The sequence below is a fragment of the Ranitomeya imitator genome, chromosome 1 (genome assembly GCF_032444005.1).
Source record: "Ranitomeya imitator isolate aRanImi1 chromosome 1, aRanImi1.pri, whole genome shotgun sequence".
NCBI classification, from domain to species: Eukaryota; Metazoa; Chordata; class Amphibia; order Anura; family Dendrobatidae; genus Ranitomeya; species Ranitomeya imitator.
The window spans coordinates 664,897,217-665,041,395 of NC_091282.1; the positions used below are offsets into that span (position 1 = coordinate 664,897,217).

General features: G+C 43.8%; 1 protein-coding gene across 1 annotated transcript; it reads left to right on the forward strand.

Annotated features, from left to right (window-relative positions):
- Positions 1 to 3,580: 3,580 nt before the first annotated feature.
- On the forward strand, positions 3,581 to 110,266 carry LOC138641566 (cysteine-rich protein 2-like). The gene is made up of 8 exons (XM_069729036.1): positions 3,581 to 3,713; positions 77,754 to 77,848; positions 89,006 to 89,063; positions 89,498 to 89,632; positions 96,400 to 96,468; positions 96,826 to 96,920; positions 102,603 to 102,660; positions 107,248 to 110,266. Exons 1-8 carry the CDS (start codon positions 3,671 to 3,673, stop codon positions 107,313 to 107,315), a joined length of 621 nt encoding a protein of 206 aa, XP_069585137.1. The 5' UTR covers positions 3,581 to 3,670; the 3' UTR covers positions 107,316 to 110,266.
- Positions 110,267 to 144,179: the final 33,913 nt, after the last annotated feature.

The following is a 144,179-nucleotide window of genomic DNA, read 5'->3' on the forward strand; positions in this document are numbered from 1 at the left end:
ATCTGCAACAAGTTGCAGGTCCAGTAAAGTGGACGATTTTTAACTTAACCTCGTCCAAATTCAATTTTTTTTTTGTTTGTCCTTTTTTAATATATGCATATACAGCATGTCAATTCTTTGTGCGGAATCGGCACGGATTTCACTTTTTGCAGTGGAAAGGGTACAGTCTGAAACGAAAACCGCACCTCACATGCGTGATTTCTGCCTCAACAAAAAAGGTGTAGATACAGGATGCTGTGGAAAAAGCTGCTCCAAATATGCAACATGTGAACCTAGCTTTGTAGTATAAAAACACATGAAATTGTAAAAAGTAAAAAGGTGTTTTCTGCACAAAGATTACAGAATCTAATTATTGTTTCTCCTCCAACGTCCAGCTAACATGCTGCATGGAAGTGATGTTGAGCCCCAACCATCGGATTTGGGGCGGGTGGGCACGAAAACCCACATTTTACTGCTGCTGGTAGATAGAAGACTTTTTTCCCCAGCAGTGGGAGGAAACGGAGCAAAATGAGAATGTTTTGCAATCCATATAGTTGGGTTCAAATTTGTCCTGATTTGACGCCGACTGAATTCCATAAAAACAGGATTCAGTGCCCCGATGAAGCAAACCGAGTCCAAAACATGAAACTTTGACCTCCTTTCCAGTGATATCAGTATCTGTACCCAGACATATCAGATTAATAAACTATTGTGTACAAAGAACGACAATGATGGAAAGGAGGTGATGGCTAACCTAAAATGTCAGATTTTGGACTGTTTGCCTCATTTCAGTCAATGTCTCCTTTTACCCAGTAATTCAGATAGAATCCCCAGAAGGAAAGGCGTAACACAGACGTAACATAATGGATATTGGCCAGGTCCATTCACATGAGTATCACCGCATCACCCTGGGGCACTGCTTAAAAAAAAAAAGTCAGACTGGTACATTATACCTGCTGATCAATCTTGTATGCAGCCCAGCCGGTGTGTGAGGCCTCAATGTCATCAACACCTCTACTCATCCAATGAGGAATCGAGTGGTGCTGAGCTGCCACTTTAAAATATGATATCATCCAACAAGTCAGGTGCTGGAGGAATTTATTAGGTCAGGTTTTAACACCTCGGCAGCCGCATGGGGCCAAAACCTCAGTTGTACGTGGTGGTGTTTCGAAAGGAGTGTTTATTGAGCACAAGCGGGCCTGGGGGTATGGAGATACTCCTGGAGTGACATTACATGAAATCTGTATATTACCCCAAGCGAGGAGGGTACCAGTGATGTTTATTGCAAACCTGCAAAAAAACAATTTTAGGGTATGTTCACAGAGTTTTTTAAGTGGAAACTGAGCAAAAACTATCAAATCCTGCTCAAAAATTGCTTTGAAAACTTTTTCTATTAATTTTTCTATGCGTTTATTTATTATTGTTTATTGATTATTTTTAGTGTTTATTTTTTATCCTGAAGAGGTTTTTTAGAACACATGGTGGAAAAAAAAAGCGTACGTCACTTCTTTGTGGTGTACCCTGATGGAATCTGTGCCAACTTTTAAGGGACTGTTCAAACTGAATTTTTGGAGCGGAAACTTTCCAAATCCTCCTCAAAAACTTAAAATTCTTCAAGAAACTTGGAGTTTCTGCTCAGATTTTGCTACAAAAACTCAACAAAAAGACTAGGTGCGCACATAGCCTTAACACATAGCGTCAAGAGGCTGAAAAGAAAAAAACACTTCAGGGAAAAGTGTTTCCAAAACAGTATTCAAAGCTTCTTCAGCAAACACTCCCCACTACAAAAAGTCCCCAGGTAAGGTGGCGTAAATGTTCATGAATCACATGGGTGGGCTTCGCCACATCCCATACTTGCAAACAAGTGGCGTAAATGTTCATGAATCAGATGGGTGGGCTTCACCACGTCCTATAAATGCACCCAAGTGGCATAAATGTTCTTGAATCAGATGGGTAGACTTCGCAACGTTCCACACACACACACGCAAGTAGCGTAAATGTGTCTGAATCAGGTGGGTGGGCTTTGCAACGTCCCATACATGCACCCAAGTGGTATAAATGTTCTTGAATCAGATAGGTGGGCTTCAACACATCCCATATGAACCCAAGTGGCGTAAATGTTAATGAATCAAATGAGTGGGCTTCGCCACATCCCATTACTGCACCCAAGTGGGGTAAATGTTAATGAATGAGATGAGTGGGCTTCGCCACGTGCCATACATTCACCCTAATGGTGTAAAGGTTAATGAATCAGATGGGTGGGCTTCGCCATGTCCATACATGCACCCCCCCAGGTTGGCAAAGCCAGTTGGGAATGAGGTAAAATGGACAAAAGTAGGCACCTTCAAGTTGCGCAAAACTAGTTAAAGGTGTTTACACTACAAAATTCCCAAGATATTTGAGGAGCGTTGAGTCTTTGAGGAGGATTTTAGAAAGGTTCCACTCCAAAAACTCATTGAGCTCATCTCCAAGGGTCAAAAAATTAGATTTGCAAGCGGAAACCACTATACTCAACGCTGTTTTTTTTTTATCCGTAATCATTTTCTTTGGTGATTAGTGCAAACATTTTGTGGCATTCTTTCAAGTGTTTCTTTGCGATTTTCAGACTTTTTTTTTAGATCTATTTATTAAGCATTGAGTGAAAATGAAAAAAAAAAAAAAAACACTAAACAAAATGCCCCGGCATTGTCAAGACATTTTTAAGCCTTCCCGTTGAGTTCTGTTGTAATGTACAAAGAAGATAACGCCCGAAGAACGGTCAGCTTAGTGTTTTTGAAAGCCTGACTTGTTTATGGTACCTTCGCACTGAGTCTTTATTCAGAGTTTTAGCAACTTTGCTCATAAAAACAACAGAAAAAGCACCCAAGATGAAACGTCCTAATAAACGTTTTGCACTAGGAAGTCACCCAGGTGGTTTTTTTGAGCATTTTTACCTAAAAAAAAAAAAAAATCACTGGCGTTTTCTACAATGATTAATTGACGTAAAAAAAAAATCAGAAAAACACCAATAAAAAAACGCCCAAAGACGCTAGAAAAACGCTGGTGGGAAAAAAAATCAACAAAACCCTTCAGTAAACATCCAAAAAACGCTATCTAAAAAATGCTGAGAAAACACCGGAAAAGCAGCAATTTCTGAAGCGTCTTTGAAAATGTAGTTTTTAGTACTGGATAAAGCCTAAACTTATGGACGCAAGTCGTTCTTTTTACATAGAAATGAACAGGAAGATAGGTTGAAGTGGTTTTTTTTTTACGGGGTTTCAGGTGTTTTTTTTGGAGCGGAACCGCACAATAGAAACGCTAGATTAGTGTTGAATTTTTTTAGTTTTTTTGTGTGGATTTTGGAGCAGAATCTGAGGCGATTATGTGGAGGCGCGAGAAATAAAAAGATGACGGAAAAATAATACACCTTAAAGTGTATTTTTAGCCCTCATGTGTAAATGGAGCCTCTCATTGTGATTCCCATCTGCAGAAAATGGCATTTTGACAGACGGTAGCCTGTGAAGTAGCAGAGAGGAGATAATGGCGGGCGGGACCGCCGTCTGCCTGGTGCCAATAGGAGGCTGAGAGACATGGAGGAGGCTGGAGTGACAGGAGGAGCAGCCCACTGACGTCTGCCCAGAACGTGGGAGACTGGTAGCGGCATTAGCAGCTCGGCACCCGGAGCCTGTGCCACAAAGGACGCGTCTCCAGCATGGCATCCAAGTGTCCGAAGTGTGAGAAGACTGTGTACTTCGGTAAGGCGCCATTTCTGACTCCACTGCCACCTGCTAGTGATGACAGTGCAGCTGGCACACAATGTAGAGGGATGGTAGCAGGGTGTGACAATGCCATGGTGCCAGGGCTGCACACACCAAAGCCTGCAGCCTGGCAGCAATCATTGCCATATCACCGTGTATCATCTCACAGAGAGTATACATGTGCCTCCATTGCTGCTGGTTACTTTGTGCAGGATGCTGCACCTGGCAGCCATCTCCATGCCAGTCCTGATAACTTGACACCATGTACAGCCATGCAAAAAAGAAAAATCTAATGGTGAAATATGCTGGAAAATGTAGGATCACCTGGTGATATTACATCATGTGAATGGCGATGGCGGCATTTAATTATAGGAGGCATTTAATAATTTTTTTTATTAATGTATCTATTTTAGTAACATGCTTTTCAATAGAATAATTTCACCATAATTATAAATCATAATTTTTATTAGAATATATAATATAATTTTCAGCAATAGAAAAAAAAAAAAAAAAAGTCTCTGATCGCCATCATTATAAACCATGCAAATTGTAATGGTAGAGGAAGATGCATCTATACAGGGGCACATTTAGAAAAGTTCGTATTTTAGGAGTCGTTTAATATTTATATATTTTCTTGTAATTAAAAAAATCCCTGATTGCCATATTTACAAATCATGCAAATTGCGATGTCGGGCGCAAACGCCACTATAAGGGGGCACTGTTATAATATTTTAAGAGTAATTTTAATTATTTTTTAATGTGTGTGCGTGTGTATATATGTATATATATATATATATATATATATATATATATATATATATATATAATTTACAGCGTATACCCTATAAGGCTCTGCTACTTTATAATTAAAGCGATCAAAGATTTTTTTTTAGTGTGTGTACGTATGTATGTGTGTATATATATATATATATATATATATATATATATATATATATATATATATATATATATATATATATATATATATATAATAATGAAATAATCTTTGATCACCTTAAATATAAACTGTTACAGCCTTATGGGATGCTTCAGAAGTTTTCCCTGGCATACACAGGAGCCGGGCGTGTCTGGAAATTATATGTGGCACCCAAGCCACTCCAGGATCATAGCAAAGGGATTTGTCTTCCAGACATACAAACAGGCAGGTTAATACAACGGATGCGAGTCGCTACAATAGATATAGTTACCATAAAAGCCAAATTAATAGGCTAATAAAGTTAATTGTAGTGAGCGGAACAGACGCTTCCGCTTTACTCATTTTCTGGGTAGTAGTTGTGCCCTCGGCAGCCCCTGCGCTTGTTTAGTGCAAATCTTGTAGCTTGGCGCAGTTTGTGTTTTTATGCTATTTTTTAATTATATTATTGCAATTTGTACCTTCCCACAGTCAAATGGTGTCATTTACTTAGTGTACTCACTTCTATTCTACTGCTACCTAAAAGAATTTTTCCTGGTTTGAAAAACACCTGTAACTGCTGCATTTAAAAAAAAAAAAAAAAATAACAACAGTATGTTCCTTACTCACCCTCCCCAGGTCCAACAATGAATCTCCATCTCTGCTCGCAGTATCTGACATTATGTGTGGCGCTAATAGCACTGCAGCCAATTGGAGGGCTGGGTGCCCGGTGCCATCACTTCAGACAGAGCTGACACAAGAGCAGCGTCAGAGGCTCAGCAGTAGACCCTGGAAGGGGGTGTAAGGCAGAGATTTTTTTTTTTTTTTTAAAACCTGTCAGTCAAGGGACATGGGGTCTCTGATAATAGCAAAACCCCTTAATAACACATTTGAAGAAAATTGCATTTATGACAGTGGAATTTTGCAAGATGTTGGTGCAAATACTATTACTTTTAGTGTCATAGTTAGTGACCCCCAAGGAAAGGATTTTTCCAGAAACGATGTGCCTGTCTATGTGAAGTACCACAGTGGTGTTATGCCTGATATGGAATCAATTGTTTATTAAAGAAATTGTGAAAAGACAGCTTGCTAATCGCTGGGGGAAGGGGTAGGTGTTTCGGACCATAGAGACCCCCCACCAGTACCCAGAAGTGGGATAGACAGTGACTGGAGTGGTGGTGTGCGTATTCGACTACCGCGACATTGTCAGGGCACCACAGAGCCTTGTCCTTGTCTCAGTGGTCAGCCCACCAAAAATCAGTAAGTTATCACCAAACCATCTACATCTGGGGTCCCCACCCCAGGGCTCGTGAGCTACATGTGCCCCTGTTGTGTGGCTCACGGTTATCTGCTGGCTCAGCGAATTAGCGTCGGCTTTAGCCGACAATCGGGAGCTGGAAGAAGTGGAGAACGAACACTGAAAGGCGTTGTAGCTGCCTCTTTGTTGGTGCCCTTAAATTTTCTTGGCTTATTCCCACGCCATCTTCCAGGATAAGGCCTAGCCGCTTACTAGCCTCGAACTTCTACTGTGCTTCTCAGTGTGCAAAATGCACACACATGGCTCCCAATTTCTTACCCTCCTCCACATACTCCCTCAGTAACAAAATGGAGGAGAGTGGCGCACCACATCTGTTGTACCCTTTCCTATTTATTAGGACAGGTGTATGACGCATTCCGATGGCGCATTCATTCCGGCAGGCATCTGTGGACGTGATAACACCGCAATATGGGAGTGAGCAGAACCAGAATAATTCTTTAACGACCAATGACAGGATGCGAGCAATGATGGCTGCTGTATATCTGTGTGGGGGGCACTCAGAAGCAGGTGTCGGCTGTTTTACACAGTCTGCACCCACAGGCAGCTGCTGGGACAAGAGTCGATTCCCATCCCGGCAACTTACCGTAACCCCTGAATATGCCAAGGTCAGTGTGAACTGTGGCGGCTAAATAATAAGTCAGGGAGAACCCTTTTACCTCTTATTTAAAATAGTTTTTTTTTTTATTGGCCATGTGGTGTCTATACGATTTCTTCACATGGAATGTGGTTCGTGACCATTTCTCAGAAGTATATATGACCGTCAAGGTAAAAAAAAGTTGGGGACCACAACTCTAAATAGCCTCTGTATAAGGCCACATTCACACGTTCAGTACGTGGTCAGTATTTTACCTTAGTATTTGTAAGCCAAAACCAGGAGTGGGTGATAAATACAGAAGTGGTGCATATGTTTCTATTATACTTTTCCTCTAATTGTTCCACTCCTGGTTTTGGCTTACAAATACTGATGTAAAATACTGACCAAATCCTGAATGTGGCCTGATACACAATCTGCAAATCTCAGTATTCTAAAGTTACATTGTTTTATTAATACAAAAAAATTGCTCCTAAGTGCTGGCTGTCTGTTGTAAAATGTAATCTGCCTGTAGCTGCAGAGAAGCAGGCACAGATTACAGGAAGCGAGAAGTGAGGGCAGAGCTTTGTGGGGGCCAATCTTTGTCCCTTTTCCCATGTTCTCCTCTCTGTCAAACTGCAAATAAGCAAAATAGAGAGGCAGACTTTCAGTTTGAGGCTATTAGACAATGGCTTGGAATTGAGGCTAGTGATGGCTAGGAAGTGAGTTCCGGCACCTATCGTGCTAGTGCAGCACCCCAGGTAACCGGTTGCTGCAGTGATGTTGCTTTTCCTTCCGGGAAGGTAATGTCATGCTCAGAGGCAATGGGGTTCTCTTCAGCAGGTAAGGCATACATATGCAACACATTCTGAATCCAGGCCAGGAGGGGGAGCTCAGGACCCGGATTCAGGGGAGCTTCGCTCAAATATGGATATATGTCCTGGTCTGGAGGAGGAGTAAGACAGTCAGAGAGACACTGAGGAGAAAGGAAGTCTGGAGTAGAGGGGCCATGCATGCACAAGAAAGTGACGCAGCCCCTGGTAATAAAGAGAGTTGGATAGAGATTGCCAGACAGGAGCTTGTCTGGGAGCATCAGCTTAGGCAGAGCTGGTAAGAAAGGAGTGCAGCTGAGCAGACGTGGGAGTCTGCAGCTCCTGGCAGAAAGTGGAAGAGAGCAGTGAGAACAGACAGTGGGTCGTGCAGCAGAAGTGTGAGCTGCAGCTCCAGGAGAGGAAGATAACCCGAGGGGTTGAATGTAGTGAGCATCAGCAAGGACCTCACAAAATAGCTCAAGGAAGAAAGGCTCATGGACCTCTACTGGAAAAGGGAACCCTCCATTGCCTCTGGGCCGGCCGGACCACCATCACCAGTGCCTGGTACCCTAGACTGTGGCCTGCTAACTACAGTAAACCAGGTAAAGACTTACAACTTGTCTCCTCCATTTATTTGTCGGCATTCACCACCTTGCCACACATCTTAGGACCCTGCTTCACCTGTGGGAAGTGTACCATCAGTGCTGCAATAACACCCCCCAGAGGATCCCTTTAACGCAGCGTCGGTCCCACTATTGACCGAACACCACAGGTGGCGTCACGACAGACTTATAAACATTTTCCCCTTTAAAGACCGTTAACCTTTAACGTTGAGCCCCAGGGCCACGGACCGGGTCGCGCCACCGTGAAATCCCCCTTGAGACCGGACCCGGTACCGAGTACCCCACTGCCCTGGCTGGGCGATTCACTAGCAGAATGCTGTTGGAGAGAAACTCCCCACTCAAAAAGAGAGGGTGTTAAGTTGCAGAAGATGATAGAAGGGATAAATCCTGGACATATTAGACCAATATGTCCAAAAGCTGTCTTAACTTGTGGGGTTTAGTATGAAAGGACTTTAGAACTTTCCTTTTTGTAATGATTGTTTTTTCATTATGGTTTTAAGTTAGGTTTATACACTAAGAAATTTCCTTGAACGCAATGTGATTGTAACCTAACTTTCCCCGTTTTTCTAATGCCGGCTATGGCCATTTCCTGGCTTATTTCCCTTGATAAATGTGCATTCATGGTGATGTCTACTTACATCGTGTCCTTGTCCGTGCCAGCCGCACTTATTAGAATAAACATATAGGATGCAGACTTCAATAGTGTCCTTTGTACTTGCCATAAGGGCAGGGCTACATGTTAGATTTTTTATGCAAATCCAATTTAGGCAGGAGCTACCCTGCAACAGGCAAATCATAGGAAACTTGGAAGCAGCATTGACTGCTGCAAAAGGATTGAGGCCGTGGAAGTTTCTTTTAAAAAGTGAGTGTGGAGACATCAGGGTAATATTGAAGCTATTTTACGTTTAGGGCTTATGCAGACGTGTGTGAAATACAGACCATGCACAGACTGCAATTGTTACTTGTCTCCTGAGCCGAACTCAACAACCTTTTATTATCCTACAAGGCCGCTGAGTTCAGGTGAGGGGATCTATGGCCGCTCCAAGCATTGTGGTCCATGCTCGGACTGTATCTCACCGACGTCTCCATGCGCCCTAAAAAAGATTTTGGGGAGTTTCAGGGAGTTATTTTTTAACAGCCTTGACAGGCATTGTATTATTCTAGTAGGCAGCGCATACTCATCCCCATAGTCTCTTCCCTCTTCCAGCACTGATGCTCTGTTGGTCTCTGCCGGGCCAGAAACCGTTGGCTGATGGCGAGGTCAGGGCCAGATAACCAGCGCACAGACCACAACAGCAGAACTGCAGTGTGGAGGTGAATAAGCCTTTTTTTTTCATTCTTTTGGCAGCATGCTCCACCACTTGGGCATTTTTAATTTTGGCACAGAATCCATTTTAGTCACTATAAGGCTACTTTCACACTTGCGTTTTTTTAAATCCGTCGCAATGCTTCGTTTTGGGGAAAAAACGAATCCTGCAAATGTGCCCGCAGGATGCGTTTTTTGCCCATAGACTTGTATTGCTGACGAATCGTGACGGATGGCCATCAGTCGCGTTCGTCGTGCACTGGATGCGTCATGTTTTGGCGGACCGTCGGCACGAAAAAACGTTCAATGTAACGTTGTTTCGTATGTTGGATCTGCCATTTCCTACCGCGCATGCGCAGCCGGAGCTCCGCCCCCTCCTTCCCGGACTTTAGAATGGGCAGCGGATGTGTTGAAAAACTGCATCCGCTGCCCACGTCATGACAGATTTTCACAACGTGCGTCGGTACGTCGCGTCGACGCTTAGCGACGGACCCGTACTGACGTGCAAGTGACATCTGTGTTATACAGCCAACACCTCACAACTAGGATCAGAGGTAACTGCAACCCTGGATGTTTAATCTCCTAGATGTCAGTACTTGATTGCAGTATGTCACCTGGTACTAATGGTTCGCCATGGTAGTCTGGTCATATGTATGTCCCTATTAGGACTGATTCAGGTGTATATAGAATAATTGGTCTCTGTCGTCTGTGTGTGGAAGTTGCTACTTCAGAGAGGAAAGCAAGAGATCTAATTTGGGTAGATTAGAAGGCTCCGACTGGGATCTAAGGGGTAACGTCTCTCAGGCATGTCACTCTCCACAAAGACAGACGATACCTTTTAGACCTCTTGTCTGTGTGTGCCAATGTACCAGTGCACATGGCTTATTATCACTCAGACTAATGATTTGCGGAATTGCGTGAAAAAAAAATCAAAGTATGCACTGCTATGGTCCATTTTGCTGAACATACTAATGTAAGCGCATCTCTGGCACCCATTGCTCCGCCAGGCCGTCATATACCGACCACCAGGCTCAGCCACTACCTTCACTGACCAATTCTCCACCTGGCTTCTTCACTTTCTCTCTGCTGACATCCCCACCATCATCATGGGTGACTTTAATATATATCCCTACTGACACCCGCCAGCCAGCAGCCACCAAACTCCTGTCCCTTACCTCATCCTTTGGGTGAGTTGCGTTCCCGTGCGTTCGGCGGGCACGTCAAAACGCCGCATGTGGACGCATCCGCATACAACAAGTTTCACTGCATGCCCAATGTTAAAGATGGGTACGCAGGATGCATGCGGAGTGTAGGCGGAGCTTAACGGAGGATGTACACAGCCGACCACAGCAGACCAACCAAACGCAAGTGTGAAACCAGCCTTAGACTACAATGGTTTTGTTTTTCATTTTTTAAGTATGGAAAAAAACTACATAACTGGGATCAGCTTCTTTCCACCTATAAAAAAAAAAGAAGAGAAATAGTGATTTTTAAAAAAGTGGAAGAAGTGAAAATAAAAGTTGTCATGTGCAAAAAACAAACAAAAACTACTGAAAAATAAAAATGTTTCTGGTCTTGGTGAAAACCCCATAAAAAGTGTTTTATTGTGCAAAAGTAAAAACAATTTAAATAAAATTAAGAGGGAATGGCAAAATTGACGTTTTTGTTCTTTCTTATCCCGAATAAGACAATGCAGTTCTTCTAAGTCGAGCTTTACAGCGCTGCTGAAATTATAAATGCTTAATTACTGTATTATAAAACTTTCCATGTGAAGACATTGTGAGATTCTTTAACATGTTACCAGAAAGGAGGCATTGTGATGTGAAGGCAGAGGAAAATATGTCTCATACCTCCGCTGGACAGAACAAACACTGGCAGCATTTACTAACTGAATGCGAGGAGCTTCATGACTAAAGTGATGCTCTCACCATGACTTTCTAGACAAGTAGTGCTTTCCTGAAGAAAGCCTAATGAAATGACGCTTTCTTGAGCAAAATTTCAATGGGGTTGTACGAGTGTAAACCATGGCTGCTGTCTTCCAAAACCATCACCATACCTGTGTAAAAGTGGCTTTGCAGTTATGTGTGAGGGAGCGCCTGGGCGGTAGTCGTGGCTGAGACTGTGTTGTAGCGCGCCCTGGTCTCCCATCACATGAAACACTGTCTCACTGTCCGCATACCTTCAGTTATGCCTTCTGCACCCTCAGGGTCCCATCAATCTTGCTTAGGTACCACTGCTTGTGTTATTGCACAATGAGATGAACAAGGATAATGGTGTGCACTCTGGTCAAGGACACGGAGGTGCTGGTAAAACAGACCGTGTGGTCAAGTCAATAGTAGGAGAAAAAATACTGCACACTCGAAACTGGTATGATGCAAAAAGGTATATGCCAGATTTATTCAAGAAAACAAGTCAACAATTGCCACTGTGATAATTCGTAGATAGAAACCCAACGTTTTGACCCTCCTGGGTCTTATTCATGGGGTTACTTAACTCTTTTGATACACAGACATAGGAGTGGCGGTGATAGAAGGCAAGACAATGGTCCTTTTAAGGCATAACCTTATAGTGGGTCCAATAATTGCTCCTGTAGTATAGGTAGAGGGGTCCTGTTTAGGGTGAGCCACAGCATATAAAGAAGTCCTTATAATGGGTCCAGTGAATGCTCCTTTGGTTTAAATAGAGGGATCCTGCTTAGGTTGGGCCACAGCATGTGGAGCTGTCCTGCTCTGTCCTGTGTCCGGGGGTCAGTGGCGCATCCCGCACTCAGCTGTGCTGTCCTGGATTGGAGGTCCAATCCAATTGTCTTGCCTTCTATCACTGCCACTCCTATGTCTGTGTATCAAAAGAGTTAAGTTACCCCATGAATAAGACCCGGGAGGGTCAAAACGTCGGGTTTCTATCTACGAATTATCACAGTGGCAATTGTTGACTTGTTTTCTTGAATAAATCTGGCATATACCTTTTTGCATCATACCAGTTTCGAGTGTGCGGTATTTTTTCTTCTACTATTGCACAATGAGACAGAGTCCAATACGAACTTAAAACTTGGAACTCTACTTTTTCTTTCACACATCACATCCTGGTCAGTGACACCATTAGCATCAGTTTAAGATACGGGGTCCCACCGCCTCCTGCGGTAACACAGCGTCCTCCTTTAGCAAAGTGTCTGAGCATGGGATTCCCTAGTCCGTTTCGCACCGGATCTAAGGGCATCTTCCCATGCAATGACCTGCCACATTTCTGAGTGGCCTGCGTCGCGTGTACTGTCCCGGACCTACCTTTTGTACTCCGCTCCAGTCTGCGGTCACACTGCCGCTTCAGCTGCACTTCTGTTCTTTCCTGCAGACTCTGGATGGCTGGGCATTTCACTTTTTAAACGTTACGTGGTTGGCTGTGTTGCTCGGGCCTGAAGCCCACCCGAGCTCTATGGTCGCTCTGGCCCCAACTGACTTACTCAGGAAGTCATCCTGACTTCACCACAGAAAACCCCTCCTATAATTAGCTATATAATAGATTGTGTCCTATCCTATCTACGTACACTAAAATGCCACCATCTAGTGGATAAAATTAGAACTGAGCTTTCCCTACAAAGCAACAGAATACCCAGTGCAAATCACCTAGAATGCTATACAAACCTAACACACATTGCATGAAGTCTTTACATATACATTATAAAATATAGAAGCCTACAGCAAAACCGTATATATGCAATAAAACATAACCGGACGAATGTGAGAAGGGGAAAGATAGTACCGCCTTTGTACCCCCTTACATTGCACTTAGAATACATCCTGTCTTAGGGCACAGTCATACTGCCGTAGAACACGGATGACACTCGCATTGCAATTCTCTTGACTGGCCGGCGGCTCTTCTGATCTGAGAGTAACCGCTGCGTAGAAATACATGCTATCACACTGGACAGCTGCTGGCCAGTCTGAGCACTGCAATGCGATAGTCAAATGTATTAAGGTATGTGCACATGTTGCGGATTCTCTGCGGATCCGCAGCGTTTTTTGAGGTGCAGAAACGCTGCAGATCCGCATGTACAGTACAATGTAAATCAATGAGAAAAAAAAAACACTGTGCACACTGTGCGGAAAATCCGCTGCGGAAACACGGCGGTTTAAAAGAAGTAGCATGTCACTTCTTTTTTGTGAATCTGCAGCGGTTTTGTACCCATTCCATTATAGAAAACCGCAGGGGTAAAAAACGCAGCAAATCCGCAAGAAAACCACAGCAAAAACGTGACAAATCCGCAGGTGCGTTTTCTGCCAGGAGAGGCAGAATCCGCACCAGAAATTCCTAAGCCTAATCCGCAACGTGTGCACATAGCCTTATACTGCCTTCTGACTGCGCCCTAAGGCACAAAGTTTTTCAAGGAGTTTTTGGCACAAAATATGAGCAGAAACTGTACAATTCTCAAAAACTGCAAGTTTCTGCTCATTGGCCGGCCATGTTCTTAAAGAGAATTTTTTGAGCAGAAACTCTAAAAAAATCTTCCAAAAAAAAATTAATTTCTGCTTCAAAACTCATTGTGCACATAGCGAGTGTTTGCTCTGAAAACTCAGCAAAAAAGACTCCATGTACACATAATGTTATGTGTTTTACAGTTTTGGAAAACACCCCTTCCCTGGCTGCAGTTTTTTTTCTTTTGTTTTTAAACAAACTATTCTTTGCTCACCCTCCCCAGGTCCAGTGCAGTCTCAACCGCTGCTCACTGTGTCTTTTATTCTCTGCAGTGCTGACATCACATAGACAGTGCTGCAGCCAATAAGTGAGCTTGGCAGCTGGTGCCGTGAATTCGGGCATTGCCGATGTGCCCAGTTACTGGCTGCAGCGCTGTCGATGTGACGTCAACACTGCAGGGATTAACGGACACTGGGAGCAGCGGGAACTCTGGTCTTGACCCGGGGATGGTGAGTAAAGGGCAGTGTTTTGGGTTTTTTTGCATTTAGAGCAAACTAGACACATCTGAAGCTGCTGAGTTCTGGTCAGGAGACATGAAAGACGGTTTATAACTAGGACTGTGTTTTACAGACATCTGAATTCAGCCTTTATCATATTGCAAAACTTGTTAATTGATCAAACGTTGACTTATAGATACAGTTGTAGGTATTTCTAGCAAGTGGCACTAGAGAGACTGCTTTCTAATTTGTTGCAGAACGCAAATTTAAATATACCGGTACCTGTTTTTTCCCAGGGGACATTGCCTGAAATATAAGGACACTCACTCATCCGGGTAAATTAAATCGCTCCGGTGTTGTTCCTGAAAAGTCAGACAAATATCATGCGAGTACAATGCGATTTTTTTTTTTTTTTTTTTTTTTTTTTTTTTTTTAATCAACTAGCATCTGTATGACGTGTATGCAATGCGTTTTTAATCAACTTTTACATACAGTAATTCTGTCATTTCATGATTTGTTTTATTAGTTATCTCCTATATGGATATATTGTTGCTAGATGTCAGTGAGAGATCTAATCAGTGCTTTGCATGTGTAGTTTTCTGCACGTGTTTAGCTAATAAAAAATGAAAAAAATATGGTTTGTGGTCCCCCTTATATAATAAGGGATATATATAATTGTCTAAGGGTTTTTCCGTCTGTCTGTCTGTCTGTCTTGGAAATCCCGCCTCTCTGGCGGCCTCGACTAATCAGCGACCGGCACAGCGACGATGATGTCATAATGGACGTAGACATCCCGCGTCTCTGTGGCGGCCTCGACCAATCAGCAACGAGCACAGTATCGACGTAGATGTCATAATGGTTGCCATGGCGACGATGATGTCATAAAGGTTGCCTCGACCAATCAGCGACGGGCACAGTCTGCCGCGAATACCCGATGCGTTAGAATCGGGCCACAATCTAGTTTTTAATAACCAGCTGTGGGAAAGCAGATGACTGAGAGCTGGTCTTAATAGTCTGGGAAGTGGGCAATAAACATGGAACTTCCCAGGCTATATTAATATTGGCTCACAGCTGTCTACGTAGCCTTTACTGGTTTTTAAAAAGGGGGTTACCCCCCAAAAAATGACGTGGGGTTTTCCCTATTTTTAATAACCAGCAAAAGCTAAGCAGACAGCTGCAGGCTGATATTAAGGCTGATATTAATAGGCTGGTAATTGGTATTGGCCCCCTCCCAGAATAATAACACCAGCCCTCAGCCACCCCAGAAAAGGCGCTTCCATTATGTGTGCCAATTCTGGTGCTTAAACTTGGCTCTTTCTGCTTGCTCTAGTTTGTTGGCAAGTGGGGTAATAGTTTTGGGGTTGATGTCAGCTTTTTTTAATTGGATAGTACTCGTCCAATTTATACGCAGATGAGTATGAGGCCCATTACTCCCTATACCAGCTGGCAATCTCTACAAGGAAAAACAGTACATCCTAAACTTGCCATAAATATTTTTTACTTGGGGGGGAAGGGGGGAAGCCACTGTTCTCCTGAATCTGGCATTGTTTTTCCTCTTGTACCTGCCCCTCTCGGGTTCTGAAGTATGGCCATATTTTTTTTTTTCCCTGTATATACAGTAAATCTAGTGTTATTTGTTAAATGTGCGTGGTTCTCAAGATGATGTCCACAGTACAGAGCTGGGGAGAACGGTTTCTTGGCTACAAAGACTAGGGAAAAAGAGGGCCATACTTCAGGAACAGAGAAGTGCAGGAAAAGCAACCCTGGATTCAGGAGCACAGAGGCTTTTACAGCAGGCAAATATATTTATGGTAAGTACGGTAATGGGTCCTATTTAAGGAGATTTTTTTTCTTACATTTTTAATTTTGGAAATACTTGTAAATCTGTCATAAAATCCTCATGTTCACACGTATTTTGTCATAAAATATGTCCTTAGATCTGTGTGGACAAGGTCTTGTAGTCCTCCCTCCATCCTCTAGCTTGTATTTACATTGCAAGTTTTTCTTGTGTAATCGGGGGTAAAAGTCTGCAAAAATAAGTCTGACAATTCCAGCAGTGTAAATCTCACTACATTGTGGTCTCTACATATGTGCGATAAAGAAGGGGAAATAAACACGTGAACTCACTTCTGTGCTGGCCGCTTTCGGATACAGGCTGCAGAATACTCTGTATTTCTGCAAACACCGTTTGCATTAGGCGCCTGCGCAGAAGCGGAGTCAGATAATGAGGAGCAGGATTAAACACTTGGCCGCCATTTAATAATTTGATTGCTGTGTCCATCGATTAAACAGTTCAAAGGTGGGGGAGGTCAGGGGCCCAGCGAAGGTGCTATGGTCAAGTACTATAGCCCCCCAGATGCTTCAGTTGATCATTTGTCCAACAGCCATCTCGGCTAACTCTCCTGTACTCAGGAACGCTTGTTTGGCCTGAGTGCTCCTGTTGTCTCTGAGAAAGCCACAGTGACATCTCTGCCAGATTCTTATCTTTGAGAGAGCAATGTGAACGGAATGCTGAAATCAGACGTGCCCCATCGACATCTTCCCTGAAAATCAGTTGGCTGTGCCCCCATACATATTAGCGTCCACTGAACCTGTCGATATTGGCGAGTACTCCTGACATTAGACTGATGTCTATGGGGCCTGGACAGCCTTGCAGAGTAAGGCCTCATCTCCAAGTCGGTATTTTTGCATTAGTGTTTGTATGCCAAAGCCAGGAGTGGAACTTACAGAAAAAAAACTATAATTGCAAGATTGACAACTGTTCTGTGTTTTAGAGACCCTCCTGGTTTTGGCTTACAAATACTGATGAGAAAATACTGACGTGTAAATGAAGCCATAACCCTTTTTGACATCCGACGTACTATGCCGTCTGGGCTGGGCCTGTCTGAGCATGGACGGGATAGTACGTCATAGCCGATCGGCTGCGCACACGGGTGGTGTGCGGGCAATCAGGGCCGGGTGTCATCTGATTGTCACAGCTGACACCCGGCACTAAGTGCCAGTAGTGGTCACGTTAACCTCTGGAACACTGTGATCAAACATGATCAACAGCGTTCCATGGACTGGAGACCCGCGGGGTCCCGATCGCTGCCATGGAGACCCGATGTCGTCATGACGACATCCGGGTCTGCAGAGCTGAGAGACTTCCTGACATGCGCAATGCATGTCAGGAAGTCTCTCAGTGTCCGTGTACAGAAGCTGCAGCGCTGACAACTTCTGTAGCATGCAGATCTACATGCTATAGAAGCGATCAGCCTGTACAAAATGAGTGGGACAAAGTGTAAAACTTAGAATGAATTACATTTTATTTATTTTTTTAAATATTTGTAAAAATATTTTTTAAAAATAAATAGAATAAATATTGATTTTTTTTATTTTTTTATTATATCATTAAACAAATATTTGAATTAAAAAAAGATCTAAACAATAAAAGGGCACATATTTGGTATCTCCGTGTCCGTAACGACCCGACCTATAAAACTGTCCCACTAGTTAAGCCCTTCAGTGAACACCATTAAAAAAAGGCAAAAAGAATGCTTTATCATCATACCGCTGAACAAAAAGAACACGCGATTGAAAAGACAGATATAAATAACCGTAATACCGCGGAAAATGTCATCTTGTCCCGCAAAAAACAAGCCCCCATACAGCTCCATCACCTGAAAATAAAAAAGTTACAGCTCTCAAAATAAAGCTAATGCTAAAATAATTATTTTTCATATCAAATAGTTTTTATTGTATAAACGCGCCAAAACAAAAAAAAAGATATAAATGAGGTATCGCTGTAATCGTACTGACCCGAAGAATAAAACTGCTTTATCAATTTTACCAAACGTGGAACGGTATAAACGCCCCCCCCTCCCCAAAGAAATTCATGAATAGCTGTTTTTTGTTCGTTCTGACTCACAAAAATCGGAATAAAAAGCGATCAAAAAATGTCATGTGCCCGAAAATGGTACCAATAAAAACGTCACTCTCGTCCCGCAAAAAACAAGTGACTCTGTGGACCAAAATATGGAAAAACTATAGCTCTCACAATGTGGTAATGCAAAAACCTATTTTTTTGCAATAAAAAGCATCTTTTAGTGTGTGACAGCTGGCAATCATAAAAACCCGCTATAAATAGTAAATCAAACCCCCCTTTATCGCCCCTTTAGTTAGGGAAAAATAATAAAGTTGTGTTTCCATTTTCGCATTAGGGCTGGGGCTAAAGTTAGGGTTGGGGTTAAGGTTTGGATTACTAAGGCTATATGCACACGTTCAGGATTTCTCGCAGAAAATTCCTGAGAAAAACCTGAAATTTTCTGCAAGAAATCCGCAAGAAATCTGCATGCGTTTTTGCCGCGTTTTTTGTGCGTTTTTGATGCGTTTTTTTTCCGGACATTTCCCAATGCATTTTGTAGTGGGAAATCCGCAAAAAACCCGCAAAATTAATGAACATGCTACGTTTTTTACCGCGATGCGTTTTTTTCGCGGAAAAAAAAGCATCATGTGCACAAAACATGCAGAATTCATTCTAAATGATGGGATACTTATTGAATGCGGTTTTTTTTGCAGTTTTATAGCGTTTTTATCGGGGGGAAAAACGCGAAAAAAACAGCAACGTGTGCACACAGCCTTACTGTTGGGATTGGGGTTAGGGGTGTGTTCGGGTTAGGGGTGTGGTTATGTTAGGGTTGGGATAAGGGTTACAGGTGTGTTCGGGTTTGTTAGAATTGGGGGTTTCCACTGTTTAGGCACATCAGGGGCTCTCCAAACGTAACATGGCATCCTATCTCAATTTCAGCCAATTCTGCGTTGAAAAAGTAAAACAGTGCTCCTTCCCTTCCGAGCTCTGTCGTGCACCCAAACAGTGGTTTACCCCAACATGAGTATCCGCGTACTCAGGACTCCTTCTCCTGTTACCCTTGTGAAAATAAAAATTTGGGGGCTAAAAAAAAAATCATTTTGGGGGGGAAAAAAATATTTTTTATTTTCACGTCTCTGCCTTATAAACTTTAGTGAAATACTTGGGAGTTCAAAGTTCTCACAACACATCTAGATAAGTTCTTTGGGGGGGTCTAGTTTCCAAAATTGGGTCACTTGTGGGGGGTTCTACTGTTTAGGTACATCAGGGGCTCTGCAAACGCAATGTGATGCCCGCAGACTATTACATCAAAGTCTGAATTCCAAAACGGCTCTCCTTCCCTTCCGAGCTCTGCCATGCGCCCAAACGGTGGTTCCCCCCACATATGGGGTATCCACGTAGTCAGGACAAATTGCACAACAACTTCTGGGGTCCAATTTCTCCTGTTACCCTTGGGAAAATAAAAAATTGGGGGTGAAAAGATCATTTTTGTGAAAAATAAGATTTTTTTTTTAAATTTTTACGGGTATACATTTATAAACTTCTGTGAAGCACTTGGGGGTTCAAAATGCTCACTACACATCTAGATAAGTTCCTTAGGGGTCTTCTTTACAAAATGGTGTCACTTGTGGGGGGTTTCCACTGTTTAGGAACATCAGGGGCCCTCCAAACGCCACATGGCGTCCGAACTCAATTCCAGCCAATTCTACATTGAAAAGTCAAACAGCGCTCCTTCCCTTCCGAGCTCTGCTATGTGCCCAAACAGTGGTTTACCGCCACATATGGGGTATCGGCGTACTCAGTACAAATTTTACAACAAGTTTTGAAGTCCATTTTCTCCTATTACCCTTGGTAAAATAAAACAAATTGGATCTGAATACATTTTTTAGGGAAAAAGTTAAATGTTCGTTTTTTTTTTTTTTAAACATTCCAAAAATTCCTGTGAAGCACCTGAAGGGTTAATAAACTTCTTGAATGTGGTTTTGAGCACCTTGATGGGTGCAGTTTTTAGAATGGTGTCACTTTTGGGTATTTTCTATCATATAGACCCCTCAAAGTGACTTAAAATGTGAAGTGGTCCCTTAAAAAAAAAAAAAAAAAAAGATTTGTGTTGTAGAAATGAGAAATCGCTGGTTAATTTTAACCCCGTATAACGTCATAGCAAAAAAAAAAAAAAAAAAAATTGGTTATAAAATTGTGCTGATGTAAAGTAGACATGTGGGAAATGTTACTTAAGTATTTTGTGTGACATAGCTCTGTGATTTAAGGGCATGAAATTTAAAAGTTGTAAAATTGCAAAATTTTCAAAATTTTTGCCAAATTTCCATTTTTTCACAAATAAACACAAGTCATATCAAAGAAATTTTACCACTATCATGAAGTACAATATGTCACGAGAAAACAATGTCAGAATCACCAGGATCCATTGAAGCGTTCCAGAGTTATTACCGTATATACTCCAGTATAAGCCGACAAACCCCCCCCCACCACCACCACCATTTTTGCCACAAAAAACTGGGGAAAATTAATGACTTGAGCATAAGCCTAGCGTGGGAAATGCAGCAGCTACCGGTAAATGTCAAAAGTAAAAATAGATTCCAATCCCATAAGATGCTCCATATTAAAATATGCTCCATATAATCCTGCATAAAGGTTAATAATAGCCCCATAAGATGCTCCATAGACATATTTGCCCAATATAATGCTGCGCAAATGCTGATTATTGCCCCAAATAGTGCTGCACAAACGTTATGGCCCCATATAGTGCTGCACAAACGTTATGGCCCCATATAGTGCTGCACAAACGTTATGGCCCCATATAGTGCTGCACAAACGTTACGGCCCCATATAGTGCTGCACAAACGTTACGGCCCCATATAGTGCTGCACAAACGTTACGGCCCCATATAGTGCTGCACAAACGTTATGGCCCCTTATAGTGCTGCACAAACGTTATGGCCCCATAGATGCTCCATACAGACACTTGCCCCATTTGCTGTGATAAAAAAAAAAATCACATACTCACCCCTCCGTCGCTCAGGCACCCGGCACTTTCAATATTCACGTGCTGATCGTTCCGGCGCCGCTCCATCTTCAGCACTGACGTTCAGGCTGAGGGCGTACACGAACTACGTCACTGCTCCCTCTGACCTGAGCGCCACTGCTGAAGATGGAGCAGCGCCGAAACGAGGAGCAGGTGAGTATCGCGCAGCGCTCCCTCTCCCCGTTATACTTACCTGCTCCTGGCGCTGTGCAGTCCCTGCTTCCCCGGCGCTGCAGCTTCTTCCTGTAGTGAGTGGTCACCGTTAACGCTCATTACAGTAATGAATATGCGGTCCCACCTCTATGGGAGGTGGAGCCGCATATTCATTACTGTAATGAGCGGTATCATGTGACCGCTCAGGACAGGGAGAAGCTGCAGCGCCGGGAAGCCAGGGACCGCGCCAGGAGTAGGTGAGTATATTTAGACAGCCCCTGCTCCCTCTCACCTGCCGACCCCTGGGTATGACTCGAGTATAAGCCGAGAGGGGGACTTTCAGCCCAAAAAAGTGGGCTGAAAATCTCAGCTTATACTCTAGTATATACGGTACCTTATAAAGTGACAGTGGTCAGAATTCTAAAAATTGGCCTGGTCATTAACATGCAAACCACCCTTGGGAGGAAATGGGGTTAAGCATTTTCTGATGTTACCCCTATAAATGATTATGCTCATCTTCTTTCTTCAGGAGCACATCGCTAGTACGTCTCTCATCTCTTATGGCTAGTGAGTGGTGCGCTCCTGAAGATTGACAGTTCGGCATGGTTAAGCTGCTTGCCCTTTGATACTGAGGAGAGGAAGCGTTGCCTCTGGAGCATCGGGGGAGCGCAGAGGCAGTCCGGTAATCTTCAGAGCGGCGGTATTCAGGCTGTAATATAAAGAGATCAGCTACTTCTGATAGACTGCAGTGGTGGCCGGTAACATAGGCAGTAAGCAGTAAATTACAGAATTACCAATCCTTTTTTGTTCTTGAAGACTTAAGAGAATTTCTCTTTCCCCCATGACGGCACCACGGAGAGAGAGGGATCCGCCCCTCAGGGACAGGAAAACCTACAGCATCATACCTGTAAGATCGTCGTGGGATGTCGGGCGCCATCCGGCCGATTCAGGCAGTGGGGCTCCCTGCCTCGGTTGGGGTGGTTTCAATTCTTCCCCAAAGCGCCACAGTACCAGGGTCAGTGGACCTTGTGGGTGTGCGGGGGGAGAGGCAGTAAAGAAAGATCCAGTCTGCCTCTCCCTGATGTATTCCTATGTCCGGCGAATAGGTGGCGGCGGTCACCTGGGGCTACACTGCCGGACCATCCACGGCTCAGGGGGACAACGAGGTGGCGGCGGCTGCCTGAGAGGAAGTGCCATTATTATCCAGGAGAGGTAACGGTGGGTACCGCTTGTCGCGTCCGACGGTCCCTCCAGGAAGCTGGGCACCGAAAGTGTGCGGCGCGCTGACCGCAAAGCATTACTGGGAAATCTGGAGTGCGCATGCGCGGGGGGGCATTTCCGGGGCACCGCGATGCATCACTGGGTAATCAGTGATCCTGAACGCCGCATGCAGAACCGGAAGAAGCATTAAAAAGGGCACCAGCATCAAACCCAGTGCTCAGAATCACTATGAGTGACCAGGAGCAATCGGAGGAGCAGATCCTGCAGGAAGTCCCCTCCAGAGAAACACCGGCAACAGCAACAGGGAGATTAAATAATAATAATAATAATATTGTTATAGCGCCATTTATTCCATGGCGCTTTACATGTGAAGAGGGGTATTTATAATAAAAACAAGTACAATAATCTTAAACAATACAAGTCATAACTGGTACAGGAGGAGAGAGGACCCTGCCCGCGAAGGCTCACAATCTACAAAGGATGGGTAAGAATACAGTAGGCAAGGATAGAGCTGGTCATGCAGCGGTTTGGTCGATCGGTGGTTACTGCAGGTTGTAGACTTGTCGGAAGAGGTGGGTCTTCAGGCTCTTTTTTAAGGTTTCGATGGTAGGCGAGAGTCTGATGTGTTGTGGTAGAGGGTTCCAGAGTAGGGGTGATACGCGAGAGAAATCTTGTATACGATTGTGGGAAGAGGAGATAAGAGGGGAGTAGAGAAGGAGATCTTTTAAGGATCGGAGGTTGCATGTAGGTAAGTACCGGGAGACGAGGTCACAGATGTATGGAGGAGACAGGTTGTGGATGGCTTTGTACGTCATGGTTAGGGTTTTGTACTGGAGTCTCTGGGCAATGGGGAGCCAGTGAAGGGATTGACAGAGGGGAGAGGCCGGGGAATAGTGGGAGGACTGGTGGATTAGTCGGGCAGCAGAGTTTAGAATAGATTGGAGGGGTGCGAGAGTGTTAGAGGGGAGGCCACAGAGCAGGAGGTTGCAGTAGTCAAGGCGAGAGATAAGGGCATGCACTAGGGTTTTTGCAGATTCTTGGTTGAGGAATGTACGGATTCGTGAAATATTTTTGAGTTGAAGTCGGCAGGAAGTGGAAAGGACTTGGATATGTGGTTTGAAGGAGAGATCAGCATCAAGGATTACCCCAAGGCAGCGAGGTTGTGGGACTGGGGTGAGTGGGCAGCCATTTACTATAATGGATAGTTTCGTTGGGGTGGGTCGCGTGAGATGGGGGAAAGATGATGAATTCTGTTTTGTCCATGTTAAGTTTCAGAAATCTAGCAGAGAAGAAGGATGAAATAGTGGACAGACATTGAGGGATTCTGGTTAGTAGGGAGGTGATATCTGTTCCAGAGATGTAGATCTGTGTGTCATCAGCATAGAGGTGATACTGAAAGCCATGAGATTCTATGAGCTGTCCCAGGCCAAAGGTGTAAATGGAGAAGAGCAGGAGCCCTAGGACTGAACCTTGTGGGACTCCAACAAATAGTGGGCGAGGTGAGGAGGTGGTGTGTGAGTGGGAGACGCTGAATGTCCGGTCTGTTAGGTATGATGAGATCCAGGATAGGGCCAAGTCTGTGATGCCAAGGGATGAGAGGATCTGTAATAATAGGGAATGGTCCACTGTGTCAAAGGCAGCCGACAGGTCGAGGAGGAGGACAGAGTAGTGTTGCTTGCTCTTGGCGGTTAAGAGGTCATTGGTGACCTTAGTTAGGGCAGTTTCAGTGGACCGGTGTGACCGGAAGCCAGATTGTTAGCAGTCAAAGAGGGAGCAAGAAGAGAGATGGGAGGACAGTTCAAGGTAGACGTGTTGTTCCAGTAGTTTGGAGGCATAGGGGAGAAGTGATATAGGGTAATAGCTAGATAGAGGATGGGCCAAGAGAAGGCTTTTTGAGGATAGGTGTGATGGAGGCATGTTTAAAGCTTGAGGGGAAAACACCAGTTGTTAGTGATAGGTTGAAGAGATGGGTTAGGGTTGGGATGAAGACACTGGTGAGGTTTGGGATGAAGTGGGATGGGAGTGGGTCAAGTGCACAGGTGGTGAGATGCGATCTTGAGAGTAGAGTGGAGAGTTGATCTTCTGTAATGGTGCTGTAAAGTTGGTTTTGGAGGCTGACGGCTGGGAAGTCGGGAGGAAGGGCTCTGGGGGTTGTTGACCAAAACTGTCTCTGATGTTATCAATCTTTTGCTTGAAAAATTAGGCAAAGTCTTTAGCTGAGATGAGTGGGGAGGGAGGAGGTGCTGGGGGACGGAGGAGAGAATTGAAGGTGTTGAATAACTGTTTAGGGTTGTGAGACAGGGAGGATATGAGAGATGAGAAGTAGGTTTGTTTAGCTGTGGCGAGTGTGGTCTTGAAAGTAGTGAGGGACTGTTTGTTGTGAATTCCGCTCTTGGGCTCCCTCCGGTGGTTGTAAGTGGCACTTTTGTGGGTTCTGCTCTTGGGCTCCCTCCGGTGGTTTTGAGTGGTATGGCTGCTCCTTGGATTTAGCAGTCTGCAGCTGCTTCCACTGATTGTCTTTCTGCTCGGCTATTTATGCCTGGCTCTTCCCTTCGGCAGTGCCACTTGTCGATGGTTCCTGATTGGATTCACATCTCTCTTGGATTTCCCTGATATCCTGACCAGTTCGGCAGGGTTGGGTCCTTGCTTTGCTCTTTTCTGTCCACATGTTGTGGACTTATTCGTTCTGTGCATTCTATGTTTTGTCCAGCTTGTTAGTATGGATTAGTTCAGTTTAGCTGGAAGCTCTGGGGAGCGGGTTTGCCCTCCACGCCTTTAGTCAGGTGTGGAGATTTTTGTAAACTCTGTGTGGATTTTTGTAGTTTTTAATACTGACCGCACAGTATTCTATCCTGTCTTATCTATCTAGCTAGACTGGCCTCCTGTGCTACATCCTGGTTTCATTCTGTGTATGTCTTTTCCCTCTCCACTCAGTCATTACTTGAGGGGGGCTATCTGTCCTTTGGGGATTTTCTCTGAGGCAAGATAGTTTTCCTGTTTCTATCTTTAGGGGTAGTTAGTTCTCAGGCTGTGACGAGGTGCCTAGGGAGTGACAGGAGCATCCCACGGCTACTTCTAGTGTTGTGTTGAGCTTAGGGACTGCGGTCAGTACAGGTACCACCTCCTTCAGAGCTCGTCCCATGTTGCTCCTAAACCACCAGTTCATAACACTGTTTGAATGCGATGAAGTGCTCGTTGGAGTGGGATCTTTTCCATCTGCGCTCAGCAGCCCTGGAAGGCTCGCCTCAGTTCTTTGGTCAGGCTGGTGTGCCAGGGCTGTCTGTTGATTTTGCGAGCTTTGGTATGTGTAAGTGGGGCAGCAGACTCCAAAGCTACAGCTATTGTGGTGTTATATAGAGCGGCAGCGTCATCCGCATTGTGTAAGGAACTTATATCTGTGAGAGGGAGGAGGGATTCAGAGAATGAATGTAGGTCAAGATGTTTAAGATTTCTGCGAGGGTATGAAAGTTTGTGGGTGGGGATTGTAGACATGGAGTGGAGAGGGAAGAGAAGGTGAGGTTGTGGTCAGAGAGAGGAAGAGGTGAGTTAGAGAGGTTAGATAGGGAGCAGAGGCGGGTGAAGATGAGGTCCAGTGTGTGACCATCTTTGTGGGTGGCTGTAGAAGACCATTGAGTGTGGCCGAAGGAGGAAGTGAGAGATAGAAGTTTAGTGGCAGCTGAGAGGGAAGTGTCAATGGGGATGTTGAAGTCGCCCATGATGATAGTGGGGATGTCTGCGCAAAGGAAATGAAGTAGCCAGGTGGTGAAGTGGTCAAAGGTGGTGGTGGCTGGCCCTGGGGGGCGGTAATTGACAGCCAGTTGGAGGGGGAGTAGATGCGCACAGAGTGCACCTCCAAAGGAAGGGAGGGTGGCAGTGGGATTGGGGTGAATGAGCAGTTATCTGACAGGAGAAAATCAACTCCTCCGCCATGTTTGCTGCTGGGGTGGGGTGTGTGAGAAAGGTGGAAGCCACCGTAAGGCTACGTTCACATTAGCGTTATGCGTGTTTGCGCCGGGTTTGCGTCGGGCGACGCATGCGTCATGCGCCCCTATATTTAACATGGGGGACGCATGCGTTTTTGTGTGCTGCGTTGTGCGACGCATGCGTCTTTTTTGCCGCAAGCGTTGGGCCAAGAAAACGCAACAAGTTGCATTTTTCTTGCGTCCAAATTTCGGCAAAAAACGACGCATGCGTCGCAAAACGCAGCGTTTTTGCGTGCATTTTGGTGCGTTTTTATTTGCGTTGTGCGTTGCGTCGCCGACGCAGTGGTGCACAACGCAAATGTGAACGTAGCCTAAGAGAGTGCAGGCTGTGTCAGAACGGGTGAGCCAGGTTTCGGTGATGGCGAGGAAGGAAAGTTTGGTAGTAACTAAAAGATCATGGATGTAGGAAAGCTTGTTGCAGACAGAGTGAGCGTTCCACAGAGCTCCTGTTAGTGGCACTGGGGAAGCCGGGGCTGGGTGAATGGGTATAAGGTTAGAGAGCTTACGGAAGTTTGTGATAGAGCGTGGATGGGAGGTAGAAATGACTGTGGGCATGTGGTGAGGAGGACCAGGATTTGGAGAAATATCACCAGCAGTGAGAAGGAGAAGAGAAAGTGTTAGCAGGTGGGAGCAGGAGAGGGCATGAGGGGGCTGTCTGTGTTTGGAGGCAGAGGATTGTAGGTTAAGGAACAGTTCTGAGGAGGAAGTGAGATGGATGGGGAGGATTGAAGCAGAGATAAACAGTTCCTTATTTGGTGTGGGGATTAGGGGAGGTAGCATAAAGTGAAGGATTATAGAGGGGTGAGTGAAAATAAACAGAAACATTGTTTACAGTGACTGGCCAGTTCCCTTCAGTTCCAATTCAGGTTTTAATTCTACTGTAATCTTCACACTTTTAGGACACACTTATAGGAATCACACTGCAGACTGAAGTCTATGCAGACTTGACTTGAGCTATGCAATATAAGTATAACTAAGTGCATTCAGGTGTGAAGCAGAGAGGAGTGGTCTCTGCTCATCATGGTCAGAGAATTAAGAGTGGACCAGATGCATACAATCAAGCCAGAGTAAACAACGTCATAAATAACAAGGGTGGGGTAAAGCTGGGGTTAGCTGAAAGGCATACCATGTAAATGCTAGGTGCAGAGGCGAGTCTATGTGCAAAGCTGGGTGATGTACTATGTGCACTTCATAGACAGACAGCAGGATAGCTGGGTGGATGAACATACCTGTCTGAAGAATAGAGATGCTTGTTAGAGTGCGATGATGGCAGGTAGCAGGGCACAGTCTGTATACATCTTTCAGGTTTTAATTCTACTGATGAGGGAGATGCTTCTCAGTGTGGCAGCAGCAGTCATTCAGGATCCCAGCAGAGGCTTCGGTGGATCCGAAAGGCCAAAAGCGGGTCAAGTCGTGGAAACATCCCCAGGCCAGAGCTGGGGAAGAAATGGGCAGCAAAATCCAAACATAGAGCATGTGCAATCTGCTCGGAAGAGCTACCCACCATGTGGGGGAAAAAGCTCTGCACTGTATGCATGGAACAAACTATATATGAAGAATCCCCGAAATTTACATCAGACCTTAAAGAGCTTATTAAAAATAAGGGGTCTCGAGCATTGATGGAGGTAACAAAATCCATCCTTCTGTTAGCAGAGACCAGACTAGGCTCATTATCAGCTCTCCACATAAAAGGCACGGAAAATCGGACGGCAGGTTTTTTAAGTCGAACACAGCTAAGGCAGGGGGAGTGGGAATTGAATTAGGAGGTATTCAATCAGATAGTAGTAGAGCTTTGGGGTCGTTCAGAAATAGATCTTTTTGCAAATAGCCTAAACCGGAAAACTCACACCTTCTGTTCAATCGACACCTGGGGGAGCCCGGTGACCTGGACGCTTTTTCAATTCCCTGGAATTTTCACCTAGCTTATGCCTTCCCTCCAATAGCACTAATTCCTTAGTATTGAGGAAGATTCGAGAGGAAAAAGCGAGAGTGATTGTAATAGCCCCCTTTTGGCCAAAGAGAGCATGGTTTTTGTGGCTGAGGATAATGTTCATATCAGACCCTTGGGTTCTCCCAGACAATCCAAACCTATTGTCTCAGGGGCCGGTAGTTCATCCGCAAATAGAAAACTTGCATATGACGGCCTGGAATTTGAAAGGGAACTTCTGATTTAAGAGGGGGTTCTCTCCAAAACTAGTCTCCACTCTTCTTCTAAGGGATTGTTTCCATTTGCGGGAAACACGTCCGTGTCTCGCATGTGAAAACCACGCTCTGGCGCTGGCACTTGTGAGCGGAGCGTGCAGCTCCATGTGTTGCTATGCGGCCGCACGCTCCGCTCTGGAGTGCCGTCGCCAGAGCTTGGTTTTCACATGCGAGACACGGACGTGTTTCTCGCAAATGGAAACAAGCCCTAAGTAGGAAACCTGTAACTACCAGAGCATATGGGAAGGTTTGGAGGAGATTTATGTCAGTCTCGGGTGCTAGCCTAGCCAGGGAGGTTCCAATTTAAAAAAATTCCTTCAGAACAGGAACAGGACTTGGCCACAAGCACACTAAAAGTTCAAGTTACAGCACTAGGGGCCCTTTACATCTGCAACCTAGCCGGGAATCGCTGGGTAGCAAGATTTATTAAGGCCTCAAGTAGATCTAGACCCATTTCCCATCACACTACTCCTCCCTGGGATTTGAACTTTGTACTCTCCGCTTTGACCAAAGTTCCCTTTGAACCAGAGTAACAAGCCTCACTGAAAATCCTATCCCTCAAAATCTCTCTACGGTAGCTCTAACATCAGCACGCAGGATTAGTGATATAGGCTTTGTCAGTGCACCCGTCTCTAACTCAGATACTGGACGATAGAGTTGTCCTTAAGACCGACCCAACCTATCTTCCCAAAGTTGCATCACAATTCCACGTCACAAGAAATCTCCCTGCCCTCCTTCTGTCTCAACCCCAGAAATAAAAAAGAGGAAGTTCTACCACGTTAGATATTAAAAGATGCCTGGTCCAGTATCTGATAGCCACGAGGGACTGTAGGAAGGATAGGTCTCTTTTTGTGTGCTTCCAGGGTCCAAAGAAAACACAGAAAGCTCGAAGGCCACACTGGTGATGGATAAGAGACGCTATCATCCTTTTGTATTCCTCATGTAACGCAACCGTTCAGGAAGGGGTCAGAGCCCATTTGACCAGAGAGGTGGCGACCTCCTGGGCAGAGAGAGCCAGAGCCTAGATTGAGCAGATATGTAGAGCAGCTACTTGGTCTTCTCCCTCTACATTCTTTAACCATTAGTGGCTAGACCTGGCCTCTTCTTCAGATTTTACCTTTGGGAGAAGGATTTTGGAGGCAGTGGTCCCCCCCCCTAATGCACAATCTATGTAATTCTCTCCGTGGTGCTGTCATGGGGGAAAGAGAAAATCGTAGTTACTTACAGATAACGGTATTTCTCTGATCTCATGACGGCACCTGTACATTCCCTCACCTCACATGTGGGTGTGCACACTGAAACTAGTTAGTTACTTGAACATTTAGCCACGCGGTGCGTCTATAAAGTTTACTTTATTGATAAATAATTTGGTTAATACAGGTAGTCCTCGACTTATGACGTTGATCCGTTCTTACGCGGCGTCGTAAACTGAATTTCGACCCAAGTCGAACCATACGTTCATACAGTACTGTACCATAATAACAGTACAGTACTGCAAACAAACACCTATCCTAACCCAGTACCCTACATAATTAGGGTGTTATGGCGTGCAGGAGACTCGTTTTCCTCGTGTAACCTGGTACAGTGTACAGTACTGGACTCTCTTCTTCCGCCGCTGCACGTAGTTCGACTTACGACGCAAAACCGCGTAAGTCGGAATGAGGCGTCGTATAAAGCGTCGTAACCACGAAATGACATAACTCGAGACCGTCGTAACCCGAGGACTAACTGTAATTTTTTTGCAGTCTGTAGTTCTGTTAATGCTCTGTAAACCAACTGCGGCAGGAGAGAGGTACCGCCTTTTTATCTGTGGTTTCCTGTCCCTGAGGAGCGGATCCCTCTCTCTCCGTGTCCATGGGATCAGAGAAATACCGTTATCTGTAAGTAACTACGATTTTTTTGTAATAAGGAGTAAACTTCAAATTTGCTTATTTTTACAAGCACTTTGCAATTTTACCTATTACTAATGAGAAAATCCCCTTTAGTATTTGTCCTATATGTTTAACCTTTGCACGGTTGGTTATAATACCGAACCTTAATTCAGAGTAGCTGACATGCAATAATGCATAATTATTATCCCAGATTGCATTCTTGCCAACAAGCAGGAAGCAAACTTGTGCACTCTTTATATAATCGCGGCGATGAGTGACGGATCCGTGGGATGAGACACAATGAGCTCTGTACGTCAGTGATCTCTCACGTCCCTGCGAGATTTCATCTTATCTCAGGAATTCTAAGTATGGATCCAGCTCCAGCGCACGACAGCACGGCGGGCATTTAGGCCGTAATGGCTAACGTGACTACATGGGAAATGCCTACAATGTACACTGACATGACCGTTCCCCTATATTTAAGGGGGCTATTCATACAGTCAGGATTGTCAACCTCTGTACAAGCAGCATCTGTCTCAGGAATCAATGCTCGCCTGTAATATATCCTCCTGGGAATATCCAGTTAACTGACTCTGAATTTCTCTCTATTCAGCGGAGCAAAAGAGGTTTTCTGCTTGCAAAAATCCACAACCATGCTTTCTTTAAAATTTTTTAAAAAAAGCCTTACTTACCTTGAACAGGTCTGGTGATGCCTCTCTGCTGTTTCTCCTGGTCTTTGTTGACAGGCTGCAGCGATGACTTAATGAACACTGCAGTCAATCACTTGGCTCAATGATTGACTGCAGCGATCACCTACTGTATTCATGACCTCAACACTGCATCCATAGATGGGCTGGGGACAATGGCAGAAAGTGAGGGTATGTTCACATAGTGTCTTTTTTTTTTTCTGCCGGAAAATGCTGTGTCAAATACATGTATTGTATTTACCGTTCTTGCCTTTTTGTTCTTGCCTTTTTTCCTCCTATTCATTAGAATGGGGGAAAACACTGAAATCGACACGCTGCAGATTTATTAAAAACAAAAGAAAAAAGTAAATTGTTTGCGTGAGATTTTTTAAATCTCATTCATTTTGCTGGTACTGTAAAATGTATCATTTTTGCTGCAGGAAAAATAAAACGCAGCCAAGCAAACGCCATGTGTGAACATGCTCTCAAGCTGTTTTTGGCTTTTCCTTTGCAATAAAGTGCTCCCATTAATCTACTTCATAGTCCAGGTGAATGTGGATACCGTGGGGGTATTGCGACTGCCTAAAAAGTTGGAACCAGTTGATTTTTTTAAAGACTTGCATGTCACAGTACCTTACTGGTCAGTGCGCCATCTTAAGATATACGGCGATCTTCTGTCCCGTGACCTATTTTGCAATCGGTGGTCTGAAATTGGAAAATGCCATATTGATGTTTCAGCCTCAAATAAATTATCTGGGACTTCCATACCTGTCAATATTGGAGGGTTCAGACGACATTAGTCTAATATGTATGGGGGGCTTAACAGTACACTTTTAACCATTTGACCAGCAGAACGTTCTGCTTTAAGAAGCCGTTTGGCCATATTACAGAGGGTGCACCTACAGGGTTCCCATTGGTACATTTGCTCGGAAGTGTTAACTTTTCCAGCGCATTCAGTTGGTTATAATCACCGCTCCATCCGCTGTTCCCCTCTTTGGCTCCGGCTGGATATTCACATGGAGATCAGTGAGATATGTGGACAGATGTCGGGGGGGATGGAGGAAAGACGGACCATGTTCTACTTTTTAATGCCAGCATCTGTCTTTTCCTTCTCCTGGAGAAGAGGGAGAGGAAAATGTGAACGAGTCCTCGGGTCACCTATGTGAATACTGGACTAAAATGTCCCAAAAATAATGTGTATATATTAGATCAGGCTGTTCATTGTATATATTATGGTCCCAGGTTCGCTGTGGATCGCAGGTCTATAATGTTCTGTAACTGGGTTATTTCTCACATGTGCTGGAAATTTGCTTCTTAGTTTTATATCTATAAAGCAGCCTTTAAATAGCCGTGCTGACATTCGCTGCGGGATGATGTCTGTGGTTTTTGGCACAGATTTCTGAAGCCGCTACAGAACTACTGTGCAATTTAGATAAATAGAAATCCTCACAGGAAAATGTCAAATCCTGTTTTGTTTTGTTTTTACCAACACTTACGGAAAAAAGAAAAACTGCATATATTTCGACATGTAACAAAACCTTTCGATATTTTTATACAGCGGATACTGTCACGCCAAATTTTTTTTTTAGTTTCGTCCCCTTCCCTCTCCGAGCCAAACTTTTTTTTTTTTTTTTTTTTTATTTCCATTTACGGTTCATACATATGTGTTTTTTTTCTTTTTAGATTGGTAGCAGTTTTTATTGCGCCATTTTAATTTACTGTATAATATATTGGAAAACAGGACAAAAATGTGGTGTGAAATAGGAAGCAGCAGCTCTGCCATAGGTTTTTAGGTTTCATTTTACGGCATTCACAGGGCTGTAAAAATGACCTAGCTTTATTCTGGAGGTCAGTGAAGTTCCTGTGATACCAAATTTGAGTTTTAATACTTTTTAAAAATAAATGTTCGGATTGTCTCCCCATACTTACTGTAGAAACAAGAGCTTCATCTCTACAGGATTGTTCTTGTTTGTTTGTTTTTTCTTGCATAGGATCTATACTCTTTCTTGGTATCATTTTAGGGTACATACATCTTTATGATCACTTTTTATTCCATTTTTTTATTCTAGAGGCAAAGTGACCAAAAAACGGCAATTCTGACAAATTTTCTTTTTTTTTTTTTTTTTAACTTTTTTTGGTATTTTTTTTAAATTTACAGAATAGAAAAATGAAGGGATTCTGATCCTGGCGCCAGATGGGCAACGTGTCTACAGGCAGAGGAAGCCGGTCACATTTAAAGGGGTTTACCCATGAAGGAAAGTTCATTTTAAAAATTGTCTGTGTCTGACCGTGTACGGAGCATACCACATCTCCTGGGCAGGGGAGGAAGCAAAAGACAATGCTGACATTACAGCAGGGGATCACAGTGGATTCATTTTGTCAGGTACAATATTTCACTGAATGTTTTTAAACAATATTTTACCTCACAAAATGTATCCTCTGCAATCTCCTGCTGTTATATCAGTATTGTCTTTTGCTTCCTCCCCTGCCAAGGAGCTGTGGTATGTTCTGTACATGGTCAGACACAGACAATTTTTAAAATGAACTTTTGTTCGTGGGAAAACCCATTTAAAAAACAAATATCAACACCAACATGGCTCCTCCTAAAAAGTGCGCCAATGACAATGAAAGGAAAGCAGCAAAAGCCCAACGTCGAAGAAAACAAAGGGCAAATGACTCTTGAAGAGCAACAGCATCGCTGGGACAAAAACAATGCATATAAGATGACATGAGAGGAGAAGACAGCAGATGGGGAGAGGGAAAGTGCACAGGGGTGAGAGAGACAGAGGAGACAGTTGAAATGGGACAGCGCATGAGGGGAGAACACAGCACAGGAAGGAGAGAGACAGCAGACAAGGAGGATAGCACATGGGGTAGACAGATCAAAAAAGAGAGCACAGATGGGAGATGTCAGCACATGGGGAAAGAGAGAGTGGATAGGTGGGTGAGCACATGGGGGGTGAGATTCTCAACACTGCAAAGCCTGCCCCCATCATGACATTAACTCTCTCCCGATGCGATAGCATCGGGCCTCCATCTAGTACTTTTACAAAGCAATGTATTATAATTCTACAGATTAGCCTTGGCCCCTGGTTTGGCTGCTCCACATCTGTCCCAGACAGGAAAATGATTCCTGTGTCTGCACACCATCAGAACTGGCTTGTGCCTTCTTTTCTGCTCTGGCTGATATACAGACAGATAAGGGTTGGCTAAGGCTACGTTCACATTTGCATTGTTGGGCGCAGCGTCGGCGACGCAACCAACAACGCATGTACACAACGCAGCGTTTTGCGACGCATGCGTTGTCATAAGATTGTACAGAGCAGGAATTTCGGCGCAGGGAAAACGCTACAAGTAGCGTCCTCTGCGCCCTGTCTGTGCATCAATATGATGCATGCGTCGTAAAATGCAATACAACGCATACCGGCGCATGTCCATGCGCCCCCCATGTTAAAGATAGGGGCGCATGACGTATGCGTCGACGACGCTGCGCCCATCAACGCAAATGTGAACATAGCCTTAGCTATTAAAATGGATGAGTCAGCCAGCCCCCTTCACACACAGCTCTGATGATGTTCTGAAACAAACAGATGGTGTGTCGAGCACATGGTTGGATTTGGAGCTGCTAAATTATATTCACTATTCTTTATTATCATATTATGATCTTATCTAAACATTTTTGAAAGTGGACAACCCTTTTAATCTTTTTTTTCTTATTTTGTATGGCTTTAGAACAATTTCTAATTTTCCAATATTTGGGGTCCTACATTTCCAAAACGTATAATAGTCACCCTGGAGCCTAAATAAGTGTTATAGAAATTATCACCTCTCCATAAGATAGGTTATAAATTCTATCAATAGGATAGGTAGCTTGCTGTTGAGTGGGGGTCTGATATTGTACTCTGCTCTCTTCATCAATCCCACAGAGAGTGAACGGAGCGGTGGTGTGCAAGCACGGTCACTGCTCCCTGCTCCCTTCAGTCATGGGATTTCACCCCGTTTTCCCAGGAGTTGGATCATCACTGGTTAGCAAGTTGTCATCTTGCCTATAGATAAGTGATAATTTCTAAGATGGGAATAACTCTACATTATTGGGGTCTAAGGGATGATGTCTCTCCTTGTGGAGAGTGACATGCCTGGCATACCAGTGTAAGGAGACATAAAGGCAATGCAATGCTCCTCTGGGAATTTAAATATCTAAATTGCCTCTATAATGAGGAAGAGGGGGTGAACTCTGATGCTCTTGAACTCTTTTAATATTGTAACGTCACAGTGATCCCTTTAAGGGGAAGATTTTATTTCTCGTTATTATTTAATTGACTCCTAAATGGCTTGTGGAAAAAAAAACACCATAAGAATTAAAAATTCCCTAAACAGAAAAACAGATAAAAGCTGCAAAATCCCATATTTAACACTGCTACTATGTTCTGATTCCAGATGGAGAACTTCAGAAGAAATGTGCACTGCTTAACCTCATAAATCTCATGGGATGAACTCAACCCATTAAATACTATCCTATTTTTACATTTCTGGATAAAACTTATTTCCTGGTTTCTTTTTATAGAACCTTTTGACTCTGGCAATGTGTACAGCTAAAAATATGATAATTTGTGCAGTATGATTGCAATGAGGTCTATGTCATAGCATATGATATCCGATATATGTGACTCCTACTATAATTGTGCTGTCTTCTCTCTATAAATAACCCCATAAGGCAAGACACTGTTTTTGAGATCCTTTAAGACATTTATGACATATTTTACAAGATACAAGAAACTTGGTGATATATTTCATCAGATAAATGTGCTTATTTCTTCACTTATGAGTTATTTATCCTCCTGAAATCACCATCCACTCTGAAAAACAACTCAAATCTATATTAGTCAAAGACAAGTCAGGCTGGCACTCACTGAGATGTCACTTGGCTCCTAATAAAGGATGGGCGGACTCCGTGGATGTTCAGGTCCGTTGGGGTCAGCCGAACTTTATAAAAAAGTTTGGTTCGGGTGCCAGAACCCGAATCAACCTTGACCCCAAACCCTATTCAAGTGAATTGGGGGCCCAAAGATCCGACGGTTTCCAGCTGTCTTCTGTGTGACTGCGTGGGAAACACCGGCGGTAACCTTACTAATGTCAATGACAGTCACAGCCGCTGCGCATCGCGAACTACTTGAGGTTCCCACGCTGTCACACAGAGGACAGCATGTGAGCCAGCGGTTGTGACTGGCAGTGAAAAGGTTACCGCTGGTCAGGCGCTGGCTGATGACTACTACTGTCATCAGCATAGCCTTCTCTCACTGATTGCAGCGAGAGCAGGCAACGCTGATCAGAGTATTCACCAGCTGGCGCCTGTGCATAGTACGAAATATGTCAGTGAAATATATAATTAGTGCATTGTGTGTGTAGCTGTGTATGCAGCATCAATAGTAAAAAGATCTAATGTTACAAATAATAATAATTAAAAAAAAAGGTTATTCTCACCCTCCAACGTCGCCCGCTGTCCTCGGCAGTGCAAGCGGCAGGTTCCGGTGCCAAGGATGCTATGCGAGAAGGACCTGCCATGTCGTCACGGTCATGTGACAGTGACGTCATCACCGGTCCTGTGCTCATACCAACCCTGGGACGGTAACTGCTCCATGCATTGCGAGACCGCAATGCACTCTTGAGACCGGAGCGCGCGAGGAGCATCGGTGCAAAGCGGGGGCCAACGGAAGATGAGTATATAACTATTTTTTATTTTAATTCTTTTTTTTTTTAACAGGGATATGATGCCCACATTGCTACGTGGGCTGTGCAATATACTGCGTGGGCTGTGCAATATACTGCGTGGGCTGTGCAATATACTGCGTGGGCTGTGCAATATACTGCGTGGGCTGTGCAATTTACTACGTGGCCAGCCGCGAACAATCAGCGACAGGCGCTAATTGGTCGCGGCCGGCCGAATCCTGTGTATTCAATGTATTCTTCTAAAATCTTCATAAATAAACTATACATATTCTAGAATACCCGATGCGTTAGAATCGGGCTACGATCTAGTGTATATATGTGTGTATGTATATATATATATATATATATATATATATATATATATATGTATATGTATATATATATATATATATATGTATGTATATATATATATATATGTATATATATATGTGTGTATATATATATATATATATATATATATATATATATATATATATATATATATATATATATATATATATATATATATATATATATATATATATATACAGTGCCTACAAGTAGTATTCAACCCCCTGCAGATTTAGCAGGTTTACACATTTGGAATTAACTTGGCATTCTGACATTTGGACTGTAGATCAGCCTGGAAGTGTGAAATGCACTGCAGCAAAAAAGAATGTTATTTCTTTGTTTATTTTTTTTTAAATTGTGAAAAGTCTTTTCAGAGGGTCATTTATTATTCAACCCCTCAACCTACCAGAGTTCTGTTTGGTTCCCCTAAAGTATTAAGAAGTAGTTCAGGCACAAAGAACAATGAGCTTCACATGTTTGGATTAATTATCTCTTTTTCCAGCCTTTTCTGACTATTTAAGACCCTCCCCAAACTTGTGAACAGCACTCATACATGGTCAACATGGGAAAGACAAAGGAGCATTCCAAGGCCATCAGAGACAAGATCGTGGAGGGTCACAAGGCTGGCAAGGGGTACAAAACCCTTTCCAAGGAGTTGGGCCTACCTGTCTCCACTGTTGGGAGCATTATCCAGAAGTGGAAGGCTTATGGAACTACTGTTAGCCTTCCACGGCCTGGACAGCCTTTGAAAGTTTCCTCCCGTGCCGAGGCCAGGCTTGTCCGAAGAGTCAAGGCTAACCCAAGGACAACAAGGAAGGAGCTCCGGGAAGATCTCATGGCAGTGGGGACATTGGTTTCAGTCAATACCATAAGTAACGTACTCCACCGCAATGGTCTCCGTTCCAGATGAGCCCGTAAGGTACCTTTACTTTCAAAGCGTCATGTCAAGGCTCGTCTACAGTTTGCTCATGATCACTTGGAGGACTCTGAGACTGACTGGTTCAAGGTTCTCTGGTCTGATGAGACCAAGATCGAGATCTTTGGTGCCAACCACACACGTGACGTTTGGAGACTGGATGGCACTGCATACGACCCCAAGAATACCATTCCTACAGTCAAGAATGGTGGTGGCAGCATCATGCTGTGGGGCTGTTTCTCAGCCAAGGGGCCTGGCCATCTGGTTCGCATCCATGGGAAGATGGATAGCACGGCCTACCTGGAGATTTTGGCCAAGAACCTCCGCTCCTCCATCAAGGATCTTAAGATGGGTCGTCATTTCATCTTCCAACAAGACAACGACCCAAAGCACACAGCCAAGAAAACCAAGGCCTGGTTCAAGAGGCAAAAAATCAAGGTGTTGCAGTGGCCTAGTCAGTCTCCTGACCTTAACCCAATTGAAAACTTGTGGAAAGAGCTCAAGATTAAAGTCCACATGAGACACCCAAAGAACCTAGATAACTTGGAGAAGATCTGCATGGAGGAGTGGGCCAAGATAACTCCAGAGACCTGTGCCGGCCTGATCAGGTCTTATAAAAGACGATTATTAGCTGTAATTGCAAACAAAGGTTATTCCACAAAATATTAAACCTAGGGGTTGAATAATAATTGACCCACACTTTTATGTTTAAAATTTATAAAAATTTAACTGAGCAACAAAACTTTTTGGTTTGTAAGATTTATGCATCTGTTAATAAATCCTGCTCTTGTTTGAAGTTTGAAGGCTCTAACTTATTTACATCTTATTAAACCTGCTAAATCTGCAGGGGGTTGAATACTACTTGTAGGCACTGTATATATATATATATATATATTTTATAATTTTTTTTAGCGTGCATATATAATAATAATAATCTTTATTTATATAGCGCCAACATATTCCGCAGCGCTTTACAGTTTAACAGTTTCAAACACAACAGTCATGGGTAACAACGTTAACAATACAATAAAGCAAAATAAGACGGCCCTGCTCGTGAGAGCTTACATTCTACAATGAGGTGGGGGAGATGCAAAGTACAGGTGTGTATTTACGATGATGGTCCAGCCATCTTCAAGGGGTGGGGGGTAGATGGAGATAGTGAATGGGCTACACACACAAACATGAAATGACTTTGATTAGTGAACGTGATAGGCTGCTCTGAACAAATGTGTTTTGAGCGAGCGCCTAAAGCTATGCAAGTTGTGGATGGTCCTAATATCTTGGGGTAGAGCATTCCAGAGGATTGGAGCAGCGCGGGAGAAGTCTTGGAGTCGGGAGTGGGAGGTACGGATTAGTGCAGAGGTTAGCCAAAAGTCATTTGCAGAGAGCAGCGGTCGGCTAGGCCGATAGACCGAAATGAGGGAGGAGATGTATGGGGGTGCCGCACTGTGGAGAGCTTTGTGGGTGAGAACAAGTACTTAGAATTGTATCCTGTAATGAATAGGCAGCCAGTGTAATGACTGGCGAAGAGCGGATGCATCTGAGTAACGATTAGCCAGATGGACAACCCTAGCTGCCGCATTAAGGATGGACTGGAGAGGGGAAATCGAATGAGGGGGAGGCCAATTAGTAGAGCATTAAAGTAGTCCAGGCGGGAGTGGATCAGGGCAACAGTGAGGGTTTTTGTTGTCTCCATGGTGAGAAAAGGGCGGATTCTAGAGATGCTCTTTAGGCGTAAGCGGCACGAGCGGGCAAGAGATTGTAAATGGGAGGTGAAGAGGAGATCGGAGTCAAACATAAAACACACATACATACATACATACATACATACATACATACATACATATATACATATATATATATATATATATATATATATATATATATATATATATATATATATATATATATATATATATATATATATATATATATATATTAGTGTCTCTTCAAGTTGCATACCTGAAGTGAATTATACGGCGTCTTATCTTTAGTGGAGAACCCCTTTAATTCTTTAACACCTGTCCACAGGAATGGAGAGAGTCCAACTGATCGCACCCCACATTGACCGACCGCCACTTCATTCTTTATGGGGCTGCTGAAAAAAGCCCCATAGAGAATAAATGGAGCAGTGGTTTAGCATGTGCTTTCTTCAGACTAGCTATTGGGATGTCTCCCATACACGACACAGATTGGCATGAGTGATTCTTGCTCTTCATGCACTACATGTTCAAAAGCAGTAGCTGCATGGAGGAGGCATTATACAGTAGAACTGTGCAGTGCAGCTGTGAATCCAGCTCTGGGGTAAAATAATAAATATGTAGAAAGCAGCAGTGGCATTGTTTTGTGTCTGTGCCTCGGCCTGCTCCTTTATTCTCCATATGCTTCTATAAGCAACAGTAATCTGGTGCCTCGGTGAGCTGGCACTCCCAATTATAGCTGTATGCCTAAGAAAGATGAGCTCAAAAGGCAGGGAGAAGAGATGTGGCTCCTAAGTGGAGGAAGAAGCATATTACAAAGTTTTAGATTTTCGTTTACTGTTGACCATTTATAGGGGTTGGCTTTTTTTATCTTTAATTTCATTAGAGTGCATAACACTGTTATTGTCAAAATATCTGCTGATGAGGATACATGTGATCAGCTCTGGCCATCAGCCTTCCAATAGAAAACACCTCATATGGGAAAATGCCGTATTTCAATTGAAGAGGGCTGATCACCACGTCTGGTCACGTGTCCCTCCGCTTCCAATAGCCGTTTTGAGGACATTTTCTTAAAATAAAGATCAAGTGGACAACCCCTTTAAGCGTGAATTAGTTGCAACAGTGCAACTCTGTCAGACTGGAAGTGATGACGTCATGACCACTGGTGACCTTACTGCAGTGGCCAGTGAATGGCGGCAGGATTAGGTGGCTCGGGCACCATCACTTCCAGTCCGGCAGGGACTTTCGGAATGGTAGCGCTGGTGCAGGAAACTATTTCCGGTGAGAAGTATGAGTTGTTGTTTTTTTTTTTTTGTTTGTTTTTTTTTTTTTTACTATCAGCAGGGTAGCATACCATTGTTGACTTTAAAAAGGAGCCATCACTTGCTCAAAAATATTTTAGATAAATGCCCTGTAAAATTTTTCAAGCTCCCCTGATCCTGCTGCCCTTTTCATTTTTGCTCTACATTGCTCCATTGCAGAGATTTTCACATTTTTTGCATTTGGAGTACAGCATGTGAAATCTCTGCTTGGAGACCAACTGCATGTTTATTCAGTCATGTGCTTTCACCCTCGCTCCCAGATGCTGCCAATCATAGCTCAGTAGCCTCAGAGACTGCTAGGTCAGCTGCCAAGCTGTGATCGTTAGTGTCTAGGAGGGAGGTGCGAAAGCGCACACTCCCAGAGAACTCTCTAAAGAAACGTCCCATTAGACTGAAAACAAAGATTTCTCATACTGCGCTCCATAAGCAACAATTGTGAAAATCTCTAATAGAGCAACGCAGCGTAAAATGGAAAAGAGCGGCAGAATCAGGGGAGCTCAGGGATTTTTACAAGGTATTTAACTCCGTTTTTGAGCAAGTCACAGGTTCTCTTTAAAGCTATAGCAGAAAACCCCATTAGTCCAAGGTGCCCATAAGGTTTTACATACTGTGGAGAAATAAATATATTAGTTTCCCAATGTAATAACAGCGTCCACTGTTTAGTTTACTTTACACAGCGTGATGCTTATTGATCCTCATAAAGACTAATGCAAGTAGACAATTAGGTCAGCTGCATGAATTATTTACACAGCGTTCAAGGAGTCCTGTATATAAAGAAGTGCAACAAGGGAACCGTGTAGACGACACCAAACAGGGAATTCGATTTTTTTTAAATTTATTAGTCATATAAAAGTTTCCTGGGACGTCAGGGGTGAATTAGTCGGCTATGAAGGTTATGGAGAATATTGCCTTAAACCTATTCCATAGAATCACTGAGGAGGAAAGCAATAGATTGTCATTGATGCAGATAGGATCCTTCAAGGAGAAATGTTGTGAATATAGGGGAGGGGGCATTTTGGGATTCCAGTTTTATTCTGAAGTCCTAAACACTGGCCTTTCTGCTGTTGGGTGCACTAACCACAGGCTGTCACTGTGCTGGGAGTTTAGTTGTTGTCCACAGGTTTGATACCACCAATACTATAGTGAAAACACAAGATGGCATCTCTGTGCTCTTCAAAACGGCCATGCCATCTTATTCTTGCAATGAATGAGATTGATTGATATGAGACTTCAATGCCGTGGCATTCGAGTGATTAGACAGAGGGGGTCTCCTTCTCTTACCCCATTGACTTCCGTGCAGCGTGCCAATAGATTGCGTGGAGCAGCCAGTGGACCAACACTGTCCACCAGGTCTACTTTGTACCGTATAGTCTAAGTCTACATTCACCCAAACTAATTGTTTTTTTTGCATGAACAAAAAAATTATCTGAATGGCTTTGATGTACCATGTACAGTCTAATTGTCCGTATACATTGCCAGAGAAAATCTAACAAAATGGTGACACCATACACAATTTTGTTTTGTTTTTTTAATCATTGTTCAGAAATTTTTTTTAATCACTATCCTATAAAACTTTTCCCAAGCCTACAGTCTACAACTACTCTCCATCTACTGGTGTCTATAGGAGGCTGAGCAGACTGACGAGGCATGGAATAGTAATGGATGTTTAGAGAATGGAGGGAGAAACCTGTGATCTTACTTCTACCTATTTAATAAAGTGCACGTCTGATAAAACATCTGAACTAATTCCAGAACCGCATCCGCTCCATTAATAGCCCACTCCATTTACAATGTAATGAAGCCGTGTCTAAACTACTTGGAGCGCGAAAAAAGTCAAATTGTTTCTAGTTGTTTAAACTTCGGCACTGCTGTGTATACATCTGTACAATGGGGTATTGTGATTAGCAGCACTTTTGTTCCTCTGAAAATGGAGCCTAATAATGGCAGAAGAAGTGTTTATTTCCTGTCCACTGTGAGTTCCATTCTTTTCAAGCTAATCTCTCCGATTTCTGTTTCCTCTTTTTTTTTTTTTGCTGCGAAAAAAAAATACAAAAAAAAAATCAAAATGAAAACAAGTGATTATTGTTCTATGGTTGTAGCATAAGGAGAACATTCTGCTACATGCATTTATTTATGGCTGCCTTGTCAAGCAATAGATAATATTATCCAAATGTACATTAATATTTAGTAGGATGATGTATATTATAGATACCGTGGGCTGCTATGTTACAGCACAAAAATTTAAAGAATCCACAGGAGTAGAAATTCTCTGTGATTTATAGTGGATTATCCACCATACCTTAGTAGTACAGTATATCTTGTTACTAATACACCAGTTCTTAGTAATACTCCAGATCTTACTGGTGGTAGTACACCAGATCTTAGTGTTGGTTCACCAGATCTTAGAGGTAGAAGTACACCAGGTGTTAGTAATAAGACACCAAATCTAAGTGGTGGTGGTACATCAGATCTTAGTAATGATACACCAGATGTTAGTGGTGTGATAGTACATCAGATCTTAGCAATAGCAAACCAGATCTTGGTAGTAATACACCAGATCTTAGTAATGATGATACATCAGATCATAGTGGTGGTAGCACACCAGATCTTGGTAAGAATACACCAGATCTTGGTAATAGCACGCCAGATCTTGGTAATGGCACACCAGATCTAGGTAATGGCACACCAGAACTAGGTAATGGCACACCAGATCTTGGTAATGGCACACCAGATCTTGGTAATGGCACACCAGAACTAGGTAATAGCACACCAGATCTTGGTAATGGCACACCAGAACTAGGTAATGGCACACCAGATCTTGGTAATGGCACACCAGAACTAGGCAATGGCACACCAGATCTTGGTAATGGCACACCAGATCTTGGTAATGGCACACCAGATCTTGGTAATGGCACACCAGATCTTGGTAATAGCACACCAGATCTTGGTAATGGCACACCAGATCTTGGTAATAGCACACCAGAACTAGGTAATGGCACACCAGATCTTGGTAATGGCACACCAGATCTTGGTAATGGCACACCAGATCTTGGTAATGGCACACCAGATCTTGGTAATGGCACACCAGAACTAGGTAATGGCACACCAGAACTAGGTAATGGCACACCAGAACTAGGTAATGGCACACCAGAACTAGGTAATGGCACACCAGATCTTGGTAATGGCACACCAGATCTTGGTAATAATACACCTGCTCTTGGTGGTAATACATTGCATATTAGTAATAATACACCAGGTCCTAGTGGTGGTAGTAAACCAGATCTTAGTAATAATACTCCAGATTTTGGTAGTAATACACCAGATCTTAGTGGTGGTAGTACACAAGATTTTAGTAGTAATATACCAAATCTCAGTACCAGATCTTCATAATAGTACACCAGATCTTGGTAATAATACAACGGTTCTTAGTAATAATACACAGGATCATAGTAATATTACACCAGATCTTAGTGATGGTAGTACAGCAGATTTTAGTAATTCTACACCATATCTTAGTAATAATACACCAGGTCCTAGTGGTAATATTTCACCAGATCTTAGTGGTAGTAGTTCACCAGATCTTTGTGTTAGTATACCAGATCTTGGTAGCATTAATTACACCATTTGTAACTCTGACAGCCTTTAATAGCAGAAGTCCTTTATTTAGCTTCGGTCACACTATCAGTATTTGGTCAGTATTTCACATCCGTATTTGTTAGCCAAAACCAGGAGTGGGTCAAAAATACAGACTTAGTGACGTGTTTCTATTATAGCTTTCCCCTCTGTTTATTCCACTTCTGGTTTTGGCTTACAAATACTGATGTAAAATACTGACCACATACGGATAGTGTGACGGCAGCCTTTGACTGCTCTTTTTTTCTGCACTGGTTCTGAACGCATTAACCACATGCCCAGATACATGGAATTGGGTACAAAAATGGATGAAGTCAGGTAGGTGAATCACTTGACTGCAGTCACCTGGGGAGTCAAAGACGTGCATCCATCGTAGGTCACTACAACATGGGCCTTGGGAATAGGGTGCTATAGTAGGGAATAATGGGACTTGAGATAATAATTGTCAGTACTAATGTATGCTATTTAGCATTTTTATCAGAAAGAGGCCAACCCTTTTAAAGCTTCATAGGTGTTTGAGCAACAATTTCAAAAAATGTTTGGTAACTTTTTTCATAATTATTTGGATGATGTTCACTAATACATTTTCTAGACACCTTATTGTATGGGTTATTATATGCTTATAAACAAAACCCATATTAAAAACGCCACTTGTGAGCAAACTCTTAGGCCATGTTCACACAGTGCGTTTTTTACCGCGGAACCGCGGCGGTTTTGCCGCTGCGGTTCCGCAGCTGTTTTCCATGCAGGGTACAGTACACTGTACCCTATGGAAAACAGGACACACTGTGCACATGGTCCGGAAATTGTAAAAAAAAAGCCGCGCTGAATAGCTCCCGGAAAAAAGAAGGAGCATGTCAATTCTTCTTCCTGAACCGCAGCGGTTCTGCACCCATAGACCTCCATTGTGAGGTCAAAATCGCAGTAAAACCCGCAGATCAAAAATATATCTGCGGGTTTTACTGCGATTTGATGTGCAGAACCGCTGCAGCAGGAAGTGCGGGGGAGCGGGCGGAAGTGCGTGGGCGGAGTGTGGCTGCCCCCCCGTGCTCCGATCCCGCCCCCCCCGTGCTCCGATGCCCCCCCCGTGCTCCGATGCCCCCCCCCCCCAGTGCTCCGATGCCCCCCCTCGTGCCCTAATCTCCCCCCCTTATACTTACCCGGCGTCCCGGTGTCCGTCCGGCCGTCTTCTCCCTGGGCGCCGCCATCTTGCGAAATGGCGGGCGCATGCGCAGTGCGCCCGCCGAATCTGCCGGCCGGCAGATTCGCTCCAAAGTGCATTTTGATCACTGAGATAGGTTATATCTCAGTGATCAAAATAAAAAAATAGTAAATGACACCCCCCCCACTTTGTCACCCCCATAGGTAGGGACAATAAAAAAATTAAGAATTTTTTTTTTTTTTTTTTTCACTAAGGTTAGAATAGGGTTAGGGTTAGGGGTAGGGTTAGGGGTAGGGGTAGGGTTAGGGGTAGGGGTAGGGTTAGGGGTAGGGTTAGGGTATTTTCAGCCATTTTAGCCCTAAAAAGCTTCCTAGGAAACACACAGTAAAAAAAGGATAAAAAAACGCATCAAAAAACGCATCAAAAACGCATCAAAAAAGGACAAAAAAAGGACCTGCGTTTTCTGCCAAGAGCTGCAGTTTTTAAAAAAAACTGTCCTGAAAAAAAAAGGATGGAAATCCTGAACGTGTGAACATACCCTTAGGCTATGTGCACACGTTGCAGATTATTTGCGGTTTTTAAGCGTTTTTGCGCTATAAAAACGCTATAAAACCGCAAATAATCTGCATACATTAAGCATCCCATCATTTATAATGGAATCCGCAATTTCTGTGCACATGATGTGCGTTTTTCCGCATGAAAAACGCATTGCGGAAAAATAATGAACCTGCTCATTAATTTTGCGTTTTTTTTGCGGATTTCCCACTGTCTAATGCATTAGGAAAGGTCCGGGAAAAACCGCGCAAAAAAACGCATGCGGATTTCATGCGGAAATCTGGCAGAAATGTCTGGATTTTCACAGGAATTTTCTGCATGAATTCCTGAACGTGTGCACATAGCCTTAGACGGCAACTTGTAACTATAACTTAAGCATCAGTCCAGTGCGCAGAGTTCAGCGTTCAATGTGATATGATGGGGGTTTTATGATGGATGCCTGACCCTGCTGGTATAATTATTATTAGGGTATGTGCACACGTCCGGATTTTTAGCGTTTTTTTTGCGGAATTTCGCTATAAAAACGCTATAATTCCGCATCAAAAACGCTAAAAATATGCATCCTATCATTTAGAATGCATTCCGGATTTTTTGTTCAGATGGATGCGTTTTTTACCGCAAAAAAAAAACGCATTCCGCAAAAAAAAATGGACATGCTCATTCTTTTTGCGGATTTTTTGCGGATTTCTAAGCCAAAATGACTTTCAGGAAAAAAAAAAAAACGCTAAAAATCCGCAAAAAAAAACGCGATAAATCCGTGCGGAAAAAAACGCGATTTTCTGCCAGAATTCTCCGGATTTTGTCAGGAAAAAAACCTGACGTGTGCACATACCCTTATTATTATTATTTATTGTTATAGCGCCATTTATTCCATGGCGCTTTAGGCTGTGTGCACACATTGCGTTTTTTTCGCGTTTTTTCCCGATAAAAACGCTATAAAACCGCAAAAAAAAAAACGCTTACAAAAAGCATCCCATCATTTAGAATGAATTCTGCATGTTTTGTGCACATGATGTGTCTTTTTCCGCGAAAAAAACATCGCGGTAAAAACCACTGCATGTTCATTAATTTTCCGTTTTTTTTGTGGATTTCCCACTCCAAAATGCATTGGGAAGTGTCCGGAAAAAAACGCGTCAAAACCGTGGCAAAATCGCGGCAAAAACGCATGCGGTTTTCCTGCGGATTTCTTGCAGAAAATGTCTGGAATTCTCAGGAATGTTCTGCGAGAAATCCTGAACGTGTGCACATAGCCTTACATGTGAGGAGGGGTGTACATAATAAAAACAAGTACAATAATCTTAAACAATACAAGTCATAACTGGTACAGGAGGAGAGAGGACCCTGCCCGCGAAGGCTCACAATCTACAAGGGATGGGTGAGGATACAGTAGGTGAGGATAGAGTTGGTCATGCAGCGGTTTGGTCGATCGGTGGTTACTGCAAGTTGTAGGCTTGTCGGAAGAGGTAGGTCTGCAGGTTCTTTTTGAAGGTTTCGATGGTAGGCGAGAGTCTGATATGTTGTGGGTAAAAAGCGGATTCTCCCTTCTTTTTGCACTTTTATTTAGTTGTGCACCTCTCGGCTTGTCTTTTTGTAAGAACTTTCTGCTCGGCTACTCAATCGTTAGATTTTTCCATCATTAGTTTTGACGGTGTCGTCTCTGAATTAATATTAGTGCAGCAATACATCTTTGTGCTTGCCAAGGTACGGTATTAAGAAGCCACAGAATAGATTTCTGAAGGTTATAACCCTGGCAGAAGCCATGAATCACTTTCGCTGTATTCACTGAACTCAGTCATTAGCTTAGTTGTAATTCCTACCATATAGGGACCTCACCCAGGGCCGTATTTGCCACTAGGCACTTGAGGGCACGTGCCTAGGGCGGCGGGATGCGGGGGGGCGCCCTTGAGCTAGGTTTTTTCTTTTTTTTTATTTTTTTTTTTTTATAAAACTCCGGGGTCAAGTTTCCGCCCCCCCTCCTCCCTCCCTCCTTCCCGCCCCCCCCCTCCTCCCTCCTTCCCGCCCCCCTCCCTCCCTCCCTGAAGACGTAATACTCACCTTCCTCCAGCGGTGGCTGCAACTGCGTCTCAGCGCCGTCCTGTCTTCAGCGGTCACATGGTACCGATCATTAAGGGTGATGAATATGCGCATATTCATCACCCTTAATTAGCGCTACCATGTGACCGCTGAAGACAGGAAGGAAGACGCTGAGATGCCAGGAAGTTCTGTGCTGCGCGCCGGTGAGAGGTAAGTATGACAGGGAAAAAAAGTGGGGTGCCGTGCACACAGGGGGGAAGGATGGGGAGCCGTGCATACAGGGGAGAAGGAAGGGGAGCCGTGCATACAGGGGAGAAGGATGGGGAGCCGTGCATACAGGGGAGAAGGATGGGGAGCCGTGCACACAGGGGAGAAGGATGGGGAGCCGTGCACACAGGGGAGAAGGATGGTGAGCCGTGCACACAGGGGAGAAGGATGGGGAGCCGTGCATACAGGGGAGAAGGATGGGGAGCCGTGCATACAGGGGAGAAGGATGGGGAGCCGTGCACACAGGGGAGAAGGATGGGGAGCCGTGCACACAGGGGAGAAGGATGGGGAGCCGTGCACGCAGGGGAGAAGGATGGGGAGCCGTGCACGCAGGGGAGAAGGATGGGGAGCCGTGCACGCAGGGGAGAAGGATGGGGAGCCGTGCACGCAGGGGAGAAGGATGGGGAGCAGTGAACGCAGGGGAGAAGGATGGGGAGCCGTGCATACAGGGGAGAAGGATGGGGAGCCGTGCACGCAGGGGAGAAGGATGGGGAGCCGTGAACGCAGGGGAGAAGGATGGGGGAGCCGTGAACGCAGGGGAGAAGGATGGGGGAGCCATGAACGCAGGGTGGGAGGATGGGGGAGCCATGAACGCAGGGGAGAAGGATGGGGGAGCCATGAACGCAGGGGAGGATGGGGAGCCATGAACGCAGAGTGGGAGGATGGGGGAGCCATGAACGCAGAGTGGGAGGATGGGGGAGCCATGAACGCAGGGGAGAAGGATGGGGGAGCCATGAACGCAGGGGAGAAGGATGGGGAGCCATGAACGCAGGGTGGGAGGATGGGGGAGCCATGAACGCAGGGTGGGAGGATGGGGGAGCCATGAACGCAGGGGAGAAGGATGGGGGAGCCATGAACGCAGGGGAGAAGGATGGGGAGCCATGAACGCAGAGTGGGAGGATGGGGGAGCCATGAACGCATGGGAGAAGGATGGGGGAGCCATGAACGCAGGGGAGAAGGATGGGGAGCCATGAACGCAGAGTGGGAGGATGGGGGAGCCATGCTTGCAGGGGAGAAGGATGGGGGAGCCATGAACGCAGGGTGGGAGGATGGGGGAGGCATGAACGCAGTGTGGGAGGATGGAGTATAAATATGGAGTATAAATACTGGGCCCTATAAGGGGGACACAGTGTGAGAGGACAGTGTGAAGAGGGGACCGGTATAGAAAGGAGAGGTCAGTGTGAAGAGCATGTACCATAAGAGGGACAGTGTGGGGGTCATACTTTGTGCAGACAATATAGTGAGGGGCAATTTTTTATTTGGGAGCATTATAATGACACTTGTATCTTTAAGGGCGTCATGTGGAGACTTTCTGCAAAAGAGCGGCGAAGATGGAAGTCTGCAGAGACGGCTGTGGATGAGAAAAAACTCATCATGGGATCTGGACAAGATGAAGAAAAGGAGAACGGCTCCAGAGGCGACGTCATCTATCAGGTACCTGGATGTAAATGTTATTTGTGATGCTAACTCTCATGTTTTTATATATGCTAGGAGATTTAAAGGGACACTGTCACCTGAATTTGGAGGGAAAAATTTTCAGCCATAGGGGTGGGGTTTTCGGGTGTTTGATTCACCCTTTCCATACCCGCTGGCTGCATGCTGGCTGCAATATTGGATTGAAGCTCATTCTCTGTCCTCCGTAGTACATACTGTACCTGCACAATCTGCAATCTTGCCTTGTGCAGGCGTGTACTATGGAGGACAGAGAATGAGCTTCAATCCAATATTGCAGCCAGCATGCAGCCAGCGGGTAAGGAAAGGGTGAATCAAACACCCGAAAACCCCGCCCCTATGGCTGAAAATTGTTCCCTCCAAATTCAGGTGACAGAGTCCCTTTTAAAGGGGATGTCCAGGCTTGTGATGAGTCTGCAGTCATTCTTTGTGACTGCAGACTTCTGAATTCTCACAGTGCACACTGCACGCTGTCAGGATTCTCTCATGCTGGGGATTTACATTAATGCGATCATGTGCTGACTAGACATGCGTGACCTCCGTCAATGAAAATGAACTGAGCGAGGCCGGGCACATCTATTCGGAATGTGGTCAGAAGTATACAAATCACATACTTGTGCTGACATGACTGTCCACCGGCAAGGGAGAATCCTAAAAGTGTGCAGTGCATGCGTTGTGAGAATTCAGAAGCTGCGATGTCAGGATTCAGCTCTGCAAGTTCCAGTAGTCGTCACATGGACACGTCACTCATATGCGATTTTCAGACTTAGAGTATGTGTCCACGTTCAGGATTGCATCAGGATTTGGTCAGTATTTTACATCAGTATTTGTAGCCAAAACCAGGAGTGGGTGATAAATACAGAAGTGGTGCATATGTTTCTATTATAGTTTTCCTCTAAGGCTATGTGTCCACTTTCAGGATGGCCGGCGGTATCGCCGGAGCGGCGTAGCCGCTCTGCGGTAAGCCCCGCCCCCTTTCTGGGACGCGATGATGCCGGATGTGTTCACAGCACACATCCGGCATCATCGCACCCCACCATAGCGCCCTGTGCTATATCTTGCGGCGACGCAGCGTCGCCGCAAGATATACGGACATGCTGCGATCTGAAAAGACGCGCAGCATGTCCGGAGTCGCAGGGCCACCGCGTGCGTGTTACCACGCATAGTGGAGACGGGATTTCATTAAATCCCCTCCACTATGCTGTAACATCTGGACGCTGCGTGTTTGACGTTGCGGCTCTATGCAGCGTCAGACACGCAGCGTTTCCTGCACGTGGAAACAGACCCTAATTGTTCCACTCCTGGTTTTGGCTTACAAATACTGATGAAAAATCCTGACCAAATCCTGATGCAATCCTGAACGTGGACACATACTCTTATGGTCCTGTGACATCGAGCTTCTCTTCTGCTTCTCTTAGTTTTTCACTGAACATTGAGAGCATTAGGGAGAGGAGCTCGTGGGCACATGACTGAGTGTGCAAATCACATATGTCCTTGGCGGAGGGGGGGCACCAAAATGAATTCTTTCCCCGGGTGCCAGAAACCCTAGATACACCTCTGCCGGTATCCTACTGCGAGCGGTGATTACCGGGTGCGGTGGAGGGAGGTCTGTGCACAGGCAGTGAGGCAGGGACTGAGGGTGTGCACAGAGAGGATGGAGACCCGGACACTGCCCGTCCCAGTCTACGCCGTAGCCTAGAGCCCTCATTATCATAGGAATATGGCAGTTAATAAATTGCTTTTCTGAAGCTTTATAGTGTAGTTTTAGGTCAGGGAGGGTTGGATAGGGATGAGCTAGCAAGGTGCAGGGACAGGTAGTGATGGCTACTTGCGAACATGTGCGGCAATTGCGGTTTTGCACTTACGATGATACATAAAACACTGCTAGTAGTGTTTTTTCTCATTGCTGCAAGTACCGCATTTGCCGGATGGCGGCAAAACCGCAAGTGCCGCACATGTCTGTAAGTCCCATAGGGAATGAATGAGGCCGAATGCAGTGTTGCCCTAAGTGATCCATTACGCGGCAGATGCGGAAAAACTGTCGGATCTGCTGCAAAAGGCGACTTTCACATCAGCGATTTTTGCCAAAGTCACTGCCGATAGTGTTATACTCACCAAAGGGGGAGGCAGCACTAAAAGTGCCTAGGGCAGCAGAAACTCTAAATACGGCCCTGCATTAGACACTCTCTTTATTGCATTCCAGAAAATTAATGTAGCATGTTGGGTTTTTTTCATTCAGAAACCATTGCACATTAACCAGAAGGACACTGGAGACTAGCAATAGGTTACTAATTCAGAAGTATTCCTGGACATGTATGTCCAACAAAAACCACTCTATAGGCATACCAAGGCTTATTTTAGTTATTGACTCCCATTGTATAAAATACCAATACAGTATACTTTTTTTCTTCTTTTTTTTACACTTTTTTTTTTTTCCCCCTTTGCAATAAAAAAATGTCAATACTGGCCCATCTTCTTCCAATAGGCCATCATTTTGTTATACGCATTGTGGCCCAAGGAGTATGCATTCAGTGTGTGCCCTGGGAAGTGGGAACTTTCCAAACAATTAAAATGAGCACATTACATTAAAGTTGGTCGCAGCCTCCGTTTTCAACAGCCAACAGTCTAAGGCCAAGTTCACACTCGGCGTTTTTTTTCAGGCTATTTTATGCTAATTTTCAGCTGCGTTTTACAACAAAGCCTGCCAGATTTCAGAAATCTCATGTACACACGTTGTTTTTTTGGCATCTGTATTTTGTGCTTTGCATGGTCTTATGGACATATAGAGCATGTCACTTTCAGCTGTTTTTTTTTAAGCGTTTTTAAGCGTTTTTTTTACCCTTTGACTTGAATGAATGGAGAAAAAACACAGGTATCGCGTTTTGTTGTGTTTTTTTGTGTCAAAAGTTCATTTTATGGAATAGGACTTTTTTTCCCTAACACTAAACTTTATCAGCATGCAAAAGAGACAAATCTAGTATGCCAAAACCGCCGGTAAAAAACGATTCAAAAATAAGGAAAACATGCTTTTTTTAATGCAGCTTCTTTCCTGCCAAGAGATCAGATTTTGCTCAGAAAAAAAAAAGCAGTGAAAACGCCTAGTGTGAACTTACCATAATTCGGAACATGACTCCAACCCTAACATTTTTGTTTGTGAAAGAGTCTTACTTCTGTCTTTTCAAAAACAAATTCTAAAATGGTCAGCTGAGCCCAGTGCTTTTGTATGTATGGGATAGTCAGGAAAGATGGCTGTCTGCTGAAAAAGCATTACCGGTATATGTATTTCTGAAGGCCCCCATATATAGTCATACTATTGCAGTCTGTGATTGGTTAAATGATCGTTAGTTCATAAAGGGGTTAATCCAGACTTTGAGGGTTTTTATTTGATAATGGAGCTAAGAACTTAGTTCTGCCCTACGATCTCTCCCAGCTCAGAGCGGTCTTGGACAGCTCCTGCCAACAATCCTCCTGCTTTTGGTGACGTCCATGTTGACAGAGCAGCTTTTCTCTTTCTCTCGGCTCTGTCGACATTGTCATTGCCAGCAACATGTTGATTGACAGCTGGCTCCCTGCTACCTAACTGTAGGCAGCCAGCAGTCAATCAGCATGACGTCGCCAGTGACACACCATCTACAAAGCAGCCCAGGAGAATAAAAGCTGCTTTGTGGACATGAGCTCAATTGAAGCCAGACAGTCGTTGCTTGGGCCAGAAGAGATTGTCGTAGGGCTAGCTACCTGACTGTAAGTACTTTGCACATCTTGTCTATGGCGCTAAGTCCAGGCCAACCCGTGGGCGACTGCACCACTGTATCACTTGTATTGCATCAGTGGCTTTGCTTTTTCTGGCTCTGTTCTGTGTTCAATCTCTCCAAAAATAAAAGCCCATTTCAGGTTTTCCTAAATCTGACTGGGTCAAATAGTCTGACCCAATCCACAGTCTCTCTTATTTTTTATTTTGTAAGCACCGCTCTGGCTGTAATCACAATGCTCTCCTGCGGGTTCAGTATGTTTCTATGCACATCCTGGGGGGCACATAACGACATCACTGCCTCACAGCAAGAAAGAGTGGGTATTATTAGAGACGTTAGGAACAAGCAATGATGGAGGTTCCTGATAATCTACCACAGTGCTGTATGTGAACTAACATTTCTGCTTTAGACTTTGTGTAATATATATGTGATGAATGCCTGGCTCTGATACTTATCAACAGATCCTGTCAACAGCTCTCTCCAAAAAGGAGCAGATGTTCATTGATGATATAATACAGCTATGTAGTGTGACGTTCACACCAATGAGTGTTCCTATTGTGGGAACCCGAACGGCTAACTGTTAAGTTTGGTATAGTTTTTACATTATTTTAATCAGAACCAACAGTGGATCCTAAAGAAAAAACACATACCTATCATGCAAAACATAAAACCCGAAAATAGCACCTTAATGGGAGACTGCCAGCACAAAATGGTCAAACCCAAGTGCAGGCAACTGGCTCACCCTTGGCCTGGCCAAGCAGTTCCTATTTGCTAGTTTTATTTCTATCCCTGCCCTCTTCTTCCTTGACTGCCAGTTCTGACTTTGACAGGAGGCAAAAGAGGTTGGAGATAGATGGAGAAACAAGTAAGTGGGAAGGTGCACCAAACTCTTCGGCAAAGCAGAGTGCACCAAATGCCGCAGCTTGGTTTGAACAGTCATTTTGTGCTGACAGATTCTCTTTAAATTGCTCTGTGTAACAAGGACTAAAATGAAGATTGTAATGAAAAACTTGACGAGAACAGTGAGCTTCGCCCAAAAACTGCCATTTCAGTTGTGGTTGGAGACTTTAGGTATGTTTCCTCCATTGAGGCTTGTACAGACCAAGGATTGTAACCTAATAAATGAAAAAATGAGAGTTTTCTTTGGTGGCAAATTTTTCTGCAGTAAAGAACGGTGTTAATCATAAAATATGATCCCCAGTTTCATTTGGTCTATTTTTCTTCTGTACAGATAGGTTAAAAAAACGTGGTGGGCAATACATTTATACATTTAAGCCTAAAGTCCCCCATGCATTAGATTAAAGGGGTTCCATAGGATAGCGAATAATTTGCTGATTGCTGAAGTCCTACCTTTGGGATTCCTGTAGCGATTCCCAGAAAGGGATTCTTAGGCATCCAGTCTTAAATGGAGGAGCGGTGCGCATGAACTACGCTTATCATGATCTGCTCATTGCCATTGGGACTTCTGTAAGCGCTGCAAGCGGCTTACTCTGGCAGCTACCTAGACAATGAATGAAGTAGCGGTCTGGATTGTGCACCTCCACTTCATTCAAGATGGGCCCGTTCTCTGGGCTCTGAAGCCCCATTTTGGGGATTTCTTGGGGACCCGGTAGTCAGATCCCCAATGATCAGTTAGTTATCCTCACTCATGCATTGGGAAGCCCCCCGTTAAGGTTGACCCATCTTGCTATATTTGTTGTGAAAGGACAACCAGATACTGTACATTAGGGGTCCTCTTGACTTTCCTATGACAGATGATGTGGGGAAGTAAAGAGATCGGGCAGTTTGAATTAAATCCCATGATCCTTTTTGTTCCATGGTTGACTGACAGTGGCTTATTCCCCTCGCCTCATTGAAAACTCATAAATTCTTGACTAAACAGTGTGTGTTTTGGCACGGAAGAAAATGCCTTTCGGCTAATGCCACTTTTAGCTGGCAGCTATTGGAGGCATGTAGTGCCTTAAGGGGGCCAGATGAAGCGTAATTAGACGCGAAACTGCTGTATTCCAGTCTGTGGGTCTTCCATTCGTATTTCCATGTGGCCCTGGAATAAAAAAACACAAACTAATGTGCCAGTGATGAGCACCAGTTATTTTACTTCTCTTCTAGTAACATAGGGTTGGCCTCAGGGACACCAATGAGTCGCATTGTCATGCACGAGCCGCACCATAGGGAATCAGTTTTGGCTCTACGATGCTTTCAGCCATTATAAATGATTGATTTTTCTGATGATAATATATGACCACTGCGTCAACTGAGTTTCTGCCAAACATAAATGCTAATTTTTTCTGCTTGTGCATTTTGTTACAAGTGCTGTTTGTTTGGGGTTTTTTTTTTGCCTTGAACACTATACAGTAATCATTGTACATTGAACATTTCTTCACTTCTCTTTTTATTGCTTATTTTATGTCTAAAAAAATGGTTTGTAGATCACGAAAGATGTGCAGTGAGCCGCCTTTGTGGTGTAATAACTAGTGCAGACAGGGCGGGGGAACATTCAGCATGGAGACGCAGCAGTAGTAAGGCTACGTTCACACTAGCGTTGTGCGCCGCTGCGTCGGCGACGCAACGCACAACGCACGCAAAACGCACGCAAAAACGCTGCGTTTTGCGACGCATGCGTCGTTTTTTGCCGAAAATCGGACGCAAGAAAAATGCAACTTGTTGCGTTTTCTTGGTCCGACGCTTGCGCCAAAAAAGACGCATGCGTCGCACAACGCGACAAACAAAAACGCATGCGTCCCCCATGTTAAATATAGGGGCGCATGACGCGTGCGTCGCCGCTGCGTCGCCCGACGCTAACCCGACGCACACTAGCATAACGCTAGTGTGAACGTAGCCTAAGTGATGCTTTGCAGACAGTGGAGAGAACTACAAGACATTCCACGCTGGGCTTTCGGATGGAATCAGGGATTTGCCTATCTATTAGTAACTATGTCAAATAAAGTCACAAATCACCATTTAAGAACTCGAACTTATAATTATGATAACATTCTCAAGCCATAAAAAAGAAACTAGTGAAATTCTCCTATGGAGTCCACTTTACTAGTTCACAAGTATACCGCTGATGATGTTTCGCTAGCACCCTACCTCTGGGGCTTCTCATGGGTAGATGCAGAAACCTAAGGCACTGAGCATTGGTTCCACTCTTGTTACACCAGTGAAAATTTGAGAGTTATCTTTCGTTTTGCTGATCCTTATGCTTTGTTTTTTTAATGAAGGCACTTGGGGAAAAAAAAACACCCAGCTGTGGGCAACTTGATGACATTTTATACCAAAGCGTTTGGAGGCTTTACAGTAGAGTTGCGGGCTCTGATCTTTCAAACCTGATTTGACCTGCAGCTCCCAGCCTCTTCCTTAACACCCACCAAACCTAGAAGAAAAAAAATGTCTCTTATGAAGCAGCCAAAAGAAAGATTGAGGCCGGTATCATTTTGAAGCTAATGGACTTTAATGGGAGACCAAAATTTCGGAATTTAAAGTCATGCTTTACATACAGCAGAGAAAATGGTAAAGGGATTTTCCACACCCCCTTTGCTCTTTTAACAGTGGCTCAATGAGGTCCTTTTCGCCACGATCGGCACTTGACAGGTGCAGTTAATCTCTGGCCACCATGGTCACAAGTTGCACCCTCAAGAAGGAGTAGTAGCAAGGAGACTGGCGGGGGACCCAAGCATTAGTGTAAAGGAGCATTGAGGGAATTGACACTTAAATATAGAATTTATTTTGACCATGCCCGGCCTAGTTTAAGGAATAAGAAAAGTGGGATAACCACTTGAAAGCGCTCATCTAATGGCAAGTGTTGTGAGTTCTGTTGTCGGGCTCCCTCCTGTGGTCATGAATGGTACTTCGGCTGGTTCTGTCCATGGACTTTCTCTGGTGGCTGTGGGTGTTTCTGAGTTTCCTTCCTCAGGTGACGAGGTTAATTCGTTAGCTGGCTGCTCTATTTAACTCCACTTAGATCTTTGCTCCAGGCCACCTGTCAATGTTCCAGTATTGGTCTAGTTCACTCCTGGATCGTTCTTGTGACCTGTCTTCCCATCAGAAGCTAAGTTCCAGCTTGTATTTCTTTGGTTTGCTATTTTTCTGTCCAGCTTGCTATTTAATTTGTTGTCTTGCTTGCTGGAAGCTCTGGGACGCAGAGGGAGCGCCTCCGCACCGTGAGTCGGTGCGGAGGGTCTTTTTGCGCCCTCTGCATGGTCTTTTTGTAGGTTTTTGTGCTGACCGCAAAGTAACCTTTCCTATCCTCGGTCTGTTCAGTAAGTCGGGCCTCACTTTGCTAAATCTATTTCATCTCTGTGTTTGTATTTTCATCTTTACTCACAGTCATTATATGTGGGGGGCTGCCTTTTCCTTTGGGGAATTTCTCTGAGGCAAGGTAGGCTTTATTTTTCTATCTTCAGGGCTAGCTAGTTTCTTAGGCTGTGCCGAGTTGCATAGGGAGCGTTAGGCGCAATCCACGGCTATTTCTAGTGTGGTTGATATGATTAGGGATTGCGGTCAGCAGAGTTCCCACGTCCCAGAGCTCGTCCTATATTATCAGTAACTATCAGGTCATTCCGTGTGCTCTTATCCACCAGGTCCATTATTGTCCTGACCACCAGGTCATAACAGGCAAGCAACCACTGCACGTATATCTCATTGGAGTCTAAAGGGAGACATTAGATCTGGATAGAATTCGGGAAACAGCCAAAGTACCTGGAAGTGGTGTCTAACATTTGAGGTTTCTTCCTTTTGGTTTGCATGAAGGTTTTTATTACTTGCACATTAAAAAAATACCCAACTGGCTGCAGTTTTCTTCCCAAGGTTACATTAATCCCTATTAGCCTATATGATTTAGTAAGATATCTTTTTGTCCATCTTCTCCACCGGGACTTGAAGCATTAAGTACTCCAGACCGGTGCACTGCATAGAGTAGCAGGCATGTACAGTCATGGCCAAAAGTTTTGAGAATGAGACAAATATTAATTTTTCCAAAGTCTACTGCTTCATTTTTTCTAATGGCAATTTGCATATACTCCTGAATGTCAGAGTGATCAGCTTAACAGCAATTACTGTACTTGCAAAGTCAATATTTGCCCAGAAAATGAACTTTAACCCCCAAAACACATTTCAACATCATTGCAGTCCTGCCTTAAAAGGAGCAGCTAACATGGTTTTAGTGATTGATCCATTAACACAGGTGTGGGTGTTGATGAGGACAGGGCTGGCGATCAATCAGTCATGATTAAGTAAGAATGACATCACTGGACACTTTAAAAGGAGGCTGGTGCTTGGTATCATTGTTTCTCTTCAGTTAACCATGGTTATCTCTAAAGAAACACGTGCAGCCATCATTGCACTGCGCAAAAATGGCCTAACAGGGAAGAGTATCGCAGCTACAAAGATTGCACCTCAGTCAACAATCTATCGCATCATCAAGAACTTCAAGGAGAGAGATTCCATTGTTGTCAAAAAGGCTCCAGGGCTCCCAAGAAAGACCAGCAAGCGCCAGGACTGTATCTTAAAACTGTTTCAGCTGCGCGATCAGACTACCAGCAGTGCCGAGCTTGCTCAGGAAAGGCAGCAGGCTGGTGTGAGTGCTTCTGCACGCACTGTGAGGCGGAGACTCTTTGAGCAAGGCCTGGTTTCAAGGAGGGCAGCAAAGAAGCCACTTCTCTCCAGAAAAAAACATCATGGACCGACTGATATTCTGCAAAAGGTATAGTGAGTGGACTGCTGAGGACTGGGGCAAAGTCATTTTCTCTGATGAATCCCCTTTTTGATTGTTTGGGACATCTGGAAAACAGCTTATTGGGAGAAGAAGAGGTGAGCGCTACCACCAGTCTTGTCTCATGCCAACTGTAAAGCATCCTGAAACCATTCATGTGTGGGGTTGCTTCTCAGCCAAGGGAATCGGCTTACTCACAGTCTTGCCTAAAAACACAGCCATGAATAAAGAATGGTACCAGAATGTCCTCCAAGAGCAACTTCTCCCAACCGTCCAAGAGCAGTTTGGCGCCCAACAATGCCTTTTCCAGCATGATGGAGCACCTTGCCATAAAGCAAAGGTGATAACTAAATGGCTCATGGAACAAAACATAGAGATTTTGGGTCCATGGTCTGGAAACTCCCCAGATCTTAATCCCATTGAGAACTTGTGGTCAATCATCAAGAGACGGGTGGACAAACAAAAACCAACAAATTCTGGCAAAATGCAAGCACTGATTATGCAAGAATGGACTGCTGTCAGTCAGGATTTGGTCCAGAAGTTGATTGAGAGCATGCCAGGGCGAATTACAGAGGTCTTGAAGAAGAAGGGGCAACACTGCAAATATTGACTTGCTGCATTAACTCATTCTAACTGTCAATATAACCTATTAGTACTCATAATATGATTGCAATTATATTTCTGTATGTGATATAAACATCAGACAAACACTAATAAAAACCAGAGGGCAGCAGATCATGTGAAAATATAATTTTGGTGTCATTCTCAAAACTTCTGGCCATGACTGTAAGTATGGATGGATCCATTTGGTAGCCAGTTACTGGTGTCATGAAATGGTTAATAATTTTATCATTCCCATGAAGAGGGGCTCTTTTGTGGAGTTTGAACATGGAGACTGGGGGTATCAGTTGCAGCAGTTTCCACAGCTGTTCATGGAAAAGCCGCCTATTCTATCACACATGTTATCTGCAGGCAGCACAGGCGTGGCTTGTACCAAACTTAGCAATACATAATCAAGCTTATCAAGCTACGTTTTATTTTTCCAGTCTGTAAAATAATAGAATCTGTATAGTTTGCCACACAGTAGATAAATACTGATAGATCCCGTTTCCATAGTTGCTTTTACCATATAATAAACGTGCCCTCTTCAGCAGTCCCAGCATATATGAGAGAATCAAGTAAGATGGTAAAAAGTGGGAATGAGCATTCAGAAAATGATATATTATGTTAAATGGGTTCACAGAGAAAATCCCTTTTAGAATGTGATTGATCTCAGCCTTATGCGCAGTTGCAAATATACGTTTTACACTGACGCCAGCCAGAATCTCAGGAGTGATGTATTTAGATCCCAGTCACCGCTCTGATGCCTATTGATTTCTATAGAACTTTTCATGGGCAGTAGACCTATCTGTGTAAGCTTGCTACTCACCTTCCCAAGTCTCCACCAAACCCCTGCCACCATCCACCAATATGGTCAGTTAGCACAGCCCTTTGTAAGGACTTTTACAAAGTTCTCTCCTCTCATTGACACCTTCTCAGGCTACGTCCATCTCCATCCCAAGTGCCCGTGAATTGCTTAGCCTATGGAAGGGTTTTTACAGTGCTCTCTATCCCACATACACATTGGGACCGTCCATTACTAAACCCTTATCAAATGCTACAGGATTGTGACAACCATGCTTATTTTAGGCCAGCATTCTGGTTATGCTGCTGGCCTGAACTGTCAATCAAAGAGAAGTGCCACTCCTAGGGAAGTGGTGCTCTCTTGAAGAATGACTAACCCTTTAACAGGTTGGTTTTTTTTCTGTTTTTTTTTAGATGAACATCACCTTTAAGACTGCTGTGGTAGGTATTACTTACTAAGCTGAGCACATTTAACAACTTTTTTAAATATTTTGTAGGATTCCTATGCACGACTACCAACAAGAACGAAATCCACCATGGTTGTCAAAGCTCTTAGGGCTTTTTTGTGTACGGACTGATATGTTCAGACCTGCCAGAGGATTACTGCAGGGCTGTGGAGTCTGAGTTGGTGTACATTTTGGTGGAGTCAGAGTTGGGTTAAAATGGAGCGACTACTAAAATATATAACACATTGGGTACAGTAGTACAATACAGGATGTGCTGTACATTTTTTCATAGTAATTTGGGAAAGTTATGAAATGCCCTACAAATGTCTGTTCTGTTCCTGATGTAAGGATCTTCTGTACTTTATGTACATGCTCAGTAGTGACCAGTGTAGAGTCATAGCTGAGATGAATCTGTGCTGCACTTTATGCACATGCTCAGTAGTGACCAGTGCTGTGGAGTCATAGCTGAGATGAATCTGTGCTGCACTTTATGTACATGCTCAGTAGTGACCAGTGCTGTGGAGTAGTACATGAGATGAATCTGTGCTGCACTTTATGTACATGCTCAGTAGTGACCAGTGCTGTGGAGTAGTACATGAGGTGAATCTGTGCTGCACTTTATGTACATGCTCAGTAGTGACTAGTGCTGTGGAGTAGTACATCAGGTGAATCTGTGCTGCACTTTATGTACATGCTCAGTAGTGACCAGTGCTGTGGAGTAGTACATGAGATGAATCTGTGCTGCACTTTATGTACATGCTCAGTAGTGACTAGTGCTGTGGAGTAGTACATGAGGTGAATCTGTGCTGCACTTTATGTACATGCTCAGTAGTGACTAGTGCTGTGGAGTAGTACATGAGGTGAATCTGTGCTGCACTTTATGTACATGCTCAGTAGTGACTAGTGCTGTGGAGTAGTACATCAGGTGAATCTGTGCTGCACTTTATGTACATGCTCAGTAGTGACCAGTGCTGTGGAGTAGTACATGAGGTGAATCTGTGCTGCACTTTATGTACATGCTCAGTAGTGACTAGTGCTGTGGAGTAGTACATCAGGTGAATCTGTGCTGCACTTTATGTACATGCTCAGTAGTGACCAGTGCTGTGGAGTAGTACATGAGATGAATCTGTGCTGCACTTTATGTACATGCTCAGTAGTGACCAGTGCTGTGGAGTCGTAGATGAGATGAATCTGTGCTGCACTTTATGTACATGCTCAGTAGTGACCAGTGCCGTGGAGTCATAGCTGAGATGAATCTGTGCTGCACTTTATGTACATGCTCAGTAGTGACCAGTGCCGTGGAGTCATAGCTGAGATGAATCTGTGCTGCACTTTATGTACATGCTCAGTAGTGACCGGAATGTAAGTATGCAGCGTTTTTTTTTGTTTACATTTACAATGGTAACCAGGGTAAACATCGGTTTACTAAGCACGGCCCTGCGCTTAGTAACCCGATGTTTACCCTGGTTACTCGGGGACTTCGGCATCGTTGGTCGCTGGAGAGCTGTCTGTGTGACAGCTCTCCAGCGACCAAACAGCGACGCTGCAGCGATCGGCATCGTTGTCTAGATGGCTGCAGTGTCGCTTAATGTGACGGTACCTTTAGATAGTTTCCTGCAATTTTCAAGTCTGACCACAGATTCTCAATTGGATTAAGGTCTGGGCTTTGACTAGGCTATCCTCCAAATCATTTACACGTTTCCCCTTAAACCACTCGAGTGTTGCTTTAGCAGAATGCTTTGAGTCATTATATCACAGGACGATGTGCTGCCGAGAACGATGATCTCTTGTGCAGCACAAAAGATCATTTCATGCAGTGAACGATCGGCAGTCTGTTTATAAATGCTGCTATGCTGCTTTAAATCCAAAAGGTTTAAAACGCTCATTAAGGTAAACTTTTTGTTTGTATTATTTTGTCATTTACGATTCTGTTTTTCTTTACTTCTTACATTTTCATTAACAACACAAAAGTAAAAAAAAAAAGAAAATGAGAAGTAATCTTTTATATAAATCGCCTCTTTCTTGGACCAGACACACTGGACAGTGGAGAATAATAACTCCTATTGTCCCCGCTGTGCCAGAAATGACAACGCTTATCCCATAGTTTCCACATTCTAAGTGACCGATAACAGATGTGACGTCAGGAGGCCCACTGGGCCTGATACATGTCAGCAGGAGCGAGATAACAGCAGAGTTCACACGCTGGAATTAACCAGCCTCTTCTGCTGACATTTCCATCTACAATCCTTTTAGGTGGGCATTTTGTACAGAGTGTACGTTTTTGGTGGCATTTTTACTGTCACACAAATTGTCCTCAAAAAAAAAAAAAAAAAAAAAAGAAGAAAATATATCCTCTTGTGTATATTGCAAATAATGACAGAAAAAAACATATGTAAAAGAGCATTAATAAACAATTTGCTATGATTTATGAGTTGCTAATGTCCAAACTTTCATCTCGCCTCTCATGTAGAGACATGCGCCCAACAGTTTGACATGGGTCATGCCCCTTCATCACACGCCAAAATTAATTCAGACTACCGCCTTCAGACACCAAAACTAATTTACACATCGGACCCCAAAATAATTACAGATCCCCTTCTTTGATCCTCAAACTTCATTGAAACCCCAAAATAAGTCGGCAGATTTCATAAATAAAATGTAACCCTCGGAGAACGTTTGTGATTGTAAATACTCAGTATGGGACGCACAAGAGAAATGATCACAATCTGTCAATTCATTCATACATGACCAGAAGTATTAATCGCTTTCCGATATGTGATGTACATGGAGGACACATGTTGGTTGTGGTTGTATGGCGTAGGCTCAGGAGTTGAGCCGCTCAATCCAGGGCAAGTGGCAGCTGTGTGATACAGCCAACATCTACTTCTATAGCAGGGACCATAGCTTGTTCCACTGTCAATCCCTGACACTTGTCACATTGAAAAATGTGTTAATTAATGTAATAAGTATGCCACACCCACAAAAAAATTGCTATTTTGTGATCACCACCCCCCCCGCCCCCATCCCAAAAAAAGGAATTTAATTAAAAAAAAAAAAAAAAAAAACTGTCAAAACATCTTAATGTACTTGAACTGGTACCAATAAAGATTATAGCTCGCCATGCAAAAAAATTAGACCTCCCACAGCTAGTTTGACTGAAAAATTTAAGAGGTACAAAATAATTTTTTTGTTGCAAAGATCCGATTTTTTTTTTTTTTTTTTTTTTACTACTACAGTAAAAAAAAATATATACAAGTTTGGTATTGCCATAATGGTACTGACTTGGAGAATCGTATTGTCGAAAGTGCCAAAAAACAAATCAGATTTCTAAGAAAATATTCTTCTGCATTTACTAGAGACCTGTCAGGAGAGCTCACGGGTCATCCTTAAATTATAGTGACTGTGACTTTAAATTATGGATATTTATTCTAAATATTACTATAGCAATATATATTGCTGTTAGCAGTAAAAACCCAAAGATTTAGTGACTGGGGTGATGCTGAGGAATGGTTGGTTATTTCCTTGGAGTGATACATTAATTTTATCTCTCCGTCTCACTAGAGAAGTTGGTCTTGCCATGAACCGGTAATTACTTTTACAAGAAGGAAATTGAATTATGTAACTGCTGGTTTACATTTATACCCGGGATCCAATTAGATTAAAATGCTAATAATTCAGACTGCTCTGACCTTTTCATTCCTTACATTGCTAATAGGATTGTACATTAGAAATATTAGGTAATTCTTGTTTTTCTGGCAATCTGCAGTTTGTGGGGTCACTGTGAATACTATGGGCATCAATGGGAACTGCATAGACTGGTTTAAAAATCATCTAAAAGGGAAGCTATCATCAGAAAATGAGCCATTGATCAAACCAGGTTTATGTGATAAATGTCTATAATTTTTGGCTTTTTTTTCAATATTACACCTAATATAAAAGAGAGATATTTAAAATAAAATTAAAGATAAAAAATAGAAATCTTGCCCACTGGGGCTTTTATAGACTCTAACTTCCAGATGTTTCAGGAAACAACACATGTACAATAGCAGCAATTAACAGACTCCACCCCTATCTTTTCTATTAAAGCATCTAATGAGTATGTGCAAAGGTTAATTGTGTTGGGAGAGGAGCACTGGCAGCTGTGACATAATCTAGTGTGATTGGTGGATACTGTATTATCAGCTGTGTATAGAGGTGTAACCCATCAGTGTAATGAAAGTGCTGTAAACTAGCTTTTGTTTTGAAGCAGCTAATGAGCATGTGCAACGGTCATTGTGAAGGAGGAGGATCTGTGACATTGCCTGTTGGTTTATCCTGTTACCAGCTGTGTATAATGATGTTATCAGACATTCCTGCTTGTGATGACAAAGAACCTGCTGAAAACTCTACCTGAAAAGACAGAAAGTACGAATCTAAAAAAAACTTAGTGGCCAGTGTGAAAATTGTAAGATTACCAGTTTCATTTTTTGTTAATAAAGATCGTGATATGAAAAAAAAAAATGCCTAAATTAGAAAAGCATGTTATGCCAAAACATTTAAACAATGATCATTTTCTAATGATGGCTTCCTTTTAAATTAGTTTTAAACATAAAACTAATATAAAAAGTCTCTAAAAGTCATAATGGGTCTTAATGGGAGCACTCTTGAAAACCTCTCTAGTAGAGAGCCGCTGCCAGGCTCTGACTGGGGGCGAGACTCACAGGCTAATGCAGAGGAGCCTAAACACACGCCCCTGAGGAATTCTTGGTAAAGGCCATAGAACTTGGCACTGAATAAAAAGGCCCATATTTCTGGAGCCATATGGCAGATATGGCCAAAAGAAGGTATACTCAGAGGAGCAGTGAAAATATGAGAAGAGCCACACACATTGGACACTTTTGACCTAGAGAAAGGTCCTAAAAAGCTTAAATGTGACCAGTGCATTAATATTGTCTCGGAGGGGACTCTTTGGCTGTGAAATTGCTACGAGTCCTAATGTCACTGCTCAAACAGAGATTGTATCAGCAGCATTTCCTGAAATTGTGGAGGGTGATGTCCCACACTGGAGGATCATCAATGATGGGGTTTCCTAATGGGCATCCTATTACTAATTATACACGAGATGAGCGCCTTTTCGGGTCAGGGAGGTTCTCGGGTTGGGTCTGCAGCTGCATGTCAGACAACAATAGGCTCATCATGGTGATGGATTGTGTACAGGGGCAGATCAGTCTTCCATTGTATACGGAGTAATTGCTGGATTTTTATTTTTAGCATGGGATCTAATATTATCCAAACGCTACTTAATTATTTGCCTCTATAGCACCAACATATGCTGTCTCCTGGCCTCCAGACATCACTGTGGCAGGGAGTGAATCCTTCTCTTGGGCTATGAAATGTATCGCTATTGGGCCTCACTCAGATGTATTTTCGGTAACGGAACGGACTGCCAACGGATAGCCCACTGCGCAATGTCATACACAGCAATTTTTCCACGTAGATTTCAGGTCTGTGCTGTAAACAGAATCACAGCGCTCACTATTCTGGTACGGTGTACAGAAGAGTAGTGCATTACAAATTCCCTGTCAGAACGTCATAGCGGACTCACTGAGGGATTCTCGGTTTGCTCATTCTGAGGCCAGCAACGGACACTACACGGAGGCTATAGAAGGCAAATGGTCCAAAATTTACAACAAAACCCAATTGCAAAAATGATTTTTAGCCCCAAATACACTGATTTATGTGAAAAAAATGGAGACCAATATAAAGCCTAAATGTAGACCCTTGGATGTGCCAGCTCCATTCTCCACCCCTATACCCTCCTCCTGAATCCCTGGAGTTTCACCTGCCACCAGAAAGAAAAGCAAACTGAGTGTATATGGAGATGGCGAATATCTTCAGTCCTGGTCCTTGGAGATCTCCAGCTCTGAGGACATCCTGATACGCCATGACGTCACCTATTTCCCTGCATCTCCTCCTCCCTCAGTCTCTTCTGATCTCCTGTGTAATCCTGAGAATGTCTCGCCCAGCAGCCGCCTTATATAACCATTTTTGCCCGTCCCTCTCCTACATAATATGTCCATTCCTGCTATTTTTAGCTCCTACATGACCTGAATCGGTCCCTCCAGGGAGAGCCTATGAAGCTCCAGTATTTCTGCGTGTCATTCTAGCCGCTGCGTGATGAAAATGAATGAGTGGACCGATGATGTCTGCTCGGCGAGCGAAAGGGATGATGGCAAAAACAGCGAGTGCATTGGCATCAGGAGCCCCGAGTGCTCTCTTGGCCCGTGAATTAGCCGCAACATCACTGTCTAATGGTCTCCATTCTCCGTCCACGGGCTACCTTAACTGGCTCCGTGGATCAATCTCGCCAATGCAAGTCAATGGCTCGAGAAAAAAAAAAAAAAGGCAAACAGGGCTTATTTGTGTGCCTCTGCGTACGAGAAGAATTATTTTCTTTAGGCAATGCAGCAAAAATTGAAAAAACTGACACAAGGAATAAAAATGGGTCCAGCATACTGAACGAAAAAAATCCATGGTCCGTTTTGCACTTAAAAAAAAAAAAAGAGAACTAACATATGAAGCTGGCTTAGGGCTATTTGCACAGAGACTTTTTGCAGAGTTTTTGGAGTGGAAATTGAGTAGAAACATACGATTTTTACAGGAGTTTTACATTTTTTAGGATTTGAAGAGTTATTACTCCAAAAAACCCCCGCTGTGAGCACATACCCACTTTCCGCTGCTTAGGAAAGCCCTGCATGTATATGCTGGAAAGCCAGCAGTTCTGTGTGTGTATAGGAATAAAATAAGGAAAACCACTCTGAAGTGAATGCGTTTTTTCCCATTGATGGATCTGCCTCTGACCTCGATGCTTCACTCATTTCTGCTGATTCAGAAGCTGCTGAAAAAAGCAAACAAAAGGAACCGACCAGTTTACTGTGGACGCTCGGCCTGTTCTGCCGCTTACTGGGGGCCATTAATGCTGATGTGTATGGGGCTTATAGTTTAATGTTTTGTATTCGGAAATGGGGAGCTTTAATATACAGTGTGTGGTGGAAAGTTTGTACCCCCTCCACATCACAGCTGCAGGAGCTTTTATCACATCCCATTCTGCATCCATAGACCTCAATATGGAGTTGGTTACTTCTGTGCAGCTATAACAACTCATGCTCCTCTGAGAAAACTTTTGGAAGTTTTTTTTTTTTTTGGGAAGTGTTTTTAGAATATTTTACTCCTTCATCCAGAAGAGCATTTGTGAGGTCAGACACTGATCTTGGATTGCAATCTCTGTTCTACTCCATCCCAAAGGTGTTGGATGGTGTTGAGGTCCGGGCTCTGGGTGGCCGGTCATGTTCTTCTGCACCCGCTCTGTCTTTATGGATTTTGTGCACTAGGCACATAGCATTATCCCTCCTCCACCAAATTGTACAGCATCAGTCAGGTGGGTAACGTTCTCCTGGTATTTACCAAACTCAGACTCCACTTTTGAGTTGCTGTGATTCCTTCCACTTCTTATTAATACGACTTGCAGGTGATGGGAAGAAATGTCATGAATGGAGTTGTAACAGCAGTGGCTCCTATTACAGGACCGCGCTGGTGTCAGTGAGCTCCGCACCACCAGCCATTCTGTCACATCTTAGTAAAGGCAGACGGTATGGCGGGGGTGGCAAATATTATACACCGGGAGCAGTGGCCCAGATGTTATACATCAGGGGGCAATAAGGTTGGATGTTATACACTATGGGTGGGGAGCCAGGAGTTGTACACCAGAAGGCAATGAGGTCAAATGTTATTCACCAAGGCAATGGGATCGGATGCTATATATTGGCGACGAGGGGCTGGAGGTTATACAGTGGCAGCAATGGGGTCAGATGTTATACACTGTAGGGAAGGTGGCCAGATATTATACAAGGGGGGGTGATGGGAGAGTGAGAAACCTGAATTAAATGAGTAAGAAGAGTACCATTAATTTTGTCTACATAGTGTTTGTTTTGGTTGTTGCAGTAATGATGTGATGACCGCTGCAGCAAATCAGCAACTGCACAAGACTTCAGTCCAGTGATTGGCTGCAGTGGTCACATGTCTTGTAGTTATAATGTCACTGCTGCAACCTGTCAAGGACTACAGCAGTGGCAGAAAGGCAGCAGTGGACCTGGGTATGGTAAGTTTTGATCTGTTTAACATTTTCTACCTCTCCAGTCCTTTGGGCAATTAAAAAGCAAACCCAGACAACCCCTTTAATTGTAGTAACTCGCCTATCGGCACCTTATTGCTTTATCTTTGATTGGAAGGGTTACTAAATTTCTCTAGACGTGTAATTATGTCTCCCAGTATTTTTACAATTCCTCGGTTATATAGGACAATCTGACACACCATGTGGAAAGAACGAGGAGTGCAGTGCTCGTATTTATAGCATTTACAGGAAATAAGGTCATTTCTTCCATGAAAAGCGTTTTTCATAGGAACACACCAGGAAATGAAGGAAAGAGACTGGCATGTAGAGTGAAGATCACACCCTGTAGGCCTTCATCAGGCCAAGTGTCTACAGGACAATGGTGCACAGCACAACTCATGTGTGATCAATATGGACACGTGTGCAGTGACAGTTTTCGACCCAACCCTTATCTCTGCTTTTTTTCCCTGTACTCTTTTTTTGCCCATATTCTACCCAACTTTCCCATGCGTTTTTTTTTTTCCATGCGTGTTTTTTTTCCCATGCAATTTTTTTTTTTGGGTTAATTTGCGACTTAATGTTCCCATATGCTTTTATGTGTGAAAAGAACACCATCTGTATGAAATATTTACCAACATTTGTGTGTATGTATGTACGTACATAGATGTATTACTTGCTAAAATTATTATTATTTTTCAATTTTGGCTTCTACATCCTCTCTGTATGACAGTACATAGGAGCTCATCTGTAACATATTTGTCTGCTCTCCTGAGTTATGTTGTAAGTTGATTTATGGCCAAATTCAAAGGTTCATAAATCGGTCTATAAAGTTTAGGGTATGTGCACACGTTGCGAATTTCCTGCGGATACGCAGAGTTTTTGGCCTTGCAGAAACGCTGCAGATCCACAAGTGATTTACAGTACAATGTATATCAATAGGAAAAAAAAATGCTGTGCTAATGGTGCAGAAAATTTCATGCGGAAACGCTGCAGATTAAAAAAAGGAGCATGTCACTACTTTTTTGTGAATCTGCAGCGTTTTTGTGTCCATTCCATTATAGAAATCCGCAGGGGTAAAAAACGCAGTAAATCTGCACAAAAAAACGCGTCAAATCCGCACGTGCGGTTTCTGCCAAGAGATGCAGAATCCGCACAAAAATTCCTGAGGCAAATCCGCAACGTGGGCACATAGCCTTAGATAGATAACAGAGATAAGCATTACAGACCCTGCTGTCAGACAAGCTCACTGACTGATTCACTGGTAAATCATTCGGCCGATTGCTATGTACAATGATGCTAAGAGGATGTAGAAACTAAATGGTTCAAAATGTTTAATGAACCTCTATTACAAAAATGCTCCAATACTTGTCCTCGTTTTTTCTTAAACAGTTTTTATTGAATATTTTCATATATAACATACAAAAAGTAAAAAGTATCCTTGCAAGGACAAGGAAAAGCAAAAAATAGCAAAACAGTCAAGTAAAACAGCTAGATAATAAGGTAAAGCATAACCGCCTTACATTAGTTGGATTCACTCAATAACCATTAATTGATTGTCCAGAGCATTGCTATAATGCTGTCTTGAGTATGATATTCCTTATCATAAACATCCGATAAACATAGAATGAAAAGAAGGAAAGAGTGTAGAGTAGGTAATAGAAAGTACAGAAAAAAGGGGGTCTGATTAAGAGGATGGATGAAAGCGGGGGGAAGAGAAGGGAACTGATGGGTGAAGTATGACGAGAGTTGAGTCTCTCCTGTTTGTGTTACCTGCCTCTGTGTTTTACCCTACTCCGCTAATTTGCCTCCAAGAATGTTAGGAATTCGGATGATTCGTTAAGCATAATCCATTCCTGCCATATTTTGTAAAACGCTTCCTCTTGCTGTGTCGTAAAGGTGGATAGCTCCTCCATCCTACATAGGAAATCCATTTCAACTATCCAATCCCCGATACTTGGGACTGTCTAAGTATGCTACTTCCTAGGAATGATAGCATGAGTGGCCATTATGCAATGTTTTAGGAGTCCTACCTTGATGCTGCTGATGGAGCCTGCGATCATTGACCGTACGCCCAGCTGTGGGTTACTTTGAAATTTACTCAAAGGTTTCTGGTGACGTCACTCAAAGACCTTATTCCAAAGTCTTTTAATTGATGGACAATCCCACCAGATGTGGATCATGGTACCCTAAGATGCCTCGCATCTCCAGCAGAGGTCAGATACTTGTCCTTGATTTTTAACCCTGATTTTGGTAAACCCGATTCTGAGGCACATGGAATCTAAGTATAGTCATGGGAGATAAAAGTGACCATTGCTTTGAGTGCCACCGCATAAAATGAGAATTGGTACGGTTTTGTCTACTCCCTACAGTAGTGGACAGATCCCAGTCTTAAGTGAAGGCTGAGACATCTTCAGAGCCATAAGAATCCTTTTTTTTCTCTCTCTAATGGGCTCCTTGGACAAGGGGATTGCATGTGATCCACTTTAAATGTCTCAAGTGGTTTGAGTTGATTTACAGTTGCTGCTTGAAATGGAAAATTTAATTTTCTCATTAGTCAATTTTAAGTAAAGCCTGAAATACGTGCTTCTAGCCAAGAGATTTTCTAAAAATGTGCTACTCTGTAAAGAATGACAAAAACATTTTTTTTCTTACTTGCTTGTGTTTTAACCCCTTCCCGACCCATGACGCCACGTAGGCGTCATGAAAGTCGGTGCCAATCCGACCCATGACGCCTATGTGGCGTCATGGAAAGATCGCGTCCCTGCAGATCGGGTGAAAGGGTTAACTCCCATTTCACCCGATCTGCAGGGACAGGGGGAGTGGAAGTTTAGCCCAGGGGGGGTGGCTTCACCCCCTCGTGGCTACGATCGCTCTGATTGGCTGTTGAAAGTGAAACTGCCAATCAGAGCGATTTGTAATATTTCACCTATTATAACTGGTGAAATATTACAATCCAGCCATGGCCGATGCTGCAATATCATCGGCCATGGCCGGAAACACTAATGTGCCCCCACCCCACCGATCCCCCCCCCCAGCCCCCCGATCTGTCCGGTACACTGCTCCGGCTCCCCTCCTTCCTGTACTCCGCTCCCCCCGTGCTCTTGTCCGCTCACCCCCGTGCTCCAATCACCCCCCCTGCACTCCGATCCACCCACCCCCCGTGCTCCGTTCCACCACCCCCGTGCTCCGTTCCACCCCTCCCGCGCTCCGATCCACCCCCCCCATGCTCCGATCCCCCCCACCCCATCATACTTACCGATCCTGCCGGGGTCCGTCCGTCTTCTCCCTGGGCGCCGCCATCTTCCAAAATGGCGGGCGCGTACGCAGTGCGCCCGCCGAATCTGCCAGCCGGCAGATTCGTTCCAAAGTGCATTTTGATCACTGAGATAGATTATATCTCAGTGATCAAAATAAAAAAAATAATAAATGACCCCCCCCCTTTGTCACCCCCATAGGTAGGGACAATAAAAAAATAAAGAATTTTTTTTTTTTCCCACTAATGTTAGAATAGGGGTAGGGCTAGGGTTTCGGTATGTGCACACGTATTCTGGTCCTCTGCGGATTTTTCCGCTGCGGATTTGATAAATCCGCAGTGCTAAACCGCTGCGGATTTATGGTGGATTTACCGCGTTTTTTCTGCGCATTTCACTGCGGTTTTACAACTGCGATTTTCTATTTGAGCAGTTGTAAAACCGCTGCGGAATCCGCACAAAGAAGTGACATGCTGCGGAATGTAAACCGCTGCGTTTCCGTGCATGTATACAGCGATTTTTGTTTCCCATAGGTTTACATTGAACTGTAAACTCATGGGAAACTGCTGCGGATCCGCAGCATTTTCCGCAGCGTGTGCACATACCTTTAGAATTAGGCTATGTGCACACGCTGCGGATTTGGCTGCGGATCCGCAGCGGATTGGCCGCTGCAGATTCGCATCAGTGTTCCATCAGGTTTACAGTACCATGTAAACCTATGGAAAACCAAATCCGCTTTGCCCATGGTGCGGAAAATACTGCGCGGAAACGCTGCGTTGTATTTTCCGCAGCATGTCAATTCTTTGTGCGGATTCCGCAGCGTTTTACACCTGCTCCTCAATAGGAATCTGCAGGTGAAATCTGCACAAAAAACACTGGAAATCCGCGGTAAATCCGCAGGTAAAACAAAGTGCCTTTTACCCGCGGATTTTTCAAAAATGATGCTGAAAAATCTCACACGAATCCGCAACGTGGGCACATAGCCTTAGGGTTAGGGTTGGAATTAGGGTTGTGGTTAGGGTTGTGATTAGGGTTATGGCTACAGTTGGGATTAGGGTTAGGGGTGGGGGGGGTTAGTGTTGGAGGTAGAATTGAGGGGTTTCCACTGTTTAGGCACATCAGGGGTCTCCAAACGCAACATGGCGCCACCATTGATTCCAACCAATCTCGTATTCAAAAAGTCAAATGGTGCTCCCTCACTTCCGAGCCCCGACGTGCGCCCAAACAGTGGTTTACCCCCACATATGGGGTACCAGCATACTCAGGATAAACTGCGCAACAATTACTGGGGTCCAATTTCTCCTGTTACCCTTGTGAAAATAAAAAAATGCTTGCTAAAACATCATTTTTGAGGAAAGAAAAATGATTTTTTATTTTCACGGCTCTGCGTTGTAAACGTCTGTGAAGCACTTGGGGGATCAAAGTGCTCACCACATATCTACATAAGTTCCTTGGGGGGTCTAGTTTCTAAAATGGGGTCACTTGTGGGGGGTTTCTACTGTTTAGGCACACCAGGGGCTCTGCAAACGCAACGTGACGCCCGCAGACCATTCCATCAAAGTCTGCATTTCAAAAGTCACTACTTCCCTTCTGAGCCCCGACGTGTGCCCAAACAGTGGTTTACCCCCACACATGGGGTATCAGCGTACTCAGGAGAAACTGGACAACAACTTTTGGGGTCCAATTTCTCCTGTAACCCTTGGGAAAATAAAAAATTCTGGGCTAAATAATTATTTTTGAGGAAAGAAAACGTATTTATTATTTTCACGGCTCTGCATTATAAACTTCTGTGAAGCACTTGGGGGTTCAAAGTGCTCACCACACATCTAGATAAGTTCCTTTTGGGGTCTAGTTTCCAAAATGGGGTCACTTATGGGGGGTTTCTACTGTTAAGCCACATCAGGGGCTCTGCAAACGCAACGTGACGCCCAGAGCATTCCATCAAAGTCTGCATTTCAAAACGTCACTACTTCACTTCCGAGCCCCGGCATGTGCCCAAACAGTGGTTTACCCCCACATATGGGGTATCAGCGTACTCAGGAGAAACTGGACAACAACTTTTGGGGTCAAATTTCTCCTGTTACCCTTGGGAAAATAAAAAATTGCAGGCTAAAAGATCATTTTTGAGAAAAAATTTTTTTTTTTAAATTTTCATGGCTTTGCGTTATAAACTTCTGTGAAGCACTTGGGGATTCAAAGTCCTCACCACACATCTAGATTAGTTCCTTTGGGGGTCTAGTTTCCAAAATGGGGTCATTTCTGGGGGATCTCCAATGTTTAGGCAGACAGGGGCTCTCCAAACGTGACATGGTGTCTGCTAATGATTGGAGCTAATTTTCCATTTAAAAAGCCAAATGGCGTGCCTTCCCTTCCGAGCCCTGCCGTGCGCCCAAACAGTGGTTTACCCCCACATATGGGGGTATCAGCGTACTCAGGACAAACTGGACAACAACATTTGGGGTCCAATTTCTCCTATTACCCTTGGCAAAATAGGAAATTCCAGGCTAAAAAATCATTTTTGAGGAAAGAAAAATTATTTTTTATTTTCATGGCTCTGCGTTATAAACTTCTGTAAAGCACCTGGGGGTTTAAAGTGCTCAATATGCATCTAGATAAGTTCCTTGGGGGGTCTAGTTTCCAAAATGGGGTCACTTGTGGGGGAGCTCCAATGTTTAGGCACACAGGGGCTCTCCAAACGCGACATGGTGTCTGCTAACAATTGGAGCTAATTTTCCATTCAAAAAGTCAAATGGCGCGCCTTCCCTTCCGAGCCCTGCGGTGTGCCCAAACATTGGTTTACTCCCACATATGAGGTATCGGCGTACTCGGGAGAAATTGCCCAACAAATTTTATGATCCATTTTATCCTATTGCCCATGTGAAAATGAAAAAATTGAGGCGAAAATAATTTTTTTGTGAAAAAAAAGTACTTTTTAATTTTTACAGATCAATTTGTGAAGCACCTGAGGGTTTAAAGTGCTCACTAGGCATCTAGATAAGTTCCTTGGGGGGTCTAGTTTCCAAAATGGGGTCACTTGTGGGGGAGCGCCAATGTTTAGGCACACAGGGGCTCTCCAAACGCGACATGGTGTCCGCTAAAGAGTGGAGCCAATTTTTCATTCAAAAAGTCAAATGGCGCTCCTTCCCTTCCAAGCCCTGCCGTGCGCCCAAACAGTGGTTTACCCCCACATATGAGGTATCGGCGTACTCAGGACAAATTGGACAACAACTTTCGTGGTTCAGTTTCTCCTTTTACCATTGGGAAAATAAAAAAAATTGTTGCTAAAGATAATTTTTGTGACTAAAAAGTTAAATGTTAATTTTTTCCTTCCATGTTGCTTCTGCTGCTGTGAAGCACCTGAAGGGTTAATAAACTTCTTGAATGTGGTTTTGAGTACCTTGAGGGGTGCAGTTTTTAGAATGGTGTCACTTTTGGGTATTTTCAGCCATATAGACCCCTCAAACTGACTTCAAATGTGAGGTGGTCCCTAAAAAAAATGGTTTTGTAAATTTCGTTGTAAAAATGAGAAATCGCTGGTCAAATTTTAACCCTTATAACTTCCAAAATTTTGTTTCCAAAATTGTGCTGATGTAAAGTAGACATGTGGGAAATGTTACTTATTAACTATTTTGTGTCACATAACTCTCTGGTTTAACAGAATAAAAATTCAAAATGTGAAAATTGCGAAATTTTCAAAATTTTCGCCAAATTTCCGTTTTTATCACAAATAAGCGCATAATTTATTGACCTAAATTTACCACTAACATGAAGCCCAATATGTCACGAAAAAACAATCTCAGAACCGCTAGGATCCGTTGAAGCGTTCCTGAGTTATTACCTCATAAAGGGACACTGGTCAGAATTGCAAAAAACGGCAAGGTCTTTAAGGTCAAAATAGGCTGGGTCATGAAGGGGTTAATTTTCAAATATAATTTCCTTTTTGCTGTCCAAGCAAGCAAATGGTAAAAAAAAATCTATACTTTCACAAGAGCAAGTCCAGTCTGTATAGATTGCACCCATATGCCCACATTGATGGTGACATTATCAGAGCAGTTCTTTAACTTCCGCTCTGTTTTGTCTCTAGTGCATCAATGTTCACATCATGGTGATAGAAAGCCGACTTCTTGCTGCCAAGCTGCGGAGAGCTGTCTGTCCACCAACATGATGTTGACTCTCTCTTAGTTTGACCTCACAGGAAGCAGGAGAATGGGTCTTCCCAGGAGAAGTGCGGGGCCACTCTGCGCCAGAAAAGATCGGCGCCTGATAGTTAGCAACTACCTGCTATGTACTTAGCCACACAGTAGAGTAGAAGTCCCAAAGTCACTTATTAATAATAACCATCTAGTTCAAACCGTTACTATTGTATGTGAATCACTTTGTAAGTTCCAGTAAATAATCATTGTTTCTAGGAAGGTCAAATAGTCGCTGTCTCTTGGAGTCCTGTCACTTCTGTGGTGTGAATCTATGGAAGAGAAGTTTCATCTAGTATTACAGATGAATATAATAACTCGAACAATAGTGAAACTATCTCCTGTGAAGCCAAGCCATGACTTAATAGAAGTGCATAATTGACGGTGACAGAGACCTTCAGAAGGCCCTCGGCTGACTTGGTAACCTGTGGGGATTGGGGTCCGAATTGTTGTTCCATCAGGATTTTTGTCAGATTGAATATTTGTTTGCATTGTTGCATTGGTCTGGAAAAGCTTTACTTACAATTTTTAGTATTTTGGTTGCTTCTTACTTTGTGACCACTTTGTGGTCTTTTGTGTCTGCAGCTGAGAAGGTATCCTCCCTGGGGAAAGATTGGCACAAGTTCTGCCTGAAGTGCGAGCACTGCAATAAGACGCTTAATGCTGGTGGACATGCTGAGGTAAGGTCCTACCCAAAGAAAAAACAATTATTGGACAGCAAACTATTTGGTATGTCAGCATGAAATAGTACATCTCATATGGGTTCATGGCAAAACTGTGAAATATGCAGCGATTGTTGAAATGCAAAGTAGTTCTCAATCTCTGAATCATTTTGGGAGAAAATAAAAAACAAACGGTGATGAAGCTTCATTTGCCCCCAAAACTTTATGTACCAAACTCATCCTTCCACCAAGGCATTTGCATAGAAAACACATCGTACAAGATATAGGTGAATAACAAAAAATAGGACAATAAATAAAGCCTGAGTAGTGACACATGATATCTCAACACAAACCTGGAATGAAGACAGTTGTCTCTGCCATCGAAAGGGTAAAGGAACCTCCTCGTAGTGGGGATACAAGGAGAACTCTACTTACTAGAGAAGCATTCTGGTTCTTTAATCTAGGGACTAGATTCCCCGAGGCTTAGATCTGCTTTTCGAGATATCATGTGTCACTATTAAAGGGAACCTGTCACCCCCAAAATCGAGGGTGAGCTAAGCCCACCATCAGGGGCTTACCTACAGCATTCTGGAATGCTGTAGATAAGCCCCCGATGTATCCTGAAAGATGAGAAAAAGAGGCTGGATTATACTCACCCAGGGGCGGTGCGATCCGATGGGAGTCGCGGTCCGGGGGCTCCCATCTTCTTACGATGATGTCCTCTTCTTGTATTCAGGCTCCGGCGCAGGCGTACTTTGTCTGCCCTGTTGAGGGCAGAGCAAACTACTGCAGTGCGCAGGCGAAAGGTCCGAGAGGCCCAGTGTCTGAGCACTGCAGTACTTTGCTCTGCCCTCAACAGGGCAGACTAAGTATGCCTGCGCCAGAGCCGCAGCACGAAGACCACAAGAGGATGTCATTGTAGGAAGATGGGAGGCGCTGGACCGCGACGCCCATCGTACCAGGACCGCGACGCCCATCGTACCGGGACCGCCCCTGGGTGAGTATAATCTAACCTCTTTTTCTCATCTTTCAGGATACATTGGGGGCTTATCTACAGCATTACAGAATGCTGTAGATAAGCCTCTGATACTGGTGGGCTTAGCTCACCCTCGATTTTGGAGGTGACAGGTTCCCTTTTAAGGCTTTTTTATGCAAATTGTCCTATTTTTTGATCATTCACCTACAGTATGTCTTGTTATATTAAGATGTGTTTTCTATGTAAATACCTTAATCCCATTTAAAAGTCAGTTTTAAATGTCAAGTGATCATTATCCTATTGGATTCATCCTTGCCCATTTAACAGACCTTGAGGAAGAACGCTTTGAATTGGAAACGCGTCACCATGTTTCCCTGCTATCCGTTTGCCCTAACAGGGAATTTTTAATTGCTTGAATAAACTGGATCATTTTTATACCGAACAGAAGCTGGAATTGTTTGCTTTTTTGTACTGAAAAACCTGGCAAAAAAGCTTTGCAAAGTCTCCATATGTTGGCACAGTGTGGAGTTGCTTAAAAATTTAGCAACTTTTGACATTTTCAAGCCTGCTTTGAATCAGCTCTGCCAGAATGAGCGGAACTGAGGAGGACCCGGGGCAGAATAGGGGTCGTGGCCAAGTCTGGCCATTTTAATTAATTAAAAGTGCTGGCGTTTTGAATGCTACGCCATTCAATGCAGAAGATGCTCCAAATTCATCAAGTGCCGTGCACCTCTCAAAGGGACACTGTCACCTGAATTTGGAGGGAACCATCTTCAGCCATGGAGGCCGGGTTTTTGGGTGTTTGATTCACCCTTTCCTTACCCGCTGGCTGCATGCTGGCTGCAATATTGGATTGAAGTTCACTCTCTGTCCTCCGTAGTACACGCCTGCACAAGGCAATCTTGGGTTGTGCAGGCATGTACTATGGAGGACAGAGAATGAACTTCAATCCAGTTCCAGTTCTAGCAAACTTCAGACGGGCCCGGACATGTACTGGCTTAAGCAGTGGGACACGTCTGGCACTGCAGGATCTGAGTCCATGGTGGCGTAGTGTGTTACTTATGGTAGGCCTTGTTACATTGGTCCCAGCTCTCTGCAGTTCATTCACTAGGTCCCCCCGCGTGGTTCTGGGATTTTTGCTCACCGTTCTTGTGATCATTCTGACCCCACGGGGTGGGATTTTGCGTGGAGCCCCAGATCGTGGGAGATTATCAGTGGTCTTGTATGTCTTCCATTTTCTAACTATTGCTCCCACTGTTGATTTCTTCACTCCAAGCTGGTTGGCTATTGCAGATTCAGTCTTCCCAGCCTGGTGCAGGGCTACAATTTTGTTTCTGGTGTCCTTTGACAGCTCTTTGGTCTTCACCATAGTGGAGTTTGGAGTCAGACTGTTTGAGGGTGTGCACAGGTGTCTTTTTATACTGATAACAAGTTTAAACAGGTGCCATTACTACAGGTAATGAGTGGAGGAAAGAGGAGACTCTTAAAGAAGAAGTTACAGGTCTGTGAGAGCCAGAAATCTTGATTGCTTGTTTCTGACCAAATACTTATTTTCCACCATAATATGCAAAAAAAAATGACAAAAAAACAGACAATGTGATTTTCTGGATTTTTTTTTATCTCAGTTTGTCTCCCATAGTTGAGGTCTACCTATGATGTAAATTACAGACGCCTCTCATCTTTTTAAGTGGTGGAACTTGCACTATTGCTGACTGACTAAATACTTTTTTGCCCCACTGTAGTTCTATACAGCTTGTAAAAATGAGCCTTTTTTGCAATTTATTGCTTATTAAAATTTGCAGCAGTTGTTGAGATATTATCATTTTTCTGTTGTTTACAGCTGGTTGGCTACAAAACCGACCACCTAGATGGCTTATAAGCCCTACACTGAAGCTAGCCGTCAAAAGGTAATTGTGGGCTGCAACGATCCTGGACCGCTTCACAATAATGCTGACAAGCTCATTAGAAAAGAGCTTGTACACAGTGCGCATTTTCTACAGCGGCGGTCGGACTCCACGGCAACAAGCTGTAGCAAAAGATAAGTGTAAATATCTCAAGAACTACTGAACAATTTAATAAGCAGTAAATTGCAAATTTCCTTGTATTTACAAGCTCTTTCTGGTGATACCCGTTCATGAAGATGAGGATAACCCCTTTGAATATATTAAGCACTGTGGCGTTCTACACTGAATTTACATTTCTTGAAACCCAAGTGACACATTTAGGAAGACGTACAGATTTTTTTGTACCACTTAATATACTGAACCCAGGAAATAAAACTGTAGACTCAGACTCAATGATTTTCCAGCGGAATGCCCAATCTGACTCGATTTGGGATATGGTGTGAAGTTTTCCGTGCCTCCACACGTCCAGCTGTGACTTCTCTGATCTTGAAACATTAGCATGTTCGGGCCTTTTCACGGCTTAGCCGAACTCTTCTCCATTTCTTGTTTGGTTGCCATGGAGACCCTCCATTTCCACGCCACGGACAATAGAAATATTGTCTGCGGTTGGGAACAGGTGGTTCCCAGGAGTGCGCTGTAATCCGAAAATGACTCTGGGATTGGAGCACTCGCCCATTGTATAACCTTTCACGTCGCTTGTTTTTCCTTCTGCAAAACTGAGGTTTCATCACAGGTAAGATTTACACCCTTCTTGAGAAAGCTCCAGATTTATAATGACTTAAGTCATTAATTTGGCTGAGACTTTAACATTTTTTGAAACATTTCATATCGGGGTGGGGGGGTTAAATGGTTAGGAGATAGAGGAAACCTTAGTCACTGTTTAACCCCTTCACGACCTGTGACGTATAAATACGTCATAGGTCGCCTCCCTCCCTTTTGATATGGGCTTCAACGCTGAGCCCGCATCTTTTATGGCACATGACTGCTGATATGATTAGTCTGATCAGCTATTATGAGCCCCTAACAGCTGCGGGTGGAATCACGTTCCACCCACTGCTTTTAAGATGTGAAACACCCCTGCTTTGTCAGTACTTTGAATATTTTGAGAATTGTAGCCTTTATAACATGCAGCAAAGGATGTCGTGCACAAGGGGCAATGGATCATCGATTAGGAATGAGACTTGCTGAAGCTCCGGATCACAGTAAGATTCAGCATCACATTCGGACCTACCATGTGCTGCTTTATTTGTCAGTGCATCTGTCTCCACAAGTGAGGAGCAGATGAGTAAATCGGAGGACTATAGGGTGGAGCAGTCATTTTTGCACAGGGCGAGCATTTTCCATCTGTGTCCGCTGTGACATCTGCAGCTCAACAGTGCGGAATCTGAAGTATGTCCTGATACTCTGCATATAGTTATCTGATTATTTCCGTCGCTTAAAAGACCAAGCCTGACAATAGCCTTTTTTTTTTAACTTTATAAAATAGGATTTATCTTTTATTATTATTATATATTTAATTTATTTAGTGCTATTAATTCCACAGCGCTTTGCAGACATTATTGGCACTGTCCCCTGATGGGGCTAACAATCTAAGTTCCCTATTAGTATGTCTTTGGAATCTTTTCCTTAAAGGGAATAGAACAGCAGGTTTTTGCTATGTTATCTGAAAGCAGCGTGATGCAGGAGCAGAGACACTGATTCCAGCTATATATCACTTACTGGGCTGCTTGGTACAGTTATCCCTATTTTCTCTGCTGTAGATGTAACAGCACTATGACTGTGACCCCAACCACACCACTGATTGGTAACTTGCTGACAATGTACACAGGAAGCTGCCAATCGATGAAGGGGTTACAGGTTAGCATGACTACTGTGCATGTGAGACCTGGTCCTGCAGTGATTGTCTCCTGCTGATAAAACACTGTTTGTTATGGAACTAGAAGAAGCTGCTGAGCAAATGGCACATGGCTTGAATCGGGCTCGCTGCCTCTACATTATTCTGCTTTCAGAATAAATAGCAAATTCCCTTTTTAATGTGGAGCTGGACAAGTCTGATATCCAGTATTCATAGAAATCATTATTTATTTTATTTTGCCCTTAATTCCACAAATGAGTTTTTTTTTTATTTCTTTGCCATTTAGCTTTATTACTAAACGTAAATACATAAATCCAGTTTTGAGCAATTTTTCCACTATTGCTTCCATCTTGGAAATGCTATGCAATCTTTGGCCAGCATGTTCATAGAGCAGGACAAGTTTGTATTTTATTGCGATCACTGGAATTAGTGTGAATGGATATGTGGGGAGTTCTACCTCCCAGCATCCGTGACTCTTCTTGTGATTAGCCAGCCTGTAGAGGCGTGATGTCAGGCCGGCTAATGACATTGCAGATGGGCCATCATTGCACCAATTGTAGAAATCACCGCTCATTCTGGGTTTAGGAGTCCAGTCCTCACCTGTGATTGGCCGATCTATTTGCACACTGGGATGGCTGTGATCATTAATACTGAACTCCAAACCCAAAATGAATAAAATACTTTTTCAAAGCTAGAATTAGTTGGTAGTGAGACTTGATATTCCCAATCATGTATTAATTTGCTGCATCAGATTACATACATTAGTCGGCAGTCACAGCGCCCTGAGGAAGCCCAGCATGCGAAACGCGTGTTGGGGCTATCTGCTGGATACCGACTGCATGGGAGTACACACATGGGTAAGCCTAATATGCGGCACGCCACTTAGGCGTATTTAAGGTCACTCGCACTTTATGGGCACTGCTGCAATATGGATGGGTGTAAAAAGGATAGGATAGAGTGATGCCTATGAGTCACTGGCCACTTTGCCTTAGACCATAACGCCTCCCCTTCCATTAGCGTCCAGATAATGCCCTGTCTTTTTTAAGACATTTACTATATCGGCTGCTGATTGGCAGTACCCTTACCTTTTATGTGTGTGTTCTCATGTGGCTGGTTTCCTTCGTAGTCTTTCACCTTATCCTCATCATTTAGTATTGTATTATTATTTTTTGTTGTTGTATTTACTTGAATAAAATGTATACATTTTTATACTTAATCTGTTGTCATGAACATTTATGGGGCATTATGCTCGTGGTTATTGATAGGATTCTATTTGTTTGGGAGTTTTGCCCCGTTTTCCCCCTGTTGGAGTGCAATGGGCATTTCACGTGGAAGGGATTGTTGTACTAGCTATTACATCCACAAGTTCGGTTTTTGTAAAAAAAAAATTAGTCGGCAGTTGATGTAGCGCAGACTTTTTTTAAAGTGTAGATTAAATACCACAAACACTGCAGCTGTAGAGACGTTTAATTGCCGGGTTCCTGTTCACAAAGAATCCTTTTTTGCTTCACAAGAAGCTTTGCCAACGTAAAATGATGTAATGTAAAAACAACACATATGGGCCAAAAAAGAACCCTAAAAGAATACACAAATCAGTAGCTATGATAACAATATGTAGTTGATACTTCAAAATATTTCTAACACCATGGTTAGTTTATAATTGAAAATTCAAGAACACTATACAGTTAGAAACCATGAGATCACATTAACTGTCCTTGTTTGGTTAACCCGTAGGCACATAAAATACTATTTAAAACCGGCACGTAGCTGCTTGCACTCAACGTTTATTTAGACATAACCTACTGATTGTTTGGGGTCCAGTTTCTGGTAGCCCGTGCGATCCAGAGATTGGGGCATTGGAACCCTGAGAATAGGTTTCTGCAGTTCCGTTCTGAATAGAGTGCAGATACTTGTGAATGCGCAGCCTCTGCTCCATGCATTGTCTATGGGATTGCCGAGTACAGAATTTTCGGCAGTTCCATAGACAATGAATGGAGCATAGACCAAGCATGCACATCTCTACTCCATTCAGAACAGGTTTCCATAGTCCTGGTCATGTAGTTGCAGAGCCATTCTCTTGGTATTGCTGGGGGTCAGACAGGGGTTAACTTGAGTTTTTGGGGAATAACCCTTTAGCTGAATTTTTTAATTTAAACATATATGTATGTATATTATTTATTTATATAGCACCGTTGATTCCATGGTGCTGCACATGAGAAGGGGTTACATACAAATTACAGATATTGCTTACAGTAAGCAAACTAACAATGACAGACTGATACAGAGGGACGAGGACCCTGCCCTTGCGGGCTTACATTCTACAGGATGGTGGGGAAGGAGACAGTAGGTTGAGGGTTGCAGGAGCTCCGGTGTTGGTGAGGCGGTAGCTTCGGTAGTGGTGAGGAGGCAGCGGGGTCAGTGCAGGCTTTCCTGAAGAGGTGGGTTTTCAGGTTCCGTCTGAAGGATCCGAATGTGGTTGATAGTCGGACGTGTTGGGGCAGAGAATTCCAGAGGATGGGGGATATTCGGGAGAAGTCTTGGAGGCGGTTGGTTGAGGAGCGAATAAGTGTGGAGGAGAGAAGGAGGTCTTGGGAGGACCGGAGATTACGTGAGGGAAGATATTGGGAGATTAATTCAGAGATATATGGAGGAGACAGGTTATGGATGGCTTTGTAGGTCAGTATTAGTAATTTGAACTGGATACGCTGAGGGAATGGGAGCCAGTGAAGAGATTTGCAGAGGGGGAAAGCGGAGGAGTAGCGAGGAAAGAGATGAATTAGTCGGGCAGCAGAGTTAAGGATGGACTGGAGAGGTGCATGGGTGTTAGCAGGGAGGCCGCAGAAAAGGATGTTACAGTAGTCTAGGCGGGAGATGATGAGGGCATGCACAAGCATTTTAGTAGATTGACGGTTGAGGAAAGGACGGATTCTGGAGATATTTTTGAGCTGGAGGCGACAGGAGGTGGACAGAGCTTGAATGTGTGGTTTGAAAGACAGGGCAGAGTCAAAGGTTACTCCGAGGCAGCGGACTTCCGGTACGGGAGAAAGCATGATCTCGTTGATTGCGATAGATAGGTCAGGTAAGGACGATCTATGGGATGGAGGAAAGATGATGAGTTCATAGTTCAGATTTGTTCACATTGAGTTTGAGGAAGCAAGAGGAAAAGGAGAATATGGCAGATAGACACTCTGGGATTCTGGACAGCAGAGCGGTGACGTCTGGGCCAGAGAGGTAGATCTGAGTGTCATCAGCATAGAGGTGGTACTGGAATCCATGGGACTTTGAGTTGTCCCAGGCAAAGTGTATAGATTGAGAAGAGTAGAGGTCCTAGAACAGAGCCTTGGGGGACTCCCAACAGAGAGAGGGTGGGATGAGGAGGTAGTGTGGGAGTGGGAGACGCTGAATGTGCGGTTGGAAAGGTACGAGGCAATCCAGGATAGGACAAGGTCTATCTCCTGTCTAATATCTCCTGTGACCCCAGCATGGATGTACAGCAGTAAGTATTTAATACAATACAACAAATGAATATTATAGCAATGCTACTCACTTGGAGAGTGATCTGAGGTATTACAGGAACCATTCCTATTTAAAGTCGAGCTGGTTTATTGCAGTCCCCATAAACTAAATTTCAAATACAGCCCTTGTCCGGCTCAAAGTACAACATAAAGTCCATGGCTTAGAGTCCTGCTTCTTAGTCCTTTATCAAAGGTATTCAATGCAGGAGATCTGCACACCTCCATACACACAGGCACGCACGTGTGATACAACAGTTCTCAATTCATAAAGTGAACCACACCCACGGGTGGAGATATGGTGAGCAGCAGTCTCTCCCAACTCATCGGCTGATCACAATAACCTATAATGGCAGATTAACCCCTTTTAGTCCTATATGTACTAAAGCATTACTTCAAGTTTATCTCTCAACCACTTGGTGTCCGATATAATGGCCTGGAATCCCACCATTCCTCAAATATATATTGTACAGCTGGTCTTTCTCCTTTTTTCTGAGGAGCACCCGAGGTCGGAAATTCTATGGCTGTTTAAACCGCTGCTGAGCACCTAGTTCTGAGGTAGCAGTCTGGAGATAACCTCTGTGTAAGAGACTGTGCCGCCCTGCTTGCATTTTCTTGTTGGTGGATTTTTGCCTCAAATATATAGGCAGAAGCTTTCAGCTCGTCATTCAAAAACACACAGGTATTATTCAAAGGGAATCTGTCACCAGGTTTTTGCCACCTAATCTGAGTACACCATAATGTAGAGACTGCTATATCTGATTAGAAGTCCTATTGTACCTCATGAAGGGCTGTAGGACTCATCAAAGATGCCTGCCTCATTGCTCCAGAAGCAATGCAATTATCTAGATCTTGAAGCTTGAACTAAAATTGGGCCTAGGTCCACTTTAAAAAGAAAAAAAAAAGCCCTGTTACGGCTTGGGTCGCATTGTTAAATGTAGTCTGGGGCTACACTGCACAACAAAGATTTTTGGCCAAAATTCGCCCTGTGTAGCTGCTACATAATACTGTCATACAAGTAGATTTTGTTGCATTGTGATGTCTCGTGTACAGCGAACCAATAGCCCTCCATATACAATATGATGGCCCCATATGTCCTCTATGTACAATTTGAAGGCCCCACAGCCCTGTACCTACAGTATGATAGCCTCACAGCTCTCTATATAGTGTTCAATGGCCCTACATTCACTTGCATATAGTATGATCGCCCCACAGCTTTATACATATAATATGATGGACCTACATTTCCTTACATATAGTATGATGGCCCCACAGCTCCCCTACATACAGGATGATGGGCCCCACAGCCTCCCTTACATACAATATGATTCACACAAAGCCCCCTGCATATAGTGTGATGGCCCCATTGGTCCACTATGTACACTATGATGGTCAAACAGCCCCTTACATACAGTATGATGGCTTCACAGTTCCCCAGAATAGAATATGAAGGACCCACAGCCTTGTATGTACAATAAGATAGCTCCACAGCTCTCTATATGCAGATTAATGGCCCTACATTCCCTTACATATAGTATGATGACCTCACAGCTCCCTATATATAGTATGATGGCCCCACAACTCGATAGGTAAAGTTTCATGACCTCACCACTCCATTACATACAGAATGATGACCCCACAGCCCCTTACATACAATATGATGGCCCCACAGTCCCCTTACATACAATATAATGATCCCACATACCCCTTACTTACAATATGATGACCCCAAAGCCCCCTTAAATACAGAATGATGACCCCATACAATTTGATGGTGCACAGCCCCCTTACACACAATATGATGGCCCCACAGCCTCTTTACATTCAATATTACATATAATATACAGACTCCTACATACAATGCCCCCACTGCACTTACCTCCTAACGTTCGGCTTGTCTCCTGTCCAGCCATATTGCTTGGAGATCCTCTTTGGCAGGTATGACATGACTGCACACAGCGAGCTTTGTGGCTGCATTTGCTATTCTGTGACTGTACCTTTGCCACCCAGCCTTAACTCACCCCTTTGCAAAAAGTGCACCTCATGGGTCACCTGTTTTAGACCCCTGATCTAGACAATGCAGTTGCTTGTAATCAAAAGTATATACTGTATACTATATTACTTCTTGAAACCCTCATTCCTGATCAGGTATATGTGCTTGAGTCATACACCATACACCCGTAGCCATAATCTAATGACCTCATTTTGGTATTGTAATTTGAAAAGGCATTTTTCCATAGACATGAATCATTCCTCCAGTCAGAGCCAGGTGTCTGTGAAAATGTCTCTGTCTTGCGTCCCCACCATTTACGGTATATCACAGTAGATACATACCATAGTAAGCTGACCGGCATTTCTTATTGAAATAATTGTACAGTAGAATTAATTTATATTCTAAGACAAAAAAACATTTTGTGCTTTCTGCACATCCAGATAGGAGATCTGTTTTTTTTTTTATATAAGGCTTTGCTCAAATAGGATCATGGTCCTAGTTTTAACTGTGAAGAAAACAAGTGAGTTCACTGCAGCAAAACTATCAAATTGCAATCTATATTTAGACAGTGAATATCAATAATGTACAATTGGGGACTTGTTTTTTTTTCCCGAGAACTTCATTTTTGAAAGAGGGGTTTTCCTGTTAGATCATCTTTCCTGACTTTGCCCCATACACATGCACACTCATCCCATGTGAGCATGCTTGCATCCTGCATGGAGAACTGATGGCTACTTTTCTCCTTTGTGAGCTTAATTCAGGAAAGTGTTGACTTTCTTATGATGAAGCATCTCCCAAGATTTTTATAAAATCTACATCTCATCATAAAGTATTGGGAGAATGATGAATCCTAAATGCTTGAGCTATACATACCTATTTTTTATTATTTTGTGCTAGTTATAATACGTTTTCCATTCCTCTTCATCTCATTTCAGCATGATGGAAAACCTTACTGTCACAAGCCTTGTTACGCCTCATTATATGGACCAAAAGGTGAGCGATTTCATTTTAGTAGCATAATACTATATCAGCTGAGTGTGAATAATCTGGAGGTACACTGCCCGGAGTTTTTTTTTATAAGCTTTGTGCTGGTGAAATGACTGGTTTGTTTCTCCAATGGAACCACAAAGGGGAAACCGAAAAAGTCCAATCAATCAATGAAAACAAATAACTGGGTATAAAACCCCTGAAGAAGCAGTTTTCGGTGAAACGCAAGGTACAGGCTATCTCTTTCCAGCTATGCATGCTGGTAAGTTTGAAAAAGAAATAGACCTTCTTTTTTCTGCAGGTTTTGTGTGAAAGGACAGGTAGTCTTTAAATTTAATTAAAGTGCAATTGTAGTAGTTCAGTCGTAAAATTATGTTCACACCTAGATGCTTTGATGTCTTCCTCCGTTTCACAGACGTTTTCACTGTTGAACATTTTAGGTGTTAATATTGGAGGTGCCGGGTCTTACATCTACAGGAAGCCAAGTGAAGACAAACCAACATCTCCTACTACTGAGGTAGCTCCAAAGGTGGAGGAGAGAAAAATCAGCCCAGCTCCAAAGACTCTCAACAAAGGTGAGAGACCAAAAAAAGGGCACGCATCTGATTTTTCTTAAAATCTCAGAATTAATCTGTCAAAAAAAAGATAGTTAACAAACACTTAGAAGTATACGGCTGCTAATATCACTGTTGATTTGCACACTTGCGACTCTTGGAAGATTCCAAAGAGAACGGAACCTGATTACAAGTCTTGTAGGATAAAGGTTCCTTGCGGCTCTTGCTACATAGTTTCTTCCCTTCATTGGATCAAACGGTGGAATTGCTAAAAAAAAACCAAAAAAAAAACCGCTCGAATACCCTCAATATAAGACACAAGCATACAAAGGATTGTATATGCTCACCTGCCTGGGTTGTGACCCGGTACAACTCCATACTTGTAGGAATAAAGCACTGCTGCCCCAACCTCTGACCCACACACCAGTGGAAAGAAACTTATTCAAACCAAACAGGAAAAAAGAGCGATAAATCTCAGGCGCTGCCACAGGGTGAAGGCAACTTCGCGTTTCGAAGTTGGGCTGATTCCTTCATCTGGTATGACATATATCTGATGAAGTCATCCCGACTTCGAAAAGCGTTGTATGAATGCATGAAGATACAGAGATCATACACCCTTGTCTTCACTCTGTGGCACTGCTTTTTTCCTGTTTGGTTTGAATACAGTGGAATTGCTAGCAGCATCTGGTATTGTGAGATGGAGAACAATTTCCAATTGTTTAACACTCAGATCACAGTGACCCACAATAGTATCAGGTTTATTCTTCCCAATGTCAGTGCATACCAAGCAATAGATGTTTCCTGAAAAGTAAAAAAAAAAAAAAAAAAAAAAAAAGTTTTATAATTTTAGTATATTGAAGATATACTGAATAGTACTGTTTACAGATGTTGTCTCTGGTTTGCCTTTCTTGGGTTAAACCTTTGATGTCCTTTCCCTTAGGATTGGTCATCAGTATGAGATCGGTTGGAGTCGGACACCCGGGATGCCTGACAATCAGCTGATATCTAGAGCTGCCTCTGCCAGAAGTTCATAATGAACGGAGCCAGAATACTACAGCTCCATACATTGTGTTGTGGTCATCCTTAGGTACTGTAGTTCAGATCACATTCGCTTCAGTGAGAACTGAATTGCAGTACTTACAGTAGAATGGCCACTTCAAATTGTATGGAGCTGTGCTGTCCGGCTCTGTGCACTGTGAGCTTCATTGGCTGTGCCTTTATGCATCACTAGATGGTAGCCCGATTCTAACGCATCGGGTATTCTAGAATATGTATGTAGTTTATTTATGAAGATTTTAGAATAATACATTGAATACACAGGATTCGGCCGGCCGCGACCAATTAGCGAAGCGTGGTTCAAATCCCGTGCCAATTCGCGGCCGGACTGCACCTGTCGCTGATTGTTCGTGGCCGGCCACGTAGTGTATAGCACAGGCCACGTAGTATATTGCACAGCCCACGCAGTATATTGCACAGCCTATTAAACAGCCCACGTAGTATATTGCACAGCCCACGTAGTATATTGCACAGCCCACGCAGTATATAGCAATGTGAGCATCATATCCCTGTTATAAAAAAGAATTAAAATAAAAAATAGTTATATACGCACCTTCCGTTGGCCCCCGAATCATGGTGAAGCGGTTACCGAAGCTCCTCGCGCGCTCCAGTCTTAAGAGTGCATTGCGGTCTCGCGAGATGATGACGTAGCGGTCTCGCAAGACCGCTACGACGTCATCTCGCGAGATCGCAATGCATGGCGTGGTCACCGGAGCGTCGCAAGGAGCGAGAAAGGCCTGTTGTGGATCCGAGGGGCCGACGGACGGTGAGTATATAACTTTTTTTTAATTTTTTAAATTATTTTTAACATTAGATCTTTTTACTATTGATGCTGCATAGGCCGCATCAATAGTAAAAAGTTGGCCACACAGGGTTAATAGCAGCGTTAATGGAGTGCGTTACACCGCGGTCCATTAGCGCTGCCATTAACCCTGTGTGAGCGCTGACTGGAGGGGATTATGGAGCGGCCACTGACTGCGAGGAAGGAGCGGCCATTTTGCCGCCGGACTGTGCCCGTCGCTGATTAGTCGTGGATGTTTTGCCGCGACCAATCAGCGACTTGGATTTCCATGACAGACAGAGGCCGCGACCAATGAATATACGCGACAGACGGAAGTGACCCTTAGACAATTATATAGTAGACTAGATGGTGGCCCGACTCTTACGCATCGGGTATTCTAGAATATGTATTTATGTATGTATATAGCAGCCACATAGTATATAGCACAGGCCACGTAGTATATAGGAGCCATGTAGTATATAGCAGACAAATACTAGGTGGCCTGTGCTATATACTATGTGGCTGCTATATACATACATATTGTAGAATACCTGATGCGTTAATACAGGCCACGCAATATATAACAGTGGCCACGCAGTATATAACACAGCCACGTACTATATAGCAGCCACGCAGTATATAACACAGGCGACGTAGTATATAACACAGGCCACACAGTATATAACACAGCTCACGCAGTATATAGCAGCCACGTAGTATATAACACTGCCCACGCAGTATATAGCCGCCACGTAGTATACAACACTGCCCACGCAGTATATAACAGTGGCCACGTAATATATAGCACAGCCCACGCAGTATAGAACACAGCCCACATAGTATATAACACTGCCTATGTAGTATATAGCAGCCACGTGGTATCTAACACAGCCCACGTAGTATACAGCAATGTGGGCACCATATCCCTGTTAAAAATAAAATAAAAAATAGTTATATACTCACCCCCTGGGATCCATTGAAGCTCCGGCGATAAGCGCGTGGCTGCCGCCATCTTCCGTTCCCAGGATGCATTGCGAAATTACCCAGATGACTTAGCGGTCTCCCGAGACCGCTAAGTCTTCTGGGTAATTTCGCAATGCATCGCTGGGAACGGAAGATGGCGGCAGGCGCGTGCGGCTCGGTGGACTACGGAGGGTGAGTATAGCAGGTGTTTTGTTTTTTTTAATTATTTTTAACATTACATTTTTTTACTATTGATGCCGCATAGGCAGCATCAATAGTAAAAAGCTGGGGACACACAGGGTTAATAGCAGCGTTTACGGAGTGTGTTACCCGCGGCATAACACGGTCCGTTACCGGCGGCATTAACCCTGTGCTAGCGGTGACCGGAGGGGAGTATGCAGGCGCCGGGCACTGACTGCGGGGAGTTAGGAGCTGCCATTTTCTTCCGGACTGTGCCGGTCGCTGATTTGTCGTGGCTGTTTTGCCGCGACCAATCAGCGACTTGGATTTCCATGACAGACAGAGGCCTCGACCAATGAATATCCGTGACAGACAGACAGACGGAAGTGACCCTTAGACGATTATATAGTAGATGTGACAGATGGGGCGTATGGTAGTAGACCAAAGGATCGTTGATCAATACTATAGTCCAAGACAGTTTAAGGAAAACAACGTTAACGTTGGATGACAGTAGAAAGACAGATTTAAATTTTTTGAAGAAGACCTATTTTGCACAGTTTTCTAAGGAAGCATGGACCTGAAGACTCCCTAGTACCTGGGTATTTGCAAACAGAACTAGAAATTTCAGTTTAGAAACAGTTTGCAAAATGTACTATAGAAATACAGTTTGAAGGGATTCTCTGAGAATATGATAAAAGTGACAGCCATCACATATTTTAAGCTGCAAAACATCCTAGTCATGTGTCAGGACTCTTACAGTCTGAAGAAACGCCGCTCAAGACCTGTGTCTCGACTGTCACGGCAGCAGCATTGTAAATAATATTAACTGATTTGCTCACTTAGCTGAGTAACAGGGTTGGAGCAGTAGAGAAAAACAACTTCTCCTAAGCTGACAGAGTACAAGGGGCTCACTGCTCATTTGTAAACCTGCTCTGCATGGAGACTCACTGGGACAGGAGAAAAAGACTGTTATGCTCAATCAGCCTAGAAGGTTGTTTTCCCCTGCTCTAGCAAGAAACATTTCAAGTAATGATTGTTCAGTTTGCAACCCATCCCGGTATGTGACTTGGGATGGGTTGTAGCTTGAAATATGTGGCTGCGGCTATTTTATCACATTCTTGGAGGATTCTTTAAAATATAAAGGGTATATATGTCAGTCCTCCAATATGATGACATTTTTAGACTTGTGCCATTTAGAAATAGGATATATTGAGTGGTAGCAGTGATAGCAGTGAGAAGTTATGGCTATATTAACTTTATAAACCAAAAATTCGGGTCCTCTAAGAAAAGAAAATTTAGTATAACTGATGTACAATCTATAAAATTTGGAGGAAGAAGAGACATTCTACTGCAAGATTTCCTGAAATGTGGGATGAGCTAGAGCAAGACACATACATTAATGCAAGTTCTCTTGAAACGAAGAGGGAGGTGCTAAAGAAAGACAGACATTTTACTGCAAGGTCTCCTGAAATGAGGAGGGATGATCTAGAGGAAGACACATTCTATGGCAAGTTCTCAGGAAATGAGGAGGGACAAGTTAGAAGATGACACAAACATTCTACTGCAAATTCTGAAACGAGGGGGAAGGAGCTAGAGGCAGACACTAACATTCTACTGCAAATACTGAAACGAGGGGGAAGGAGCTAGACAGACACTAACATTCTACTGCAAGTTCTGAAACGAGGGGGAAGGAGCTAGACAGACACTAACATTCTACTGCAAATTCTGAAACGAAGGGGAAGGAGCTAGAGACAGACACTAACATTCTACTGCAAATACTGAAACGAGGGGGAAGGAGCTAGACAGACACTAACATTCTACTGCAAGTTCTGAAACGAGGGGGAAGGAGCTAGAGACAGACACTAACATTCTACTGCAAATTCTGAAACGAGGGGGAAGGAGCTAGAGACAGACACTAACATTCTACTGCAAATACTGAAACGAGGGGGAAGGAGCTAGAGACAGACACTAACATTCTACTGCAAATTCTGAAACGAGGGGGAAGGAGCTAGAGACAGACACTAACATTCTACTGCAAATTCTGAAACGAGGGGGAAGGAGCTAGAGACAGACACAAACATTCTACTGCAAATACTGAAACGAGGGGGAAGGAGCTAGAGACAGACACTAACATTCTACTGCAAATACTGAAACGAGGGGGAAGGAGCTAGAGACAGACACTAACATTCTACTGCAAATTCTGAAACGAGGGGGAAGGAGCTAGAGACAGACACTAACATTCTACTGCAAATACTGAAACGAGGGGGAAGGAGCTAGAGACAGACACTAACATTCTACTGCAAATTCTGAAACGAGGGGGAAGGAGCTAGAGACAGACACTAACATTCTACTGCAAATACTGAAACGAGGGGGAAGGAGCTAGAGACAGACACTAACATTCTACTGCAAATACTGAAACGAGGGGGAAGGAGCTAGAGACAGACACTAACATTCTACTGCAAATACTGAAACGAGGGGGAAGGAGCTAGAGACAGACACAAACATTCTACTGCAAATACTGAAACGAGGGGGAAGGAGCTAGAGACAGACACTAACATTCTACTGCAAATTCTGAAACGAGGGGGAAGGAGCTAGAGACAGACACAAACATTCTACTGCAAATACTGAAACGAGGGGGAAGGAGCTAGAGACAGACACTAACATTCTACTGCAAATACTGAAACGAGGGGGAAGGAGCTAGAGACAGACACTAACATTCTACTGCAAATTCTGAAACGAGGGGGAAGGAGCTAGAGACAGACACTAACATTCTACTGCAAATACTGAAACGAGGGGGAAGGAGCGAGAGACAGACACTAACATTCTACTGCAAATACTGAAACGAGGGGGAAGGAGCTAGAGACAGACACTAACATTCTACTGCAAATACTGAAACGAGGGGGAAGGAGCTAGAGACAGACACTAACATTCTACTGCAAATACTGAAACGAGGGGGAAGGAGCTAGAGACAGACACTAACATTCTACTGCAAATACTGAAACGAGGGGGAAGGAGCTAGAGACAGACACTAACATTCTACTGCAAATACTGAAACGAGGGGGAAGGAGCTAGAGACAGACACTAACATTCGACTGCAAGTTCCCCTGAAACTACAGTTAAACTTTAAATGAAAATAGCCGTTCTTTTTTCTTTCCTGTGCCTTCTACAGTCTGTGAATTTATCAGCCTGAAAAACGGCCGTAGGTTACCACATGTGTTAGGTTTAAATCAGTAAAATCCCAAAAATGTGTGGGGGGGGGGACTTGTATGCCATGTAATTTATATAGTAATTTCAGGCAAAGTTCTCTCACATATGTCGGACAAGGAAAGAAGTGAACTTGTTAGATTTCTAAGGGTATGTGCACATGCTGCGGATTTTGCTGCAGATCCGCAGCGTTTCCGCAGCTGCAGGTCCGCAGCAATTTCCCATGAGTTTACAGTACAATGTAAACCTATGGGAAACAGAAAACGCTGTGCACATGCTGCAGAAAAAAACCCGCGGAAACGCAGCAGTTTACACTCCGCAGCATGTCAATTCTTTCTGCGGATTCCGCAGCGGCTTTACACCTGCTCCAATAGAAAACCGCAGTAGTAAAACCGCGGTAAATCCGCGATAAATCTGCAGCAAAAACGCAGCGTTTTTGCCCTGCAGATTTATCAATTCCGCTACGGAAAAATCCGCAGAGGACCATTATACGTGTGCACATAGCCTAAAGGCCTCGTTTGGCCAGTGGCTATCTGATATATAAGTCCTGCTGAAGCCTGTGTACAGTGGTAGACTCGCCTATAATAACTCTTATCTCTTTCAGCTTCAAGTATAACCACTTTCACAGGAGAACCCAATTTGTGTCCTCGCTGTGAAAAGAAAGTTTTTTTCGGTAAGAAGGTGTGTGTGTGTGTGTGTGTGTGTTTACATTGGGCCAGAAATCGCATGAGGATGGGTATTTTTATTTTATAACTTTTTGTGACTTAAGTTAAAGGTTTTTTTTTGTCCTACACTCCGTGTGCACATAGCCTTACTACCACCAGAACTGCCCCAAAACATGCTCTGACGTGCTCATGAGCATGACCCTGAATGCCATACAGTTACACTTAATATACATTGATGCCTTTTATCAGATTAGAGATATAATTTATTATGTTGTTGTTTTATTTCAGTTTATTTTTATTTGTCTAATTTAATTTATCATTATAACTAATTTCTATTTTTTTATATAATTTTTTTTCTGTTGTAGCCGAGAAAGTGACCTCTCTTGGGAAAGACTGGCATCGACCTTGCCTGAGATGTGAACGTTGCTCGAAAACGCTAACTCCTGGTGGCCATGCTGAGGTGAGAAATATTCTTTATTTGTATGCTTAGTCCAAACATGGTGAGACCCTTAAAGGGGTATTACCAGCTCAGTATATTATATCTTATTGGTATGCCATTCCCCCACCATACCAGAGATTGAAGGGGCCATGGCGCTGTTGTAGTGCTGCGTTTTTCCCTTTTTGCTTTTGCACAGGGGCTTTCCATTCCTTGCAAATGAATGCAACCAAATGCAATTTACTTCTCAGCGTAACGTAAAAGATCTCTTTGGCCTCTTCACTCTCAGGGTTGGTGAAAATCCCAGAGGATTGACCCCCTGTTATTGTTATGTCCTAGGAACATGCTTTCACTTTGTAAGATAGACACACACGGATACATTATGGAGTATGCTCGAGTAGTCATGCATTTTTGGGAATAGTACCTATTAAAGGGGTCATTCCGATCTTAATAAATGGGTATTGTCGCATAGAACTTGTAAATACAAGAAATTTTGCAATTTATTGCATGTTAAAATTTTCAACCGTTCTTGAGATATTAACACGTTTATTTAGTTTGTAGCTCATTTCCTTGGAGACTGACCAACACTGAGTGATTACAAGCTCTTCTCTATTGGAACTTTTTTCTAATCCAATCCAAATTTTTTTTTTTTTGGATAAATTTCCTTGGAGATACCAATTAAACAAAATTGCAGTGAATCGCTCTTTTCTATTGGAGCTTATAATCACTGTTTCAAAGCTGGCCAGGATCGCTGGAGCGCCTTATTACCTCCTTATCCCGGCCAGCTTCAGCGCATTGCATACAAGTTAGACAGCAGCGGTGGTCGGACTCCTAGGCAACGAGCTGTAACTAAAAGAAAAATGTTAATATCTCCAGAACAGCTGCAAGTTTTAATAAGCTATAAATTGCAAAATTGCTTGTTTTTTCAAGCCCTGTCCAATAATATCCTTCTATGAGGATGGGAATAATTGTTTACCAGAATACATAGGGATTTTCCCATCAGAAGAAGCGCTAGGCTATCCCTTCATTTCCTGATCGTTGGGGATGGAATAGATCGTAGGTAGAGATAGATGTGTGGCTGGTGTCTAAGCTGATTCAGCTTCCCATTCATTTGCAGCAAGCAGAGCTATTGCAATAAAATAATGATATCGTTCAAAGATTCAAACTGGTTTTTTTTCCCCCGGTGGAACAGGAAGTGACAATATCCCATTATTTGGTCACCTGACCCCTGAAGTCACGTTCTATTCACCTGCCTCCTTTAATTAGGCGACCCCAAAGCGGGGTGTCATTGTTTCCTTTACTGCCGGAGACAGAGCAGCCTGCGCTGGAGCCACAGGGTTAGAAATGGGGACTATAGTTTTTCTTCTTAAGAAGGAAGAGATTGGTTTAAAAGATCTAAAGTCATCACCCACCTTTAGGGCAGTTCCTCGGCTTTATATGACAACAAGGCTCCCCCATAGTTAACTAAATCAAACTCAGACCACCACATGGTGATGAGACTTTGGCACGTAGGCATCTGATGTTTTTCACTGATAATCTGCCAAATAATATCGCAGAGCATAAAAGCTGCGGTCTGCGCTGTCCAGCGCGCTCTGCGGCATGCTCTTCTCATATATCTAGTCATCTGATATTAATGCTGGATGATAAAATGAGTGCTCCTCAGCTGCTGCCATTGGCAGGGAAGTCCCATTATACATATGGTCTACAAGGAAACATCTGCTTTTGCTAAAAGTGCATTAAGTCAGTCCTAAATATGCATGTGCACAATTTTCAGGTACTTGCCTACATTTAGGGAAGGCCTAATGGTGTCGCATGTGACTCGCCTATGAATTGGCTGTTTTCCACTGATATTTACAGTCACTCCGCTTGTCTGAAAATTACTGTTGCACCTGATTATTAATGCAGAAAAGGGCAACCAAGACACGTAGCTACTTGACTACTTGCTTGTTTTGCCATGTGGCATTGTGACCCGCAAGGAACTGCAGCAAGCAAGTTGCATTAAGACTCTGATTCCTGTGGTGTCATGTGTTAGGCTGCTTGTTGTAGTTTCAGTTCAGTGTTTTATTAGCAGGAGGTTATCACTTCAGGGACTAGGTGCCTTGTGAGTCCTAGTCAACTGCTCTGTGTAACCCCGCCCCCACCACTGATTGGTAGCACGCTGACCATGTACACAGGAAGCTGCCAATCAAGAGTGTGGGTGGTGTTATACACAGCTCAACATTCTTGAGCTCTGCTATATCTGCAGCAGAGAAAACTGAACTGTGAATGTAAAACTGCAGAAAGCAGCCCAGTAGGTGACACATCCCTAGAATCAGGATCTCTGCCCCTACATCATGCTGCTCTCAGATTACATAGCAAAAACCTGCTGTAAGATTCCCTTTAAACTATCGCTCATGTTCTGATGATTGCTTATCTTTAAGAGCGTTTGGCTAGTTCGGCTACTGTGCTTGACTATTGGCTACGTGTCTTACCACCTTCACATGGCATGCCGGCTGTGTTACCCATGAATAGTACCTGATTATACTGCAAGCCTTGCAGTTATTTCTAATACTATGCGTACAATTACTATTTCTCCCTAACGTCTGCATTTCCATTAGTCTCAGCCATGTTCCCTCTCTCTGACACAATAGGCTACAAACCCCCTAGCCTTTCCGAACCCTTGTTTTTTCATTAGTATGCAGGAGTAGAGTACAGACAGGCAGCCTCCATGGACAATTAGTTTGTTGCCACGTTTCTATACAATTGATTGGTCTGATTGCTGGGAAAACCGTAAATATATTTTTTAGGCAGTGGGTGATGGTGGTGCCACAGAGAGGTAAGCGGATCAATGCGTCTGTGCTTATTTTCCTCCTATGCAGCCATGGATGAATGCGTCCTGCTTTGTAGCACTGCACTCCCTCCACCGCGCCCAGGTATATGTAGTTTATCGCTATCCTCGTGTGACTAAAGGGGTCTGTCACCAACAAATATAAATATCTGTCTGCATACCTGAAGGATTTTACATTCTTGTGCAGCAAGTGGCCTGATCCCTTATCTACCACAGGGTGTATGTGGCCAGCTAGGAAAGATAGGTCTTATCCATTACACACACACATGCAATAATGGTGCTAAGTAAACCTCCAGAAATATTTGCTCCTTGTCATATGACTCTTGTTTTATGCACAGTTGGTTTTAATATTTAGTGATTAGTATATCTATAGGAGTACATGTCCTTACACACCCAAATATAGCCGCCCCTGGGATCTAAATTGGAGGACTGAGGAGACCTTTGCAGTGCACTTCCAGAATTAATTATTAGATAAGGGCGTATGGGTGACTTACGGCAGACCTGGTCCATCCAACAAATACATTAAGGCTACGTCCCCACGGTCAGGAATCCGCAGCACTTTGGACACAGCACATGTCCGCTCCATCTAAAGCGCTGCCGGCTTTTGAACGCAGGTGATTCCGCATGTGTTCATTGAACCGTGCAGAATCACAATACATTGTACGGGGACATTTATCTTGCGGAGACTGAGCGTCTCCGCAAGATAAATTGCCATGCTGCAGTCTGGAAAGACACGCCGCATGTCCGTCTCTGCAGGAAAGGCGCTGGTACTGGTGCTCACATAGTGGATATGGGATTTCTTCAAATTCCATCCACTATGCTGTAACATCTGGCCGCTGCAGGTTGGATATTGCGGATGTACGCAGCGCCCAACCCGCAGCATTTACTGACCGTGGGAACACACCCTAATAATTAGTCAAAAAAGGCTCAAGAAATGCTCAAGATGCTGGGCTGAGGATGCCTGCCGCACAGGTAAAGACTTTGCTAGCGGGTATCAGTGGACCAGAGCAGCACAAAGCTTTTTTCCTCTACACTGTTGACCTCATTTAGTACTACATTTTACCAGTACTGGCATCTGCAAGAAAAATGGGCAGGTAGGAACTGAAGTTAGTTGTGCCCAAACGGAAAAAAATGCATCATTTCTTAAAACTCTCATTTTATGAATTGGTCTAAAACATGGAGATAAGTAAAGTTGTTGAGAGGAAAAAAGCTTAAAAAGAATGTCAGCTGGTTTTTGCAATGGAATCTGAGAGCAGTGTGACGTAGAGGCAGAGAGCCTGATTCCAACAATGTGTCTCTTACTTTTGATATAATCCCTGTTTTCTCTGCTGAATATGTAGCAGAGCTCAGAATGCTGAGCTGTGTATAACCCCGCCCACATCACTGATTGGCAGCTTCCTGTGTACACTATAAGAAAGCTGCCAATCAATTGTAGTGGCGGGGTTACACTGATTAGCTGGACTGTCTTGCACCTGAGACCTAGTCCTGCAGCGATAATGTCCTGCTGATAAAACACTGAGTGTGTTGAAACTACAGCAAGCAGCTGAGCAAGTGACCTATCCCTGGAATCAGGCACTCAGCCTCACCATCACGCTGCTCTCAAATTATATAGGAAAAGGCTGCTGACCGATTCATGAACCGCCTGTGCCATTTTTAAGAATTTGATGGCAAAAAACGCCAACGAATACCACAATACAAAAGAAATAGAACCTCTGAAGAATTTTTTATTTTCCTATGTGTTCATGTATTTATTTAAATGCTTTAAATAAAGCTAATTAGTCCATGATCCCTGCTATTTTTTATTCCTGTTCCTCTGCAAGCTCCGATATCCGTTCGTCTCCTGTTTCGTAAGCATTCTTGGCTTGGTTCGAGCATCCGCAGGTGATTTGGCGTCTTCGCGGTGTTGGACATTTCTAATACTGTGTAGATGAATAACTGCTCATTCAGGCAATATTGTCACAAGCTCCTTCAATTACCCCCCCCAGGGCATAACGGATCTTATTGTTCCAGGAGTCTGCGGTGTTGAATGTCTTCTATGATTAATTCATGCATTGTTGTTTCTGGATTCCTTTACAGCAGCTCACCAGCTCCATTATCTCGTTACCACTGCGTAAGCCGTCAAACGTTTAGATCGTTTGTCCGCAGCTTATAATAGGCTTTACATTTTCCTGATCTACACATGATAATATTAAGACATTTCGTACAAAAGACCAAAACATATATATTTAGCCAAATTGTGATATTTGCAGCAATTAAGAGCAGGTGGCGCCATAAGTCTGCGCTTATTGCTGTATACGGTATTAACTGGCGTCTTCAGTTTTTATACTGTCGTTGTACATATCTGGTCTTAAGGGGCCTTGAAGCATTAGACCAAATTTTGGCACAGCAGAAAGATGCTCACCTCTTGGCAATTTGACGTCCGCTCCGCCAACTTTCTAAAAAATGGGCAAAGCTTAGCAAAATGGAGCAAGACCCAAAAAGTGGCATAAATTATGGCAGGAAAACGCCAAAGTCCATAGGTGGGGTAGATATCCTGGCGCAAGGGCAACCAAAAGATGCACTTAATGAATGGTGGCGCATCTCTGGACCAAATCCTCTTAGAGTATCTCCATGTTGGGTTGTATGTTGGTATGTCTTGTAGAAGAAAGCATACAGAAATCCGTACACATACGGGTAAGATATTAATAATGCTAGGTGCACACGGTCGCCATTTTTTGGCATAAACCTCGGAAGTCATGTGATGCGAACAGTCCATCATTGGATGTTTCTCTCACCTGACCGCTGCAACCAATCAGTGGTTAGTGGCCCTGCGACAAGAGGAATCTACAATAGATGCAGATTTCACAGTCACACATTAATAATTGTCTCTGCTTTTTCAGCACGATGGGCAGCCCTATTGTCACAAGCCTTGCTACGGAATCCTTTTTGGACCAAAGGGTAAGTCTGCAAAAGACAGAAGACTTAATGGAATATGCCACAAAACGCATTTTCATTGCAGCTCTGTATGAAAACAAAGGACAAGACCAGCGCTCCTATATCAGCAAATTAATGTGCACGTACACTGTGACCAACATACAGACATATATAGGTTATTTTGATCAAAACTGTACAAACAAGTATCTAATATTTTTTACGTGTGCAGCAAGAGAAGAATCTGGGTACTCATTGGTTGTCCTAATTTCATACCACAGACACTTTGTTGCAGGGGGATACACCATTCAGACATGGACAGATACTTTTTTAGTCTTTGTGGATATTTGAGAAAGTGAAAACGATGTTGAATAAAGCAAGACGAGTATCCAGGGAAGAGCGAGGAGACATCTGTTAGTGAGAGCGTACTTCAGTTACACTTCACGTCTACTTAGATGTACACATGTGTACTTGGCTTACAGCGGGCTCTTCCTTTCTAGACTGAAACATTCAATCCGTTTCGTATGTTAAAAGCATCCTGATGATAAAGGTTTTCCCACCCCAGAAAAATACAGTGAACAGAAAGTCAATGGGACAAGAAATGAGACGTCTCACATATACAGGCGCTTCTCACAAAAATAGAGTATCATCAAAAAGTTAATTTATTTCAGTTCTTCAATACAAAAAGTGAAACTCATACCGTATATACTGGAGTATAAGCCGAGATTTTCAGCCCACTTTTTTGGGCTGAAAGTGCCCCTCTCGGCTTATATTCGAGTCATACCCAGGGGTCGGCGGGGGAGGGGGAGCGGGGGCTGTCTAATTATACTCACCTACTCCTGGCGCTGTACAGTCCCTGCTTCCCCGGCGCCGGCAGCTTCTTCCTGTACTGAGCGGTCACATGGTACCACTCATTACAGTAATGAATATGCTTCTCCACCAGGAGGTGGAGCCGCATATTCATTACTGTAATGAGCGGTAACGGTGACCACTCAGTACAGGATGAAGCTGCGGCGTCGGGGAAGCAGGGACTGCACAGCGCCAGGAGCAGGTGAGTATAACGGGGAGGTGAGTATAACGGGGAGGGGAGTGCAGCGCTGCGCGATATTCACCTGCTCCTTGTTCCGGGCGCCGCTCTGTCTCCAGCAGTGACGCTCAGGTCAGAGGGCGTGGTGACGTGGTTAGTGCGCGGCCTCTGCCTGAACGTCAGTACTGAAGACGCTGAAGATGGAGTGGCGCCGGAACAAGGAGCAGGTGACTATTGAAAGTGCCGGGGGCCTGAGAGACGGAGAAGTGAGTATGTGATTTATTTTTTTTTATCGCAGCAACAGCAAATGGGGCAAGTGTCTGTATGGAGCATCTATGGGGCCATAACGTTTGTGCAGCACTATATGGGGCCATAACGTTTGTGCAGCACTATATGGGGCCATAACGTTTGTGCAGCACTATATGGGGCCATAACGTTTGGGCAGCACTATATGGGGCCATAACGTTTGTGCAGCACTTCTATATAGGGCAAGTGTTTGTATGGAGCATCTATGGGGCCATAACGTTTGTGCAGCACTATATGGGGCCATAATGTTTGTGCAGCATTATAAGGGGCAAGTGTTGGTATGGAGCATCTATGGGGCCATAACGTTTGTGCAGCACTATATGGGGCCATAACGTTTGTGCAGCACTATATGGGACCATAACGTTTGTGCAGCATTATATGGGGCAAGTATGTGTATGGGGCATCTTATAGGGCCATAATCAAGGTTTGTGCAGCACTATATGGGGCAAATATCTTTATGGAGCATCTTATGGGGCCATAATCAGCATTTGTGCAGCATTATATGGGGCAAATGTCTGTATGGAGCATCTTATGGGGCCATAATCAGCATTTGTGCAGCATTATATGGGGCAAATGTCTGTATGGAGCATCTTATGGGGCCATAATCAGCATTTGTGCAGCATTATATGGGGCAAATATCTCTATGGAGCATCTTATGGGGCCATAATCAACATTTCTGCAGCATTATATTGGGCAAATGTGTCTATGGAGCATCTTATGGGGCCTTTATTAACCTTTATGCAGAATTATATGGAGCATATTTTAATATGGAGCATCTTATGGGGCCCATCATAAACTTTATGGAGCATTATATGGGGCTCCTGATTCAATATGGATATTCAAAAACACTTAACCTACTGATGTCTCAATTAATTTTACTTTTATTGGTATCTATTTTTACTTTTGACATTTACCGGTAGCTGCTGCATTTCCCACATTAGGCTTAAACTCGAGTCATTAAGTTTTTCCAGGTTTTTGTGGCAAAATTAGGGGGGTCGGCTTATACTTGGGTCAGCTTATACTTGAGTATATACGGGTATATCATATAGTCATTACAAACAGAATCATCTATTTCAAATGTTTATGTTAATGTTGATGATTATGGCTTACAGCCAGTGAAAACCCAAAAGTCATTTTCTCAGGAAATTAGAATACTTTATAACACCAGCTTGAAAATTGATTTTAAAATCCGAAATGTTGGCCTACTGAGATGTATGTTCAGTAAATGCACTCAATACTTGGTCGGTCTTCTTTTGTATCATTTACTGCATCAATGCGGCGTGACATGGAGGTCATCAGCCTGTGGCACTGCTGAGGTGTTATGGAAGCCCAGGTTGCTTTGATAGCAGCCTTCAGCTCGTCTGCATTGTTGGGTCTGGTGTCTCATCTTCCTCTTGACAAGATCACATAGATTCTCTATGGGGTTCAGGTTAGGTGAGTTTGCTGCCAATCAAGCACAGTGATACTGTTGTTTATAAACCAGGTATTGGTACTTTTGGCAGTGTGGACAGGTGCCAAGTCCTGCTGGAGTATGAGGCTGGTGTAGGTCCACTGTGTTTTATCAAGACCAAAGTTGGCACAGCCATCTACCTGGATATTTTCGAGCACTTCATGCTTCTCTCTGCCGGCGAGCTTTTTGGAGATGGAAATTTTGATATATGTGGCAGTAGGTGCACTTATTATTGAGTCCCCCACAGGTTTATATTGTGAGTAGAACTTGGTCAGTTTGGGCCCTGGATTACTATATATATGCTGCCTCTTTCATATATACAAAAAAGCACTAGCACTTTTTACAAGTATGGATACGTTTTCATGTCTGTTTCTCCCACCCCTTGATATGATACAATTTGAGAGACCCATACCTTCCCATCTATCCCTCCCTATATGATCACCTTCTTTTGAGACAGATTTAAATTTGATGTACGTGCGTTTACATTTGAATAAAGCTAATAGTTGTAATACTTGTTTATATGTAAATACTATTTACTGCATGTGTCTTTGTATTTTAATGATTTGAGGAGTGTCCATGAGGGGAATTTTCCCGGGTCCTATGAATAGAGGCAGAGGACTTTAATATTTTGTGATGTCAGTATGAATTCTGTTCTGATTTCGCTTTTCTATGGTTTTAGAGATATGGGCTCTTACGATCCTCGGGGGCATAACTTTAGGCTGCTTTGCATTTTTACTCTGTGAACCATGCCTCATTGATAACGACCATACAAAATAGCACTAATTAAAAAGACCCATCTCTCTGGAACCATATGGTGGATTGAATAAAAAACAAAATGCCCGCGGGAACATCAGGAATAAAATAAGGATAAAAAACTGGACTCTTTAGACCTGGTGAGTGGTGACAGGTCCTCTTTAAACCCCTTGATCTTTGTAGGTCCCAGTTGCAGAACACCAGGTAACAACACTTATTTTTGAGGGAACTTTGATACACTAAGAGATTAATTTTAATATTTATTGCCAGCACAGATTTTAATTAGTCACATCAATCCTTGTCCCTCATTGGGGCTCACATGTCTGTGTGGGAGGAAACTGGAATACCCAGAAGGAACCCAGGACGAGAACATAGAAGTCCCATGTAGATGTTGTCCTTGGTCATATTTGAAATCCAGGACCACAGTGCTACAGCCACCGCGTTGGTCACCATTAGCCATTCCATGGCAGACCTTCAGTACACTGATCACCGCCATGAGTGCCAAGGTTGGAAAAGGGCTCATCTGTTGGAATGCTGAGTTTGGCTTACACCAACCATATTGCATTTCATTAAAGGGTTTGTCTAGTACTCGACAATCTCTTTTTAATGACCGCTGGGTGCTTTACTGACCTCCCTGGCTGGCATCACTTCTCTAAGTTCAGCTCAGTGTCCCCAGCCGCTCTCTGAATGTTAAGAATGTCACGTCACTGCTGCGTCCAATCAGCTTCCGTTGACCAGCTGCAGATTACACTATTTGATTTTTTTGTGAAGGCTGCAGCCAGTCAGTCCACTACCATGGATTGGCTGCAGCACTTACGTGAAGTTGTTTATGTTCAGAGACTGGTGGGGGTACACGGGGCTGAAAGCAGAGCCGCGTTGCCAGTCCAGTAGGTAAGAATAGCACCCTGGGGCCATTAACTGGAGCTTGTCCTGTAGTGAACAACCCCTGTAAGGATTGTTAGACTGTCAACCATGTGAACATTGGCTCAACCAGAAATTCCTAAAGGGAATCACAATTTTTTTTTTTAGCTTGAAATAGAAAGACACTAAGGAGTAACCTTTTGTTTTGCATTTCCAGGTGTGAACACCGGAGGAGTCGGAAGTTACATCTACGATAAAGATCCAGAGACAAAGGATCAACCCTAAGAACACGTCCCCCCCTTTCAGCTGCAACGGACTCCTCTCCCACCACTTGTACCACTTCTGGCTGATAACACTATAAAGCTGACGATCGCGGGAACATGTAGATAAAAAACCCTTAGAGCAGCTTCAATGACAGAGTGCACTCCTGACAGTTCTGTATTTTGTACCGAGCATTATTTGCCGACATGATTGATTTACTGGTGTGACGACGGAAGGCATGAAGTCTAGTGCTATGTTTATAGGGGTCTATGTGCTACTACTATATTCTATGTTTTATTTGTCCTTTTCGGTTCAGCTATAAGGGATGTTTTCGATATTAGATATATAGAAGAACACGTTTCTGCTTTGTGTCATAGTCACTGGGGTTACTCTGGGTGAATGACAAAACTTTAAAGGGAATCTCTAACCGGGTTAGATCTTTGGCTTGGGCACTACAGCTAGATTAGTAGGTTGTTATTGTGTCCACTAAACCCCAAGTTACTATACTGGGGTGAGAATAACGCTACATATGTTTGTCATATAACACTTGTTCTATCAGCCAGTCAGACGTGCCAAGAGAGATCATGTGATTCCGGGACTACTTCCTGCTTCCAAGGAGTCTTGAGTCCTGGACTGTGTCAGTATTATAGAGTCCATAGAACAAAAGGGAAATGCAGTAGAGAAGTAGATTGTCATTCTTTTTTTTCTTAAGAATTCTTACCCTGTTCATCATCTACAATTTATTAGGTATCATGAAGGCAGGACATTCTGTAGGTCTAAACAAGGTTTTGGAAGGAAATGGAAAATCTTATATTTCAACCAGTGGAAAAGTAAAAAAAATTTGTTTTTGTTTTTTCTACGGCAGCCACAGCAAAATACCCAATAGCAATCTGCTTGGTTTATTGTGTTTTTTTTGTTCCTTTTTTTGTGCGTGTCCTCTTGTGCCAGCTTGATTACATGTGGGGATTCCCTAGCAACCAGGCAACCCCCACATGTACTCAGCCTGGCTAGTAGCTGTAAATCATTCAGCTGTGGGGATGAAAACTAAATCTCTGAACACTAACAAATACTCGGAGATCACCCAAGCGTGCTCGGGAAATCCCAAGCAACGAGTATACTCGCTCATCACTAGTTGCGACTCCACTCTGAGAATTTGCGTGTGGTTTTTATAGGCTTCCCATAGAAGTCTATGTAGACAAAAAAAAGTTCTCATGAAATCACATCCACTTTTCTCAAACTGTAAAATGCATCAGGTTTTTTGCCCAAAAAACAACTCAATGTTTATGCCACGTGGGAACATGGTCTAAGTTAATTTTTCTTCACAGGGATCTGTCTGGGTCAGAACTCACTTCTAAATAAGTAGTACTTACTATTAAAAATAAAATAAAATCCTATAGTAGTGCATTGACATGAGCACCAGATATATATGACTTCCATGGCTGTTATTACATGACTGTTGGGTTCCTGTAGTCTGGAACATGTAGTTTCCCCCTCATCCTCCCAGCTCTGATGATGAGATCACTCTCCAGATTCCTAGGTACTTGTTAGGCCTTTACCAGTGGCTCCTAGACTAGACTAATACAGATTGGAGCAGAACCAAAACCCAAGGTGGCAGATTTAATGGGCATATTGACACTACTTCTCATCTTTGCATCCACTCTTAATTTTTTCAATGACATATATTATATCTCAGGTATTAATAGCATTTCCACAGGATATGGCACCAATGTCTAATGGACATTCTAGATCTGGTGCAAATCAGTGTGAGAAGGGAAGGATTCACAAATCCTCCCATCTAACGGCCAGAGACTGCTGATCTACCCGATATACCTGAGTCTCACTAATCGATCTGTGCATATGTCAGCTATCTCTTAGGTGCAAATTGATTCACATGTCCCAGTTCATCGGCGACGATACATGTTAGTAGTCTCTGGACAGGATCAGGAGAACCACCTCTTACCTGACAGCATCTGCTTCCGTTGTTCTTTTTTGATTCACCGGCCTAGTGAGATTTCATTGTCTAACAAGTCTCAAGATTGAAAAACGTTGTGGACAACGTCGGATAAGAGGCCGTTCTCCTGCTCTTGACTAGTGGCCACGGACTACTATTGTTGCCGACAGACTGGGACATGCGAATCAATTTGTACCAAACTAGATGGCCCCCATTTTGCACTTCAAAGAATGGAGAGGTAGCTCCTAGAGGTGGGTGGATTTTTGGGACTCTAGTCCATCATCAGTAGTCGCTGGATGGGACTCTCGAAAATCTCTTATTTTCTGGGAAATGCGCAACTTTTTATTAGCACGGTTGGTGCGTGTCACAATGCAATGATTAAGTCATACCACACCGACTAATCAAAAGCCACGCCGGGAATCCCAGAAGGTAAGAGATTTGCAAACTCCGTCATGGCTGATGGATTGAAGTTCTGTGATTCGATCTGCCTATCTCTAGTTGCTACTGTACCTCTCCATTCTTCAGAGTGTGATGTGAAATAGAGATCAACCAGTTTGGTGTGAATCGATACGCAGGTCCTAGTCCATCGGCCACGATATTTAGCAATTTTCGCTAACTTTGCATGTGATGCCTATAAATGAACAAAACTTTTCAAGATGATGACCTGAAGAAGGTATTGACTGCTTTGGATACATTAGCTGTAACCTCTTTTTATGACATCTCCTTTTGTCTCTGTCTCATTTTACACATATGTACTGGGAAGATCTCTAATATGGTGCGAACGAGTCCGGATTATATAAGGATTGCTCTATGTATCATCTCTACCAAAAATGGAACAAAGGTCCAAAATATATTCCAGAAATTTCCCTGTATTGTATTCCAAATACTGAACGTTGTATTACTTTTTGCCAACTTTGCATTTATCCTAGAAGTATATTAAGAAATAATGCAGTATTAATGATATTGTAAACACGCCTTTTTCTGCATGCCTTTTTATCCTGCTGAAATAAATTATGGCAATGAACATGGTGTTTTGTCTTGTATTTTTGGTAATACAAAGCACTACGTGTATAAACGTGATAGACCCCTGAGTTTGCCACATGTAAAGTCCAATTCATTATTGAATTTGCATCTATTTTTTGTCTAGTTTTTTCCTCCTTTATGTCTGTTTTTGTTTTACTCCAAATTCTTCTTTTAAACCCTTACTGACACTTCATACACTGACTTTAATGCAGGCTCAGTAACTGAGCCCTGCATCTTTGCCAGCAGATGATGGCTGTAATATTCAGCTAACAGCTGTGTGTGTTTATCTGTGACAGCAGTAATTACCATGTGCATCCCAGGGAGCTCGTACGGTTTTAAATGCTCATTGGCAAGGTGCTGATGAGTTGCTGTGATAGCGAAAAAGGATTAACAAACAACGTAGTCGCCCTTGTCGTGCATGGCAGAGTGTGACTTATCAATAGACAACCCTGGCACATTAACCACTAAAAAGATTTAGCAAGTGTCCAGGGTTGCGGAGCAGCATTGGAAGAAAACGCATTCGCAAGATGAGTTCACTGCATTCAAACAAGCAACACTCCTTTTCAAATCTGTCCTCACCTTTGCTAAACAGGCCTACTTCACAACCGTCGTATCTTCCCTATCCTACAACCCCAGTTATTCAACACTTAACTCCATCCTCCGCCCACCACTGCCCCCTCCAATCTCCCTCATCTCTGCTGAGGTTTTGCCATACACTTCAAAAATAAGATAGGCCAAACAAGGCAAGTCTTTATTGTTAAACCACCACAACTCCTTTGTATACCAGACCAATGCCCTTCCACCATATCTTCCCTCTCCAATATCATTGAAGGGGAGCTTAATCATCTCTCCAAATCACACCTCATTGTCTGTACACTTGACCCCATCTCCTCTCCAACCTCACCAGCACACTTATCCCATCCCCAGCCCATCTCGTCAACCTATCACTAACTTCTGGTACCTTCCCTTCTGCTCAAACATGTCACAATCATGCCTATCCTTAAAAAGCCATCCCTTGACCCAACCGCTATGTCCAACTATCGCCCCATATCACTGCTCCCATTTGCTTCCAAACACCTAGAGCAGCACGTCCACGCTGAACTTTCCTCCCACCTCTTCATCTAACTTGCTCTTTGATAATCTACAGCCTGGTTTCCATCCCTATCGTTTCACTGACACTGCCCTGACAAAAATTTACTAATGACCTACTTACTGTCAAAGCTAATAGACAATTCTCTATACTCCTTCTAGACCTGTCATCTGCCTTTGACTTGGTTGACCACTGCCTCCTACTACAGATCGTCTCTTCCTGTGTCATCAAAGACCTCGCCCTATCCTGAATCTCCTCATACTTTTCCAACTGCACATTCAGCGTCTCCCACTCCCACACTACCTCCTCATCTCGCCCTCTCTGTTGGAGTCTCTCAAGACCCTGCCCTGTCCTTCAAACTGCACATCCAAGCTCTTTCCACCTACTGTCGCCTCCAGCTCAAAAATATTTCCAGAATCTGTCCTTTCTTCAACCCTCAATCTACTAAAATACCGTCATCATCTCCCGCCTAGACTACTTCAACATCCTTTTCTGTGACCTCCCTGCTAACACTCTTGCGCCTCTCCAGTCCGTCCTTAACTCTGCAGCCAGACTAGTTCATGTCTGTCCTCGGCATTCCTCCACTTCTCCCCTCTGCAAATCCCTTCACTGGCTCCCAATTCCTCAATGTATCCAGTTCAAACTTCTAACACTGACCTACAAAGGTATCCCTCATCTGTCTCCCCCATTTATCTCTGAACTAATCCCCTGATATCTTCCCTTACTTAAGCTCCGGTGCTACCAAGATCTCTCCTCCACACTTATTTGTTCCTCATCCAATCCTCTCTAAGACATCTCCCAGATATCCCCTATCTTCTGGTCTGTGCCCCAACACGTCCAATTTATCAACCACATTCAGATCCTTCAGATGGAACTTAAAAACTCATCTCTTCAAGAAAGTTTACAGCATTCAATGACCCCTCTGCCTCCTTGCGACTACTGTAGCTACCGCCTTGCCGACACCGGAGCTGCTGCAACCCCCCAATTTACTGTCTCCTTCCCCACTATCCTGAAGAATGTAAGATCGCAAAGGCAGGGTCCTCTCCCCTCTGTATCATTCTGTCATTGTTAGCTTGTCTACTGTGATATTTGTATTTCGTATGTAAACCCTTCTCATGTACAGCACCATGGAATCAATGATGCTATATAAAATAACAAATGCCGTAAAAAAAAAAAGTTTAATAAAATATGAAAAATATAATCGTTCATATCACCACTATTTTCCTACATTAAAAATAAAAAAATAAATAGCAATACCACATGTGTATTTTTCTATGTCCATAAAAGAATGGTGTGTCGATATAAAATAAATTAACCTGATTAGTAAATGGTGGAATAAGAAAAAACTAGTAAAAAATCCAGACTAGCGATATCTACCTACCCCCCCCCCCCCCCCACCCCCCACCCCTCCACTTCGGCCATAGCAACAGCACATAAAAAATGCATTTTAAGTCAATCAAAACATTGTATCTACCCCCAAATGGTGTCAATAAAAATGTCAAGCCCTCACACAGCTCTATCAACCCGGAAAAAATTACAATTTTTTTTTACCACTTAAATAATAAAAGCTATACATGTTTGGTGTCGCCATAATCGTACTGACCTGGAGAATCATATTGCCTAGTCAGTTTTACCATATAATGAACACAGTAAATAAAAAATTGTGAAATTGCTGTTTTTTTTTGCTATTTGATGCCCTTGGATTTTTTTCTCCCTTTACAGTTCATTACATAATAAAACAGATGGTGTCGTTCAAAAGTACAACTCATCTCACAAGGCTATGTTGATGGAAAGATAAAGAAAAGATGGCTCTTAGAAGAAGAGAAGGAAAAAAAAATTAAAGTGTAAAATTGCCAAAGCGGAAAGGGGTTAAGATGCGCCTATTTTGATGTCTATTTTCTACTGGTTGGTTGTTTTTTTGTTTTGTTTTTTAACTGTTCGCCTTAGATCTTGAAATCTAGATATTTGGAGCGTCTTAAAATGTAGAATTGTACTTTAGACTCGGTGTAACAGGCCAAATTAACCCCTGTCCGGATTATATCCCGGGGTGTAAAATGGCCTAGGCCATACTATACCCCTCCAGGCTACAATATGCCCATCTATTTTATGAGCCCTTGTAAATTAGATTTTACATGCATTTTTTTAATACCTTAAAACTGACTTGCACATGATGAAGATGTGACAACGTGACTGACAACCGTGAACAGTCATTACATCTGAGATTACACTGTTGTCCAGTAAGATGAGTGCTTTAACCTTTAGAATGCAATTGTAACTCCTGAGAAGTGCGGTAGATTCTTTACCTCATATCGTTGCTGAAGTCTAATATTTTTACTAATTGAAGTTCTTCTGGTTCAAGTAATAAAAGTCTGTGTTTAGAACGTTAAGATTTAAGTCTGTTCTCTTTTGAAACTGAACCCCCAATAAGATGTTGAAAAATAAAGTAATTCTTGTTTATATCACTCAATGCTGATATCAAAGGGGCTATAATCTTGTATGAAGGGGTATGAAATGGCCTTGGCCAATTTATACCCAAGAGTGTAATTTTGTCCTTCTCGATAATATACCCGGGGTATAATCAAGCCTAGGTCACTTTAACCCCGGTCATAGTCTGGACTTAGAGTATGCTATTGCCTGTTACACCAGCTTGGAATACATTTTCAGTGAAGAACATTTTGCGCAGAATTCACTAACCCACGTGTGCCTTTTTGAAAAATTTGGAGTTAAAAGCAGCAATGAATACCACGAGACACAAACAAAAGTGACTTAAAAACATATATAGATTCTATATGTACAATATGTTGTCCGTTAGTTCAGGCAAACATGCCGGCAATGTGGATAAAGCAAATGTAATCAGTAATGGTGTATCACATTCATTCATTAGTGTCGACGAATTTGAGTAGACTTGTGGTACACTAAAATGCTGTTGGCCTCCTAAAGAATTATTCCAACCTAGACACGTTAACAGCTATCAGCAATGTAGATGAAAATTGTAGGATCCATGTGGGACCCCTTCTAATCATTTTAACAGGAGACTTGAATTCCTAATTCTCTCTTGACCGAAAGAACGCAGCCAAGAGGAACATGCACTTTGTGTGTCTATTCAAGTCCATGACACTGAAGATACTGGAAGATAGCCCTGTTGTCCTAACTTCATCAGAGTCAAAGACTAGGATGGAGCTGCAGGGTGGATGTGCGACCTGCTGCTTCACTCACTTTCACATGACCACAGTCTTTTAGCCAGGTAAGAATGGCGGAGACCAGACCTCAATTCTGGTGTTCGGTGGAGGTCACAGTGATAGGGCCCACAGTTTGAGTTCCCATCTCTCCAGTGGATAGATGCCAATTTTTTTTGGTCTCAAATACCCTTTTTACCAAAAGTGTACACAATGTATTAGTCTAAAATGTTCCCCCTGTTTCCACTGCATGAATTATAGAGTCCAAATAGCGGACGGTGAGCACTGATTGCTTGTTCTTAATGGATAAGTACGAGCACCAGCTAGTATCATATTCCATCAATGGTAATGTGGGGACAATAGCAAATGTTCAAATTCTGGTGATGTTTGATACTGGCACCACCCCCTCCTTTCATATTGGGGTTCACTCTCCGCATCCTTATGTGCAGGCATTGTGGAGAATAGATATCTTTTTACCACCCATAAAATAAGAGATGCACCAAATAGAGTCTGGACCTCATGTTGACTGCCTAGTCTGCCTTTGTGGTAGGTATGTCTAAATATTTGCCTTTTTCTTTAATGCCATCTCAAGTTTACCACTGCGACTGACACATGTTCCTCTGGAATCTGTTCCTATAAGCATCTAATCCTTCTCAGACTCCTTAGTAATCCGAAGAACTTATCAGCTGGTACCATAAGTCTGGTCATGACTGGTGACATAAGAATGCATCTTGTGAATTTCACTGGGTGGTAACAATGAATCGTTTGGTGTTGATACGTTTGTTAATAGGGCATGGATATAGTATCCATGTGGTGTGCACGCTTGTATTCTAGATACGGTATTGTATTTATCAAAATGCTCAATGCTTGGGTCGTGAGCAGCGTTTTGACCACTGCCGGTCCTTTAATTTCTTCCTGCTCTGCGAGCATTCACTTCTGAATGCTTCTTGCAAGTGCAAGGAAAGATTACATCGAGATACAGGCCAGTGTCTGGACGTACTCTGTGGGCAGAGTTAGTGTGCAATCTGCTTCTGTCCCAGAGAAGAAGACCGCAGCTCTTTCGCCTCCTGTGATGTTTACCTTATTTTTCAGTGTATAAGACGCACCCCAAGTTTAGAGGTGGAAAATAGGAAAAAATAATAATTTTTAACCTGACATCAGGATCAGCTATGTCAGTGGTACATCTTACAGTCGGAATGTAGCTAACTGGAGGGACGGCAGCGGTGGAGCGTAGTCACAGGAGGCAGGAGCAGGGTCTCATTAATGTAATTTTACAGCAGGAGTGGGGCGATGCTGCAGGCCCTGCTCTAGGAGGAGGGAGGGTCCCAGCGGTGCGAAGCAGGAACAGAGACCCCACTGAGCACATTGACCTCAGTGGTGCTGGTGTCAGTGTGTGCCAGATTCCATCTTGGCTCCTCGGCTTCTGCCTCGCACTGCCGGGACAACCCTTCCTTCTAGCCCTGGCCCTGGAGCATCGCCCCACTCCTGCTGTAAAATTATGTAAATGTGACCCTCCACCACACCTCCCATTTAAGCTACATTGGAACTATACATTTCTTGGGAAAAGTGCGTCTTATAGTCTGAAAAATACGGTATACCACAGCCCCAGCATTTCTGGTTATGTCTATGCCATAGCCCCTGCATCTCATGTGATGTCTATGCCCCAGCTACATATTTCCTGTGACGTCTAGACCACAGCCCCAGTGTCCCTGTGATGTCTATATTGCAGCCCTTGCGTCTCCTGTGATCATTATACCGCAGCCCCAGCATCTCCTGTGATCATTATACCACAGCCCAGCGTCCCTGTGATGTCTATATTGCAGCCCTTGCGTCTCTTGTGATCACTATACCCCAGCTCCAGCGTCTCCTGTGTTCATTATACCACAGCCCAGCGTCCCTGTGATGTCTATATTGCAGCCCTTGCGTCTCTTGTGATCACTATACCCCAGCTCCAGCGTCTCCTGTGTACATTATACCACAGCCCCAGCCGTCCCTGTGATGACTATATTGCAGCCCTTGCGTCTCTTGTGATCATTATACCCCAGCTCCAGCGTCTCCTGTGATCATTACTCCGCAGCACCAGCGTCTCCTGTGATGTCTATATTGCAGCCTTTGCCTCTCCTGTGATCATTATACCGCAGCCCCAGCAACATTATCACTACGGCCGGAGTCACACATGCGAGAAACACGTCCGTGTCTCGCATGTGAAATCCAAGCTCTGGCGCCGGCACTTCAGAGCGGAGCGTGCGGCTCCGTGTGTTGCTATGCGGCCGCACGCTCCGCTCCCAAGTGCCAGCGCCAGAGCTTGCTTTTCACATGGGAGACATGGACGTGTTTCTCGCATGTGTGACTCCGGCCTACCACATAACATCACAACTGCACCAAAAAGAAGCAGCTCCAGCCATCACACTAGGGGGAGATAATTCAATGTTTGACCAAATATAGCAGGGTGATTTTCAAGTTAATAATTTTGTAAAGCCCCCCAAGGATGGTGTAAATATCCAAATAGCTCTTGGCTGACAAAAATGTTCCCCACCCTGTCTTAGACTGTGAGCTGAGACAAAAAATAGGCGATATCTCTCTTGCAATCCCTCAGTGGGGACCTGCGAGGCACCAGGTCTCCCGCTCTGCTAGTACACTGTCGCTTCAGTGGTGGTTTGCGAACGTGTGGCGCCTTCTTAGGCTAGGCAACCACTGGGAGGTGCACCGTGACATGGTAGAGGGCTTCATACAGTCTTAGGCCGGTTTCACACGTCCAGATAATTCCGGTTCCGGAAAAAAATCGGTACGGGAATTATCCGTGTCCGTGTACCCCTACGTTTCTGTGGCACATCAGTGTGGCACACGTGTGCCCACTGGGTACCACACGCACCGTGCTGGGTACCACACGTACCAGCATCTGGTGCTGAAGCCCCGATTCATATCTTCCCTGCAGCAGCGTTTGATGCATAGAAGATATGAATAATAGTGTTTTAAAATAAAGATCTATCTGTCTTGTCTGGCGGCGTGGGGCCGCCGATTACAGTAATGAATATGCGGCTCCACCCCTATGGGAGGTGGAGCCGCATATTCATTACTGTAAATGAGTGGCCCCACGTGACCGCATACAGGAGAAGATGCGGCCAGAACAGGAAGCAGCGCCAGCCAACGAGGGAGCCTGGTGAGTATTTTCAGAACAGCGGGGGGGCGCACAGGGGGTAGGAGGGCTTTGGGCGCACAGGGGGTGGGAGGGCGGTGGGCACATAGATCTTTATTTTAAACACTTATTCATATCTTCTATGCAGCAAACGCTGCTGCAGGGAAGATATGAATCGCGGATTCAGCACCTGTGGGGGGGACAGCGCTTAATGTAGCGCTGTCTCCTGCAGGGCACACGGACTGCACACGGACTACGTCCGTCTACGTGTGTCAGTGTCTCCGGTACGTGAGGAAACTGTCACCTCACGTACCGGAGACACTGATGTGTGAAACCAGCCTTATGAGAATGTTTAAGAACCTCATGTTCAGTTTTGTACATTTTTGAATAGTGGCATTAGATCAATTATATAATTTTTGGATGTGTGGTCCATGTCTTTTTTTATTTTTCTTATTTTTACAGGCTCTACCCACTAAACCTATAAACCAACATGGTGCCACATAAAACGTCCATACATAAAATGTTAAAGGGACACTGCCACCTGAATTTGGAGAGAACAATCTTCAGCCGTGGAGGCGGGGTTTTTGGGTGTTTGATTCACCCTTTCCTTACCCGCTGGCTGCATGCTGGCTGCAATATTGGATTGAAGTTCATTCTCTGTCCTTGCCTTGCGCAGGCGTGTACTATGGAGGACAGAGAATGAACTTCAATCCAATATTGCAGCCAGCATGCAGCCAGCGGGTAAGGAAAGGGTGAATCAAACACCCAAAAACCCCACCTCCATGGCTGAAGATTGTTCCCTCCAAATTCAGGTGACAGTGTCCCTTTAACAATGAGTCTAGGAGAACACTTGTGCAATTAGGTTAACAGCTGTGTCAGTGATGGAAAACAGAAGGTGGTTTTTAACTTCTTCATGACCTTGGGATTTTCCGTGTTCGTGCCAGGAGTGGGCCGCTGCCGCTATGAGCGTCCCCAGGGCCGACTCCTCCCGCCAGCGCCAACTCACCCCCCCGATTGCCCGCCCCGCATTCAACTATACTGGCGTCTATGACGCCTGTAGAAGTGAATGCAATGATGGAGAAGAGAGCGTCCGCTGTTGCTCCCTCTCCCATCATTCCCTGCTCTGCCTCTGACACTGCGGGTGCGTGATGACGTCATATCATCGCGCACCTGCTGTGTGTCAGGTGGGCAGATTGCAGCTGCTGAGACCGGAGCCAGGAGAAGCGCGGGGCAAGAGGAAAGGTGAGGAGAGTGGTTTTTTTTAAATATATCAGTGAGTGGTAACTGGATTGTGGGGCAATTGGGGGGGGCTGTATTACATTCTATGGGAGCTGTGCTGTATTACATTCTATGGGGGGTTTATTACATTCTATGGGGGGTTTATTACATTCTATGGGGGGATTTATTGCATTCTATGGGGCTGTGCTGTATTACATTCTATGGGGGCTGGCTGAATTGCATTGCTGTATTTCATTCTATGAGGGGCCTTTATTACATTCTATTGGGGCTGACTGCATTACATTCTATTGGGGCTGACTGCATTACATTCTATGGGGGCTGACTGCATTACATTCTATGGGGGCTGACTGCATTACATTCTATGGGGCTGGCTGCGTTGCATTCTATGGGGACTGGCTGCGTTGCATTCTATGGGGACTGGCTGCGTTGCATTCTATGGGGACTGGCTGCATTACATTCTATGGGGCTGGCTGCATTACATTGATGTATTACATTCTATTGGGGGCTTTATTACATTCTATGGGGGCTACATTATATTCTATGGGGGCTGTATTTTATTCTATAAGGGGTGATTGCATCATAATCTATGAGGGGGCTACATTATATTCTATGGGGAGCTGCATTATACTATATGAGGAGGGCTGCATTGTATTCTATGGAGGGGCTACATTATATTCTATGGGGGGCTGCATTATGCTCTATGAGGGGGCTATCATATTTATGCAGGGGCTGCATTATAGTATATGAGGGGGCTGCATTATATTCTCTGGGGAGTTACATTATGATCAGGGGGCTACAATATATTATGTGGGGTGGCTGCATTATACTATATGTGGGCTGCATTATACTGTATCGAGGACTATGGGGAATACATTATACTATATGAAGAACTATGGGGTACATTATACTATGGGAAGTGAATTGTACTACATGGATGACAATGGCGGTGCATTATACTATATGGATCACTATGAGGAGTGTATTATACTATTTGGAGTGGCAGTACATATGGAGGACTGAAGAGTGTATTATATTATATGGAGGACTGAGCAGCGTATTTTAATATATAGAGGACTATGAGGAGTGTATTATACTATATAGAGCACTGAGGATTGTATTATACTACGGTATATGGAGGACTGAGGATTGTATTATACTATATGGAGAACTGAAGACTCGCTACACTCATCAGGAGGGCGTTAAACTAGAAGAAGAGGGGACGGGAAGAAAAACATTAGACTCGAACAAAGACGACCCAGGAAAACATACTCAGAAGGGAGGTAAGAACATTTCTAAAACAATCCACAGTGAGGAGATTGGAACAAAACAAAATCCTCTAAACTGCATGCTCGCAAACGCCAGAAGCCTGACAAACAAGATGGAAGAACTAGAAGCAGAAATATCTACAGGTAACTTTGACATAGTGGGAATAACCGAGACATGGTTAGATGAAAGCTATGACTGGGCAGTTAACTTACAGGGTTACAGTCTGTTTAGAAAGGATCGTAAAAATCGGAGAGGAGGAGGGGTTTGTCTCTATGTAAAGTCTTGTCTAAAGTCCACTTTAAGGGAGGATATTAGCGAAGGGAATGAGGATGTCGAGTCCATATGGGTTGAAATTCATGGAGGGAAAAATGGTAACAAAATTCTCATTGGGGTCTGTTACAAACCCCCAAATATAACAGAAAGCATGGAAAGTCTACTTCTAAAGCAGATAGATGAAGCTGCAACCCATAATGAGGTCCTGGTTATGGGGGACTTTAACTACCCGGATATTAACTGGGAAACAGAAACCTGTGAAACCCATAAAGGCAACAGGTTTCTGCTAATAACCAAGAAAAATTATCTTTCACAATTGGTGCAGAATCCAACCAGAGGAGCAGCACTTTTAGACCTAATACTATCTAATAGACCTGACAGAATAACAAATCTGCAGGTGGTCGGGCATTTAGGAAATAGCGACCACAATATTGTGCAGTTTCACCTGTCTTTCACTAGGGGGACTTGTCAGGGAGTCACAAAAACATTGAACTTTAGGAAGGCAAAGTTTGAACAGCTTAGAGATGCCCTTAATCTGGTAGACTGGGACAATATCCTCAGAAATGAGAATACAGATAATAAATGGGAAATGTTTAAGAACATCCTAAATAGGCAGTGTAAGCGGTTTATACCTTGTGGGAATAAAAGGACTAGAAATAGGAAAAACCCAATGTGGCTAAACAAAGAAGTAAGACAGGCAATTAACAGTAAAAAGAAAGCATTTGCACTACTAAAGCAGGATGGCACCATTGAAGCTCTAAAAAACTATAGGGAGAAAAATACTTTATCTAAAAAACTAATTAAAGCTGCCAAAAAGGAAACAGAGAAGCACATTGCTAAGGAGAGTAAAACTAATCCCAAACTGTTCTTCAACTATATCAATAGTAAAAGAATAAAAACTGAAAATGTAGGCCCCTTAAAAAATAGTGAGGAAAGAATGGTTGTAGATGACGAGGAAAAAGCTAACATATTAAACACCTTCTTCTCCACGGTATTCACGGTGGAAAATGAAATGCTAGGTGAAATCCCAAGAAACAATGAAAACCCTATATTAAGGGTCACCAATCTAACCCAAGAAGAGGTGCGAAACCGGCTAAATAAGATTAAAATAGATAAATCTCCGGGTCCGGATGGCATACACCCACGAGTACTAAGAGAACTAAGTAATGTAATAGATAAACCATTATTTCTTATTTTTAGTGACTCTATAGCGACAGGGTCTGTTCCGCAGGACTGGCGCATAGCAAATGTGGTGCCAATATTCAAAAAGGGCTCTAAAAGTGAACCTGGAAATTATAGGCCAGTAAGTCTAACCTCTATTGTTGGTAAAATATTTGAAGGGTTTCTGAGGGATGTTATTCTGGATTATCTCAATGAGAATAACTGTTTAACTCCATATCAGCATGGGTTTATGAGAAATCGCTCCTGTCAAACCAATCTAATCAGTTTTTATGAAGAGGTAAGCTATAGACTGGACCACGGTGAGTCATTGGACGTGGTATATCTCGATTTTTCCAAAGCGTTTGATACTGTGCCGCACAAGAGGTTGGTACACAAAATGAGAATGCTTGGTCTGGGGGAAAATGTGTGTAAATGGGTTAGTAACTGGCTTAGTGATAGAAAGCAGAGGGTGGTTATAAATGGTATAGTCTCTTACTGGGTCGCTGTGACCAGTGGGGTACCGCAGGGGTCAGTATTGGGACCTGTTCTCTTCAACATATTCATTAATGATCTGGTAGAAGGTTTACACAGTAAAATATCGATATTTGCAGATGATACAAAACTATGTAAAGCAGTTAATACAAGAGAAGATAGTATTCTGCTACAGATGGATCTGGATAAGTTGGAAACTTGGGCTGAAAGGTGGCAGATGAGGTTTAACAATGAAAAATGTAAGGTTATACACATGGGAAGAGGGAATCAATATCACCATTACACACTGAACGGGAAACCACTGGGTAAATCTGACAGGGAGAAGGACTTGGGGATCCTAGTTAATGATAAACTTACCTGGAGCAGCCAGTGCCAGGCAGCAGCTGCCAAGGCAAACAGGATCATGGGGTGCATTAAAAGAGGTCTGGATACACATGATGAGAGCATTATACTGCCTCTGTACAAATCCCTAGTTAGACCGCACATGGAGTACTGTGTCCAGTTTTGGGCACCGGTGCTCAGGAAGGATATAATGGAACTAGAGAGAGTACAATGGAGGGCAACAAAATTAATAAAGGGGATGGGAGAACTACAATACCCAGATAGATTAGCGAAATTAGGATTATTTAGTCTAGAAAAAAGACGACTGAGGGGCGATCTAATAACCATGTATAAGTATATAAGGGGACAATACAAATATCTCGCTGAGGATCTGTTTATACCAAGGAAGGTGACTGGCACAAGGGGGCATTCTTTGCGTCTGGAGGAGAGAAGGTTTTTCCACCAACATAGAAGAGGATTCTTTACTGTTAGGGCAGTGAGAATCTGGAATTGCTTGCCTGAGGAGGTGGTGATGGCGAACTCAGTCGAGGGGTTCAAGAGAGGCCTGGATGTCTTCCTGGAGCAGAACAATATTGTATCATACAATTATTAGGTTCTGTAGAAGGACGTAGATCTGGGTATTTATTATGATGGAATATAGGCTGAACTGGATGGACAAATGTCTTTTTTCGGCCTTACTAACTATGTTACTATGTTACTATGTTACTATGTTACTATGTTACTATGTTATTATACTATATGGAGGACTGAGGACTGTATTATACTATATGGAGAACTGAGGAGTGTATTATACTACAGTTATATGAAAAAGTTTGGGCACCCCTATTAATCTTAAGCTTAATGTTTTATAAAAATAGTTTTTTTTTGCAACAGCTATTTCAGTTTCTTATATCTAATAACTGTTGGGCACAGTAATGTTTCTGCCTTGAAATGAGGTTTATTGTACTAACAGAAAATGTGCAATCTGCATTCAAACAAAATTTGACAGGTGCATAAGTATGGGCACCCTTATCATTTTCTTGTTTTAAATACTCCTACCTACTTTTTACTGACTTACTAAATCACTTTTTTTGGTTTTCTAACCTCATTGAGCTTTGAACTTCATAGCCAGGTGTATGCAATCATGAGAAAAGCTACTTAAAGTGGCCACTTGCAAGTTGTTCTCCTGTTTGAATCTCCTCTGAAGAGTGGCATCATGGGCTCCTCAAAACAATGGTCTAATGATCTGAAAACAAAGATTATTTAACATAGTTGTTCAGGGGAAGGATACAAAAAGCTGTCTCAGAGATTTAACCTGTCAATATCCACTGTGAGGAACATAGTAAGGAAATGGAAGAACACAGGTACAGTTCTTGTTAAGGCCAGAAGTGGCAGGCCAAGAAAAACATCAGAAAGGCAGAGAAGAAGAATGGTGAGATCAGTCAAGGACAATCCTCAGACCACCTCCAGAGAGCTGCAGCATCAACTTGCTGCAGATGATGTCACTGTGCATCGGTCAACTATACAACGCACTTTGCACAAGGAGAAGCTGTATGGGAGAGTGATGCGAAAGAAGCCGTTTCTGCAAGCACGCCACAAACAGAGTCGGCTGAGGTATGCAAAAGCACATTTGGAGAAGCCAATTTCTTTTTGGAAGAAGGTTATGTGGACTGATGAAACCAAGATTGAGTTGTTTGGTCATACTAAAAGGCGTTATGCATGTAGGCCAAAAAACACAGGATTCCAAGAAAAACACTTGCTACCCACAGTAAAATTTGCTGGAGGTTCCATCATGCTTTGGGGCTGTGTGGCCAATGCCAGCACCGGGAATCTTGTTAAAGTTGAGGGACGCATTGATTCTTCTCAGTATCAGCAGATTCTTGACAATAATGTTCATGAATTAGTGACAAAGTTGAAGTTACGCAGGGGATGAATCTTTCAGCAAGACAATGATCCAAAACACCGCTCCAAATCTACTCAGGCATTCATGCAGAGGAACAATTACACTGTTCTGGAATGGCCATCCCAGTCCCCAGACATGAATATCATTGAACATCTGTGAGATCATTTGAAGAGGGCTGTCCATGCTCGGCGACCATCAAACTTAACTGAACTGGAATTGATTTGTAAAGAGGAATGGTCAAAAATACCTTTATCCAGGATCCAGGAACTCATTAAAAGCTACAGGAAGCGACTAGAGGCTGTTATTTTTGCAAAAGGAGGATCTACTAAATATTAATGTCACTCTTCTGGTGGGGTGCCCATACTTATGCACCTGTCAAATTTTGTTTGAATGCAGATTGCACATTTTCTGTTAGGATAATAAACCTCATTTCAAGGCAGAAACATTACTGTGTCCAACAGTTATTAGATATATGAAACTGAAATAGCTGTTGCAAAAAAAAACTATTTTTATAAAACATTAAGCTTAAGATTAATAGGGGTGCCCAAACTTTTTCATATAACTGTATATGGAGGACTGAGGAGTGTATTATACCAGAGGTCCCCAACTCCAGTCCTCAAGGCCCACCAACAGGTCATGTTTTCAGGATTTCCTTTGCATTGCACAGGTGATGCAATTATTACCTGGGCAAGACTAAGGAAATCCTGAAAACATGACCTGCTGGTGGGCCTTGAGGACTGGAGTTGGGGACCTCTGCATTATACTATATGGTGGACTGAGGAGTGTATTATACTATATGGAGGACTGAGGAGTATATTATACTATATGGAGAACTGAGGAGTGTATTATACTATATGGAGGACTGAGGAGTGTATTATACTATATGGAGGACTGAGGAGTGTATTATACTATATGGAGGACTGAGGAGTGTATTATACTATATGGAGGACTGCCGAGTGTATTATACTATATGGAGGAGTGTATTATACTATATGGAGGACTGAGGAGTATATTATACTATATTGAGAACTGAGGAGTGTATTATACTATATGGAGGACTGAGGTGCACATTATGATATATGGAGGACTATGGGGTGTATTATACTAAACCAGCAAAATGCTGCCTATTCATCGAGTGATTGGATTGTTTATGTGGGAACAGAAATCCTTGTTCTCAGCAGCACACCGCCGCTGTAAACTGTAGATAGTAACATAGTAACATAGTAACATAGTTAGTAAGGCCGAAAAAAGACATTTGTCCATCCAGTTCAGCCTATATTCCATCATAATAAATCCCCAGATCTACGTCCTTCTACAGAACCTAACAATTGTATGATACAATATTGTTCTGCTCCAGGAAGACATCCAGGCCTCTCTTGAACCCCTCGACTGAGTTCGCCATCACCACCTCCTCAGGCAAGCAATTCCAGATTCTCACTGCCCTAACAGTAAAGAATCCTCTTCTATGTTGGTGGAAAAACCTTCTCTCCTCCAGACGCAAAGAATGCCCCCTTGTGCCCGTCACCTTCCTTGGTATAAACAGATCCTCAGCGAGATATTTGTATTGTCCCCTTATATACTTATACATGGTTATTAGATCGCCCCTCAGTCGTCTTTTTTCTAGACTAAATAATCCTAATTTCGCTAATCTATCTGGGTATTGTAGTTCTCCCATCCCCTTTATTAATTTTGTTACCCTCCTTTGTACTCTCTCTAGTTCCATTATATCCTTCCTGAGCACCGGTGCCCAAAACTGGACACAGTACTCCATGTGCGGTCTAACTAGGGATTTGTACAGAGGCAGTATAATGCTCTCATCATGTGTATCCAGACCTCTTTTAATGCACCCCATGATCCTGTTTGCCTTGGCAGCTGCTGCCTGGCACTGGCTGCTCCAGGTAAGTTTATCATTAACTAGGATCCCCAAGTCCTTCTCCCTGTCAGATTTACCCAGTGGTTTCCCGTTCAGTGTGTAATGATGATATTGATTCCTTCTTCCCATGTGTATAACCTTACATTTTTCATTGTTAAACCTCATCTGCCACCTTTCAGCCCAAGTTTCCAACTTATCCAGATCCATCTGTAGCAGAATACTATCTTCTCTTGTATTAACTGCTTTACATAGTTTTGTATCATCTGCAAATATCGATATTTTACTGTGTAAACCTTCTACCAGATCATTAATGAATATGTTGAAGAGAACAGGTCCCAATACTGACCCCTGCGGTACCCCACTGGTCACAGCGACCCAGTTAGAGACTATACCATTTATAACCACCCTCTGCTTTCTATCACTAAGCCAGTTACTAACCCATTTACACACATTTTCCCCCAGACCAAGCATTCTCATTTTGTGTACCAACCTCTTGTGCGGCACGGTATCAAACGCTTTGGAAAAATCGAGATATACCACGTCCAATGACTCACCGTGGTCCAGCCTATAGCTTACCTCTTCATAAAAACTGATTAGATTGGTTTGACAGGAGCGATTTCTCATAAACTCATGCTGATATGGAGTTAAACAGTTATTCTCATTGAGATAATCCAGAATAACATCCCTCAGAAACCCTTCAAATATTTTACCAACAATAGAGGTTAGACTTACTGGCCTATAATTTCCAGGTTCACTTTTAGAGCCCTTTTTGAATATTGGCACCACATTTGCTATGCGCCAGTCCTGCGGAACAGACCCTGTCGCTATAGAGTCCCTAAAAATAAGAAATAATGGTTTATCTATTACATTACTTTGTTCTCTTAGTACTCGTGGGTGTATGCCATCCGGACCCGGAGATTTATCTATTTTGATCTTATTTAGCCGGTTTCGCACCTCTTCTTGGGTTAGATTGGTGACCCTTAATATAGGGTTTTCATTGTTTCTTGGGACTTCACCTAGCATTTCATTTTCCACCGTGAATACCGTGGAGAAGAAGGTGTTTAATATGTTAGCTTTTTCCTCGTAATCTACAACCATTCTTTCCTCACTATTTTTTAAGGGGCCTACATTTTCAGGTTTTATTCTTTTACTATTGATATAGTTGAAGAACAGTTTGGGATTAGTTTTACTCTCCTTAGCAATGTGCTTCTCTGTTTCCTTTTTGGCAGCTTTAATTAGTTTTTTAGATAACGTATTTTTCTCCCTATAGTTTTTTAGAGCTTCAATGGTGCCATCCTGCTTTACTAGTGCAAATGCTTTCTTTTTACTGTTAATTGCCTGTCTTACTTCTTTGTTTAGCCACATTGGGTTTTTCCTATTTCTAGTCCTTTTATTCCCACATGGTATAAACCGCTTACACTGCCTATTTAGGATGTTCTTAAACATTTCCCATTTATTATCTGTATTCTTATTTCTGAGGATATTGTCCCAGTCTACCAGATTAAGGGCATCTCTAAGCTGGTCAAACTTTGCCTTCCTAAAGTTCAGTGTTTTTGTGACTCCCTGACAAGTCCCCCTAGTGAAAGACAGGTGAAACTGCACAATATTGTGGTCGCTATTTCCTAGATGCCCAACCACCTGCAGATTTGTTATTCTGTCAGGTCTATTAGATAGTATTAGGTCTAAAAGTGCTGCTCCTCTGGTTGGATTCTGCACCAATTGTGAAAGATAATTTTTCTTGGTTATTAGCAGAAACCTGTTGCCTTTATGGGTTTCACAGGTTTCTGTTTCCCAGTTAATATCCGGGTAGTTAAAGTCCCCCATAACCAGGACCTCATTATGGGTTGCAGCTTCATCTATCTGCTTTAGAAGTAGACTTTCCATGGTTTCTGTTATATTTGGGGGTTTGTAACAGACCCCAATGAGAATTTTGTTACCATTTTTCCCTCCATGAATTTCGACCAATATGGACTCGACATCCTCATTCCCTTCGCTAATATCCTCCCTTAAAGTGGACTTTAGACAAGACTTTACATAGAGACAAACCCCTCCTCCTCTCCGATTTTTACGATCCTTTCTAAACAGACTGTAACCCTGTAAGTTAACTGCCCAGTCATAGCTTTCATCTAACCATGTCTCGGTTATTCCCACTATGTCAAAGTTGTGCTGCTGATAACATGATACTGTATGGGGACAGATTGATCCAATTGTGATTGTTCTGTCCCCATCATTCTTTCTCAGTTGGTGTAAAGAGGCTGGGAAACAAGCGAACGACTTCAGTATTGTCATCACACTCATTTAGCGGCCTGAGATCAGCGCATGTAAATACAGCAGAAATACAGGGAGACCAGGCAAGGATGATGACAGTTGTAGTTAGCACCCGGCGCCTGGGAATAGCGCTAACTCTACTGCTTTTCCCAGCCGCCAAAGCATTTAATTCTGGTATGTGTAATGATTTTTAGGGTTGATGTCAGCTGCGTAATGTCAGCTGCTATCAATCCCTGGTGTAAGTAATGGAGAGGTGTCTATCAGACTCCCCCACTACTAGCCCACACCTGGCGAGATCCAGCGACTCTGAAGAGCGGTGACGGTAGTAACAATACCGCTCTTCACAGTCGCCGAGCTCAGCGCAAGACCCGGAATATCTGAAGAGCGGTGATGTTACTGATGTCACCGCTCTTCAGAGTCACCGGGTCTCGTGCTGCTCAGCGAACCAAAAGTGGCTGTAGGCAAAGATAAGGAGCATCAGAATGAGGCTACACAGCCTTTGGTCGTCTCATCCCTTCATTATCTACGAGATCCAGTTATGGAGGTAAAGTAGCGGATTTTCTTGGTACTGCAACTAAAAGCAATAAATAGGACTGAGCTGTAATGCTGGATACAGCTGTGATTATATGTTATAAAGTCGTGTTACACTCCCCTCACTTCTTGTAACCTACAAGTGTACAAAGATATTATACAGTCACCATGTGACAAGTGGGCCTGTGTACCTTCAAATGCCAGGGCTGAATTTTAGTCCCAGCCCGGCCCTGGTCATGACCTTGAGTCAAGGATATAAAATGTACAATTATGTACATAAATGGTAAAACACTCTGGCAATCATTCAGCCAGGCTCTAATTCATGCTGCTCGTGGTTTGGGCAGCATGGATAAAGTGACAAGCTCCCTTTTATCATCATCCCAGACATCGTGAGACTATGGATTCTTTACTAGAAGAGCAGTGAGATCATGGATTCTTTACTGTACAAGCTGTGAGAATATCTATGTCACAACTTTTTGTAATGGTTGACTCACTACACAAAATCAAAGAGGGTCTAGATGCCTTTCTTGATAAAATGACTACAGATTATAGGGACTAGATTTTGCAGATGGGACTTTGATCCAGGGAACTAATCTGTTATATCTGGAGTCGGGAAGGAATTTGTCCCCTGATATGGGGCAATTGGCATCTGCCTTATGGGGTTTTTTGCGATGATAATGTGTGCAAACTTTAAAGCGCTGAGCAATATGTTAGCGCTATATAAAAATAAAGATTATTATTATTATTATGATCTGTAAATTTTATTGAAGGCAGAACGTGAGCAATGCAACGTCATGTTTCCACCACAAGAGGGCTCACTATTACAAGAGAAGAATCATTGGGCTGACATTGGCGGGACGATGAAAAAGGTGCAAAAATCTACAAATTCTGTATATAATATAACAAATTGGATATAACAGAATTAATATAATCCTCTTTACACCTCCAAAATCAATACATTTTTTATAACATCAAAAGCTCTGTTTCTGAGATGTGGCCCTCTATACCCCCATTCTAAAGCTAGTCTTTTTAGCCAACTGGGTGTTGACTTAAAGGGGTATTCCCATCTCCAAGATCGGCCGTTGTCCTTCACTGCACCTGCTCCCCTGCTCAAAGAAAGGATTGTTTAACTGCATCACGGAGCGCCACCTATTTTTCCCTCTTTGGCCTGGATAATATGAAATACCTCCTATTACTAATGTAGAATAGTTTTTCTGATTAGCTTTGTCTCTTTCCTCATGTGCAGGCATTGGAAGACCTAAAGACATCATCTGTATGGATTATCAACAGACAAGTGTGGATCACTTGTTTTTTTTAACTTAAACTTACAGTATTAGTAATTGGGGTGTCTTATTGACGTCTCTCCATTACCTATCCCTGGGCTTGATGTAAGGGAACATAAAACAATTGACATCAACCCCAAGGGTATGATTCCACAGTCAGTAATTGGCAGCGCTTTGGACGCAGCTTATGCTATTACTGATCATGGGCACGTAGCCTCACACTGTCACACAGGTTGATCCAGGGTGGACAGACTTGCTATAGGCATACTGCTACTGAAAAAAAGGGTGATTCCCGTCCTCCATCCTATTCATGATACGGTATACATTTATTCATTGCGGCACTCTTATGATGTTCTGCAGCAGCTGTATGTGCATAGCACCAGCTGTCAGTCAATCAGTGATGTCTTCTGGCAGTCTGATTCTCCAGGAAGTGATAAGCGGCATGTATGTAGCGCTCCATATCTCTCCTGACATCAGAACGTAATGTGGGCACAGTCACTATCTACAGACGACACTGACACATGTCCGTGGAATGTGATTGCACACTATTGCAGTTGTCCAGCCCTGTGCTACAAATGCATTTTCAATTTTTATAGTTTTTGGAAAAGATTAAATTACTGCTGATTTCATGACATGTTACTCAGTACATTTAATATGTGTTCCTGAAGATTGTAAGTCCGCAAGGAGAGGGTCCTCTCCCCTCTGTACCAGTCTGTCACTGTAAACCTGTTTACTGTAAATGATATCTATAACCCTGTATGTAACCCCTTTTCACATGTACAGCACCATGGAATTAATGGTGCTATATAAATAAATAATAATAATAATATACTGTGCACGTTGAGTTTTTCCAAATTTAGCTAACATGCCTGTCATTTACTAATGCACCAGTAGGTGGCGCTGTAGACAAAAGCATCGTCCTGCAGCTAACAGAATTCACATTTGGAAGGTGATCAAGAGCTTCCAAAAATAAGCTAAAAAGTCATTTATTACTATTTGGCTACATTCACACATAACAAATTAATATGATACAAAAACAATAAAGCAGATAATTAATATCTGGGGTTCTGTTGGTCTAAGTTCCCAATATTGTTGGGGCCATTGCACTTAATTATGTAAATGGGGTCACTTTGGCCTCATTTTTAGCAGAATCTGCCTTTTTCAAGTGGCCAACGACATTTTGTGCTCGCCTAAAAAAAAAGTCATGTACTGTCTAAAATGTGGTCACAGGCTACAGTTACAGCTTAGTACACTGTGATTGACAGGTCAATCTGCACAAATGTGCTGCAGAGCGAGATGTCAATCAAAGTGCCGGACGTGCTTACAGCTGTCACTCACTGTGGGCTGAGTGGTGAGTATTTCCTTTCCGGGTACATCTGAATGGCTGAAAGCCAGCGGCTCCTGGGAGCAATAATGTTCACTTTCTCCAGGTAGCTGCGGTAAGGCTAGGCCAGACAGCAATGCAACGTTATTAATAGTGATGAGCAGGGCTGCCACTAGAAATTTCGGGGCCCCATACTGGCAAAATTTTCGGGGCCCCCTTGAGACTCCGCCCAGGCTCCACCCCAGCCCCGCCACCAGGCTCCACCCCACGAACTGTCCACAGACCCACCGCTCTCTCTTGGAAAATCTCCACTTCTCACCTATCACACATTGACAGTTCCCATCACCAGATCACACATATAGCCGGCAGCTTTTGTTTTGGCCAAAAGATTTTTTAAGCCGCCACCATAATACGGTAGACACTTTTGGCCGGGCCCTACTCTGCTGTAACCTACTAAATATTTGTTAAAATATGCAATACAATTTAGGTATATTTTTATTTATTTTTCAATTTTTAAAATGACCTATAATACTACATACAAGGAACAAATACCACAGCACTATGACCAGATGACATATTACCACCACAGTGACCGAATAATATCAAATACAAGGAACAAATACCACAACATCATGACCAGACCGCATATTACCACCACAGTGATCGAATAATATCAAATACAAGGAACAAATACCACAACACCATGACCAGAGGAGATATTACCACCACAGTGATCGAATAATATCAAATACAAGGAACAAATACCACAACATCATGACCAGACCGCATATTACCACCACAGTGATCGAATAATATCAAATACAAGGAACAAATACCACAACATCATGACCAGACCGCATATTACCACCACAGTGATCGAATAATATCAAATACAAGGAACAAATACCACAACACCATGACCAGATGAGATATTACCACCACAGTGACCGAATAATATCAAATACAAGGAACAAATACTGCTACACCATGACCAGACCACATATTACCACCAATGACTGAATACTACAATACTGATCAGTAATAAAAAAAAAAAAAAACACAGTACTATCACCATCAGTGCCATTATGCACAGGAGATCTGTAATTATTAAGCAGTGTCTGTGTACAGATAATACAGTGATCACCAGTGACATTACACACAGGAGCTCTGTATATAATGTATAGGTAATACAGTGATCACCGGTGACATTACATACAGGAGCTCTGTATATAATGTATAGATAATGCAGTGATCACTGGTGACATTGTACACAGGACAAAAAAAAAATAGTTCTGCTTACCTGCCGCACTCCTGATCTCTCCACGCAGCTGCAGCGTGCACTCGCCGGCGACTGACAATGACGTCAGACGCCGGCGACCTGCACGCTGCGGCTGGCGGCTGTTAACTATTCACATGCGGGCGCGGGCCCGCACGTCAATAGCGTTAAACAGCTGTAGCGCCGGCCGCCGCTAAGGGCCCGGTTCAGCCTGCCCGATGCGGGCCCCCTCTGCTCACCGGGCCCCATACGCCAGTCACGGCTGTAATGCCCTGATGGCGGCCCTAGTGATGAGTGAATATACTCGTTACTCGAGATTTCCCGAGCACGCTCGGGGGTCCTCCGAGTATTTTTTAGTGCTCGGAGATTTAGTTTTCAGCACCGCAGCTGAATGATTTACATCTGTTAGCCAGCATAAGAACATGTGGGGGTTGCCTGGTTGCTAGGGAATCCCCACATGTACTTACGCTGGCTAACAGATGTAAATCATTCAGCTGCGGCAAGAAAAACTAAATCTCCGAGCACTGAAAAATACTCGGAGGACCCCCGAGCGTGCTCGAGAAATCTCGAGTAACGAGTATATTCGCTCATCACTAGTAATTAACATGCAGAATAACCAGAAATCTGCAGGTTACTAGCATGTGGGGATATGACAAATTCCTTTTAAAGTACAGGGCCCATCAGTGGATTTTCCTAAATCCCGTTTTTCAGAGCTGCAGACAGAAGCCCTAACGTAGCCACTGAGTTATAAGTGTGAAGTGAACATAGCCATAGCCTTACATACCCCTTTGGATTTATCTCCAGCAGCTTCATCAGGTATCAACTGGTATGGCTTCCAATGATCAGACACGCCTCATCATGAGGTAGAACAAGGAAAACCATTGCATGAACAAGTGAGTCCAAACTTTTGTCTGGTCCTGTGTGTGCTGATATAGAGTACATTAGAGTAACTGTACTTTACTATGCTATGTGTAAGGCTATGTTCACACGTTCCTGATTTCCCTGCTGTTTTTTCTGCACTAAAAACCGCAGCTCTTGGCAGAAAACGCAGGTCCTTTTTTTGGTGCGTTTTTTGATGCGTTGTTTAGTGCGTTTTTTTATGCAGTTTTCTATGCAGAGTCTGTGTGTTTTCTAGGAAGTTTTTTAGGGTTAAAATGGCTGAAAATACCCTAACCCTACCCCTAACCCTAACCCTACCCCTAACCCTAACCCTATTCTAACCTTAGTGGAAAAAAAAGGGGGGGGGGGTCATTTACTATTTTTTTTATTTTGATCACTGAGATAGGTTATATCTCAGTGATCAAAATGCACTTTGGAACGAATCTGCCGGCCGGCAGATTCGGCGGGCGCACTGCGTATGCGCCCGCCATTTTGCAAGATGGCGGCGCCCAGGGAGAAGACGGCCGGACGGACACCGGGAGGCCGGGTAAGTATAAGGGGGGGAGATGAGGGCACGGGGGGGGGCGTCGGAGCACGGGGGGGTGGCATCGGAGCATGGGGGGGTGGGATTGGGGCACGGGGGGCAGCCACACTGCAGCGGTTCTGCACCACAAACCGCAGTAAAACCCGCAGATATATTTTTCATCTGCGGGTTTTACTGCGGGTTTGACCTCACAATGGAGGTCTATGGGTGCAGAACCGCTGCAGTTTTGCAAAAAGAAGTGACATGGTACTTCTTTTTTACCGCAGCTATTCAGCGCGGCTTTTTTTCCCGATTCCCGCATCATGTGCACAGTGGTTCCTGTTTTCCATAGGGTACATTGTAATGTACCCTGCATGGAAAACAGCTGCGGAGCCGCAGCGGCAAAATCGCGGCGGTTCCGCAGTAAAAAACGCACTGTGTGAACATGGCCTTAGAGACGAGCGGATCTGACGAGATTCCAATTCGACAAATTGCACATTGGTATCAAATTTATTCTCTTTGAATTAGATATCACTTATTATGCTCTGGGGAGATCTCAGAGCATAATATATCTATTTTTTTTCTTAAAGAACTTCAGCTCAGTTACAAACCATGGTGACTTGATGGATGAACGATCTATAGGAAGATCGATCTTGTTTAAGCCTAGATAGGTCCACCAGGGTTTTCTCTGCTATTTTCTTCTTGATTGTATCTTGATTCTGATCTTCCTCTTCGCCTTGTTCATTCTATTCTTCCTGCCATAATGTCCTTTTCCAGTGATTTCTCTGTTGGTATGATGTGTGCAAAGTATGGAAGTCGTAGCTTGGTGATTCTTGCAGTAGCGTAGCTACCGGGGGGGCAGAGGGGGCGTGCAGCACGCCGATGCAGTTGCATTCTGCGGCAGAGCAGGGAGAATCGATCTCCCTGCCCTGCCGCTATGGGGCCCCTGGGCAGGCGGGGGGTCCCGGTGCCAGCAGTGGGCCCCCCCAGCCTGTCATGGCATGGTGAGCTGTATCGGCATCTAGCCAATACAGCTCACCGCAGTGATGAGGGAAGGAGCGCTGCGCTCCTCCCATCATCCCCCACTCCGTCTGACAGCGGGCGCGATGACGTCACAGCCCAGCGCCCGCTGTCAGACGAGCAGGAGCAGGAAGCACCGCTGGAACAAGGAGGAAGAGAGGTGAGTATTTATTTGCTGTGTTTTTATGGGGGCTGCCTCGCCTCATATACAATATCTGCCTATAGGGGGGGGGGAGTGCTGCCTGATATACATTATCTGCCTATAGGGGGGGGAGTGCTGCCTGATATACATTATCTGCCTATAGGGGGGGAGTGCTGCCTCATTACAATATCTGCCTATAGGGGGGAGTGCTGCCTGATATACATTATCTGCCTATAGGGGGGGGAGTGCTGTCTCATTACAATATCTGCCTATAGGGGGGGGGGTGCTGCCTCATTACAATATCTGCCTTTAGGGGGGAGTGCTGCCTGATATACATTATCTGCCTATAGGGGGGAGTGCTGCCTCATTACAATATCTGCCTATGGGAGAGTGCTGCCGCATTACAATATCTGCCTATAGGGGGGAGTGCTGCCTGATATACATTATCTGCCTATAGGGGGGAGTGCTGCCTCATTACAATATCTGCCTATGGGGGAGTGCTGCCTCATTACAATATCTGCCTATGGGGGGGGGGGGAGTGCTGCCTCATATACAATATCTGCCTATAGGGGGGAGTGGTGCCTGGTATACAATATCTGCCTATAGGGGGGAGTGCTGCCTCATATACAATATCTACCTATAGGGGGGGGAGTGCTGCCTCATATACAATATCTGCCTATAGGGGGGAGTGCTGCCTCATATACAATATCTGCCTATAGGGGGGAGTGCTGCCTCATATACAATATCTGCCTATAGGGGGGGGGGGAGTGCTGCCTCATATACAATATCTGCCTATAGGGGGGAGTGCTGCCTCATATACAGTATCTGCCTACAGGGGGGGAGTGCTGCCTCATATACAGTATCTGCCTATAGGGGGGAGTGCTGCCTTATATACAGTATCTGCCTATGGGGGGGAGTGTTGCCTTATATACAGTATCTGCCTAAGGGTGGGGAGTGCTGCCTTATATACAGGAACTGCCTATAGGGGGAGTGCTGCCTTATATACAGGATCTGCCTATAGGGGGAGTGCTGCCTTATATACAGGATCTGCCTATAGGGGGGGGGGAGTGCTGCCTTATATACAGGATCTGCCTACAGGGGGGGAGTGCTGCCTTATATACAGGATCTGCCTATAGGGGGGGGGGAGTGCTGCCTTATATACAGGATCTGCCTATGGGGGGGACTGCTGCCTTATTCTACAGGATCTGCCTATGGGGTGGTGCTGCCTTATACTACAGGGTCTGCCTATGGGGGGTGCTTTAAAATACAGGGTCTGCCTATAGGGGTGCTGCCTTGTGCTATATTGAGGACTATCTGGCACATTATACTATATAGCGGTTATCTATGGGGCCATTATACAGTGTGGGGATTACAGTGTTGGAGCCATCAAACAGTTTGAAGGCTACTAAGGGGTCAGTATACTGTGTTGGTGGTACTATACAGTTAGGGGCATTATAGTGTGTATAGGGGAGCTGTACGGGGGGAGACTCGGGACATTATTAAATTTAAAGTGGGCACTTATTGTAATAGGGGAACTCAGGTTACTGTGACTATCAAAAGGGCACACAGAAGGCATTATTACTTTCTAGGGGGCAAAATGTGGGCTCTGTTTTCTAGGGCACTTGCACCCGGCATTTCTATATTATAGAGGGGTGCTTTAGAATTTAGAGGGTACAGAGAACCACAGAGTAGGTGCAGTAATAGGGTCACATACGGCAGCAAAGGCTCAGTATTGGGGTATCAGGTGCAGTAATAGGGACACATACGGCAGCAGCGGCTCAGTATTGGGGTATCAGGGGCAGTAATAGGGACACATACGGCAGCAGCGGCTCAGTATTGGGGTATCAGGGGCAGTAATAGGGACACATACGGCAGCAGCGGCTCAGTATTGGGGTATCAGGTGGAGTAATAGGGTCACATACGGCAGCAGCGGCTCAGTATTGGGGTATCAGGTGCAGTAATAGGGACACATACGGCAGCAGCGGCTCAGTATTGGGGTATCAGGTGCAGTAATAGGGTCACATATGGCAGCAGAGGCTCAGTATTGGGGTATCAGGTGCAGTAATAGGGACAAATTCGGCAGCAGTGGCTCAGTATTGGGGTATCAGGTGCAGTAATAGGGACACATGGCAGCAGCGGCTCAGTATTGGGGTATCAGGTGCAGTAATAGGGTCACATACGGCAGCAGTGGCTCAGTATTGGGGTATCAGGTGCAGTAATAGGGACACATATGGCAGCAGCGGCTCAGTATTGGGGTATCAGGTGCAGTAATAGGGTCACATACAGCAGCAGAGGCTCAGTATTGGGGTATCAGGTGTAGTAATAGGGACACATACGGCAGCAGCGGCTCAGTATTGGGGCATCGGGCAGTAATAGGGACACATACGGCAGCAGCGGCTCAGTATTGGGGTATCCTGTGCAGTAATAGGGACACATACGGCAGCAGTGGCTCAGTATTGGGGTATCAGGTGCAGTAATAGGGACACATACGGCAGCAGAGGCTCGGTATTGGGGTAGCAGGTGCAGTAATAGGGACACATACAGCAGCAGCGGCTCAGTATTGGGGTATCAGGGACAGTAATAATAGGGACACATACGGCAGCAGCGGCTCAGTATTGGGGTATCAGGGGCAGTAATAGGGACACATACGGCATCTCCCTGCCCTGCCACTATGGGGCCCCTGGGCAGGCGGGGGGTCCCGGTGCCAGCAGTGGGCCCCCCCCCCCGCCTGTCATGGCATGGTGAGCTGTATCGGCATCTAGCCAATACAGCTCACCGCAGTGATGAGGGAAGGAGCGCTGCACTCCTCCCATCATCCCCCACACCGTCTGACAGCGGGCGCGATGACGTCACAGCCCAGCGCCCGCTGTCAGACGAGCAGGAGCAGGAAGCACCGCTGGAACAAGGAGGAAGAGAGGTGAGTATTTATTTGCTGTGTTTTTATGGGGGCTGCCTCATATACAATATCTGCCTATAGGGGGGGAGTGCTGCCTGATATACATTATCTGCCTATAGGGGGGGAGTGCTGCCTGATATACATTATCTGCCTATAGGGGGGGGAGTGCTGCCTCATTACAATATCTGCCTATAGGGGGGGGGAGTGCTGCCTCATTACAATATCTGCCTTTAGGGGGGAGTGCTGCCTGATATAGATTATCTGCCTATAGGGGGGGAGTGCTGCCTCATTACAATATCTGCCTATGGGGGAGTGCTGCCTCATTACAATATCTGCCTATAGGGGGGAGTGCTGCCTGATATACATTATCTGCCTATGGGGGGGAGTGCTGCCTGATATACATTATCTGCCTATGGGGGGGAGTGCTGCCTGATATACATTATCTGCCTATAGGGGGGAGTGCTGCCTGATATACATTATCTGCCTATAGGGGGGGGAGTGCTGCCTCATTACAATATCTGCCTATAGGGGGGAGTGCTGCCTCATTACAATATCTGCCTATAGGGGGGGAGTGCTGCCTCATATACAATATCTGCCTATAGGGGGGGGAGGGCTGTCTCATTACATTATCTGCCTATAGGGGGGGAGTGCTGCCTCATATACAATATCTGCCTATAGGGGGGGGGAGTGCTGCCTCCTTACATTATCTGCCTATAGGGGGAGAGTGCTGCCTGATATACAATATCTGCCTATAGGGGGGGAGTGCTGCCTCATTACAATATCTGCCTATAGGGGGGGAGTGCTGCCTGATATACAATATCTGCCTATAGGGGGGAGTGCTGCCTCATTACAATATCTGCCTATAGGGGGGAGTGCTGCCTGGTATACAATATCTGCCTATAGGGGGGGAGTGCTGCCTCATATACAATATCTGCCTATAGGGGGGGAGTGCTGCCTCATATACATTATCTGCCTATGGGGGGGAGTGCTGCCTCATATACATTATCTGCCTATAGGGGGGAGTGCTGCCTCATATACAATATCTGCCTATAGGGGGGAGTGCTGCCTCATATACAATATCTGCCTATAGGGGGGAGTGCTGCCTCATATACAATATCTGCCTATAGGAGGGGAGTGCTGCCTCATATACAGTATATGCCTATAGGGGGGGGGAGTGCTGCCTCATATACAGTATTTGCCTATAGGGGGGAGTGCTGCCTTATATACAGTATCTGCCTAAGGGTGGGGAGTGCTGCCTTATATACAGGATCTGCCTATAGGGGGAGTGCTGCCTTATATACAGGATCTGCCTATAGGGGGAGTGCTGCCTTATATACAGGATCTGCCTATAGGGGGGGAGTGCTGCCTTATATACAGGATCTGCCTATAGGGGGGGAGTGCTGCCTTATATACAGGATCTGCCTATAGGGGGGGGAGTGCTGCCTTATATACAGGATCTGCCTATAGGGGGGGACTGCTGCCTTATTCTACAGGATCTGCCTATGGGGGGTGCTTTAAAATACAGGGTCTGCCTATAGGGGTGCTGCCTTGTGCTATATTGAGGACTATCTGGCACATTATACTATATAGCGGTTATCTATGGAGCCATTATACAGTGTGGGGATTACAGTGTTGGAGCCATCAAACAGTTTGAAGGCTACTAAGGGGTCAGTATACTGTGTGGGTGGTACTATACAGTTAGGGGCATTATAGTGTGTATAGGGGAGCTGTACGGGGGGAGACTCGGGACATTATTAAATTTAAAGTGGGCACTTATTGTAATACGGGAACTCAGGTTACTGTGGCTATCAAAAGGGCACACAGAAGGCATTTTTACTTTCTAGGGGGCAAAATGTGGGCTCTGTTTTCTAGGGCACTTGCACCCGGCATTACTATATTATAGAGGGGTGCTTTAGAATTTAGAGGGTACAGAGAACCACAGAGTAGGTGCAGTAATAGGGTCACATATGGCAGCAAAGGCTCAGTATTGGGGTATCAGGTGCAGTAATAGGGACACATACAGCAGCAGCGGCTCAGTATTGGGGTATCAGGGGCAGTAATAGGGACACATACGGCAGCAGCGGCTCAGTATTGGGGTATCAGGTGCAGTAATAGGGACACATACGGCAGCAGCGGCTCAGTATTGGGGTATCAGGTGCAGTAATAGGGTCACATACGGCAGCAGAGGCTCAGTATTGGGGTATCAGGTGCAGTAATAGGGACACATACGGCAGCAGTGGCTCAGTATTGGGGTATCAGGTGCAGTAATAGGGACACATATGGCAGCAGCGGCTCAGTATTGGGGTATCAGGTGCAGTAATAGGGTCACATAAGGCAGCAGAGGCTCAGTGTTGGGGTATCAGGTGCAGTAATAAGGACACATATGGCAGCAGTGGCTCGGTATTGGGGTATCAGGTGCAGTAATAGGGACACATACGGCAGCAGTGGCTCAGTATTGGGGTATCAAGTGCAGTAATAGGGACACATACGGCAGCAGTGGCTCAGTATTGGGGTATCAGGTGCAGTAATAGGGACACATACGGCAGCAGTGGCTCAGTATTGGGGTATCAGGTGCAGTAATAGGGACACATGGCAGCAGTGGCTCAGTATTGGGGTATCAGGTGCAGTAATAGGGACACATACGGCAGCAGTGGCTCAGTATTGGGGTATCAGGTGCAGTAATAGGGACACATACGGCAGCAGAGGCTTGGTATTGGGGTATCAGGTGCACTAATAGGGTCACATATGGCAGCAGCAGCTCAGTATTGGGGTATCAGGTGCAATAATAGGGACACATACGGCAGCAGCGGCTCAGTATTGGGATATCAGGTGCAGTAATAGGGACACATATAGCAGCAGCAGCTCAGTATTGCGGTATCAGGTGCAGTAATAGGGACACATACGGCAGCAGCGGCTCAGTATTGGGGTAGCAGGTGCAGTAATAGGGACACATACGGCAGCAGTGGCTCAGTATTGGGGTATCAGGTGCAGTAATAGGGACACATACGGCAGCAGTGGCTCAGTATTGGGGTAGCAGGTGCAGTAATAGGGACACATACGGCAGCAGTGGCTCAGTATTGGGGTATCAGGTGCAGTAATAGGGACACATACGGCAGCAGCGGCTCAGTATTGTGGTATCAGGTGGAGTAATAGGGACACATATGGCAGCAGCGGCTCAGTATTGGTGTATGAGGGGCAGTAATAGGGAGACACATATGGCAGCAGCGGCTCAGTATTGGGGTATCAGCAGGATGAGGGGTTTGTGCAGGTTGGGAATAGATGGTGATGGGGCTGGAATGTGAGAAGTGAAATGTGTCTTTGTTGTTTTCTCTGCAGACAAGTTGTAGCCTCAAGAAGTTGTCATGTGGGTCTGGGCCAGATGGAAAAGACGGGAAAAGTGACGATTCCATCATGAAGAACGTCAATGGTAAGTCATTATCTATAACTGTGCTGTGATCTCTTATATGTTCTGTAGGGCTGGTATCTACCACTGACCATATCGCGGTAATATCCATGTTGGTCATTATCTTCAGTAACAGCGCGGTCATTTGCTGAGGTTCTCCACTATTAGGGGGCGTTATCGAGTTGTAATCAAGGTTACCTGGTTAGGGGCCCACTCAGAAGCTTCGCCCCCCCTGAGCCAAAACCCTAGCAACGCCTCTGGATCCTTGCTTTCAATGACATTTCTGGCTTGACGCGTTTGTTCTTCTTGCCATCCATAGTATGGAAGACATCCTTCTCCAGCACCACATTTTGAGGGAGTCGATTCTTCTTCTGTCTTGTTTTTGATCATCCAAGTTTCACATCCATATGTTACTACAGAAAAGATGAACTGTCTTCACCGCCAGTGAAATGTTCCTTGATTTGAAGACCTTGTCCACTGTCTTCATTGTTGATTTGCCCGTAGATATTCTCATATTGACGTCTGGTTTCGTTGCTGCATCTTGAGTGATCAGGTTGATGTTCTTTACAACTTCCAGATAGTCTCCGTTCATCTCAAATATTTTCCACTTGTACCTGGCAGTAGTTAATATTCGTGATAAGAGAGTATACTAGTTGCTCGGGTTTTCCCAAGCACGCTCGGGTGGTCTCCGAGTATTTGTAAGTGCTCGGAGATTTAGTTTTCGTTGCCACAGCTGAATGATTTACAGCTGATAGACAGCTTGAATACATGTGGGGATTCCCTAGCAACCAGGCAACACTCACATGTACTTGAGCTGGCTAGCAGCCGTAAATCATGCAGCTGCGTCAACAAAAACTAGATCTCCAAACAGTTACAAATACTCGGAGACCACCCGAGCAACGAGTACACTCGCTCATCACTAGTCAATATCTTTGTCTTCTTTGTCCTGAGTAGGAGTCGGATGCTCAAGCTTTCCATCTTGACATTCCATAATAAGTCCTTCATTGCATCTACACTTGTTATCTGTGTGGTATTGTGTGCACATTTAAAATGGTTGATTATCCAGCAATTTTGATTCCTTCTTCTTCTGCAAGTCCAGCTTTCCTGAAAATAGCTTCTGCATATGAGATATGGTGACAGGATGCAGCCTTGTCTGACGCCCCATTCTACTTTGAACAATGCCGTGTCGCCGTGTTCCGTTCGGACTGTTGCTTCTTGGTCAATGTAAAGGCTGATAAGATGGTTCGGCACACCCATGTCCTTCATGGTATTCCAAGTTTTCTGGTGATCAACACAGTCAAAGGCTTCGCTGTAGTCGATGAAGCAAAAATACCGTAGATGTCCTTGTTGTATTCTTTGGCCTTTTCCATTATCCATCAAACGCTTATAAGAAAAAAAAAGTCAAAACTGATCCATTTTGTTCAATTCATGAGGAGTGAATCACAAAAAAATGGCACTTTGGAGTATAAGTATTTTTGTAAAATTTGAGTAGAATCCCTATATTATCTATAGTATATGAACTAGCATAGTATGCTGTACTGGTCATTCCTATGTAATATATTATGCCACACTAGCAATATGAGTATAATAAACTGTGCACCAGCTCAGTGTGTGGATAGAAAGCACATGATCCGAAGCCCGGGACCTGGACCCTGCGCACTATATAGTAATGACATAATTGAAAGATCAACCAAAGGGTTTTTTTCATGGACCCACAAAATAAGCAAAATGCTGTAAGGCTGATTCCCTGTGACAGTTATAGTGGGAGTTAAATGCTGATATCCAGCAGACAGGTAAATGGAGTTGAACAATTCCACTGTCTGGGAGAAAACAAAACGGATTAGTGATTCATGCAGTTAAAGGAGGGTGATCCATACAAAACTAATTAAGCAATGTGCTCACGCTGTGGTAATATTGACTTGTGTATCATGCCGTATCGTATGTGATGACATACATGGAGCCCTCTTGAATATAGAATATGCATATTTTATTATTTACCTAGTGCCATCATCAAACCTGGTGAGCCAACCCAAAAATGTCATATGCCTCAGGGACATAGATATACGGGGAGCAGCTGCACCTGAGCCTTGGTGTATGACGGTCCTATTTGACCATCAGGAGGACCCTCAGTCAACATCGACTTCTATGGATCTGAGCTTAGCTACCCCCCACTGGTCACATATATAGTTGTGAGATGACAATAATCCTGAGAAACCCTAGTGCTGTGTGTCATTGGTACAAAAGAGCTGTCATCAACCATTCGAACGCGACCACGTGTAACCAACTGGAAAAGGAAGAGTTGCAGGGAGGATGAGTTTGGATGTAATGGAGCGCCCCCACGTCAGGGCAATGGGGTACTCGGCACCGGGTCCTGCGGTTTGGGGGATGTCACGGTGGCTTGACCCGGTCCGTGGCCCTTTGAGGGGCGTCCAATAAAAG

Coding starts and splice junctions, on each gene's coding strand:
- LOC138641566 (XM_069729036.1), top strand. CDS start 3,671: ATGGCATCCAAGTGTCCGAAGTGTGAGAAGACTGTGTACTTCG. Junction 89,633..96,399: donor TCCAAAGACTCTCAACAAAG/GTGAGAGACCAA, acceptor TATCTCTTTCAG/CTTCAAGTATAACCACTTTC. Junction 96,921..102,602: donor CTCCTGGTGGCCATGCTGAG/GTGAGAAATATT, acceptor CTGCTTTTTCAG/CACGATGGGCAGCCCTATTG.